The 144,179-nt window shown below is 44.2% G+C and overlaps 2 protein-coding genes across 5 annotated transcripts in view; one reads left to right on the top strand and one right to left on the bottom strand.

The window, feature by feature from the left end:
- Nucleotides 1–47,305: 47,305 nt before the first annotated feature.
- trak1a (trafficking protein, kinesin binding 1a) lies at nt 47,306–107,598 on the bottom strand. Of its 4 annotated transcripts, XM_056285622.1 has the most exons (15): nt 78,739–78,866; nt 71,376–71,452; nt 70,127–70,243; nt 69,240–69,340; nt 67,479–67,587; nt 64,919–64,997; nt 63,704–63,834; nt 63,359–63,433; nt 62,352–62,489; nt 61,732–61,808; nt 61,128–61,367; nt 59,339–59,667; nt 54,479–54,937; nt 52,499–52,601; nt 47,306–50,707 (listed from the first exon to the last, which is right to left on the bottom strand). In XM_056285622.1, the coding sequence occupies exons 2-15, from the start codon at nt 71,424–71,426 to the stop codon at nt 49,564–49,566; spliced, it is 3,153 nt and encodes a 1,050-aa protein (XP_056141597.1). In that variant the 5' UTR covers nt 71,427–71,452; nt 78,739–78,866; the 3' UTR covers nt 47,306–49,563. The 4 variants fall into 4 exon arrangements, with proteins under 4 accessions (XP_056141597.1, XP_056141596.1, XP_056141595.1 ...); XM_056285621.1 differs by lacking the exons at nt 47,306–50,707; nt 52,499–52,601; nt 78,739–78,866 and adding exons at nt 91,309–91,503; nt 107,512–107,598 and having other exon boundaries at nt 54,225–54,937; nt 61,732–61,829; XM_056285620.1 differs by lacking the exons at nt 47,306–50,707; nt 52,499–52,601; nt 78,739–78,866 and adding exons at nt 91,309–91,503; nt 96,928–97,091 and having other exon boundaries at nt 54,225–54,937; nt 61,732–61,829.
- Nucleotides 107,599–140,570: 32,972 nt separating this feature from the next.
- Nucleotides 140,571–144,179, top strand: part of ulk4 (unc-51 like kinase 4) — a 176,672-nt gene continuing 173,063 nt past the window's right edge. Inside the window, exons 1-7 of the mRNA XM_056286926.1 lie at nt 140,571–140,708; nt 140,963–141,062; nt 141,205–141,344; nt 141,845–142,019; nt 142,904–143,005; nt 143,327–143,410; nt 144,163–144,179. The exon at nt 144,163–144,179 is cut by the window's right edge and continues 59 nt beyond it. Of these exons, the coding sequence (XP_056142901.1) occupies nt 140,571–140,708; nt 140,963–141,062; nt 141,205–141,344; nt 141,845–142,019; nt 142,904–143,005; nt 143,327–143,410; nt 144,163–144,179 (756 nt within the window). The remainder of the gene's footprint in view (nt 140,709–140,962; nt 141,063–141,204; nt 141,345–141,844; nt 142,020–142,903; nt 143,006–143,326; nt 143,411–144,162) is intronic.

Genomic DNA, 144,179 nt, shown 5'->3' with positions numbered 1-144,179 from the left:
AAATCCAGGAAATTTGACCATATTGCACCAGTTCTTGCCTCCCTTCATTGGCTTCCTATCCATGTTAGATCAGAATACAAGGTGCTTCTGCTGACTTATAAAATCCTTAATGGGCTTGCCCCATCTTACCTGTCTGATCTCCTTAAACCGTACATGCCATTTCGAGCTCTTCGTTCTCAAAATACAGGGCTCCTGTGTGTACCCAAAGTTAAAAAGAAGTCAGCTGGTGGCAGGGCCTTTTCCTATTGGGCTCTGTTGTTGTGGAATAACCTGCCTGCTGCCATCAGACAATCAGAGTCTGTTGAGTCCTTTAAATCCAAACTTAAAATTCATCTTTTTGCCTTAGCTTAAAATTAGTTGCCTTTAAGTTGATTGCTTCACAATCTGTACTGGATGATGGGTTGGTTTTCTGTCTCAATGAATTTACCAACCACTTCTGCCGACGAGATTATAGAGTGTAGATTATAGAGTATAGATTATGACTAGTTGATGATTTAATTGATTATGACTAATGACTATTGCAAACTGTTCTCTTCTCTCACATGTCTTTTCTCTCTCTCTGAATGATGTCTTCTCCTTTCTCTTTTTCTGTGTTTGAATGGTGTCATGTGAGTCTCTCTTGTGTGCACCTGCAGTCGGTTCTCTCCCCAGGTCTCCGTGGTGATGGTAGTCGCCATTTGGATGCTGCCTGCCCTTCCTCTCCTCACATTATTTTTTTTTTGTGGATTTACTTGGGTCCTGGACTGTTCTGTTGGCATCTGGACACTGCTTGGCATCCTGTGCATCATATTCTTCATAAATGTTATGTCCATTATAATTCTGTTATCCTCTTTCAATGTTGTATTATGTAAATTGCATGAACACAACATCTATTGCATGCTGTCGCTCTTGGGAGAGAGATCCCTCCTCTGTTGCTCTCCCTGAGGTTTCTTCCTATTTTTTCCTCCCTGTTAAAGGTTTTTTTTTAGGGAGTTGTTCCTTATCCGATGAGAGGGTCTAAGGACAGGATGTTGTGTTGCTGTTAAGCCCACTGAGGCAAATTTGTAATTTGTGATATTGGGCTATACAAATGAAATTGAATTGAACATCAGGTGGGTGGCAAGTAGTTTTAATACTGTAAAAGCAGTCTGGAAATACTACATTACTATAGTGCACCACTTTAAAACAGCAAGCGAGGACGCATCTCGCAGTGACACAGAGAGGAAGAAATTCCTGGGGCTACACAAACACATCACAAACTCTGGGTTTTTACTGGATCTGGCCTGCATGAAGGACATACTCCGTCAGCTGCAGGGCCTCTCACTGAAACTTCAGCAAAGAGACTTGTCTCTAGTGGATGCCAGTCGCCACATTCAGCAGACTATTGATATACTGACAGCCATGAAAGCGAGTGGAGGTAAATCCACACTGAAGGCCGAACAGTGCACGTCCTTGGGCCTGTTTAAAGATGTTGAACTCCTTGAGGGCAGCAGCAAGATTAACCGGAGTCAGTTTTATCAATCTATGATTGACAGTCTCACAAAGCGAATGCCAGAATCAGACCTTGTCCAGATGCTGAAACCTCTGGATAAGCACCTTTGGCCATAGGACTGCAATGCATTGATCCTGTATGGAGAAAACCAGGTACGGGTACTTGCTAAAACACTTAGCGAACCAGCCAGAGAGGCGGCTGAGGAGTTCCACAACTGGAAATGACAAGATAAGCACCAGGCAAAATGCTGGAAAAGCGGGGGTGGACAAATCGGTAGCCCGGGCGCCCGGGACAAGCAGATTAAGTGCCCATTCTACCACGTGTTAATATTTAAAAGCCCGGCGGACAAGTGACTAACGTTAAACTGTCTACTGTGGAGTTAGAAAACAACGAGACAGGAGACGTGAGAGTAGACGTAGTCGAGGTAGTTTACTAGCTCCAACTTAGCATGTCATACATTTGACAACGACACTGAACTGAACTGTGAACCGGAAGCGGAAGTGCATTATCGGACCCCTCGCCTCTTCCCTTAAAGGTACACCGTCCTCTTAGGCGAATGTCTCTCGTTATATAGATGTGGGTCACCACACTACAACCTTTTTTTTCCCTCCTCTGTTGACTAAAAAAAAATCATGTCGGATCACCATTGGCTGTAAATAGCAAAATAAAATCTTCATTTGCGGTTTATTTTTGGAAACGCAATATTAGACATTCCAATTGGTTCTTGAATTTCTGGCGGGATCGCTACTGCTGCTTATCGCTGGTGCACACACACTCGTGCCTGTACTGCTGGACGTCTGCTAGCCGAGGTCTCTTGAATTATTACCCCGTACAGCGGAGTCTACCACAGCGACCCTGCGAAGAACTTCCAAATTTAGGGCAATTGGTAAGTGCTAAATTGCGTTAGCTGGCTAATTAGTAGAGTATACTAATGTACTGTTTGCTTAGGTAGTTGATTTATTAGAATAGTAAGCTTACATAACCACACTGGTTAGCTAGCTGTTAGCTAAATTAACTAGCTAGCCAAACAGCAAGTTAGCTAACGTTAGATAGTCTGGCTAGCTATCGACAGCTGACACATTTTAGATGGAAGTAAAATTAAAACATATCGTTAACGTTGTTTTAGTATATTTAGCGAACTAATTTACATTAGTTGCGTCACGTCGAAGCTGAAGGAGTCATGCATTCACTTTTGCGATATGGATTTAATGTATCGAGACCTGATGCAGCCGGCGAGGGTCCCCGTGCGAGCACCAGCAGTTCCTCTGACTATGACAAAAGCTACGACAGCACCAGACGAAAACGGAAATATAAAACGCACTGGTCAAAGACTTTCAAATGGCTATCCACCGAGGGCAAGGACGATAGCGACGAGGAGACTGCACCAAAAATGTTTTGAACCATGTGCAGGAAGCAGCCGGACATCGCGGACAAAACAAGTCCCTTTTTTACAGGAACATCTAACTTTCGAGTTGACCCAATTAAAAGCCATGATTGTAGTGCAGGCCACAAAAGCTGTTTAACACGCGAACAAACATTAACAACGAATCTGTGAATGTTCTCATTCATCCAGGTCATGGTTATCCAAAGGAGTTGAATCAAGTGCAACTGGACTTGGTATATATCCGTGAAGACGTTTCGCCTCTCATCCAAGAGGCTTCCTCAGTTCGTGCCTTTCTGACTAGACCAAGCTAGTCTGACTGGCTGGTGATGAAACTCAGATATTTAGCCTCTTTGGAGTCGTTATCAGAGCTATTGATGTCAATGGCCCTTTTGTGTTCCGATGTTTAGCAACGACAGTCGTTATAAGAGCTATTGATGACAATAGCTCAGTCGGCAGAGTAAAGCAACACATGCTAGTGATAGGAGACTCCATTACCCGCATTATCAGATTAGCTTCGTCAGCCTTGGTTCACTTTTTACCCGGGGCCAGAGTCTCCAACATAGAGGATAATCTTAGGGTGCTGGCATTATGGAGGGAGAATCAGGGAACCCAGGCACACAGCACCACTACTTACAGCAACATAGTTATTCATGTCGGCACCAAAAATGCTAGGATGAAGCAATCAGGGATTACAAAAGCCAGCCTAGTCAGGATGCTTGAGTTGGCCAGAAAGGTGTCGGTATTGATTAATTGTCTCTGGTCCCGTACCTGTGAGGGGTAATTATGAGATGTAGAGTAGGCTCACCTCAATCAACTGTTGGCTGGCTCGTTACTGTAAATGAGCAGGGATTCAGTTTTGTTGATAATTGGCCTTCTTTCTGGGGCCACCCTTACCCGCTGAAAGTGGACGGCATTCACCGTACTGGGGACGGCATCACTTTTTTGCTTCATGATCTGTATAGCATGGCAAGTCGATTTCTGTCTCAGTGAATTTACCAAGCACTGTTCTGCTGACAAGATTAGAGTATAGATTATTAACTATTGCGAACTGTTTTCTTCTCTCACATCTTTTCTCGCTCTCTGAATGATATCTTTTCCTTTCTCTTCTGTGTATGTGAATGGTGTGATGTGAGTCTCCCCTGTGTGCACATGTAGTATGTCCTTCTCCCAGGTTTCCATGGTGATGGTGGTCACCTCTGAGACACTGCTTGGCATCTTCCTCATCCTGTTTCACTGTTATGTCCTTCTCACTCCGATGTGTGACTAATGTTTTTTCTTGCCTCTTCTCCCGCGTATGTGAATGGTGTGATGTGAGTCTCTCCTGTGTGCATGTGTAGTCTGTCCTTTTGTCAGGTCTATATGGTGATGGGGGTCACGTAGCTCAGGTCCCAGGCTGTTCTGGTAGCATCTGGACACTGCTTGGCATCTTCCTCATCATATTCATCCTCTTATAATTCCATTATCTTCTTTCAGGGTTTGAACCCCAGGGTTCTCCAACCTTGGAGGTCATCCCAGGTCATCCTCTGTGTGGAGTTTGCATGTTCTGTGTGGAGTTTGCATGTCCTCCCCGCGTCTGTGGTGAGTTTTCTCCAGGTGCTCCGATTTCCCCCACCATCAAAAAGACATGCATGTTACGGTTAATACTCCTGTCTGTGGCCCTGACCAACACATGGCGAGATGAACTGGAGTTGGTCCTCAGGTGCTGCACGGTGGCTGCCCACTGCTCCTAGCTACCCAGCTGGGATGGGTCAAATGCAGAGCATAATTTCCCAACGGGGGTTAAAAAAGTATAACAAAAAAAAAAGTTGTATTCTGGAAATTGTGTACACACAACATCAGTCAATCTTGGGAAAGAGATCCCTCCTCTGTTGCTCTCCCTGAGGTTTCTTCCAATTTTTTCTCCATGTTAAAGTTTTTTTTTTTTAGGGAGTTGTTCCTTATCCAATGTGAGGATCTAAGGACAGGGTGTTGTATTGCTGTAAAGCCCACTGAGGCAAATTTGTAATTTGTGATAATGGGCTACACAAAATTGACTTGACTGTGATGATAACTGGTTCCTTTTCTGGGATATTGCTTCGGTCTGCTCTTAGGTCCACCAACCACTGGGCATTAGTGTTGTGTGATGCCTCCTTTTCCCACATATCCTTCCAGTATAACTCGGTCTGATGTTGTTCCCGTGTTACTCTGCATCTGGGAGTACTCTGGATGGTTCTTTGAGGAACAGGCCATTTATTCTTTTGGCTTTTGCTTCTCTAGTGCATCTCTTCAGCCTGGTGGACAGACCTGTGAGGCTTTGTTTGGCAGTTTCCATGGCTCCACTTATGGACATCTTGTTGTACTTCATCAATCAAGGGCTATCTTTCATCACACCTTTCTGCACCTCTGTTAACTGGCTAACATCTCTCCATACTGCTTTGATCTTGACTTCTTCCGTTGAGGGTGACAAGGGTCAAGGGCCTATATATATATATATATATATATATATATATATATATATATATATATATATATATATATATATATATATAGTGTTTTTTTCCCCAAAAACCATCAATGTTGTTGATAAAAGTGTTCAACAAATTAGGAGCGGAATATTAAGAGTAATATATATCTTTATATATCAATATAGATGTAGGAAAAAACTTTTAATACAATAATATACTAATAACAATAAAATATATTATTAATATGCTAGTAATATAATTTTTTTCCTATATCTATATTGATATTCTGCTCCTCATTTGTTGAGCACTTTTATCAACACCATTGGCAGTTTCCAGAAGAAGAAAAAAACCCCGCTACACACACCCAAACACACACACACACACACACACACACACACACACACACACACACACACACATTAATATGGACATCTTGATTAGCCTCTTCAATCAGCCAATCAAGAAGGTGCTGAGGGGGGTGAGTCCTTCATCATGGGAAATGCATTTTCAGATTTAGATTTTAAAGTGAGCTGCATGAATGTGAAGGGCCATCAGTCCCGTTATGAACAATCTAACAAAGGATCTTACTACATCGTGTCTCTGCGATCAGATATTTAAAAAAAAAACACTGACAAATGGCTGCCTTACAGCGCCAGCCAAAAGATGTTCAAGCTGCTGGAAGGTTAAAGGAGTAAATTGTTCATTTGCGCTGACAAACAAGGACAGAGGACACAGATAGATTAACCGTTCTGGACACAAATTGACTCCCTCTGGCTTCCTGTCACTGGAACAAAATAGATTTACATATTTCTGTTACGGTTCAGGAGGCTGGATTGTTAAGTAGAATCAGACATACGAAAAATATTACACACCTCCTCGTACTTTGGACTCCAAACCTACACCAGCCTTAAGTATGACTGATCCAAAGCTAGAGCTGTCACACTAACCCTGTCAAACCCCGAAATACTCTGTTTCCAGTAAGAACCCGTGTAAAGGGAAACGCTCCAACAACAATAAGAGAAGGACATATGATATGTATTTGGACAAACTCATAAAACATTGTACACACACACACACACACACACATTCGCATGCAAAGCACAAAGAGAGAAAGTAGGGGATCTGCATTCTTAATCCATGGGACTTCAAAAACACAAAATGTCCTTTTCTGATTGGATGGACTGATGAGAGGAATGGGCAGAAAGAGGATGGGAGATGGAGAGATGGTTTAATTGGAGCTGAATTACTCTCTGCAGTAATTTGTCTTTTCTTAAGAATGAAGAATCACGTGCCCACACACGTGCTCATACATACACGCACATACACACTGACACGCATTTGTAAAACACACTCATTTAGAATTAAGTGAATTGCTTCTGAGATATATACGCACACACACACACACGTATATGTGTGTGCACACTGCAGTGTAATCGGTGTACTACCACACTCGGTTGGAGTGTACTCTGACCATGTCTGTCTGTCTTGTCCGTCGACCAACATGTGATATGAAACCTGTCCTCGGGGAAGAATCAGGACAAAGATGGTTCTGCTGCTTTTCAAACATGCAGGGCCCAATTTCTGCTTTACTCAAATCCCACATAACCAATTAGTTGTGTGCAGGCTTAGCAGATGTAGAATGAGAGAGAAAGTGAGAGCGAGAGAGAGAGCAGAGGTTTAGGAATGGACATACTCTATAAATTGAATGTAAAAACAGTAGAAAATGCAGATATACCTTGAAGGCATGTGTGTTTGTGTAGCATATCAGTAAAAATGAAATGGGATGCTACATGTAGTATGAGCTTCCAGTTTGTAGTGACACCCAGCATGCATGTCAAATGCCCTTTACAGACAGGTTCATTGCAAAGTATCTTACAGTGTAATAAAAGACAAAAATACACAAACAACACAAAAACTAACTGGGATTTAGGGCCGAGACCACACTTAACACATTTTAAATTATAATTGTGGGGGGTTTTTTGTTTGTTTGTTTTTTCTTTCACAAACTGGGTCTTATCAGAGTTTTTGCCATTGTGTCTGTTAAATGAAATTGTAGCATTGTAATAATGTGTATATTAGTTATGATGTCGTTTTTGGTGTAGGGATCTTGGATACAGGACCACATTTCCACCCAATCATTTTGTTTTAGGGCTTTAAAAAAACAACAACTGATATACCTACACACACCACCTGAGGCTGACATACCTGATTTCAGCTGAAGCTTACTAGCGGGTCCAAATAAATTAAGAATTGTATGATTTCATTGGCCACTCAGTCTCTCGGTTTCATTTATCCATCATCAATCGTCATCAATTCATCTGTTTTCTTTTCATTCATTGTTCCATCCATCCATCCATTCATGCATCCATCCATCTGTCCATCCATCTACTATGGCTGTCTTAACAGTATAAGCCCTTGTGGAGCCTGACAATTCCCTGTTTCAGGTAAATGAGAATTCTTATTTTCTCTATTAAAAAAAAGACCCCACTGTGTGGTAATAGTCCATTGAAAGATTCTCAATAAACCAGATGCTATCTTAATCCATGTCCATGAAAGAGCATCATTAAGGTCCTAGATTTGTTCTTTAAAAAACAATTTATGGGGATTTTAATACTAATTGAGGCATTGCATAAATTGTGATCAATAGAGCATGCACATCCAACTAAGATGGGAAGGACTGATGATTATACTCAAAATTTATACAGAAAATTGAGTCCAATACAATAACTTGATATCCATTACCTTTTTGACTGAATTAATCGATTAAAGTTATCAATCATATTAAATAAGGTGTTGTGCATTTACAGACTTTGGAAGACTGCTTTTATTGACAAGCATCAGGGTCAAAATCAGAATCGTATTTATTGACAAGAAGTTCAAGGACATACAAGGAATCGACTTTGTATGTATTTCCGATTCCAGTGGAATTGTTAAGAAATTCAAATATATGTTCTGCCCATCGGGTCCCAAAAAAATTCGCGCTAAAATTGGTTTCAGTTTCTGTGATGGCGGCATGCAGCTTCCGTAGTTTCCGCCTCCGCAAGTTAAATGCGCGCCATCATGGACCAGAGCAAGCGGCGGTCTGGCACAGTGCAACCAACGCCTGTGGCAAAATTATTTCGTGCAAGGGCGGATGCACAACAAATATGGCCAAACACCTTCGCCTACACGGTGTACAAATTAACCAGTGTACCGTGTTTGACACGTGGCGCCGGTCTCCATCTCCTGCCTCGGCGTCCTCTGCAGCCAACCCCGAGCAAGCAGCACCACGTCGCAATTGGGTGAGTGAAGATTAATAACATTTGTCTTATTCGCAACTGCCTCGCTGTTGCGAATAAGACGTGCGAATTGCTATAAACTATGCAAATACTGAAATGTGACATTTTTTCGGCCAGTCAGCAATAAAACGCTGGATCCCTCGTCGCCAATTTGTGGTATCGTAGTAGATTTCAGTAAGGACAGCGGGTAATGTTAAGAAAAGGTTTACTGAGATCGCTAAGCATTAAACTTCTCGTGCTTAGCCAGTAGTATATTCTCTTCTTCTTACTGTATTAACGTAGAACACACATTTCATTTCCCAGCAGTGCCTCCTAGCGGCGTTAGAAGATAAACATTACAGGACGCAACACTGAAAGGCAGATACGCTTATTTTTCTAAACAGAAACTGTTTCTAATTTAAGGAGTTTAATACCTGGTAGTCCGGACCAGGGTGTGACTGTGTCTTTATTTCTTCATCTTCATGTATGAAGACAGTTGTTGTAAACATAAGAATGAGACATTCACGTGAATGATCCGTTTTTAAAACAGAATGACTTGTATAAAGTTTTTTTTAATACAAATGTCTTCTGTGAAATAAGCATGTGACCTGTTTTGACCCCGCCTCTCAAAGAACCGGAATCGAGAATTATTAAGAACTAGAATCGAAAAGCAGAATCGGAATCGTATTGGTATGTTGGTGCAAGAGGGAAAAATTAACAGCAAACAGTAAGGTAAAAGTTAAAAGAATATCATATATATATATATATATATATGTACAGAGAGAGAGAGAGAGTATAGATATTGTATAGGTATTGCATTTTTTTATATTTTAGCTGCCTGTCCTTCCAACTGTGCCCCAACCCCACCCCACTATATGATGTAAATAGATTACCCCATTTGACGTTACCTTGTTATATTCTAAATGTATGCCATTTCGACAGTGCCCTGGTCATTTAAATGCTTTTTCAGAACAAGCCCAAACCCCTTACCCCATTGGTTGTAATGTTTTCTACCCCACCATTGGTTGCTGTGCATCGTAACTAGCAGTTACAACCAATGGTGTAATAGTTGAGATGTTTTCTCCTCTGATTGGTTGCTGTCCACTGAAATTGGGAGCATGACGCGGGGCAACATATACTGTGTGTTTTCTTTGTTGAATCACATTGGCAGCTGAGTGCACGACGCACGAAACAAACTTGTACTGCTATGTATTAAACGTTTTTTTCCTACATCTGTATTCACACACACACACACACACACACACACACACACACACACACACACACACACACACACACACACACACACACACACACACACACACACACACACACACACACACACACACACACACACACACACACACACACACACACACACACACACACACACAAACACACACACACACACACACACAAGACAACATAAAATAGAAATACTTTTTTTATGTGTGTGAGTGATGTATGCAAGCACTAGAAGCTGCTGTAAACCAAGTCAAATTCCTTGTGTGCCAAGGCACACTTGGCCAATAAAGTTGATTCTGATTTTGACAAAAATAGGTGCAATAATTGGGAAACACTGGGAATTCAGTTCAATTCAATTAATTTTCATTAAAAACAATGTGCAGGCACATGTTAAATATTAAATAAGGGCTGTAGCTTCGCCAAACAGTGCAAGACAGACACAGACAAACACAGTATAAGATATAAATAAGACTTCAACAGTTAACAAAACTCTTCCTCATCCCTATATCTCTTGATAATCAGTCCTTTGTACTTCTTCTTGAACTGCATAATGTTTGTACTTTGAGTTTGTTTGAATATGGCAAGTATTTACAAAATGTTAAATGAGAATTTTAGATAAGAATTTATTTACAGAATTAGAAGTTGTTGTAGAATAAGAGTTTTTTTACAATGTCGTGTGAGCACAGTAGGGCAGATAGATCTATTGCACTATGTTTGTGCATGCGAGTGTGTGTATGCTGTGTTGTAGTGTGAAGAGAGGGTCAAAGGAGGTGTGTGGGGGCAGTGTCAGGATCTGTGTGTGTCTGGGGGCTGGTTGGAAAGGCCTACTGCTGTGGGGAATAAGCTGTTCTTGTGGCGCAAGGTTCTGGTTTTAGACCTTAGCCTCTTGCCAGAGGGGAGCGTTTTGAAGACACCATGGCCTGGGTGGGAAGGGTCGACCATGATCTTTCCTGCTCACCTCCGTCCTTGATGCGTACAGGTCCTGGAGGGATGGCAGGTTGCATCCAATCACCCTCTCAGCAGAATGAATGATATGCTGCAGTCTGCCCTTGTCCTTGGCAGTGGTAGCAGCATACCAGATAGTGATGGATGAAGTGAGGGTGCACTCAATGATGATGGTGTAAAAGTGCACCATCATAAGTTTTGGCAAGTTGAACTTCTTCAGCTGCCACAGGAAGTACAACCTCTGCTATGCATTCTTGGTGAGGCAGCTGATGTTCAGCTCCCACTTGAGATCCTGGGTGGCGATGGTGCCCAGGAAGTGGAAGGATTCCACGGTGTCAACTGGGGAGCCACACAGGGTGATGGGGTGGGTGGGGCTAGGTTCTTTCTCAAGTGCACAACCATCTCTGCTGTTTTTAGAGCGTTGAGTTCCAAGTGGTTTTGGTCACACCAGGACACCAGAGTGTCAATCTTTCATCTGTAGGCAGACTCATCTCTACCAGAGATGAACCCAATGAGGGTGGTGTCATCAGCAAACTTCAGGAGCTTGACTGACTGGTGACTGGAGGTGCAGCTGTTTGTATACAGGGAGAAGAGTAGAGGGGAAAGGACAGAGCCTGAAGCGGAGCCAGTACTGATGAACAGGGAGCCAGAGAAGTGTTTCCTCAGCTTCATATGCTGCTTCCTCTCAGATAGGAAGTCAGTGATCCAACTGCAGGTGGAGTCAGGTACGTGCAGTTTGGAGAGCATTTCCTACAGCAGATCTAGAATGTTGATGTTAAAGGCGGAGCTGAAATCCACAAACAGGATCATGGCATAGGTTCCTGCAGAGTCCAGGTGCTGTAGGATGAAGTGGAGTGCCATGTTTACTGCATCATCCACGGACCTGTTGGCTCTGTAGTTCAACTGCAGGGGGGCCAGGAGTGAGTTGGTGATGGTTTTAAGGGTGGGACAGTACAAGATGCTCAAAAGACTTCATTACTACAGAGGTCAGGGTGACAGGTCTTTAGTCATTGAGTCATGTGGGCCTTGGTTTGATGGGGATGGGGATGATGGTGAAGGTCTTGAAGCAGCCTGGTACTTGGCATGTCTCCAGTGAGGTGCTAAAAATGTCTGTGAAAACTGGAGAAAGCTGATTGGCACAGTACTTCAGGGTGAAGGGAGCGACAGAATCTGGTCCAGCTGCTTTGTGGGGGTTCTGTCTCTTGAACAGCCTGTTAATATCCCTCTCCAGGATAGAGAGAGTCATCACCGGGGTAGTGGAGGGGCTCCAAGGTTGGCAGTTGTGAAGAGGCTCAGGCCCCTGCTGAGGAGGTGAGAGGAAGAGCTGGTGGTCTGGTGCTGGTGGGTGGAGTCACAGGGGATGGTGTCAGGACTGTCCCATTGTCTTTCAATGGTTACAAGTAAGCGATGTCAAATTTACTAATATAGCCTTTCCAGCCCTAACCTTACATCCGTACAGTGAAGATCAGGCAGCTACAGTAGACTACAATGGACAACACCCTCTATTGTTAAACCCTACATTAATATGAGGAAAAACCCCACAGAGTAGAAAAAAAAACCTTTTCAGGAAAAACATGGGATGAACCTCAGGAAGAGCATGAATGGACGGATCCCTCTCCCTGGACAAAAAGGTGTGTAACAGGTGCCAAGAGGGCAAGGTCGAGATTTGACATGCGGCAACAGATTTAGAAATAAAACGCTTAATGATTACACAGACATTAATGATTACTACAAGATCTTGTCAAAGCCTCTTGAGATGCGGTTTCTCTTGGACACCATCTTGAAAATACTGCCGGGCAGTACGTTCTTGACCAAGAAGACTAGACCCATGTCTTTTCAATGGAGAGTTGTCTATATCTCAATTTCTGGGACCAATATTATCATGTGCCTTTCATATTGAGGAAAACTGGCAAATTGTATACAACATGGAGTGTTAGAGCTTGTTCCAAAGGATGTAGTTTCCACTTCACAGAAGCTTGTATGCATGCGCTGTCCACCACCTTGAGTTCTCCACCATTTTTGACAAAAAAGATGGAGAGCTGAAGGTCTCAGGTCACTCCCTATTATCAGACTAAGTCATCAGGACACATTTTGATGAATTTAGCTTTTCTTTCTAACTCTTTTCTGCCCTCAGTCCTACTTGGCTGCATTTCACATAAGATTCACCAATTGCCACCTCAATGTTATTCCTGAAAGTGCTGTTAGTTACGGTCAATCATTGTGTTTGGTATATTATGAATAACATCCCAGCATTAGACATTTTCCTTTCCAGTTTTGAACATGCTGTGACAGTCCACTCCTTCTAAAACTAGACAAAAGCAGCAGCAAGGGATTAACTTTACAGTATTACATTTGTACAGGAAAAAAAAACTGCACAGCATGTAGACAGCCCTCATTAAGGTGGTAAATTACATCAATAATATGATGTGATGTGGATTGATATGATCAATATATAATTTGAAATGAATGATATGACAGTTTGATGGATTTGGGGTTTTATGGTAGAGAAAATGAAACATTTCTCTGATGACAAATATTTAACGTACACAGGAGAGCTAACATGTCCGGCCAGGACTCCGCAATCTACATCCATCTACAAGCCAATGGGTTGCCAGATTTTAATAGCCCAATCACAGCCCCGAACCCACCCAAAAATAGCCCCCCCTTTGTTTTTTCTACTGCCGTTTGGTAGCCGGTTTCTCTGTCCGTCTGGTGTATGTATGTAATAATAATTATGCTTATCGGAGCCATTTTTACCCTCCCAATCAAATAAAAAGTAGCCCAATCTGGCAACACTGGGATGTGCACATCCTTGATAAGGAGGAACGGGGAGTCAAAGAGGCCATCTATGTGAAGAGGGAACAACCATCCCCCGAACTGCTGTGATTGCAAACATTTCCAAATCCTCTGTGAATAGGACTCATGGCCATTATAACTCTAGTTAATGGTTACGGCAAATTGCATATGAAACTGATCGTTGGTTTCGATCATTATGCGGCTATATTAATTAAAAGAGGTGGGGATACTTGCAGTCAGTTTAGATTGAAGAAGTCACTCAGATGAGTGATGAAACATTCTGTCAATAAACGTTGTATCCAGACGAACTGATTCAACCTATTTGATTGTCTTACCTGGATTATTGAGCATGCATCAAGACAAATTTAATGTACAATTTAAAGGTGCACAGAGTAGCTGTCTTCTCCACCTCTGCCGTTGTTTTGGTCAGACTTCAAAAACGTTGTCCGCTTTTGAATGAGAATGAGAAAACTAGCTGCGTCACGTTCACTTCCTTTTGAGGCTTTCAGTTGTATCCATTTCTCAAATAAGCATACAATGTGGACCCGATGGCGAGATGTGTCCTGTTTCTTGTCAGTAAAGCTGTTTTGTCCCAGTCCTCCACATAGCTGTGGTGGTGCACGCCACTACAGACTATACCTTTTAATACCATTAATACTACTTTAAATTTAATACAATGATTTAATCTGACTGAATGTGAGCGTGACATTTTATCTAATATAAATATGGCTTAGAAATCATGTTTGATGCTAACCCTACTTTTGACGCTGAGGCAAAGAAAAGTTGTATAGTATTGTGCAGTATTGTACAACTCCTAAATCATTCAGCAATCTGGAGAAAGTCATAACACTTTTAATCCTTTTTTTTTTTTTTTTTAAGCTGTGCCCCAAAGGAGCTCCTCAAGATCATTTGGGGGTTTCATTGAATTGCTGTTGTGGTGTCTGAACAGTAGCTAAAGGACACACCTGAGTTACCAAACATCTCAACGTAATCTTCTGCTCAGCTTTTCATCTGACAATTATATCATTGTGTTGGTGGATCATTCATCCATCCATCCATCCATTATCCCAACCGCTTATCCTGTTCTTAGGGTCGCGGGGATGCTGGAACAGACCTAATTAAACTATCTATCTATCTATCTATCTATCTATCTATCTATCTATCTATCTATCTATCTATCTATCTATCTATCTATCTATCTATCTATCTATCTATCTATCTATCTATCTATCTATCTATCTATCTATCTATCTATCTCTCTCTAGCAGGGGACTAGACAGGTTTATCATCTTTCAGTTCCAATGTTGAGATAATATCAGACAAATTAAAGGGATAGTTTTTCCTCAAAATAACATTTTGTTAGGAGCTGTCTGGGGTGTTTTTATAATTTATTTTGCCATTTTTGGAGCTCTAATGAATTGGCCACCATTAATTGCAATTGCTTAGATAAAAGCTCTGACGCTTTGTTGGCTCTCTTCTTCAGTGTTGTTTGGAAATTGAACACTAATCCAGGTTTCTGCTGGCATGAGGGTGAGTAGATGATAACAGAATTTTATTTTGGGGGTGCATGATAGCTTTAAGCTTGTATATGAAACTCAGAGAAAACAACCTGATATGAAAGTCTGTCTGTCTGTCTCTCTTTCCATCTGCCTGTTTGTGGGTGTGGGTGTGTGTATAGGTGTGTGAGTCCAACTGCCTTTGTCATCTAGTAAATATCATTAATGAGTGCCATTCATAATTCCAACTACTGATCTGTTGACAGAAACAGCCCTACGCATTGATCAGAGCACTCATAAACACACGCAGAGGTACGCAATGTTATCACTGAGCACACTCCTGCCTGCTGTCCCCAATGATTACCATCATTATATTTTCCTGTATAATGCCGAACACCACTGGTTGTAATTAGTCATTAGTGGTCTGCCACAGGTTATATAAATAATGTTTAACAGTGCTGAACTTTTAATTACTGATAACTACAACCTGCAATACTTGACGCGTTAATATGAAACACTGGATAAATTCATATTTAGTCTGTGATCTCAATGGACTAGACATTATGACATTAATAAAATGAAAAAATGAAAGGAAGAAAAGTAAATTGCTTTTATTAACTCTATATCTACTGATAAAAGAAAATGTATGGCTACATATAGAATTTAGATTTTCTAATGGTTTCATTGTACATCTTGAATCAATACAGCACTGCTTACCAAGTCTTTTTTCTTTCTTTCTTTTTTGACCATAGGAAATTAATTTTCTTCAACAATCAAGGAAGCATCTCAATGCAAATTTTAAATTCCTTCACTGTATTGATAACTTATTGACATTACCTGAATTTGCCCAAAGGCAGATAAACCCCATCCCTCGGGTGCTCCAAGCTACTCAAAGCAATGATTAACAACTATTTGCAATTGGAAGATTGTCTGCTTTGGCTTCTTACAGTGGAAAAGATTTCCCAGCCGCATAGAGCACTTTGTAGGTCAGTACAGCGCTACTGCTTATTTCATTCATTAAAGAGATGTGTACAGATCAAATCATTCATCTGTACTTGCTGATTAGAAAATAAAAATTGTTCTGCATCTATTGCTATTGTTTTTTGTTTTGTTTTTTAATCAATGATGACTAGTACAGACTGTACAGACCAATCCAATATTGGTGCTACTATTGAAGACAGCATAGCACAGTAGCTACTGTGCAAAAGATATTTGCATACATTTAACTCGTGCTTTTTACAAACCAAAACTTTACAAAACAAACCCTTCACAAAATAGGGTTTCATTTTGGGAAAAAAAATTTGGTTTACTGTTTTTTTTTTGGGAGGGGGATTTTCCCCTCATTTTTTCTCCCCAATTATACCTGTCCAATCACTCCACTCTTCTAAGCCGTTCTGGTTACTGCTCCACCCCTCTGCTGATCTGGGGAGGGCTGCAGACTACCACATGCCTCCTCCGATACATTTGGAGTCACCGGCCGCTATTTTTCACCTGACAGTGAGGAGTTTCACCAGAGGGACTTAATGCATGCAAGGTGCAGGCTACGCCCCCCCCCCCCGAACAGGCGCCCTGACTGACCAGAGGAGGTGCTAGTGCAGCGACCAGGACACATACCCACATCCGGCCTCCTACCCGCAGACACGGCCAATCGTGTTTGTAGGGATGCCCAACCAAGCTGGAGGTAACATGGGGATTCGAACCAGCGATCCCCTGTGTTGTTAGGCAACGGAATAGACCGCCACGCCACCCGGATGCCCCTATTGTTTTGTTTATTGGCAACATTGTTGCACACACTGATGTTCACAGTATTGCCCTTGATGATGCAACTATAGATACAGATTGAAACACAGGTCTAAGTAGGAAAACCGGAGAAAATGCACAGGTGAAATTAACCTTTTGATGGGTTTCTAAATCATTTTCAAACCAAGCTCTTGAGTTGTTTAAATAAAGCAATGTCATAGCTGCTAGTAAAGATGATAGTTTTACAAGGCTGAAAAAGGCTCTCAAAACATTTTAGACAGAAGTAAATATTTAGCTTTACCAACACAACACCGTTTGCTATGACTTAATAGAAAATATGCTTCTCTGTTGTTGGATTTTCCTTACCAATACATGTCACAGAGAGCTGTAACACAGAACTGCCTTACGTTATACAGTTTAAACCTATCCACGTCATGTCCGAAACATGTTATTCTTCTCCCCTGCATACAATACCAAAATCAATACGAGTGATAGCAGTGACTGGAAGAGGAATTGAGCATTGGTCTGGAGATAAAAAGAGGCAGCAGCAATCCATTGGGACAACAAGGCATATCTATATACCTGCTTCCAATTAACCCTCTCCTGGATCTGTCTCTGGTTAAGTAGACACTGGAGAGTTATCCTCCAGACTGGACCTGTGTGTTGAAGACACTGCAATTACAGTGCCTACTGGACTCATACCCTCGAAGGGGAATGTTAAGCCTAGCCTCGGAGGGACCCAGCTTGTGTTTTGTTTGTGTGGTCACATCAAAAAGACATGCATGTTAGGGTTAATACTCCTGACTGCCCCTGACCAAGGCAATGGAAAGAAGAACTGGAGTTGCTCCCCGGGCACTGCAGCTGCCCACTGCTCCTATACAACAGGATGGGTTGAATGCAGAAGACAAATTTCGTTGTAACCGTACAATGACAAAAAAAAAGTGGCTTTAATTTAATTTTCATTATTGGGTGCCAAAATAAACACATGGACAGAGCCAGGATGCCGTTGCCCCCTTACTAGACTGCAAAGTTACCTTACAATGTGAGTGGGCATCATGTTTAAGAGGAAACATCAAGTCAGTTGACCATTTATCAGAATTAGAGGGCTACGGTTGAATCGGGTATTAATAACTATGGTCTCTGGTGTGCTGCCTGTGTTGAGCAAGCATTCCGGAAATTAGCAAGGAGCAATAAAATGCCAAAAACCGCTAGAGGGAGTGGGAGCAGGCAACTGTGGTGGTGGTTTATGTGTACACTAGCAGAACAATAACAGAAGAAATCATAGGTATTCTTCAACCTTTGCAACAGCTTTAATGGCCGCTTCCGGTGTGGGAAGATGGTGGCGCAAATTCACATTTGCAGTGGCCTCACCCAGTACTGTCCATGCAGTGTCTTCGTTCACGTCTGCATCTAAGGTTTGTCTTCATTTGATGGCTGGGAGAGCTTGGTCTGCCATTTCCTGGTTGCCCAGGGACCACGGCCCTGTCCAGAGCTACGCCCGAGGAGGTAACACCGAGGGTGGTCGGAAAAGATACGGAAGTGGGGCAGGCTAAGCTAACTGCTAGCTCATGCAGACCAGCAGTTCTGATAACACTGAGGGCGGTCTGGCGGAGGCCTTGCCTGCTGTTGACTGTGGTGTTTTTGGTGTCATCGTGTGGAGTTCGGGGAGGTGTATCGAGGGTGTCTGGCTGGGCGAGCCAGTGTTGGATCAGCCTTAGGGAGCCTGGTCTGCTGCTCCGTTGGGCCCAGGGACCACGGCCCCTACCTGAAGCTGCGCCCGAGGAGGAAACGCAGAGGGCGGTCTGACAGGATGCGGAAGCGGTGTAGGCTAAGCTAACTGCTAACCCATGCAGACTGGCAGTTTCGACAGTCATCCTGGCTGGTGTTCGTTCCCTTGAACTGTGTGATTTTTTTTTTTTTTGTTTAGTTTGGATATATGTGTTAGTTTGGATGTGTGTGTTCTTGTACGTCTTGAAGTTTTTGGATATGTGTTTTGTCTTTGTGTTGCAAATGACAAATAAAGTATTCCTGATTCCTGATTATACGAACCCTATCAGTCAGCAGGAATGCCATAAGCATAGATAGATGGATAGATAGATAGATGGATAGATGGATGAGTGGGTGGGCAGTTAAGCAGCTCGACAGACAGGCTGACAGACAGATAGATTGATACAGAGACACAGAGGGGATTAGATCGTTAGCTGGAATATATTATAGACATGACATCCTAATTACCAAGGCAGTCTGCCTGTGCGTACCAAATGAGACATGCCAACAAAAAGTGAAGTGGCCATACACACGATGAGACAGGCAGCAACACACCCCTGAAAAGTTATCTAAGGTGTGCTTCTGTGTGATATTTTTTCTTCTTTTCGTCTGAAGAGGATCATACAAGCTTTAAACGCCACTTGGTGGTATACTATTAAATGTTCATGGGAGCATTATCTAGTGTGCAGACTTTTTCTTCTTTCAGCTTTTTCCCTGTTTTTCAGGGGTCGCCACAGCAGATTTTACAGTTTCCATCAGGACCCTGTGAGGGCACAGCACCAATGCTGACCGTTGTTCGATCCGGTATGGGCTTGTCAATCTGCATATTGATTTGGCAAAATTTTACGTCGGATGCCCTTCCTGACACAACCACTAACCCTATGGACGGGGGCACAGGTAAAGCGCTGGATGCCATTCCAGTATTCATGGACTTGCGCCCATGCCTGTCCTAGTGTGCAAACTATATTTTTCAATTTTTCTTGCGTTTGTCAGTCCAGCAGCTAGTTTTTATCATTTGGATGTGCGTAAACTTTTTGCAACACGCCCCCGACCTGTGTGTGCCTGTCCATGAGTGTCCATGAGACGGCATCTTGATATATGTTTGTAGGTATAGAAAAGTGATGACGTCTGTTGTGCATGTATTACACCCATGAATTCACGTGGCTGTATGCCTGGGGAGCAAGCGTGCCGTTGTCAGCGCGGTGCTGATGTCACGCTTCTCATTATGAAGCTCTTACTCTCTCGCACTTCAGGAACTAAACAATGGCACACAAAAAAAAAGACACAGAACACTCACTCACACAATATATGAGTACACTCTCTTCAGACAGCACACCATGGAAACCCTCTAGAAATGATCTGGAGGAAGATGCAGAGTGGGTGATAAGTCTTAACTAATCACGACCTTGAAAATTGCAGCATTTTAAAATGGACAAATTTATTGTTTTTCTTTCTTTTTTTCTTTTTTTTTCTTAACATTTTAGATCTATAGACATGTGACTGCAGTGTCGTTGCAGTTGCATAATATGATGGAAATCAAACCTTCCGTGTTTGTAGTTTTCGGAGAGGAGAGTCGTAATTTTTATCAGTAGTGGGCTTTAAACCGATGACTTGATACTGGCTTGATATTGTCCTACAGGTGCACTGGGCGTCTTTCTTATTAAAATGCCACCTCAGATTAGAGTCAAGAGCACTATTATTGGTAATCATGGTGCCAAGATTCATAATGCAAGTATTTCAAAACTGGTTCTCGCTCCCTCAATTATAAATTCTATAAAAGGCACGCCGGCCAATAACCAGCGACGCCGACACACACAGGTACAGATGTTAACCAATATCATGGAATAGGAAAAAAAACTGATGCATGCCCGTGTTTATTATCATCCTCTGTGTCTGGTGGCCAGGGATGGCAGACTGTGTCCTCGGTTAGCTGAACTAGACGCCGTAGACGTTATTTTTGCAAAATCAAGATGACAAATGGAAACGCTACTGAACTTTATTTTAGTCACAGGATGTCAACAAAACTCAACAAGACAGAAAACTGACTCCGAATACGCAATGCTCCCATGCCTTGACTGTACCTACAGTTTATAAATAGGTTTACTATTATGGCCATAATCGACCATTTATGTTGACATTTCAGTGTGTCAGTTTTGGACCGGACCGCCATTTGGTTTGAAGCTGCAAAGTATTTTTGTCTGTATCCAAAAGACAGCATATTTATATAGTTACATCCTTTCCTTTTTTCTTCTTTTTTTTTTGCTTGATTGATGTGACAAAGTTATTCCCATCACCATCACTAAAGATTAGCATAACTTCATCCATTCTCAATCTGCTTCTGTTTGCACCTAGCGAGTAGATAACAGATTCTTTAAATTTGATGGTCATCTCAGTAATCTCAATAAAACGTAGGCGAGTTAGAAATAGTTGAGTTTCCGCAATCAGGGGAAGCAATTTCTCAAGCCGTCTTCACCTTTTTAATCTAAATGCGAGTCTCCATCTAGAGAGCCACACAATGGGGCTACTTCAATTTTGAATTAATTTAACAGAAATGACTGAGGTTGTGATAGACACTGACATATCGGAGAGATTGCAAGTAAGATAAATTAAGTCACGAATTACATCTTTGTTAATCACTGTTCAACCTGGACATGTTTAAGTCGTATTACACCTGTTTCTTTTTTTTGGGAGGGGGGGGGATTTTTCTCCACAATTATACTTGTCCAATCACCCCTCCGAGCCATCCCAGGTCCCGGTCGCTGCTCAACCCCCTCTGCCGATCCAGAAGGGCTGCAGACTACCACATGCCTCCTCCGATACATGTGGAGTCGCCAGCCTCTTCTTTTCACCTGACAGTGAGGAGTTTCGCCAGGGGGCCGTAGCACGTGGGAAGATCACACTATGCCCCCCAGTTCCCCCTCCCCCCTGAACAGGCACCCCGACCGACCAGAAGAGGTGCTAGTGCAGCGAACAGGACACATATGCACATCCGGTTTCCTACCCACAGACACGGCCAATTGTGTCTGTAGGGACGCCCAACCAAGCCGGAGGTAACACAGGGATTCGAACCGGTGATCCCCGTGTTGGTAGGCAACGGAATAGACTGCTACGCCACCCAGACACCCAGACACCTATGGGTCTTTTGCTCACGTGGATCCCTCCTGCTAAGAATAATTGTGTGATGGCCTCACAGTTCAGCGGCTGTCTCACAAAAGATATAAAAATACAGCGCTGCCCTAAATGTCAGAAGAAGACAGGGCTGAACTGATCCACTCCAGACACCAGTGATCACTCAAGTCACACAGTATTACAGTACATACACACACACACACACACACACACACAAGCAGCGCTCCTCAGCTGTCCTTTCCTCTAGGCTCCTCCCCTCTTCTCTCCTGTCATTCATTGCCCTTCCGTTTCTCCCTGTCTCCCCTCCTCATTTCGTCTCACAATTTATCTCCCCTTTCGACCAGTGCAAATGATAAAAAAGACATTAGAGATATAACCACAGAAGACAGGAGCCATAAAATACACAAACACGTTTGTACAGATACACACTCACACAAACACGTAAGCTCAAATCAAACACACACACACACACACACACACACAGAGGAAGTGGCCGCTTTAAAATGGTATCACAAATCAAACAAATCAGCAAATTTAATTGATATCCAAATAGCCAGATAAGAGGATGAGCTGTGACGGCCAAAACCAATAAAGGGCTGATTAATGTCGCAAATCTAGACGACAAGCATTGAAAGCGTAATTTTTTGCACGGCTAGTTGGCCATGCATAATAAGGTTAGATCAAGTTAGATTTCACTAAATGCCGATATGAAGTATCTTAAAGATTATTTACTGGATTTTTGTTCAAGGCACACACACACACAAAAACATTTACAGGTGACAATCTGTAATGCAATGATGTATGTTTGTAAAAACTATGTGCATCTGAATATTGTTGTAATAGACTCATGATCCTTTTGGAAAAGAAATGAGAGACTCACTCCATTGATCATAAGTCATTCAGAAGTTGTTTGGACTGATGAAGTGCTGGACTTCTGATGAACCGTTCTTGGTGTAAATCTTACACCAAGTCTTTCTCTCATTTGATTCTTCTGCTGGATCTTGTCACAAATAAACCCCGCCTGTGTGAACAACGGTATATTGCCGTTCCTTGTTTGTAGACCCGATGCTTGAGCAAATCAATAGGACGGGCATTTTATTATGGCGAGGGGGCACACAAAACACAAAATCACCATGGCAACTGCAAAACACTAACAACAGCACCACTGCACGCATACTGCTGTATTGCACAGCAGATTGTTTTCGTTAATGAAAAGCCTTTTATAATTATATTTTATCATTACTATTGTTGTTAGAATAATAATAACAATAATAATAATCTCTACTACTACTTTCGGCTGCTCCTGTTAGGGGTCGCCCCAGCGGATCATCCGTTTCCATCTCTTCCTGTCCTCTGCATCTTCCTCTGTCACACCAGCCACCTGCATGTCCTCCCTCACCACATCCATAAACCTCCTCTTTGGCCTTCCTCTTTTCCTCTTCCCTGACAGCTCCACATTCAGTAAATATATAATTATATTAATAATTAATAGGCTCCAGCAACCCCACCTGCGAAATTTGCGGCACGGTAAACAAAAGACCACATCAGCTTTAGCTGAATAGTCCAGCCAGGGTCTGTTGTGGTACCATGCCTTTGCAGAAGTCCGTTACGTCCCTGAACTCGTTCAAGCTGGAAACGTGTCGAGTTTTACCTGGTTGGGCATATTATGAGCGAGGTCATCCGGGGCTACTGATCGCTGCGGGGGTGCTTGCACTGGTCCGATCTGGTCAGCAGCAGGAGCGAGCAGCTGTTGGTCAAGCTGAGCTTGAGCAGGCTGGTGTTGCTGGTTGAGGCGATGTCGTAGCGTCAAGAGAGGTTGAGGGCTCACAGACTGGTGGCAGTACTGGTGACACGAGAGCGAGGACACTGTTGTGCTGATTGAGATAGGCTCTCTCTTCTTTTTTTTTAACTTAGTTTTTATTTCAATTTCACAATTTATATAACCAAATTCACAATTTTTCCTGCTGTTTTTTTCCCATTTTTTCTGCTGTACCTATATGGTTTACAGATAATTTAACAACAGGGAAATAAAAAAAAATAAAAGGAAAAGGAAAAAAAAACAAATTAATAAATAAAAAACAAAAAAACCCTTTACTTCAGCTTGAGGTGTTAGTTGTAATGGCGGTATATATTAAAGACATTAATAATTTTTTAAAAAAGGAAAGGAGGGGTCAGGATCAGGGAGGGGAGTTGTGTACGGATGTGTGTAGCTGCGTGTATATACATAGACAGATAAGGTGAATTGAGAAGATAGAGACACATGTATGATACAGAATGTCTCTTTTTTTTTTTTTACTAATTTCTGATGTCCATTTTGTTAGCCCAATTGTGAGCATTGATGAAGTGGCGGTGAAGCCTTCTTCCGTTCCTACACTGCTTGCTAATCCCACCCATCTACTGAATTCAAAACTCAAGTCAAGTGACGCGATGCTGTGACAGGCCAAAAATTACATCAATCACAAATAGGTTTATATGGGGGGGGGGGGGTCAGAGGGCAAGGAGTTCAAATGAGCAGACACAGCCCGGTCTAGAACACCCCCAACGCCGGCCATGCCTGTTTGTCTCCTTTTTGTCTTTTATTATATCAAAATTTAAGGTTTTTACTGTTGCCATAACTATTCGTAAAGCCAGCAATACCAAAGCAGTAATGATATCACTGATAATGGGCAAAGAAAAGATGACGGTGGTGGTAGGGTGTGATAATGATGGTGGCACTGCTGGCAGAGATGATGATGGAAACCTTATGAATGAGACGTGGATGGTACATGGTTAAGTCTACAGCGTGTTAAAAGTGAAAGTCTGGTGGCGCGAATTCACATTTGCAGCGGCCTCACCCAGTACTGGTATGGGAAGATGGCGGCATGAATTCACGTTTGCAGTGGCCTCACCCGGTAACGTCCATGCAGTGTCTTTGTCCATGTCTGCGTCTAAGTTTTGCCTTCGTTTGATGGCTGGGAGAGCTGGTGTTGGATCAGCTGGGAGAGCTTGCTCTGCTGCCGCCTGTGGGCCCAGGAACCACAGCCTTGCCCATAGCTGCCATCTGACAAGATGCAGAAATGGGGCAGGATAAGCTAACTGCTAGCCCATGCAGGCTCGCAGTTCTGATAATCATCCTGGCTGGCGTTCGTTCCCTTGGACAGTGTTTTTTTTTTTTTTTTGTTTAGTTTGGACATATGTGTTAGTTTGGATATGTATGTTCTTGTTGTTTTTGGATAGCTATGTGTCATTGTCATTATGTTTCACTGCTATGGGCTGGGGGAAACGATATTTTGCTTCATTTGACAAAAGTGTTTCTGATTCCTGATTCCTAAAGTGGATGTTTTGTGACATTTTATGCATGATGACAGAGTGGGGGAAATGGGCGGGGAGACATATGGCAGTTCAGATGGAAAGATAAAGGTGTGAAATGCAATTTTAAACACTCTTTAGGAGCACACAGACACAGTAAATACCTGTTAATCTTGGAGGACTTGGAACAAAGAAAAAGCTGAATATGGATAAAAACACCTGCTACATGAATAAATTGAATGTACTGAATATTTACTTGCACTTAAAAGAAAAGAAAATCTATCCCATACATTACTTGCAGTACACATCCAGGGCTTTAAGTACTTCTAGCTTCTGTTCGAGTGAAGTAGTGATTCTGCTTTGACGTGTTAGCAATTCAAAATCTGGACATTTTTGCTTTTTTAATACATCTCATCTCATCATCAGCCGCTTTTCCAGGGTCGGGTCACGGTGGCAGCAAGCTAAGTAGGGCACTCCAGGCATCCCTCTCCCCAGCAATGCCCTCCAGCTCCTCCTGGGGGATCCCAAGGCGTTCCCAGGCCAGATTGGACATGTAGTCCCTCCAGCAAGTTCTGGGTCTACCCCGGGATCTCCTCCCAGTTGGCCATGCCAGGTAAACCTCCAAAGGTAGGCGCCCAGGAGGCATCCTAATCAGATGCCCGAACCATCTCAACTGGCTCCTTTCAATGCGAAGGAGCAGCGGCTCTACTCCAAGCTCCCTCCGGATGTCCGAGCTCCTCACCCTATCTCTAAGGCTGAGCCCACACACCCTACAGAGGAAACTCATTTCAGTCGCTTGTATCCGCGATCTCACCCTTTTCACTCACTACCCAAAGCTCATGACCATAGGTAAGGGTTGGAACGAAGATTGACTGGTAAATTGAGAGCTTTGCCTTCAGCTCCTTCTTCGCCGCAACGGTCCAGTACAACGTCCACATTACTGCTGATGCTGCACCAATCTGCCTGTCAATCTCCCACTCCATCCTACCCTCACTCATGAACAAGACCCCAAGATACTTGAACTCCTTCACTTGAGGCAACAACTCATCCCCAACCCAGAGGGAGCAATCCACCATTTTCCATTTTCAATGTATTAAAAAAGCGATGGTGGATTGCTTTTTTAATACAGTTCTCAAAATGTTTTAGTTTATCCCACAATCTATGCACACTATGCTCAGATTAAAATGCAAGTATTTATTGATTTATTGACAACCAATCACTGTTATGCAAAGTAGCCCCCTCTCTGACGTTTATTCGCTCTTGGATGCAGGTTCTACATTTCATCACCAGTTCATTCAGTTGGCTGCTGAGTCCTGGCCACCATACTGTCTGCTTGGCTTGTTCCCTACACTTCATCACTCCCAGGTGTCCCTCATGTAGTTTCTCCAGCACGTCACCTCTCACGGTTGATGAAATGACCAGCCTTGTTCTCCACAGTAGCAGTCCATCATGTACGGTCAGCAGTACTCGCTCAGTCCAATAGTATCTCAACACTCCCTGTAGTCTGCTTTTGTCTGGCCAGCCTTCTTTGCAGTACTCCATCAGTACAGAGCATGTGCCATCAGCTTTCAACTGCTCACAAAGGTTACTCAGATAATCTCCTGACAGGTAAGTTGTTGATGACAGAGTCAACATACATGTTAAGTGTCCTCTCGTAGGCTTGCATCTGCTTGTCCTCTTGTAGTTTCCAAAGGAACGCGAGATAAGGTGTCGGCTGTCAATAGATTTTTGCTAGGGACATGTGTGACCGTAGTTATACCTCATGACCCTCATCTGAAATCTTTGAATTCTTGGCGAAAGCTCATCTAATGCTTTCTTTCTCAGTAGACTCACGAACGGCTTATGATCAGTTTCCAACTCGAAGGGTCTGCCGAGGATGAAACTGCTGAACCTCTTGCATGCCCATGTTGATGCCAGTGCCTCTTTCTCCACCTGAGCATACCGCTGCTTAGTTGGTGTCAATGACCGTGATGCATATGCCACAGGTGACCATACGGTGTCACTCTTCTGCAGCAGGACTCCCCCCAGTCCAAAAAAAGATGCATCAGCAGAGATTTTCAGTTCACTGTTTGGGTTGTACAGTGTGAGCACTGGTGTGGATGAAAGCTCTTTCTTCAAACGATCAAAGGTTGACTGCTGCTCTGGCCCCCAGTACCAATGATTCTTCTTTGAGAGCAAGTCCCACTGCCCTTTTGTCTTTCTCTGCTAGGTTGGGTATGAATCTTCCTACCTGATTAACCATACCCAGAAAACTTCTTAATTCACTGACATTTCTTGGCTCATCCATCTCCTGTACTGCTCTCGTCTTCTCTGGATCTGGCTTCATACCATCTGATGAGACCACATGACCCAAGAATCTGACAGTATGGCACGTGAACTCATATTTTTCCGTGTTGAGTGTGATGCTGGCCTTCTGTGCTTTCTCCAGCACTACATGCAGCCGTGTGTCATGCTCCTCCTGTCTTCCCCCAAACAAAGATGTCATCCATATGACACAACACACCCTCCAGGCTACTGGTTACTTCGGTCTCCATCATCTTTTGGAAATGCTCTGGGGCTGATGCTATGCCAAAGGGTAAGCGGTTGAAAAAATATCACCCAAAAGGAGTAATGAATGTGGTGTACTTTGCAGGCTGTTCGTTAATGGTATCTGCCAAAAGCCCAAGTTGGCATCTAATTTACTAAATACTGTGGCACCAGCTAGCATACCTAGAGTGTGCTCGCCAGAAGGCAAGGTATATTTTTCCCTGCATACTGCTTCGTTCATCCTTTTGAAGTCCACACAAATGCAAACTGCGCCTGATTTCTTTGGAACCCACCATCCCAGAACACCAATCAGTTGGCTCTTCGATCTTGCTGATGACCCCCATCTTCTCCATGCGGTCCATCTCCTCCTTTACCCATAAGTGGTAGAGGGACTCTGTGTGGTGACTGGCGAGAGAAAGGCACAGCATCTGGCTTCAGCTCAAGTGTTAGGTATCTGTCTAGCTGCAGTTTTTCAGACAGTGCGGTACTTTTCAGGCCCACAACTAGCCTCTCACGGATCAGTTCGTCATGTAACTGCCCATAGTTGCAATGTTCAGCTAATTGATACAGCGCTGTGATAAAGGAATCTACCACTTCACTTGGCTGTAGCACTCGCTAATTAAACTTCACTCGCTTGTAAATTACATTCTTTTTAGGCACGGAAATTTTATCAAAGCCTGCCTTAACGGATGTGTACTGCTTTCTCATTACTCCAGTTAAAGTTAGCCCTCTAAGCACATCTTCAGCTTCATTTCCCATGCAATAAATTAACGTATTCACCTGGGTTTCGTCCGACATTGCGTTTAAGTTGCTTGCAAGCCAAAAGCGCTCGAATCTCCAGATCCACCACTCCCATTCTTGTGATTTAGCGAAGTGGAAAGGCTCTGGAGGTTGGATCGTGAACATAGCAGTCACAGTTGCACCACATGGTGCTTCCATTGCGCCTTCCATCCCTCGCAAACAAACGACTTGGAAATTCTGAACAATTAAGCGCCGACGTCTACAGGTTGACCACTTCGGTCACATTACGCTATGTAAATAAGGTTTAACAACTTGGCGTACGGTTAAAACACAATGTTTTTATTCCAGCACCGCAACTCGGACGTACTATCATAACATCATACCGGCGTACTTCTCCCTGCATATCCTACATCCGTTCTCTTGAACTCCAACCCCTGATGTCACAGCCACATTACAATAATTAACCTATTTAATTATTATATTTTGCACAATATCACAGGCCCCTTCTCCCGATAGGCGAAAAATGGGGTGGTTTGTCGCCAAGTCAGAGCACTGTAGAAGGGGACATACTCCCAGCGGAGATCTGCACTCTGTTTTGTGCACTCTTCTAGTTGTTTCTGTTTTTGTGCCATGTGGTGTGCGCATGCAATCTGGTTGCTGAATGACATAAAGGAAGATCTGATGGTGATATGCTGCAGTAGCTGCTATAGTGCACAGTGATGTGCGTTGTGGTTGTTGAAGATCAGCTGTCCTGTTGGTGTTGATCCAGTAGTGCATATACTAGTGCCCGATAGTGTATTTTGTATGTGGCTGTGTTGGCTGTATAGGCACCCACCCATATGAGAAATTTGTGTGTGGGGGGGGGGGGGTAGCAGTTCGTTACTGAAACCCCATGGAATCCTATTGAGTATAGTCATGGGAATAGTATGTAGTTTGTTGTTTTCAATAATCCATTGAGAACTAGTGTAGAAATGTGAAGAAGCATAACAAATATGGGAGGCAAGAGGAAAGGAAACAATAAAAAAGGAACAAAAGACACGTCCATGAATGTCTCCCACATCGAAGCATCCCTCGTGCCATTTAAGACATCATAAGACATCCCAAATCAACATGGAGGCAGTCAGTTAGTTGATCAAATGCTAACATCCTGTCTGTCTACAGTATGACAGTGTCGCTTGTTGACCTCTACAGCGAGCTTCAGGAGGTTATAACGTCTTGTCTGGGCTCCAGTTAGAGCACTGACATGGTTTCTGAAGCACGTGTCTGTGACAGTACTCGCTATAGATAATGGCAGGACGGTTTGTTTCGTGTTGAGACTCTGTTGTCATATCGGACATGCTTTTGCGTTCATTCTCCGACTCTTCCCTCATTGAAACGCATTTGGACGGGCTGAGTTCATCCTGCTTTGGTGCTACACACCTGTGTATGGCACCCCTGGGTCTGTTCTTGTTGTCTTTGTTGTCTTCGGTGCATTCTCTATACTGTCATGCCAGGCTCATGTTCTTACTCTCGTCTCAACAATCATGGGAAACGACATCCCTGCCGTCATAAAGACACGAAGAGGGGCGGCAGGAGAAGACAAAGAGGAACACATGGGTGCAGCTGCAACAACAGTGATTAAATTACAATACACAACAGAATAATCTAGCATTTCCTTGAATAAATTGCATTTGCAATTTCAGATGTGTTAGATCATTTACTCTCAAACTGTAATCAACAAATCAGCATTTTCATCAACAACTAGTTAATGGTAGCGTACTTCTGAGGAAAAGTGGTTTGTGATGTTTATGGTGAGATGCGAGCATTGGTTTGGAGGCAGAGAGGATCAGAAATGGCTGTTTGGGCCAATGAGGAACAAGTGTGTCTGTGTTTTTGTGCACGGAGAGAAGCTATGGACTTACAAGACTGCCCTTTTTAATAATAAAAATAATAATAATAAATCAAATGTATATAGTGCTTTTCTAACACTCAAAGTTGCTTTACAATAAATGGCAGTGAAACAAGACGACAGATAAACATAACACAGACATACAGGGGTGGAAGGTAATGGGACAGAGTAGTGAGTGTTGTGTTCTTAAAACAGTTATTCAGAAAGACACTTCATTTAAGAGACTGGCATGAATACTACCTCGTATCCTTCCCTAAGTTCCTCAACCTTCCCACAGTATTTTCATCTTCATCACCACCAGTATCACCTGAACCAAAACCAGAGCGATGTTCATCTGGACCATTTTCTGTGGTTGAAATATCCCCCCCCCTTTTTTTTTTTTAAATCATTCATTACTTAAGTTGTTTAACGGCAAGTGAGAAAATTGACTCAGACACAATGTCGAAGTGAGAAATACAAATTCCCCCAACATTTCCCAGATCTCAGATATATTAAAATGCTGGACTGGAAGGAAATTTCTACAAATCAAGTGTAGCACATCTCAGCCTCAAAATGGCACCTACGGCAAAGCCGGCAAGCACTTTAAACCCTAATCAAGTCAGCTGAGAGGACACTTGAACTCACAGACTTCATTTTCATTTATAATGGTATGCATGAGCACTTTCCCGTTGAGAAAGTGAAATCTACTGGTACTTTGGCTTGATAGAGGTGAACCTTTTTTCTTTTTAATTGTACAATTTTAAACGTGAAAACATGCAACTGTGAAAAACAGGTGTATATGGTGTTGTACTGCAATGTCACTGACTTAATTTGAACAGCAATTAAGTTAATTCTGAGGACCTGTGCTGGTTTGGTGGCAATGTGGTGGTGAACACAGAGTTGGGTAGAGGAATGAGGTGGGGTATATACGTGTAGTGGGTGGTGTGTATTTAGAGTACGTACACACACACATATGTATATATATATTACGCAAAAACAGAGTCAAGAGCTTGACATCCTTCTGCATGTCAAGTCAACCCTTTCTGTATCTGTGATGATGTGAGTGTGGCAGCCCAGAAAGCGCTATATTTGGCTAGCAGGGCACAGGCTTTGCCAGCTTTGTCACTGATGTCACATTTAATTGTGAAACCCTCGCCTCAACATTTCTTTTACGACATCCTGTTGGTCCATGAGACCAGAGCAGGTGCCTGATGCAGTGTATATTGGACGGGAATCCAGTGCAAAATCTTTTATTTCATTGCCTTTTTCGGCTTTATATACTATCTATATATATATATCTATATATATACATATATATATCTATAGATATATATATATATATATATCTATATATATATAGGTATATATATATATACACTTTTTTTTTGGTGCCTCAGCTGTGCACAACTTGATAAAGCAGAAAGGATGAACAGTTCTGTTTTGACATCACATCTGATCTGTTTGTATCACTCCACCATCATCAAAGTGAAGCGATATCAGTGTCTTTAAATACTCGACAACACACATGTTTTAGATGCATGCCAAGTCATCTCTCTTTTATGAGAATGGAAAGAAAGTCAAACGTGTGAAAGAAAAGTTTGTGTAAGTGCCTATTCCATATTGTCCCACAAGGAACAAGCAATGACTTACTATTTCTATGATGATTACATACAAGTGATGCAAGCTCGTCTTATTTATTTGGTTTTTCAGCCCCAGCATAATGTCTTGAGGTAAAGCCCTACTCCTTACAGAAGTGAGTTAAATAGAGTGGATATAGTGAGTGGCTCAGCATAATAAACCTGGCTTGTAACTAGGCCCTGCTATAAGAACAGTGTTTTACAATTGTCGCTGCTGTCATACGGGGCGACACCATTGATACGGGCACTCGATACCTTTTGATCTGAAATGCATTCAGCTGGTAATACTTAGGAATTTCACCGTAAAAGTTTCTTTTTTTGCGATCATAACAATGAAATGTATGAAAAGCATTTGTGGGGTGTGTAACTAAAGTGTCATTGGGCTGGAACTTTTCAAATTTCTTGGCGTGAGTGTGGCAGCCCATTTACTGTCATATTTAAAGTCCCCCTCCAGTTATGTTTTAAGACATTTAAAATGCTCTGCTTGATGTAATTGTCTGATGTGCCTTTTTCTGCATAAGTTAAATTATCTTGTTAAAAACCTGAAAATCACATCTATTCCTTCTCCCTCATTAAAAAAAAAATCCAGAACTATGAATATGTAAATTGTCCCCACCCTCAATTCAAATGTCCCACACCCATCGCCTGCAGTGCATATACCTGCTCACCGTCAACTCTGCTCATCAAACACAGTAACTTCTGCTTGTTTTTTGTTTTGCTTGCTACTGTACGCTACACAGTGGCAAGTGGTCATATAGGAGTAATTCATCCATACATATTTGAACCAGAAATGGATTCTGAAGAAGAAGAAGAACAACAACAAATTGGACAGGGTCGCTGTGACTTGTTAGCGCCAGTGGAGAGGAGGAGGCAAGTTGGTGTGATTGTAGAGCCTTCATCCTCCCCACTGAGCCACCGGTTAGCTCTCGTGGGCCAGCATGGCAAACGGAGCCTCACCACCATCACCGGGCAGAGGCGAATGTACCAGACAACCAAGATGGACGAGAGAGATGGCGGCCTGGCATGGATGAAAAGAGAGACGGAGGGAGATTGAGGGAGATGCTGCGCCAGGATGATGGGGCAGCCGGTGTCCTCCAGGCTGAGTGTCCTGAACCAGTGCCGATCTCCTTCTAACGTGAGCCGTAACCGGTCCAGGATGGCTTATAATCCCCCTGGGATGACGCCGGTAGACTGTTTGCGGTGGCTTGCGCTTCCCTGGTGAGCAGAGAAAGTGCATGCACAGCCCATTCCTTCTCCGTCCACCTGCATGCCGACACCGTACCTTCGAAGATGTCTAAAAAAGCTGGACATCTTCATCAGCGCATGTCGTTTTGGGGAGGGTGATCTGGGGCCAATGAGATGGTGAAGCGGCCAGCTCACTCACACGGGCAGCCGAAGGGGAGCACAGCAGCTCCCTTAGGAGAGCTAGATCTTCTGCCTGCTGAGCAGTCAGCTCCTGCTGGGCTTGTGTCTGTTGGTTCTGCATCCAGGCCTGGCTCTCTGGAGATTGGGACGATGTTGCTGATACTGAGTGTGTTTGATAAGGAGGACAGACACAGGTTTAGCAAAACACAGAGCTTTATTTACAAGAACTACCTACAGGTTTGAATATCTGTGGTCAGCATGTCGTACGGGCCGGCACTCAGCTGTCCTGAAGCCTCTGCTGCTGCCTCTCCATCAGCCTTTTCAAACAGTCTTTTCTCTGTCCCTGTTTTCATGTCTGTATCTGTGTCAGTCCCAGATCCCGATTCACAGCCGTATATAAAGAAGAGTTGGTTAAACTAACACCTGAGGCATTGTGTCTGCACTCCCGCGACCCCCCCCCCCACATGCAACTGAAGCTAAACCACACCCCACTACCACAGTGTCATTACACGGAAAGCACAAACAATTAGTTGGGGGTTTTTTTAAATAGGAAAAGTACTCCATTGTGCATTTGAATGCCTTTGTTCTGTATTTATATAGTCGTTGCCCATTAAAAAGGGCTCAGGCTCTTTCCTGAAACAGTCAGTGTTACAGAAAGGTGAACCAGGAGCATGCATAAAGACGGCGTTACAGTTCAGGGAAATTGTTGAATGAATTTAACATGCGAGGACCTTGGGCTTTCAGCATCATAATGTTCAGATCCCAGGCAGCGGTGATGAAGTTGGAGAAAAGCAATTCCAGTTTAATTGACATAATTCAGTTTTCTGCACTGCGAATTTCTAATAATGTTATGTACATGTTGGTACTGTTTAAAAATGTCAAAATGAAAGTGTAATGACAATGAGCGAGAAGAAGAACGGAGGAAAGCGGGGGAAGCGTGAGACCAAAGGAGAGGAGAAAAGGGAAGATGGGAGCGGAGAGATGCAGTGAGATGAGGAGGGAGGAGAGGAGCTGACACTGTGGTAGAGGATACCCGCTTTCATTTTGCTGTTCCCTTAGGAGGTGCTGCTAATTGGATGAAAGACGCTGTTGCTGCAGTAAACACCCATGAATGAATTAATCAAAAGTAAAGGGCACATTTGCACAAAGTATGGCAGATGAGGGCGTTTGTCTCGCTTTTCAGAACAAGTGGTCTGTGCGACTTTTAATACACCCAATCCTAAATATTTTTTGCGTGCAGCCATATGAGGCTCCTGAACTCATAGAAAATGGAAGTTGTGCAGAAGTAGTGCTTGGATGGGGCTGGCATATCCTCAAAAGTGTGAAACCTGTTTTCATACAATTAACCCGGCCCCCCATCCCCCCTTTTACCGGTGTTGCAGTACACTCTCTTGCCAAGTACACAGTGTCAATTTTCATAGGAGAAGCATTACAGTAATTTATAGTCAGTAATAGATAGTTAGTGATAACCAAGTTAAGTGAGAAGGAAATAAAGCAGAGACAACAACTGTAATTGCTCATCAGCTAGCAGTTACAAACAAGGAAAACAACAAACCAAATAGAAAATGAACAGAAGTTCGTCATCCCCGTCATATCTTTGGCTATATTGAAAGTATTTTAAGCTAGATTAAAGAATCTGTCATAGTCTGTTGTCAAACTATTCAGCCATAAATTTAAGATATTTTCATAAACTTCAAAGCCCCAGTGGAGGTTTATGCTCCATGAGCCAGATGAATCTGGTCATTTGATCACATTAATGTTATACTCGAGTTGTAATCAAGTCACCAGATTTGTCTCATTTGACTGAAAGCTCCGCAGAGTCTTGGAAACACTGTTCTTTTTTGAATGCAGTGCATTTGTCCATTTACATTTTCTTGTTCAGCAGTCACTATTCTCAAGTCTTTTGTGAGAAAGTCTGCAACTGGTGGATATATTCACATGTCAACCTATAGGCATCTTGGAGCACAAAACAGTAGGGGTGGGAATCACAGATTAACTCACGATACGATACTATCATGATACGGTGCCCACGATAACGATAGTATCACGATACAGCAATTCTGTGATACGCAATACGCTGCAAGAAAATAATCTACCGATACATCAAGATATCTATATAACTGAAGAAAACATACCCCCAAAAAGGCAAAAAAAACAGGATTATGTATTTATTCACTGCATTGTGGTAGTGTCAGTTTCACAGAATTTGACAACTGAAATGAAACAACGTACAACAAAGTGCAGAGTCTTAGCTTAGTGCCTCTTTAACACGCACACACACACACACACACACACACAAGATGTTGCTCTGTTCTTGCATTGCAATTGTTCTTGCAATTATAGTAATGACTAGGTTGTGAATTATATAAGATATTTTATATAGTTCAGAGCCTAATCATTATTAAAATTCAACTTACCTAAGCTTTAATGCAAGAACAGAACAGCATAGCACTTTAATTAAAAACCATGAATTCATAATTTAGGCTATATCATTCACAACCTCATTATTAAAATTGAAGCTATATGATATACAAACAAATCAGATACAGATTTTTAACACACTTTATCAGTAACAATGTACCATAACTAACTTATCTCGGGAGATGAGAGGGCAGCACAGGTAGCAGGCTGCTGCTTAAGGAAACCGGGAGAGCATCTTATAGGCGCTGTTCCATCGGACAACAACATCTGTTATGAGCTTGTGTTGGGAAAGATCCAGCATCCTCTGGTTTCTCTCCAGTTCACCCGTAGCTATGGTGCTTCGGTGGAAGACGGAAATCCTCCGAACTTTTGCAAGCACTTGAGCAACGGCTGTCAGTTTCAGGGCACGATGTGACGCGTGGTTCAATATATATGCGCAAAACACCAAATGTGTTGATATCCAGTCAGCTCAACAGCTACAGTCATATTTGATGCATTGTCAGTAACAACTACTGGGTCTTTTTCAGTAAGTGTCCATTCCTCTGGAGCCTTCTATAACACTTCTGCCATATGAGCACAGGGATGACTCTCACGCATTCCCTTAGTTTGAAGGATGTAAGAGTGCATTTTCCACTCATTGTCAACAAAATGAGCAGTGACGGTCACATAGGACTCGGTGGCCCTTGAAGTCCACCCATCACAGGTGAGTGCAACTCTCTTAGCAGATTGAAGTGCATCCTCCACCTTTGCTCTCGTCTCTGCATACAACACTGGAATAGCTTTTTCAGTGAAATATTTTGACTTGGTATGTCATATCTTGGTTCGAGAGTTTGAAGCATTTGGCGATAACCTTCATTTTCGACTACACTGTATGGGCGAAGGTCCTTGCAAATAAACCCAGTGTTAGACTTGGTGATGCTGGTAGCCCTCAGGGATGTAAGAGGAAGCTTTGCTTTAAACATCGTATTTATTGTAGGCCGACTTGCAGTTGTGGTCTCATTAGCTGTTTTCTCCATGACGAGATCGGGATGATGACGAACAAGGTGGCTATGCATGTTCGTGGTGTTGCCCGTGTACGGAACTTTGACAAGACAGTCCTTGCATAGTCTTTATCGACACCCCCCCCCCCCCATCAGCATTGTAAAAGCTGAAGTGGGCCCAGACTTTAGACTTGAAAGATGACGGTGCCTCTATGATTCGCTTTCTCCCGATGTCCGCCATTTCCCCCCTGTGAGTTTCGTCTTCTTCACCACAAGTTTACCCTCATTCATTTGATAAGTACCACCATGAAGAGTTATGAAGTAATGACTCTGGTAAGTCAAATTGGTGGGGGAATCCGTTTAAAGCGCCTGCATATTTTAATAAGAAATATCGATATTTTGCGCCAGTGTATTATAACGTATCACAAGAGGAAGTAATACAATATATTCCTGTATTGATATTTTGTCCCACCCCTACTAAACAGTAGTTACATAGCCAAGAGTGCATGTCATGTCAGGTGGATTTAGTGTAAGAAGAAAAGGTAGCTCACTAAAAGTCACGTGATGAACAAGAGATTCAAATGACAAATTAGCTGGACAATGCCACAAATCACCATAACAGTCATGCTTAGAAACCATCTATATGTGCATTAAGGTAGGGCTTGGAAAAGGAAGGCAAAACTGTTGCCCCAAAACAGCTGTAAAGTCCACCCTGATTTCCCTTCATGTCTATGTTAAACTGCCTACGGTACAAACTGTATGTGAGACATGTCTGTCTGAATGTGTTTTATGCTCAGCGGAAGTGGGGCCCACTTGCATTTTGTAAAATGTTGAAACAGAATGAAATTGATCGCCGTCTCTCTCTGAACTTGAGTCTGAATACGCTCCTCTGCAGGTGGTGGTGGGATGGAGGGAAGGAGTCGCCTTGGGTTCTCAGCCTTCTCCTTTTCCTCTGTTGCAGCAACCCTTTGCCAGACTACAGTAGCACCTCAACAATGACTCTTTGAAATGTCAGGAATGTTCCCAGTCTTCCTCTGACTTCAAGGAGCATGCATTCCACTGCTGTGCCTTCTTACACCCAAAACTTGCGGTAGCTAAGAGATGTGTTGCAAAAAGTAGAATTGAAGGAAACCTGGTGTGTAATGCATATAAATGTAATGAAACTGCTTTCTGCCCAACATCGCTCAAGCCAGCTATCCAGAAGGACTCATGTTTGCCTTTCTTCAAGGAAATCCGCTTCTCAAACTTCCTCAAGAAAACCTCCACCAGAAAAAAAAACATCACCAGTCTTGCAGATGGAAAACAGATTCTGTCGTATCAACATGGAATACAAATGCCATACATAATCAGAGCCAGCAAAACCTTTCTTTTTTTAATATTGTTGACTTTTGTGCACACAGGGCACCCATTTAAAAGTGAGTTAATACTCTTGTTGATCTTCCCTATATATAAATAAAAGCTGTATTGCCAAATGGCCAGAGAACTTCAAATTTATACTTGTTAACCTAAGCACAATGTGACAAATTCACCATGATAAAACTGGAGATCCCTTTCAGATTCAACACCAATAATTCATAACGACGAGGCATAAAGTTGGGCAGGCGCCTCACTCTTTCTGACAGTTGATTCAAGAAAACTCAGGTGCAAAATATTCCAGACTGAACAAACACACCATCATTGGATTATTGCTTTGCCATTGATGGTCACTGGATGTGTGCATGCTTGTGTGGCAATGAACATCTAATGCATAAAGATAAGATAATTAGCTTTGGGTAGCTTTAAACTCACTCACTCGCACACAGACACACACACATACACAAAACCTTCTCTTGACTCGGCGATGATGTTGAGGTTCAGTCTTCAACCAGCCTTTTAATTGATGTGCCTTTCTCCTGTTTTTTATTTTTTGAATCAAGTTGACTGGATAGAAAACAACATGGAGTAGACGACAGAATCCAGGATGGAGAAGTTGATTTCCCTCCATTATTAACCGCTGTCACCATGCTACAGATATCGCGTCAGCATGTGTGTCCTGCAGAGTCCTACTATCTCCAGGTGTGATTGAAACCTTTGCTTTATCAGCTGTAAGTTTAAGTTGCCACAATCTTCCAAGCATTGAAATGTGTCATGACCCTGATATCAAAGCAAACTAACGGGCATGGCTCAGGAGGTAGGGCAGGTTGTCTAGTAATCAGAAGGTCACTGGTTCGATCCCCGGCTCCTCCAGAGAGAGTGTAAAAGTGTCCTTGAGCAAGACACTGAACCCCTAACTGCTCCCGATATACAGGTTGGCACCTTGCGTGGCAGCCTCCACCATCCGTGTATGATTGTGTGTGTGTGAATGTGAGGCATACACTGTAAAGCACTTTGGTAGACTAGAAAAGTGCTTTAATAATACGGTCCATTTACCATTTGATGCTGCATGGCCATCATGTGCTGGTTATCAATTTGAAAAAAACACTGCCAAGCAGTTAACGTTATCTGTCGTAGGGGCTTTCTGCTGGAGACCGGTGTCCATCGTATGCTGCAACAAGTGTCTTGCAAAGAGAGTCGGCAATTAGCAGATGTAATGAATGCAAATCTGCAGGCATCTCATGACGCTTCACTAGCATCATATCATAGTCAAGCGTGCGTGCCATGTCATGTGCAATTAGTGCAAGTGTGGAGCAGGTCGATCACCAACAGTGACGCAAGTAATTGTCGCAGGGATTCAAGTGACAAATTAGCTGGACAACAACACAAATCAGTATCATGAACGTATCAGAGCCAGGAGCACATGTCATGTCAAGAGCAAATGGTGTAAAGTGCAGGTAGATTACCAACAGTGACACAAGTGAGGCAAGTAATAGTTTCAGGGAATTCAAATTACAAATTAGCTGCAGAATGGCACAAATCAGTATAACGGTGATGCTTAGAGACCATACGGATTAATGTAGGCGTGGGAAAGCTGTTCGGGTTTTTCGGTCTTCTTTGACATTTTAGTTGTTATCAGTCACTTTGACAGATGCAAGACTGATACCAGAAACTTACTGTCGGTATAAGATTCAATAATTCACATGCTGAAAAGTCACCAAAGGACATCAGTGAGCAATTACAAATATTTTTCCTAAATTAGTGATAATGTTCACGTAGTCGAAGGAAGCAGAAAATGTAAATGAAAAATTGTCACACCTTAGAGAGATGAGAAAAGAATACCTATCTATCCATCCATTATCCAACGCGCTTATCCCAATTTGGGTCGCGGGATGCTGGAGCCTATCCCAGCAGTCACTGGGCGGCAGGTGCGGAGACACCCTGGACAGGCCGCCAGTTCTTATCTAGTGTTGATTTATTAAAACGGTTTAAGTTAGTTAAGCCCAGCTGATGTTTTCATTACACTGCAGATCAGACCAATAAAACGCAACATAATGGCTCCTTTATAGCTGAAAACATCCCGACTAAGCAGCCGCTGATCATGTTTATTGTACATCTATTAGTTCCTCGTTAATTAGTCGTTGTTGTGGTCAAATGCTTTACCAAGATTTTACTAACTCATTCATTTCCAACTCAACTGCATCAACCATTGAATTTCATACAGCACAAGTGTGTACAGTTTGTTCCTAATTTTTTAATAATTAAAAAAAATGTAATAGTTTGTTCCTAGTGCTCCTAACGGGAGCAGCCAAAAGTAGTAGTAGTAGTAGTAGTAGTGCAGAGTTTATTACTGTGCACAGGTCAGTTGTTAATATCCCCCCGAAGAAACCACCTACTTTCTGTGTCACGACAGCAAAGAGATTTGGTGAAAGAAGATTTATTGCTTCCTGTTTTCCAGGGGACACTTGTGCTCAATAGAAAACCTAATGGACAGCCCTTAACACCTCGCGAGGGTGTGTGTGTGTGTGTGTGTGTGTGTGTGTGTGTGTGTGTGTGTGTGTGTGTGTGTGTGTGTGTGTGTGTGTGTGAGAGAGAGAGATTCAATGAGAGAGTCCTGCCAGTGTTTCCCCTTGAGCGTAAGTCACAACTCCCAGCAAATTGTACGGCAAATGAAGAGAATCGCACACCTCCCTGTGCGGTGAATTTTAAAGCAGGCCACAGGATGTGTAAAGGAAAAAGAATGATGTGCTTGTCCAGAACACTGGATGTCAAGTGTTGGTGCACCAAAAACACAGTTCTTCCAATTTAATCACGTTTACCCGAAGTGCTTTTTACACAGTTGTTGAAGCGATACACTTTTCACAGATACGGAGGACAGAAAACAAAGCCACGGTCAGGTTTAACGAGAAAAAGGTGAAAAAGTTATTGAAAATTAACCGTAATCACAGAAATGAAAAAATCCAAACACCTCATTTTGACAAATCGAAATGTGGTACAGGACAGTCGACTAAACTGTTGGGACCTTTCTGTGGAAAGGAAGTCCTCTTGATCCCTCGGGCCACCCAGAAGGTATCTCACCATGCCATGGGGAGTATCGAAGTGGTAAATCCTCAGGGGACACGTTCATTCAAATAATGAACATGCATCGGGCCTCAGACAAGCGCAAGTGAATTTGTGCAACGTTATGGAATTGTTAACAACAGAAAAGGTACACAACATGTGCTGCCAGGCTAGACGACTTTCTGTTAAACCCGTGAAGACGTTTTCTCTTAAAAAATCCCTTGCCTTTGTCTTGGATTTGCACTCATTAAAATCTCTGTTTTGCCGACCCAGCAAAAAAACACAAGTCAAAAAACTAAAACCTTCCTGACACATGTCATTATAGAGTATATTGAAGCTTGTCTTGCAAACAGGGCTGAAATTCCTGGTTGTGGTTTGTCTCAGTGCAAAAGAGGAGTCGCTAGGGTGGCGTGCCGGTCTGTTCCGTTGCCTACCAACACGGGGATCGGCGGTTTGAATCCCCGCATTACCTGCAGCTTGGTCGGGTGTCCCTACAGACACAACAGACCGCGTCTGTGGGTGGGAAACCGGATGTGGGTATGTGTCCCGGTCGCTGCACTAGCGCCTCTTCTGGTCAGTCGGAGCACCTGTTCGGGGAGTGGAACTGGGGGGAATAAGTGTGATCCTCCCATGCGCTACGTCCCCCTGGCAAAACTCCTCACTGTCAGGTGAAAAGAAGCGGCTGGCGACTCCACATGTATCGGAGGAGGCATGTGGTAGTCTGCAGCCCTCCCCGGATCGGCAGAGGGGGGTGGGGCAGCGACCGGGACGGCTGGGAAGAGTGGGGTAATTGGCCAAGTACAACTGGGGAGAAAAAGGGACCAAAAAGAAGTGGAGTTGCCGCTTTTCGGGCCCTGTTTGGGGAGGTATCCTGGGCAGACATCTGTTCTGCAGCCAACACTTGCATAAGAATTTTCTTCTACATGTGGGATCACACGGGATCTACATCAAGCTTTTTGGAAATCTCCACGCAGGAGGGCTCAGGCTTTCATGCTCTAGCAGAGATTTTAATGTCACATTTTTCCAAAGAGGCCTCTTCAGGACTCAGTAATTGAATGGGAAAGAAAAGTATATTTATATCTTAATAACCCTGTGCAGGGATTCTCTACTGCGTCCGTCCTCATAGTCCTCGGTCCTCTTGTGGTTGGATCTGATTACCTGCCTACGCAAATGACTAAGACTTATGGGAAGTTTAACAGACACAGGCAGACAAACGGTGTGTCTGGTAAGTTTGTGTGTGTGTGTGTGTGTGTGTGTGTGTGTGTGTGTGTGTGTGTGTGTGTGTGTGTGTGTGTGTGTGTGTGTGTGTGTGTGTGTGTGTCTGAATGAGACTGCCCCAGAAAAGAAGTCTCCTCCTCCGTCATCTCATCGCTTTACCGTCTTCTCATCCGTCTATTTCCTCCTCTCGCTGCTGACTCACTTCTGTAGAATGTTCCAATTTCCCTCGAGCAACCACACACACCTGCCAATCACTCACAAAGAATCAAAAACCATTTCACAACTACCAGATGCTGCCTATCCAGTCTTCCTCTAAACTTAGTTTCTTCTTCTCTTTTCTTTCATCCCATCTTCATCGCTGTCATCTTGGGCTCTTTCCCTCTCTTTCATCATCTGTCATCTCTCCTTTGCCCCTGTGCTATCTTTGTTTATTCTCTCTTTCTCTCTCTCTCAGCTGTCCTGGTTCAGGAGCCTTTGCTAGCCAAGTGAGATGAGTCACATGGAGATGAATCTTCCCCTTTTCCTCTAATAGATCGTCAGTGTCAGTGTGCTTGGTTCTGTCGACACAGTGGGAGAGTGATTTCATAGTACCACATTGCATTTTCCCCCCTCTGACTGCTTAATATGTGCTCTTAAAGTGTTTGGGCCTGTCAAAGAAGTGCGAGATGCACTGACATGTCGAGAACAAAACGTGAAGCCCGCATTTCGTACGCTAAGTCGCAGCCCAGATGGCAAATTTCGAGTCTATGCTGTCCTAAATGACCTGCCCCGTGATCCTGCGTTGAATCAAGCAGGTACAGTCAATGGATGGATGACATTTGCTTGTATGGGTTTGATGTACCCAATGGAGGAGGTTTACCATCTCGGTGCTACACACAGTGTTCAGGTGTAGGGCTGAGCAATATACTGCTTCAGAATCAGCGCTGCGTTATACTTGTGCTGTAGTCCCACTGCAAAGGATGCAGTTTGGTGCAACATGGGCCCAAAACACTCATTGTTTGATAGAAAACTAATGGCCGAGCGGAATAACCCGCTGTTCTTGCAACCCGCTCCTCATGTGGCAGGGAGGTTCGTATCCCAGACTCACCGTAACCGGTCACGGCCAGAGCGTCCACGGGGTAAGGCATTCATTAGGCCACCCTTACCCGAGGGGTAGTGGGTGTAGATCGGTGTAGTGTTCGGGGATTCGTCGTTCTCCAGCGACCCCTCTGGCCCATCCGGGCGCCTGCAGCCAAGCAACCGAAAGCATTCTCCCTACATCTCCTTCGCGGCCTGAAGGTGATGCAATCCACGCGAGGCTTCAGCATGTAAAATAGCGAGAGCAGCCGACACGAGTTGGAAGAAAGCTGGTGTTACGACTGTCTCCTTCCTGTGGAAACGTGAGCCAGGGGAGTTATTCGGCAAGCGTTCCGGCCATATGCCATTGGGTTAATCGGGTGGGATAAGGGGAGAAACTAGAAATATATTATATATATAAAAAAGAAAACAATCTAGTGAGGTCCACTTTATGACCACTCTTTCTTCAAATACTCAAACGGATCTGGAAAATAATGTAATTTTGTCTTATTTAATGACTGATCATTGCTGGAGGGATATATTCTTTGCATGTGCAGCTGTGAAAAGCTACATATATCTGGTATAATATACTAGATATCACCCTTTTTCGGGTGGTGTGTGTCTTCCTCAAGCTCGGGTCCTCTACCAGAGGCCTGGGAGTTTGAGGGTTAAGCTCAGTATCTTAGCTGTTCCTAGGACTGCACTCTTCTGGACAGAGACCACAGGTGTTGTTCCTGGAACCTGCTGGAGCCACTCTCCCCGTTTGGGGGTCACAGCCCCGAGTGCTCCTATTACCACTGGGACCACTGTGGATTTCACCTTCCACACCCATCTAGTTCTTCCCTCAGCCCTTGGTATTTCGCTAGCCTCTCATGCTCTTTCTTCCTACACACACACACACACACACACACACACACACTATTTTATTCTTTAGTATTGCAATACATATTGCAAAACATGTGGTTTTTAAATACGTAGGAAAAGGCTACTGGGTAAAACCTCTCCCTGGTTTAGGTGATTGGTCATACTTTGTCTTTACTAACAGCCATCAGCTCTTCTCTCTGAGACACACCACCACCCTGTGGAGGGAAGCTGTCAGCTAAATACATGTTGGCCTTCCAGCAGACATTCGAATGCAAAACAGGCGGTGATAATGAGCTTATTAACAGAACAGTAATGTTAACTAGGAGCTGAGGGGATGTTTAGTGAGACAGAGGAACACGTTTTAAAGCCACTGGAGATGGTAAGGGGGGTTGGACCTGTTACACGCCCAGTAGAAAAAATGGTTTGAATGGAAGAAAGTGAATGAGTACGGGTTTGTAGTGTGTGTGATGCTGTGGGGTATTCCCATCAGGGGCTGACCACCAGGACAGCTGTCCCCGACTCAGAGATGCCCCTGTGTGATTGTTCACACAAAGACATTTACGAATGGCCCCCACCACACTGAAGTGATAGCAGCTCGCTGGCCAGCTCTTCACTTTCACCCTCACTGTCGAAGAAGACAAACCTCTCCTTGGTAGTTAACAGGACATCTCCGAGAAGGTTTAATAGATATGTAAGAGACAGCAAGAGCTGGCAAAATGGAGTAAGACGGGCGTCTGGGTGGTGTTGGCAAGCTATTCTATTGCCTACCAACATGGGGGTCGCCGGTTCGAATCCCCCTGTTACCTCCAGCTTGGTCGGGCATCCCTACAGACCCAATTGGCCGTGTCTACAGGTGGGAAGCCGGATGTGGGTATGTGTCCTGGTCGCTGCACTAGTGCCTCCTCTGGTTGGTCGGGCACCTGTTCGGGGGGGGGGTAACTTGGGGGAATAGTGTGATCCTCCTACACGCTACGTCCCCCTGACGAAACTCCTCACTGGCAGGTGAAAAGAAGCGGCTGGTGACTCCACATGTATCAGAGGAGGCGTGTGGTAGTCTGCAGCCCTCCCCGGATCAGCACAGGGGGTGGAGCAGCGACCGCGACAACTCGGAAGAGTGGGGTAATTGGCCGGATGCAACTGGAGAGAAAAAAATGGAGGGGGGGTGGAGTAAGATGACAAACCTGCACAAGAGACAAACCTGTAGTTATTTTCCTCTACACGTGCACTTATTGTGCGCGCGCGCACACACACACAGACACACACTGCACTGGCATATGCTGGGTAAAACAAGTCAGGTATCAATATTTTATTGGCATTTTATTGTCTGTTTCGCAGAGTAGAGCATTATATATCCCTGAACAGAACACCATTTCTCTTCAGTAAACCCATACTAGGCAAGAGAATAACCTGTCTTTTCTCCATGTTTACAGTTTTGTTTTAAAAAGTTAATACGACTCTAAATGCATTGCATACTTACCATTTACAATGTACAGCGTAATAATAGTAATGCCGTTCAGTGTTGCCACACAGAACTAATCTTCAAATCAACGAACACATGTGATGACATATGGCAGAATTATTACTTGTATCAGCCTACATTCAGATGACTCAGTGACACACAGGAATAAGGACACGGGCACAGGCGCATAACAGCATACGCACACACACACAAAACCTTTGCAACTTCAGTCTCAGCACTTTGCATGTTCTTTAAAACACGTAACATTTCGTCAGATACTTTTCTTCATGATGTGCAATTGTCCCAATGTGGGGGGGGGGGGGGGGGTTTCTGCACCGGCACACGTGTGTAGTCGGGCATTGCCCGGGCTCATCTCTCATAGGCACGGGAAACATTAGCTGCAGGACAGCCGGCAGCTCACTGAACTGTCCGTCTCAGTACAAACAGATTAGGGATGCACGATGTTATCGGCCGATAAAGGCTTTAAAATGAAATACCGACATCGGCCCGAAATGCTCATATGGCAGGCCGATAAGAGGATGCTCTAATAACGCGCACATGACGGGAACCGCTGAGCAGGCACGGACGCAGCGCGTCATGTGGACGAGGCGGAGCGGGTTTCTCTTTCTTAACCTGCTGCACCAACTGCCTCTGTGTTGGTGCCAGCCGGGTTTTCTGAGGAGTTTTTGAAGATTTCAAGTAGGCTACTCTGGAAAATGGCCGCGTTAAGAGGCAAATGCTTTAGCTGGTGCTGAATTGGTTAACTAGATCCTTTGCACTACAGGATCATGGATACACATTGATTTGATTGATTTAGTATTTTAGTGTACAATGGAAAAAAAATCCACATTGCTGCATCGCATTGCCTCGCCTCTGGTACAATGAGGTATGCATTTTAATTAGTGCTGCACGATTAATCTAATCACAATCGTGATGTCAGCCCGTATGATTGTATTACCGCAGAAGGCTGCAATTCAATTAAATAAAATGTGCGCGTGTGAACGTCTGTTTGCGTGGTCTGCATATCTCCGCCCGTAATTAAGAGATGACCTATCACTCTGTTGAGGCAGTGACGCATGCGCCGTCTGTGGACTCCGGTGGGCGTGCTGTGTGCAGACCAGAGAGAAGGAACAAATGGGTACCGATGACATCGAGCACGTTAACGCTGATGAACTGGTGGCAAAAACAAAAAGTGACCTCTGCCTTATGGCGATTTTTTGGATTCACGCTCAGCGGCATTGACCAGAAAGACGTACTGTGTAACATATGTGAAATGAAAGTCGCTACATGTCGTGGCGACACGATAAATTTGTATTTGTATATGTATACTTTTTTTTTTTCATAAATCGCAATATTGTCCACAGTACTCGCAATATGACTTTTTCACCAAATTCAGGGGCGCAGCCAGGACTTTTTTACTGGGGGGGGGCAGCCATTTAATTAGGGTGGCATTTGTCAAAACTACTATTTTAAAACTACTTTCGAAGATTATGATAGCCCTTTTAACAATACCATGGATTGTGTATAGCCAAAGGGTATGGAATGGTATCATTCATCTAATCTACATGTCCCATGCACGGGTGTAAATGGTTTAAGTGTTGTAAAGTGTAAAGACCGAAGACAGAAATGTCATTTAGGACAAGACTTAATAATAATAGTCTAATAATAATAATGCACGTATTTCAGCTTCCATTTGACTGTTTCTGTGCAGGCGTTTTTTTTTTTACCTACTCTGGACAGGGGGAGGGGGCGGGGGGGCAGCGGGGGGGGCGTGCTCTGACCAATGGGGGCCGTGGCCCCCCTGGCCCCCACATGGCCATGCCCCTGCAAATCGTGCAACACTCATTTTAATTTTTCTACCAGACTATACTCGTTTGTTGGAGGGGCTCGTAGCCGCGTAAAAATAGAGGTCAGTAGCGTGATGCCCGCGTGGGTTTAAGTCCAGTACAGCAGAGACTTGATGTTCTCTGCAGTTAGGTGAAGAAATTTTTTTTACATGCATTGGTATCGGCAATCGGCCAAAATGAGTTGGAAAATATCGGCATATCGGATATTGGCAAAAATCCAATATTATGCATCCCTAAAAAAATGCTAATATTTACACTGAGCCGTTTAAATACATCTGATGTGCAGATACAGAACCTTTTATCCCCATAATGTGGACTGGGCGATGAAGAAAAATAAGAGTACAATCCAATTTGATATTTTGTCAATTCAAAATGTAAAAGATAAATAGAATCTATAGGCAATAGTCCATTTAAACAAACAACAAATATTCAACTGCTTGTGTGCTTCTCATACTCCAAAAGATCCAATAAATAATATTTATAGTTATCAATCTCTTGCTGTATTTGATACTGCTAGCTCACCCCCTCGTGTTTTCTGCAGGTGACTGCAGGTATCAAGTGCATTAAGGCTATTCATCACACTGTCAGCCAGCCAGCCAGCTGGTCAGTCAGTCAGTCACTCAAACAGAAACCAGCAGTCTGTCACAACTAAAACCTCAGTCTCCCTTTATATTATGCTCACATGACAATCAGTAACTTGTATATTTATGTAAAGCTGACAGTTTGTTTTTTCTTCTTTTTTCTTTTTTTTAATCGCCATTTAAATAATGCCGTCCGGAAGCGTTTCAGCTTTACATAAGTTAATATTGCTTAACCTTTTTCTCTTCCTAGGCTTCGATCCATCTCGGAGATAGGAAAACTAACACGGGTCAATCGCAAAATAACTCTGTTCCCCGGGGCTTTAAAAGCTTTCGGAGATGAAAAAGGTCTTTTCATTTGAGAGCAGCTGTGCGTAAAACATGTTTGGTTAGACCGATGACACCACGCTGATATCAAATGACGCCTTTCTCGAAACCCCCCCCCCCCTTGATTTGACATAACTTTGGTTTGGAGTGGCATCTCGGAGCATCAGCAGAGAGGGCTGTGTAAACGCACAATCTCCTGCCCTTCTCCACCACATCCACCTATATGACCATTTTGCAGAGGCTACTTTGTGAATGTTGGTCAGATCTTTCTGTCTACTCTGTGTTACTGTCCATGTGCTACATAATTCCTATGGAAGACGTAACAGGGCTATTAAATAAAATGATGAAATACAGTTAAAAAAAATGAAAACAATACAAATACAAACAGGCATTTGGATGAGCTACAGTGTTTTAGCATTTTTAGGCACAGTAGAACATTCAGTCGCTGAAAGGGGACCGACTGAAACCCCCCTTCAGGTTTTTGTAATATATATACACATTGCGGTTCTATTCTTACAGGTTTAAGAATGGGAAACATTATCTTTTGTTTCTCAAAAATGACAGTACCGTTTCAGTGTTTAAAATCATTTCGACCTTAAACCCTTTTTACAGCTTCAAGACACATTTACACCTAATGTTTGGCTGTCAGACCCTCACAATCCTCGTATCGAGAGCTCGGTCATTCAATCTGAGATCAAAATGTTCATCCTAAAACCAATAAATCAAAAGATTCATAAAGCCAGGGGCAGCATTGCTCCCTGGTTCGGATGATTCAATGCTCATGTTCTGGATTGAGCATTTAAACTTATACAATATAATATATTGTATAAACAACATTTACAATATACAACTAAAACGGACACAGAAAAAAGGTGGCAGACTGCTTCATCATTAGTCTGGCCTGACACAGTGTGTCAGTATAACAGTGAATAAGTCAGCATTCAGCTATGTCTGAACACTGTTGGTTCATACAACAACACATCTTTGAGTTCAGGATTGATTAAAATGATGATCACTGGTTTTAGTGTATCGAGAGGCGAGTCCCGATCCATCATTAGTAGGGTACAGCATTGGTTAGATGAGATCAGCAATCTTCTAGTTGTCTTCCTATGTGTGGGTGGATTGTATTGGGCATCATTTTAGCCTTTCCGTCTGGCTTGAGTCCATTGTCAGTCACTGAAAGATGTCTGTCCAGTGTCTCTCTTGGCATTTGTATGGTGCTGTAATGTGTTTTATGTGTGCTACCATATGTGTAGTAATGCATACTACATGGCACCGTGACATGTACGTGTTTAGGTGTGCTCATGGGTGCTTGTGTGTGCTCATGTGTGTTAAAATCCCAGTTTCATCAACGCTGTAACTGCTCTGTTTGGAGAGGTTGTGTTGGTCGTTATTGGTCAGATGATGCAACGCTTCATTCTGATTAGTCTGTCTGTGTTGGACTGTTCGGGGTATGACCACATCCTGTTGGTCAAGTGTTTGTGGTATGTGCATGTCCAATAAGTTCAGTCCATGGGTCGTGTGCAGTTTTCCCATTTCTTGTGTGTACAGTGTGTGTGGCATATGCGGTGCTGGCATTGTATGCGGTATGAGGATCTCCGTGCTCGGGGGGCCTCCTGGGTCCTTCATAGCCATGCTGGCCCCGACCATTGCAGGATAGCTACGATTCCTCCTGAGCCCTGCATTCAAAACGGGGAGGCCCCCGCCCAGCGCACTATTCCCTAGTCCTGGCGGACCAAAAGGGCCCAGCAACGCCCCCCCAGATGAACCTGAGGCCCCGAGTGGCGTAACAGTCTGGAAGCGTTTCAGTTTGTCCACGAGCCGCAAGTTCAACACCTCCGTCTGGCTCTCGTTGTCCGCCTGCCCCGCTCGCTCACGTTCTGACTCCCCCAGCACTTCTCTCAGAATGGTACGTGCTGGCTTGGAGGCCAGGAAGGTGTCATAGTACGGTGGGTCATCGTGAGAGGGGCTGAACTGGAATGCAGGGGAGCGCGCTGGACAGGAGGCAGATTTGGAGCGTAGGCGAGGAGTGGGAGAGTTTGGAGGGGTGGAAGGGAGGAGGAGCAGGTGGAGGGCATCGGCACGCATCCCTGCTGACCTGCCTTCCATCCCCTCACATCCCTCAACACTGCCTTGTGTTTGCCCTGCCCCAACGGGTGTCGACATTCCACTGGCGCGGTCCGCTCCACGGTCCCAGCTATGGGGGTCATACACGGAGGCGGAGATCCCACGCTCCAGGAGGAGGCGCACCAGACCTAGGGAGGTGCTGGTGGTCTTGGTGGAGTCCCGCAGGTTGGTGAAAGACTCGGCCCGGGAGAGAGAGAGGCGGCGTGGGGTGCAGCAGGGGGTGTAGGAGGGGGTGGCGGGACTGGAGAACGGTATGGGGGAGCCGGTGGGGGTGTTGGTGCCAATGCCATCACTGATCTGACAGGAAGCCATCACTGGGCTGGAGTCGGGGAGATGAGGACGGAGCGGAGGACAGATCAACAATGGGGGGGGGGGGTTGAAAGGACAGAAAAATGTCAATAAGGGGAAGGGTGGGTGAGAGACGTTTGAGGTTGGGGCAGATAAGGGGAGAGTGGTGGGAAGGAGAAAGGGGTGAGAAGAAATAAGAGGAGGGGAGAGCGAGAGAGAGTGAGTTAGAGGAAAGGTATAAAGCAGTGAGAGAAGAGGAGAGAGAGGATCACATAAACATCAGAAAAACTGGTAAATGTGATCCATTCTTCCTCACTAAGTTACAAAGACGATCTTTGAGAGGAGAGACGTTCAAGTCCACGCTCAAACGTACATATCACAAACACGAGCAAGTTAGGCAGGTCATACATATCAACCACTTTGAACCACATCTAACGTGAGCAGCAGGTTAATCTTTGTGACAGATGAGACAATAAAACACACATGAGTCAGACCTCCATGTCAAATCAAGCCCATCAAAATCATCCATGAATTACACCTCTCATAGAGTTTGCTTTTTTGGGACAAGGACAGTCATTCGCTGAATACTGTTGTTAGTCCAGTGCTGGGCTTCATCTTAGTCTGTGTTAACATACCTGGTTATTCAGGAGGTAGACAATACACACACTCTGAAACTAAGGAAGAGGCAATAATCCAGTTATTCTCAAAGTCAAACCTACAGCTTTTTTTTTTTTACTAAAAATGACCAGTACAAAAAGAAGCAGCAAGAAGAGGTCACTTCATAGCTTTTTTTTTTTTAAACAAAGTGACACACAGTAAAAACATTATCTACACTACAAACATTTATAAAGAGATAGACCTGACCAGTAATTGAAGTTAAAACACTGGGCAAAATCATATTGCACTATAATATAAGCCTCATGTTTTCAGGGGCAAATTTAATTAAATTAAATGTTAGCACCTGAGGCAAATTAGATGAGAAAATCTCTGCAAAACTTTCAGTGTTTCAAAATTACACCTATGGCAAGTGTCCCAGTGTGTTGAACATTGATTTAGTCCCTCAATCCACATCCCTGTTATGACCAATACTATCCATCGCCTTTGCCTCAAAGAGAAGCTAACACATCGCCATCTTCTAATTTTTGAGGACCAGTAATGGAGTTAGGCCAGAGTTGTTCAAGTTAATATGATCAACAAACACCCAAGATCTTGCACTCTCATGCACAGTCTCACCCACAAACACGCTCATGGGTGTGCTCAGTGGGCCTGATCTACGCCAGCCATCACAACCATATGATACAGCCCCGCTTCTTCTTCCTCATCACATAACCTGCCAAGGCCAATGAGACAGCAGGAACATCAGCAGACGCAAGTGCATCTAAGACATGATGCAGCATAATCATGTCAGCATCTGGATAGGCCTAAGTATATATTGAGTATGGGGGCCTTGGCCAAACGTTTGGTTTCCAGAGTTAAGACCCAGCTTAAGGTAATGACCATATAACATTATCAAATGACTATCCAAATAGCTATACAGCTCTGTAGAATAATCAGGCATAGTAATAGCCATCCTATGATTATTAATCCTGCGGCTGGTATTTCAAATGACATTTATATAGATAAAACAATCTATGGAAATCCACTTGGAAAAACAAGCTAACTACTGCCCTCGTGTGTTTATAGAGGAACACTGCACCCTAAAGAGTCAATGACACAAAAAAAGTTCACAAACAATAATGCTACACGCAAATAAAAAGATATAAATTTCACAGGTAGATAATCTTACAGAAAATACTGACAGTAAGTTAGCAAGGATTCTTACCTGGACGTCATAGAAGCTAGCTGATCAGAGGGATGGAGAATCCGACAGGTAGTGAAGGTGTAGGTGGAGGTAGAGTGTGACATGCACTTCCCTGGGAAATTCACTGGAGTAGAGGGGAGAGCAGAGGGCGAGGAGGTTAGTACTGAGACAAAAGACGGTCAACAGCAGCAGTTGGAAAAAACACCCGAGAAACAACCAAGAGGAAAAGACTTGGCTGGCAGTCATACTGAAAATCTAAAGTGTAGCACGATTCCCAACTCTTTTCTGTTTTCCAAGAGTAATCATGGAAGTAGTGAGTCAGCTTTTATTCTGACTAGTGTGCTTCGTGTTTTAGTAATCTCAGTATGATCGCTGCCTTATTGTCAGATAGAAGTCATAGAGAACAGAATGAATGGCCATGATATATAGGCAATGGTTTGAAGTGGTGATAATGAGCAGCAGCAAGCATGAAATGAGTATATTTTTGATGCATTTGATGAAAAAGATTAGGAAAACTGCACTGATTTATGATGCAGCTGTCAATCATTATCTCCGCTGAAAGGGGAACCCGCTCATACCCAGTGACTCAAAGTGTTGACTGTGTCACTTGATATATGTATTTTGACCACAATAGTCTAAAAAGAAAGGTACAATATATTCAAATATAGGGGAATGCTGTAAGAATACTTATACAGCCATGGGCCAGCAGAGTGAAGTAGACCATGTATACAATGTTGAATGTTTTTAAGGATAAAAATATGAAAACGTCACAAAGGACATGTACTTTTAGATGTGAGGAAAATGAACAGTTTCAATAGGTTCTTCACTGTCAAAGCACTATTGTGTAATTTCTGCTTCAAATAAGGCACTTCTGTGCTTCTTGCACCAGTGCAGAACATGGTGTGTGAAGGTGACTCTGACGCCCCACCCCAAATAATAACTGGGCATGTGATGGTCTGTGATCATGTGATTCAGGCAGCTGTAATAATGACACATGAAACAAACACGCACACAGACCCTGCACCAAAATACCACTCTGTGTATGTGTCTGTATAGCCTGCTAGTTGTAAATAAGGGCTCATCCAAGTGAACAGCACTTTGCAAAGTTGTGTAGTTTTTTTTCTTCTTCTTCTTAGTTTGCATATGCCTGAGATCTCTTGGGTTTTTCGGAATCAAGAGAAAATGTCTTGATTTCCAACTGGTTTCCATTTGTTTTTGGCAGTCGGCGCTTTTGTAATTGTTAAGACTCGTTCCCTATGGTATGAAATATTTTCCACATGTTGATGAACGAACTAAAAGTTTAGAAAATGGTTTGTAGGGTACCAATGGTGTGTATCATTAATTCACACTTAAGATTTTGAGCAGTAATGTTCTAGCTATTGCTGAAGATGATGTAAAGTTACAGAATACACCGAGGTTTGAAATGAGCTAAAGCTGGGGGAGGACAAGTGTAGATTAGCATAACAAGTGATATTCTGATTGGTTGAAAGGAAGCAGACTGTGTTACCAAATCAAATGTATGTGCTGGGAATGATAGCATTCAGGTGGAGAGAGCCAGCCAGATGGACAGAATGAGATGGCAAGGAAGAGAGCAAGTGAGGGAAGTGTAGGTCAAATGATTGATTAATTTACTTTCCTCATTTCCTAACATGCAGAGTGGAATCATCAGACAGCATGAGTTAATGAGAGGAAGATGAATCAAGCAAGCTAAATTAAATAGTAAAATAAAAATACAAATACTCTGGCTTTGACTGGATGTGGTGGCTGTACACACAAGGTCTGGTGCAGGCACATGAACGTGAGCGTGATCATGATCGTGCAGGAGGGGAGGGCCTAGTCAGGACTGGGGTTGTGACATGTCCTTTGAATGCACCCTCCCACCCCTCCTCTTCTGGTCCCCTCGCCTGACCCCATGCTCCTTGGATAACAAGACGAGGGGGGTGGGGGGAGGGAGGGAGGGAGGGATGTGGTGCTGTGACCACAGCTAAGAAGCTCCCTCACCGGGCATGCTGTCCACCGCGCCAGCCTGTAGGACTTGAAACTCCTTGAAGTCCAGCTGCCCGTTCATCTCAGAAGATGGGAGATGGGGAGTAGGCGAGGAGGGGCTTGAGTGAGGAGTGTTTGAAACATGTCCGTCTTTGCCCCTAATTGCTCCCTTTACTCTTCCTCTAGCTCCATACAGTGCTTCAGATTGGCTGATGTCGCTGCCGTCATTGTTTTTGTAATGGCTGGCAGATGGAGAGGATGAGGGCGAAGAAGTCCTCATCACTCCTGGTAATCCTGTGATTGTGTCAAGTGACACCTCATCCTCCTCTGGCTGGTCCATTTGCCAGCTTTCATCCTGTTCCTGCTCATGTTCTAAGGTACGGAAGCCCTTCGTGACCACACCAGGCCTCTGGTCCAGCAGGCCTCCTAAATGAGGCTGGGCCAACTGCTGCCAAGCGTGAAGGGTAGCAGAACCTGAAAGAAAGCCAGAAAGAAAGGAGAAAAAAAAACTGAGGTTATCCACAGCCATACCCAAGGTTCAATTATTGGGTTAAGACCAAGTCATTGGATGCCCATGCACTTGTAAGAGAAGAGAAATGTACACATACTGCCTTGCTGCCTTACCAAGCTGGACATCCAAACATCATTCCATTTAGGTCAAAGTGGCAAGTTAAATTTCGTGTAACACTAGTGGTGTGATCATTTACGTAATTACTGATCTTAATAACAAATCGGGAGTCCCCGAAGACTTAGTTCTACAATTATTAGCAACCTTTTTCTAGAGCAGCCTGCACCATTCAAGTCGCACACACTTTTTTTTTTTTAGCCATCCATACTCCGACCATTGGTGACCCACAGATGTAGTCACAAGTGTGCAAGCTTCAACATCTATTTACTGAAGACCTTCAGCAGAGAAGGTTAGGATCAAGTGCCTCGCTCAGGTGTAGCTAAATAATAGTCTTGATGAAGGGTGGAAGCATGACATTGCAGATTTTCACCATTTGTAGTTTATATTTGTAGTTTTTAAAAATATAGTTTCAATCCCATATTTCTAACACAAGCACAATAATATATCCACTGCTACTTTTTTCCCGTGTGTACATTGCTGTATTTAAACTTAGTGTTTAATATGGACTGTTTATGGACCGACTTTATTTTACCTGCTGAAAAGGGACAATGTACTTGCTTATGATGGAAGCATCACAGTATATATATATATATATATATATATATATGCTACACATATAGAATAAGATGAACTTTAATAATCCCAAATGGGACATTTCAGATGTGACTCGGCTAGTGATATGCAACACGGCGTAGCATCCATACACATAAATGTTGGCATTGTCTTGTATACTATTTCAGGGTGTGAAGGAGATTGAAATCTACCACAACTGTTTATGAGAAAATATTGTTTGCATAGCCACAAATGGAATCGGTAAGAGACACACACATGAACATAAGACAGGCCAAGACGGGCGTCCAGGTGGCATAGCAGTCTATTCTGTTGCCTACCAACACGGGGATCGCCGGTTCGAATCCCTGTGTTACCTCCAGCTTGGTCGGGTCCCTACAGACACAATTGGTTGCGTCTATGGGTGGGAAGCCGGATGTGGGTATGTATCCTGGTTGCTGCACTAACGCCTCCTGTGGTCAGTCAGGGTGCCTGTTCGGGACTGGGGGAAATACTGTGATCCTCCCATGTGCTACGTCCCCCTGGCAAAACTCTTCACTGTCAGGTGAAAAGAAGTAGCTGGCGACTCCACATGTATCAGAGGAGGCATGTGGTAGTCTGCAGCCCTCCCCAGATCGGCAGAGGGGGTGGAGCAGCAACCGGGACGGCTCGGAAGAGTGGGATAATTGGCCAGATACAATTGGGGTGAAAAAGCTGGGGAAAAATCAAAAAAAAAAACCCAAAAACAAAGGTATTTGTGTCTGTATGCTAGACAACATCAATCTGCTAAACAGCGTCAGTCTCCAGTCACAGCGCAGCAGCAGCAGCTCATGTCGTTCTGTGCGCTGGTCGCCAAACAGTAAAACAGTTAAGCAGGATGCTTTCAAGTCCAATGAATGGTTGTTTTCCTGTGATGCACCGAGGCCCTTTCAGAGATGTCAGTACACACTAACAGGCTACAAAGTAAACAGGCGACCAGAAAAAGAATGAAAAGAATGAGAGAAGAAGGATGAAGAAATTAGTACGATTTTATTCATAGGATATTTAACAGCGAAAACAGACAAGTTCAACAAACAAACAAACAAACAAACAAAACTCAGTGTGAGGAACTGAGAATACTGAAATGGAGAAAACAGAGAAGAACTAATGAAGAGAAACTGGTAAGGTTGAAAGAGACTAAATAAGAGTATAGATGAAGAGTGTTTGCTGTCACACTGGAAACCTCAATTCAAGTAGTTAAATGAGAAAAGTTTCTGACTCAACTTTACTTAAGCTGAAAGCTCGTTAGGATGCAGTCTTTTCTGGTCTAAAGAAAAATTCATGACCTACACGGTCTTTGTTACTCATTGCAGAGCCTTTTGGATTATCTATTAATTCCAGGAAACATGTTTTTGGAGATACGAAGTGGCCATCTGACAGCAGAGATTGGAAGTGTGCTAGAATTACAAAGACAGACAGGTAAAATGCAAATGATCTCTAGAATGGCCAAGATATCACATTTTTTGAGGACATCTCTAGCAAGTGCTTACCACAGGTTAACCAACCATCATTAGACTTGAATTACAACACCGTGTCAAAACATTTGGTTTGTAAGTAATAACGTGGATAAAAGACAGGTATACTTGTAAGTAGGATCTGGTTTGTGTGAGTTTCTTACCATCGTTCTGTCTTTAATTGCAATTGCCTGCTACATTTTTCAAAACGTACACTACAACCATGTAGTTGAAGTCATAGCTGGTGTAATTCTAGAAGTTAACACCAGGTGGCACCATGCAACAGTGTGACAATGCTTTTAAATATGTACTTAGTGGACCCACATTGTCAAATACATTTTCAAATGACCAAAAGTTTATAGGTAATATACTCCTATATATAATTGTAAGGCACTGGGCTTAAATCACTTTCTTTCAATGCACCCTCCTCCACACTAGAGCCGTTAACATTAACATAAATGTTAACTTTGAAATACAAATTTATCCAGAATAACTTGGGGGACCTCTTTTTTATGTTTTCTGTCATAGGTCTAATAGACGTTTCTCTATGGGCACAAAAATATTGAGAAGAAACTGGTGTCAAGGGTGAATCCTGATCTACTGCTGGAGGCAATTATTCTAACTACCCTGCTAATACATTAAGCACAAACCATTCCAAACACAGTATGAAAATAAATATCTAGTCATAGAAAAATAAAAATTCTATATCACCAGAAAATGTATGATTAAAAACAACACAGTCTATTATGGCTTACTGATTTTACATTAGTGTGTTTTGCGTACTTCTGCTAATGTGAAGAATATGCATATCGGTGTAGGCCATAGTGTGCTGCTATTATTACAGCAGCCTTCATTCACTTCCAAGATTCTTTGTAATTCACTGACCTCAACAAATCTGACATTTCGGTATCAACAGATCTATGAAGTACTCTACTCTGATTGGCTCAGAGGTTGGTATTTGCCTTGCTCTTGCCAGTGTTGCTGTAATTCCGTGACCCTCATTTACTAATGACTTCAAATAGTGTACACAAACGGATGAAACACACACAGGACCGGTGCAGTCTGTGAACTTGCTATAACAAGCTGTGTTAGCCAACATTATGCCAGCCCATAGATGGCTAACTGTAGTCAAATGTTAGTGGCAGTGAGGTTCGGTAGAGAAACATCTGTTGGCTGGCTTCAAGTCATTTGAAAATTGAATAAACCAAATTGTCGGTGGGTTGTTACTCAGTTGTTCAATCGATTGTTGCCCAAGTCTGCAGTATCGCAGGCTCTTGGTTACCAGTACACAAAATGCACCGAAGTTACCTCTGAGAAACGACTGACTTGTAAGGTATTTGTTTGCACTCAGTTGTGAAGGGAATTGCCTCCTTTAGTTTTGATTTGTGCAACTTTAAGGGTGCAGAGTGTGCTCTCAGTCAGGATACTCAAGTGCAATATGCAGTCTGCATATTAAGAGTTGTAGTCCCTAAGATTTCAAAGTAGAAATATCAAATCGTGCTGTATTTTCAGACTGTATCATCACGAAATTCTCCACTGGCTTTCCACATACTAGAAAACTCTCATAAATCTATGCTATAATAGTTTTGCGGCACAACATAATAAGTAAAAGTAAATGGGTTTTAAATACTTTGTTGAACGATTTCAAAACCAGCAAGCAGTATAGGATATAGAAAGTGTGGCACACTTATATTTCAAACCAGCAGCGTGGTTTTGTGTTTCTAAAATAAAAGGAGTGCTGGAGATTCAAACTACCTGCCTGCTGGTCCAACAACTCCAGCAGACCTGTCACAAAGGCCAGCGGAGCCCTAAGTTTAGGGTGGGGGGTAGCTGAGCTGCTCAGCACCAGCAGTCTAGTGCTTTTCTGCGGGGTCTGAACAGACTCTGAGAGGTTCTTAAAGATCTGCGAGTGTTTGGGGTTCTGACAGATCTGATTTTCATTCTGCTGGTGGTTGTGGAGAGCTGGGCTTTGACTTTGTGAATTGTTTTGGAAACTCTCATTGCAACTCTGGCCAATCTGATGGCAATTTTGCTGTGAATTCGGAAAGGACCGGTTCTGATTCTGCTGGGGATTTTGAACGGTCTGATTTTCATCCAGCAAGGAATTCTGGCTGCTCTGAATTTGATTCTTTTGTGGGTTCTGATGATTTTCGTTTTGATTCTGTGGGGGATTCTGGGAGTTGTGGTTTGGAGACAAACAATCACCTTCAAGCGGTTTTACAATCTGCAGCTTCTCCGGAAGGTAGGACCTTGAAGTGTAGGAGTACCCTGACCAGACACTTCCAAAGGAGGGATGCGTGCACAGTGACAACAGGCTCTCCGTGGGGGTTCCAGGACCTCCTTCATCACTCCCTCCACCTCGTTCCTCCTCCTTGGCCAAGTAAGCCAGCTTGCGCTCCCTCTCCTCTTCGAAGAAGCGTCTTTCAGAGAGGTAGTTGTCACGACGCAAGGAAAGACGCCGAAGGGCTGCTTCCAGGTCTCTGCTGCCCGGGGTCCCCGGGGTGCCGGGAGGTCGCCTGTTCGAATCCTCAGTCCTGGGGAGAGAGAGGGGGAAGACAGAAAAGAGGTTTGAGGAAAGGAGTGGCTGGAGTGGGGCAGAGAAAACTTGCATATACCCCCAAAATGTGAATGCTATTAAACTGAAGACACAGAGGGGTGATGTAAAATGAGGAAATACATATACAAGACCTGGACCAAGAACTTTCTTTCCATAGTGAAGACTACCTTTACATTGGACAGACAAACTTGTTCTGTTAGCGTAACTTGGACTGCGTTCTCTAAACCATACCATTAACTACAGCCATAAATAATCTCAATCAAAAGCCAAAAAGACAGACTGGGAACTGGACTGAAGCTGCTGTTGGAGACAGCTCTCTGTGTTTTGTTAGTGAATCAGGCATCAATTGCCCCCTGTTCTGTCAACTGATGGTTAAAAAAGAGCAACGGCATTTTACTATGATGCCCGTGTGGCCATTATCTGGTTTGCATTCTTCCTTATGTTCGTCTGCTCAGTGCTTAGTAACACCAACTCAGCAGAGCACATCCCCAAGAAACACACTAACAAACAACAGCATTACCATCAAACTAGCATAACATGGTCACCGGGACAGAGAGTCACTGACTAACTGGCATCCAAAGGAGTTGAATCAAGTGCAACTGGACTTGGTATATATCCGTGAAGACGTTTCGCCTCTCATCCAAGAGGCTTCCTCAGTTCGTGCCTTTCTGACTAGACGAAGCTAGAATGACTGGCTGGTGATGAGACTCAGAATTTATCCTCTTTGGAGTTGTTATCAGAGCTATAGATGTCCATGGCTCTTTGTGTCCCGATGTTTACCAACGCCCGTCGCTAACAGAGCCATAGATATGAGTGGCTCTTTTGTGTACCGATGTTTGGCCGCGCCCGTGGTTATCAGAGCTATTGATATGCGTGGCTCTCCTGTGCTCTGATGTCCAGCTGCGCCCGTCACCATCGGAGCTATTGATTTACATGTGTTTAGCAGCGACGGTCGTTGGGGGCGTTAGTTTCGACTTCATTATTCAGTGGTCATGAGAGTCGTTGGAGCCGTTAGTGACCGACTGTTGTTCTTGGAGGCTGAGCTTCTTGAGTCTCCTGGGTAGAGATGAAAGGACGGCATTGTAAGTGGGAGATAGGTGGTGTCGCAGACCTCCTCCTCTGTTGAGGGATGGTTTTTCCAGTTTCACATAGATGACTTCCTTCACCCCTCTTTCAAACCATCTATCTTCTCTGTCCAAAATGTGTACGTTGCTGTCCTCATGTCTGAGAACATTCACAGACATGACTAACTGACACTTGCTAATTCAGTCGCACGCTTGCTCAACTAAACCATCAGAGAAAAGATGGAGTACTAAGACAATGACGAAAGAAAACAGGACAGTCAGGTCCAAAACCAATGAAAATCAGATTAACCAAAAGCCAAATACTCAAATCACCCAAAATAATGTGTATTTTCCTGAGTCATGTTTTCCCTACTCTTTGTCAGGCGTCTCCAGGATGCTGCTGGCCCTGTTATCCAGGAAGATCCCACTTCCTGTCTCACTTCCATATATGGAGTTGGAGCGTGGCGTGCCCACCCTACTGGACCGCCCAGAGGTGAAACACGATGTCTGATTGGAGCCCGGGATGTTCAGAGGCGAGGGAGCAAGTGATGAGCGCTGCTGACGCATCAAGTTAAGGTTTTTCACTGTCTGGAACACTCGCTTTGGGTGGAGTCTGAAATGAGAGAGAGAGAGATAGAGACATACACACAGGCAAATACGCACGCACACACACACACACACACACACACACACCAGTAGGTTTGTGTATATACTAATTGTTGCATGCACATAGAAACAGAAGATATATGAATGAATGAGTGAATAAGCAGGCAGACAGACACACTATGAGAATACGAAGACTGAGTCTTTAATACTCTCCAGCAGACATATTACTACATTATTAAAAAGCCTTTAAATGTGTAAATAGTAACTATGACATTGTGGAAAGTCTAACCTAAGTGACATGTCCCAACTCGTGATAACCCTAGTATTTAGTCTTGTTGTTTAAAGTGAGGCATGTTTCCGACTGTACGTACTTCTGTTCTTCCACTTCTGGATCATCCATCTGAAGCTCTTTCCTCATGGTTCCCTCGATTTCCGCTGCTAGAGAGTCCTGGGCAGATGGACATAAGAACTGAAATGACACAGCATTGTTGGCAACTGTACGTGTCGGTTACATCGGTGATGGCTAGCAAGCTTTAGGTCATGAAGTTGTGGGATGGTGACACTTGACTGGGCAGAGCATCACTGACTTAGTACTCCCATAGTACGTCTGCCAGCCTGTAGACTAGGTACCAGATAGTGTAAAAAATACCGAGACAACTTTCTACCACCAATTAATAGACCAGCTAGGGGAAAGGTACAATTCCTATTGACTTCACACATTAAATTTAGTTTGGTCCTGAGGGACCGAAGGAGATGAAAGAAAGGAAGCTGGTTAAAAAGGGATTTTCAAAACGCAGACATAGATTCTCTTGGAGTTAAGATAGGTGGAACTGAGCAGAAATCAAATGGGATTTCATCCTTTCCCGGCCCCCTTTCTACGCCCCACTGACCTTGGCTCTCTCTAATCAATCTCCCTCTCCCTTTTCCTTCCCTTCTTGGCACCTATCCTTTGTTTACCCCCTCCTCCCCTGCCTTTCTCTCTTTCTCTCACCATGGGGAAGAGGCCTAGGGAGTGGAAGCGTCTCGGCGTGCTGTGCGGCAGAGTCTTGTTCCTCAGGTTCTTCAGTTCCTCCTGAGCCTCATGAAGCATCTCCATACACTCTGCATACTTATCCTCCAACTCCCGCAGCTGGAGGAGGAGAGAGAGGGCGAAAAATGGAGGAAATTAAGGGGGCATGCATACTGTAGACATCAGCCAAGACAATACTGATCTAGGATAGCTGTAAGGCGGCACCGGGTAACTTATTTGTTTTCATATTGATATAATGTGTGACGGCTATGGGAGAATGACAAGTCACTGTTCCGGTCAGTTTCCTAGAAGCCTTGTTTTCGCTCTGCATTTTGTTTGCCATCAGGTGCAAAACCTCATCGGAAATAAAGGGATTGCTTTATGCCACATATTAATGATGCGTGGGTCGACCCACAACCCGCAGGTACCACGGGTACTGTGGGTTGACCCACAGGTTGGGCGGGTTCAGGGTAAAGTTACTAGAAAATACCCCGGGTTCAGGCGGGTAGGTCAAAAAGTGACAAAGCAGCATTTGGAGTAAGTTATGAGTAACTTACAGAAACATTGCGTGCAATAGGCGAGGCTGAACATGACTAGTCCACCTTCTCCTCCCCGCTCGCTGTTACTCACTCTCTCTCTCTCTCTCTCTCTCTCTCTCTCTCTCTCTCTCTCTCTCTCTCTCTCTCTCTCTCTCTCTCTCTCTCTCTCTCTCTCTCTCTCTCAGACACACTGTGACTGCATGTACAGTTTTGTTGCATCTGCACTCCTTTGATTTCTGATAACTCTAAGATGAGCCAGGTTAAGCTTGAATGTTTTTGAAATTTTAGTAATTTTTTTTTTAAGGTTAGATTGCTATCAACAATCACAAACATTTACCATGCTGAACATCCTGAATCCTGTGCCCTTTTATAATAATTTCAGGAGGATGGTTAGGGTTGTAAAGTGTAATGGTGCTGACTAGGGACAATGGGAAAGATATATTCTCTTACCTCAGCAGTGAGCTGTCTCTGGGCATCTTTGGCTGCTCCTAGGTGCTGGGTCAGCTCCTCGTTCTCCACAGCAAACTGCAGACAGCAGACAAAATCACAATCATATAACTAGGATAACTAGTAAGAAGATCCAAATAACCTTCAAACGACAGGCAATAAATGTAAGCTCAAGCTGAGACCAGCAACACAGCAGCATTTTACTGTAGAAAGCAGAGATGAGCAACCGAAGATATGGCTTTGCTATTTACTGCACATCAGATACAGAGATATAAAGAGGGAGGGACTCACTGACTGGGCATAGAGACAGACAGACAGTAGAGGCGGGGGGGGGGGGGTGCTACATACCGACTTTGCCTTCTTTTGGAGGTCTACTATCTGGGACAGGAGGTGTGTGATCTCCTCCTGTTGTCGGGAGGCATCCTCTGTCTTCCTGGCAAGCTCCTCGGCCAGGCTAGACATTTGCAGGTTGGCATCACCTGGGAGGAAAAATTGTAGTTTAAAAAAGAAAAAAATCAGTCAGGTCTTCATGTGCTGACAGAGTAATTTTTGTGTGATGTCAGTCATCGATGACAATGAAATGTTTCCTGGAAGGCCCGATCCCATGAGAACCCATGAGATTGCATGGCTCCTCTCAGACACAACTTTTGCCCTTCATCTTTAAATCCCTGGATTTCTGTTCTCCCTCGTCCCTTTCACTCATGCACTGTTGCTATGTGGGCTGCAGTGTGATGCACCACCACACACATGCAGCTGTACTTTTCCTCCAGCTAGGCCTTGAATCTTGCCTGTTTAAGATGTTTGCAGATTCTAATGCACAGCTGTTATTTTATATATAATCCTGCAAGTTTTGCAATCTATTTTATCTTTCTTGCTTCATTTGAATTTCTATTCTTACCCACTCAACTTTCTGCTTTCTAGCAGATAGCAGATCCCAAGTAATACTAATTTTAAAAAAAAAGAGCGAATGAGGAGCGTCCGGGTAGTGTAGCAGTCTATTCCACTGCCTACCAACACGGGGATCCCGGTTCAAATCCCCGTGTTACCTCCGGCTTGGTCGGGCGTCCCTACAAACACAATTGGCCGTGTCTGCGGGTGGGAAGCTGAATGTGGGTATGTGTCCTGGTCGCTGCACTAGCGCCTCCTCTGGTCGGTTGGGGCGCCTGTTCAGGGGGGAGGGGGAACTGGGGGGAATAGCGTGATCCTCCCATGTGCTATGTCCCCCTGGCAAAACTCCTCACTATCGGGTGAAAAGAAGCGGCTGGCGACTCCACATGTATTGGAGGAGGCATGTGGTAGTCTGCAGCCATTCCTGGATCGGCAGAGGGGGTGGAGCAGCGACTGGGACGGCTCGGAAGAGTGGGGTAATTGGTCAAGTACAATTGGGGAGAAAAAGGGGAAAAATCCCAAAAAATTAGCGACTTAATGACTGCATTTCAGTAGCGCTTTTCTAGTCCCAACAACACAAAGCACTTTACAATGTAATGACTGCATCACAAATGGTACATCATTCAAATGACCTCATTTGTAACTGACGTCATCGCGCTCGTGATCAATACTCACGTAGTTCTTTGACACAATCGTTGACCAACTGCTGTTCTTTCTCCTCATAGGAGATTGTTTCTGTCTCCAAATGGCTAGCCTAAAGTGGGGGGGGAAATCATGCAACACACGTCAATTAATGCTACACAGCTGACATCATCAAAGAGATCATTATTTTGATTTCAGCATGGCATAAAAACACATTAAATCTGTGTAATAAATGTTGCAGTGCAGCCATATACATGCAATTAGACCTGCAAATGCCAAAACTAAATTAAATTCTAATTCTTAATACCCCTATAAGCCTAAAATATGCCTAAAATAAGCACATAAAGCATATGTTTGTCACCAAAGAAAAAAAGGCTAATGTCTTTCTTTTAAAGTTTGAATGGTTTTGATGATGACTGTCCTAGGTAGGAAACAGGAAACAGGAAACTTATGTTAATACTAGCAGAGGTACCTGGCGATGCCCGGTGAAAATGTTCTCACCAAAACAACCAACACGATCTGATCTTTACGATATAATCGATGATGAAATATACGATAATTTATTATATGACACGTGATAAACGAGTGTCAAATAAATGAATCTTATTAATGAAAATTATCAGATGTCATAATTTTCAATCCATTCACCAAGCTTCTTTGCCAATGTGTGTATTAATCCCTGCAAACCCGCCGCCGCTGTGGCCGCCACCGCACATCGCCACAAAATGAACTCAATTTCGCAAATAAATCAAAATTTTTTACTTGGTTTACAATATTTTTCAAACTGCAAGTCTTGGAAAGTGTTGATTCTAAAGATACCCTTCTTTTTGTTCTACAATGAGTATTTTTGGAGTTTTAATCGAACATACAAACATACACTCTTGCTTTATATATATATTTGATCTTTTTTTTTATATACATATAAGTTAAATTAGACCTTGGCTAATTTATGCAGTTTCAACACTCAGAGCATCTTAGTCTGAACGATTTCTCAAATCGCATTATTGGTGTCAAGAGACGAAAGCTTACTGGACCTGACAGTTATGTAAATAAGGTCCATTTAAAGTCAGCTCTAGCCTAATTTTTATGAAACATCTTGTGGATTGCTGCCTTTTCCATGTTTTCAGGTGATTTTTTTCTTTTTCTTTTTTTTTTTTGGACGTTAGTTTAAACGAGGTGCCATGTTTGACGGACTGAAATTGGTCAACACATTGTGCTGTTGTACTACTGATTTGTTTAGAGACTGAAGGTGAAGCGGATCTTGGAAATAGATATTTTATTTTGGTGGAATGGCGGGTCAAGCATATATCTTTTGTTTTGTTTTTTTCTGGATCATGTAGCAGCTAGCATGCTTAAATTACGTGTGGACCGAGTCAGACATTAATGAGCTTTTTTTTTTTACAATATCAAATAACCTGGCGCCAAGAGCAACTGTCGTCTCTGTGGGCTGATGAGATGCCATTTTAAGACAGGACATTGCGTCATCGGGGACCTGTGGGGAAACTGGGTATTAAGTGGTTCAGCAGGTTGGGACAAATGGATGCATTAAAACTGGAAGGAAGAAAAATGTAATCTTTGATCTGCTACCACTGATCTTGTTTAAGATCTGATCTGGTTTTGGTCTAGGCAACTGAATCTATGGTTGGGGGGCTTGTATGATTGAGTAGTTCATCGGTTTGTGGTCTGTATAGGTTCAGTCATGTCTCTACGTCCAACAGCCAGGGATGAGGGAACTTGTGCAGTAGTTCAGTAATACAGAAGGAACAGTGTGCTTTGACCAAAGGCAATACATTCATTACCAGTGAGAAAAATGTATTTGATGCACGAGGCATCAAATTTAAAACCAGATCCAAAGGCATCCGGGTGGCATAGCGGTCTGTTCCATTAACAACCAACACGGGGATCGTCGGTTCGAATCCCCATGTTACCTCCAGCTTGGTCGGGTGTCCCTACAGACACAATTGGCCGTGTCTGCGGGTGGGAAGCCGGATGTGGGTATGTGTCCTGGTCACTGCACTAACGCCTCCTCTGGTCAGTCGAGGCGCCAGTTCAAGAGGGAGGGGGAACTGGGGGGAATAGCGTGATCCTCCCACGCACTACGTCCCCCTGGCGAAACTCCTCACTGTCAGGTGAAAAGAAGCGGCTGGCGACTCCACATGTATCGGAGGAGACGTGGTAGTCTGCAGCCCTCCCCGGATCAGCAGAGAGGGTGGAGCAGCGACCGGGATGGCTCGAAAGAGTGGGGTAATTGGATGGGTACAATTGAGGAGAAAAACTTGGGGGGGGGGGATTTTTTTAGGATTGTAGCTTTAACAGAATGTTGTGTCCCATTGTAGTCCTGACTGCTGGCGAATATTTCACGTTCCTGGTACCTATCTTTACACTGAATTTATATGGTCTGTTGTTAACTGCTGTGTGGTTGTAAGGGCGTACATCTACTCACTTCTTTCAGTTGGGCTCAGCCCGATGCCATATGCTTAAGAGTCCACAATAAATAAGAGGGAGTTCCCTCTTTACAGCAAGTAGGTTGAACCTAGCAGCCGAGTGTGTGTGTGTGTGTGTGTGTGTGTGTGTGTGTGTGTGTGTGTCCTACCTCTGAGCGAAGGGACAGGTTTTCTGCTTCCAGATCTTTGAGTTTCTTCTGCAGGGAGTCCAGTGGGAAGTAATTGGGGACAGATACATTTGGGTCACTGGGGCGCACCCTAGAAAACACACACCCATATACACGGATGGAGTCCACACCAGCATGCCACACACACACACACACACACAGGGCAGGAGATGAGGATTAGTCAGTCAGTTTAGTGATGTTATCTGAGTCTGCCCAAGGCGCTGGGCAGAAGTAGTTACATCTTCACCACAACTGCATGACAGTTAGTATTTATCTGAGGTGTTTATCCCGAGCAATTTAAGATGAGTTTGAATGTAGATTCGATTACATTTTCAAGACCATTAACGTGAGTGATAAGTAACACAAAAAGGAGCTAGCAAAGTTCAGCATACAGACCGTGTCAATTTGAATGAATTATGAACACGGCCTGACTGGACGGCTGAGGAAATCAATGTGGAAGAGCGCCAGAGGAAATTAACCCCGTATTGCACTTAACACTTACAACCAGATGTGACGTTTTAAAAAAGAAAAAAAAAGAAAAAATACCATACATATATAAAACTCAATTTCTATATATCAAATGATCTTTATGAAATTCAAGAGGACTATTTTTTATTATTTATGTGGATTGTTTGCATAATGAAAACAGTCAATTTAAATAATTAGGATTTATTAAGCCGAGGAAGATGGGTAAACTGTATTACACAAATAAAGTAGCTATCCTCAGTTTTGTCATGAATGTCAGTTTATTACACAAGCTGTCTTGCAGCCATTGACTTTATTAACATGACTACACTCCCCAGGGGGCTCCACTGGTTCTTTAAGTCAGTGTTTCTCAACCGGGGGTCCGCGGACCCCTATTGGTCCGTGGTGTAATTGCAAGGGGTCCGTGAAAATAAAATATCTTTAAAAAAAAGATCCTATGACATTTATAGAAATAGGATTATTTTACTCAAATGTGACTGAGACCTTTATCTACCTAAACTATAAAAGGTAACAGGACTTTTTTCTCTAAATACATCTGTTTCACAAGTGTAATCTATTGTATTTTAATAAGAGATCTCGCTCCCGTTTGCATTGTTAAAAGTTACTGCATAAAATTCTGTTGTTACATATATCTGAAAGTTACTGAATACATATTCTGTTTTGTTACATATATCTGAAAGTTACTGCATAAGAATTCGGTTTTGTTAACTATATCTAGGTTACAACTGAAAGCTCTTATTTTTGCCCCAAAGAGTGAATAAATGCTATAATGCAATTTAAAATGCAGTTTCTACTGTTTCTATCAAATTGCAACCCCCGCCTCCCCCAAGATCAGGTGGAGGGGTCCTCAGGGTAGATCAAAAATACGCAGGGGGTCCAGGACCCCAAAAAGGTTGAGAACCACTGCTTTAAGTGACCAAAACCACATCTCTTATTTATGAATGGTGACTTGTGTGAGATGTTTAACATCAACCGACTGTGATGGACACTCCTGTCTTGCAGTTATGACCGCAGGGCATAGGGAAGTGTGAGGTTGTGTGTGTCCCCCCCCCCCCCCCCCCGTCCTGTGCCCTGCCTCACTAGTATACTAGATTTGCATTGCATTACATTTTATCGTGCTCCATGTGAAACAAGACAGACAGTCAACTCAGAGTTAGGGAGACTGCAAAGTGAAAAGCGGTGAGGGAGAAGGAGAAGAAGAGATGGAGAGAAGATCAGAGCAAAAGAGGGGAAGAGAAGAGATGAGGACTTCCTTACGCCGTGGAGGTGGGCGATTCCCCTTCACTCTCCTCGGCAGCACTTGTGTAGAACTGTAAAAGTTCATCTTTCATAGAAAGGTCATGACGCAGCTGAGACACCTATGTATACAGAGGGAGCATAGGAGAGAGAGACGGATGAGGGAGAGGAAAGGCAAAAAAGACACGAAGACAGGTAAAACTCAAATCTCAGCCCTTTTCAAACCAGCTTCTAGTCTTAAACATGAAATAAACATGCACAATATTAATCCATAAATATGTTAACTCATAACACAATATTACAAAAATACTAATAAATACTCTGGTCGCTTAATATCATCAGACCCAGCATGACGCACATTGCTGTACTATCCATCCATCCATCCAGCCAGCCAGCCAGCATCCAAACTGCTTATCCTGCTCTCAGGGTTGCAGGGATGCTGGAGCCTATCCCAGCAGTCATTGGGTGGCAGGCAGGGAAACACCCTGGACAAGGCACCAGGCCATCACAGGGCCGACACACACACACACACATTCACACCTAGGGACAATTTAGTACGGCCGATTCACCTGACCTCCAAGTCTTTAGACTGTAGGAGGAAACCAGAGCACCTGGAGGAAACCCACGTAGACACGGGGAGAACATGCAAATTCCACACAGAGGGCAACCCGGGACGACCCCCAAGGTTGGACTACCCCAGGGCTCGAACCCAGGACCTTCTTGCTGTGAGGCGACTGCGCTAACAACTGCGCCCCTGTGCCGCCATTGCTGTATTACTTCATTTCAAAATGCATGGAAACTTTCAAATTAACACAACACATCAAAAAAAACTCTCTCTCACACACACATACACTCATACACATACACACACACATATACACACACACACACACACACAAACACCCCACCTCCTCTCGTATGTGTTCTACTTGCTCCTCCAGCAGCTCGTTTTTCTCGCTGAGGGTTTTGTTTTTCTTCAGCAGTGATTGGCCGATGCGAGCCGCCAACTCCAGGTCACGCTCTTTCTGCACGGAGACACACATACAATTGGTTTAGCATGTTCATTTGTGCAGCAGAGATGTTTCAGATACGGACATGTGGCGTTGGAGAGACTGAGTGCTGTGCAATGCCATGTTGACGCCATGGCATGTAAGTAAGTTGTACTGAAAAGAAACGCCGAAGCTCGATGGAGAGAAAACGAACCTAAAATAGGTTCGCTTGTTCATCGAAAACTCATGAGAGAAAACTCACAGTCACTGGTGGGCTAACTTCAAGGTGCCCTTGACCAGTGTACTGCAATAAATCCCTCACTATTCAGTTCTCACAACAGCACTCAGCGGTGGCACGTATTAACCTGCTGTAACACAAGGATACCCAATGTTAGCTGTAATTAAATTTAAGACATACTTTGTTTTTGTTTTTTTAGAAAGCCTAGTTTTGACCCGCAAGAGTAATGGACCCAGGCTACTAGAATTACAGACAGCTTTATATTTACTAGGCGCTACTAAGCAACACAAAGGCAACACAGTTTTAAATACTATTTGTGGTCTCGTTCACTAGGATGCAGCCTTTTTAAAAGGGGTTCTTTGTGTTCTGTCAGCCTAATAGAAATAGTTTTACAACGGAGTAAAATAGAAGTACTGCTGTAGGTAATGTTATGTCCATGGTATCGCATCAGAACACAACACCTGGGCATGACGTGTTTACACAACACAGCCTCAGCAGCCTGTCTTTCTGCGGTCCACGGTTCACTTCGGCCCTCCGACTGCTCAGCAGTAGAGGACTGAAGTTGTTCTGGGCTGCAGCGGCGTGGGTTTAACCCCGCCTCTCGGCCCACGACCCCCCCCCCCGGAAACCTTTCTTCTACGTGAGATCGTGTTTTTAGTCAACTTGTCTGGTCACATGAGGTTTCAAATTGGTCAAGAGAATACAAGCCAAATAAGTTGTCCATGTGGATTAGCTGCAAATGATTTGAAAATCAGACTTGATCAACATGATGCTACTGTATGACCATTCAGGGAAAGCGTTTGTCCGGAAAGCCTTACGGTGCAGCATCCATTTTTTTAATATGATTTAGGTATGAACTGCATGAACATGTATAATTTATCCATGTTTACTCTTTTCCTCCCTTTTTTAATCTATTCTGCAAGCTCTTACCTCCTCCAGCAGTCGAGTGACAGCGTCAATGTCATTGTAGGTCCTCGTCATCTGGCCCACTCTGTCAGCACACAGTACTGGAGACAGACAGACAGATAGAAAGAGACAGGCAGATGGAGACAGAGACAGAGAGACAGGATGGAGACAGAGTTACACTTGGTCAGTTACGTGAAATAATATACTAGTCAATAAACGTGCAGTTGTATGACTGCAGTGTTTGGCTGTTCTCCCAGCTGGACTGGAGACCCAGTCCCACACTGCAGCATGGCTCCCTTTACTTGAACCAGAGTTGTTCCTGGTTTTACCTTGAAGTTATGTAGACATATTATTGATCGAGAATGTGGTGAACTGGAATGAAAAGGCAAACGTTTTACAATTTTTCAAAATTTTACTTTTCTCTAAATAAACAGATGATTTGAGATACTTTATTAATCCCCGTAGGGAAATTATACTCTGCATTTAACCCATCCTAGCTGTGTAGCTAGGAGCAGTGGGCAGCTGCTGTGCAGCACCCGGGGACCAACTCCAGTTCGTCTTGCCATGCCTCGGGGTCAGGGGTACAGACAGGAGTATAAATCCTAACATGCATGTCTTTTTGGTGGTGGGGGAAACCGGAGTACCCGGAGAAAACCCACCGCAGACATGGGGAGAACATGAGAACTCCACACAGAGGATGACCTGGGATGACCCCCCCCCCAAGGTTGGACAACCACGGGGTTTGAACCCAGGACCTTCTTGCTGTGAGGCGACAGCGCTAACCACTGGGCCACCATGCAGCCCTGAAAACATAGATATACAGTTTGTAAAGGGGGTTTATATTTTCAATTTCAATTTCAGTTTTCAGCTACTGAATTTTAAAAATAGCCATAAACGTTTTGAATTTTGTGCTGCCAATCATTTTGTCAGAGCAGGAGTCACCTTTTCCAGGTGATGGACATCTCATTTCCGGATGAACATCTGCATATGTTCATTCGTCCCAACTTTATTAGGACAAACCAGCTCCAGACTGTACTGTACACACGAAACATATTTTTTTAACACCCGTCAAAATGTTTCCGTGTACCGCTGTTGACGCTGTCAACTTGTGGGTGACCTTCCTTTAACTCCTTTTCAGTTCAACGAAAGTATCAGCTTAGGGGTGTATGGGTAGCATAGTGGTCTATTCTGATGCCTACCAACATGGGGATTGTCGGTTCGAATCCCCGTGTTACCTCCGGCTTGGTCGGGCGTCCCTACAGACACAACTGGCCGTGTCTGCGGGTGGCAAGCCAGATGTGGGTATGTGTCCTGATCCCAAGCACCTCCTCTGGTCAGTCGGGGTGCCTGTTCAGGGGGGAGGGGAACTGGGGGGGAATAGCGTGATCCTCCCACACGCTATGTCCCCCTGGTGAAACTCCTCACTGTCAGGTGAAAAGAAGCGGCTGGCGACCCCACATGTATCGGAGGAGGCATGTGGTAGTCTACAGCACCTCCCCGTATCAGCAGAGGGGGTGGAGCAGCGACCGGGAACGGCTCAGAATAGTGGGGTAATTGGCCAGATACAATTGGGGAGAGAAAAAAAAGGGGGGGGACTCCAAAAAAAAAAAGTATCAGCTTCCTGAGAAGTCTACTTACTTGCACATATCCACGTACACAAGCAAGCACAATTACCTTTTCTGTGACACACACCCATTGTCAACCTACTGAGTAATTCAGACAAGAGAAGTTGTCGAATGCCAACACAGTTGGTCACTGTTTAGGAACCACTCCCATATGTTCTCATTACAACAGCAGCACACACACAAGCAATGAATAGAAGTCTTCATTACGCAAGACCGGCCAAATCGTCATCCAAGTAGCTGCTTGCTCGTAAAATTATAAATCCAAGATAGTGGCAATGTTCTCTTCAACAGTCACAATCCAGATGGCTTCTAAGAAACGGCATTCAGATTGAGTTGATTTACTTCAGTAATAAACATCCATTAACAGTACTTTGCCTTTGACATTTATAAATTAAACTGAAGTCCTGAGTTCAGAGGATGTTCGGACGGAATAATTTGTTTTGATGGGAGTTCGTATAAACCTTTGTCCGTTTTACCAACTACGTAAAACTGCTTAAAAGGCACATGCCAGGGTCAATGGACACAGGATGGACTGCTGAATAGTCTTATTATCATATTTCGACAGTCTGAACTGGAATGCTGTCAACAGTGATGGGGAAACTACTTTTTGGGTGAGGCATACATTTAAGTGAACCGATGCGATGTTGAACACAGCACATCAAAATAAAGTATAACAATACCAGACTGTGTATTGTTAATAATCACATAAAATATATATTGCTGGAAGAACAGAACACGCTCCATGACAGATGCAGTAATGCTACTATCACAAGTTTCCCAGAATGGAAGCAATGCAAAGCAGAGCCCTCAGATGCAAACTGCATATTTCCATATTCTTAGGATAGGGGTGCAGGGCTGCTGGGGAAAATGAAAAGAGTCTTTCATGGTCTAATCCTCCCAATAAAGATAGATTTAAGCTCGCTGGTATCATCCACAATACTATTTTCTAACTTTATACTACCAAGGCGAGTGGCTGGTTTATGAAAATGTGCTCAATGCGTCACACTCACAAGAGCTGCTCAGTACGACTGCAGTCCTCTGCAGCTCGCCGCTGTGCAGCCAGCGGCGGGTGTTGGGGGGCCTTGTAGCCTCGCAAAGCCGGCCCACAAATTCCGCTTCATTTAACGTAGTCTGGGAAGGCTCAACAGGCATTTGTTTGCTTTGTGGGCGACGTAAGAGGGCGGGGACCAAAATTCCTTTGCAGGCAACTTTATCAGCCTTTAATCAGTCAGAGCCGCAAACCCCATCACGTAGAACTGGAGTGCGACACTCCCAAACACATTGGTCTGCAGGTAAACACCGCTGCTGCTAGCGGATCAGTCAGTGAAGCAAGTAATTACTATGTCCATACAATGATTCTTCACGTCTTTGTAAATGTCTTTGATCAAACTAATTATAAAGCAGCATCGATGCTAACCTCTCCTAGTGCTGCCATTGTTGTCAATGTCAACATATGAAATATGGTGCTGCTCATTGTCGTCATCATCTAAACCGCTCCTCATAGTTCACCGATGGCTTCCAGCTGCCGGGCTAAATTGGCTCTGATTGGGTCCTTTCTAGACTAATATCTTGTAGTGAACTGAGCTGAGCTCATGAGATTTAAGCTGACTTTGCAAGGTTAAGTGCCTTGCACAAGGGCATCTGAATGTCACTTGTCAAGGGATGGGAGAAAGTTCCACATTTATATCCCTCCGGGAGTGGGATTAAAACTAATGCCATTCTGGTCAGAAAGAATCGGTAATCAATAGAGTTTTCTCTCTCAAGCTATTGCTGTTCTGAGACTTGGCTCTCCAAGAATGTGAAGTTGAAATGCAATGCCATTTCTTCTATCAACTCTTATGACAATGAGCAACAATGCATTTGCCGTTGTCACTTTTTCCACCGAGGCTGCCATGGTGGAAACCCACCACAGATCTGTGCATTTTCAAGTTGATGTTGGGCCCCCTGTGATAAGGCTGTGCTTCAAGATCCAAATTGTATAAATGTGCATTACTATATAGTATATGTAAGATGTGCCATGTTTACAATTTACACAAGTTCCCATCCAGTGTTGGACTTGTCAATCAGAGGTCTGTTTTGAAAAAAATACACACTCTTCTAGAGAGCGCTGCTTGATGTGGTGAAATCAGATTTGTTGCACATTCACATATCTACCTCAGGCATGTATGTAAGTAACCTGTTAACATTTAATTCAGCATCTCTGATATATTCTCTGCACCATTACCCTTTATCCCCTCTTATTTTGCCTGTATAATTGTATATTTTACTGTATAATATATGTATATAATAATAATAATAATGTGGGGCGGCACGGTGGCGCAGTGGTTAGAGCGGTCGCCTCACAGCAAGAAGGTCCTGGGTTCGAGCCCTGGGGTAGTCCAACTTTGGGGGTTGTCCTCTGTGTGGAGTTTGCATGTTCTCCCCGTGTCTGTGTGGGTTTCCTCCGGGGGGTCCGGTTTCCTCCCACAGTCCAGAGACATGTAGGTGAGGCGAATCGGCCGTACTAAATTGTCCCTAGGTATCAATTTGTAAAGGACCAAGCTGCTTTTTCCCTTTTGTAAAAGCAGGTATCTTAACTTCTGCATGATACTAATTTTTCATCTGTAAGATCTTCCCAACTTATCCTCGATATCCATTTTCTTCTTCTTTCCTCTGACAACCTTCGAGTTTCTTCTCCTTGATGGCTGATTCTCTTTGGAAAGTGAAAGCGGGACTTGTTCCGTTCTCTGTCAGCGTGATTGAAACAACCAAAGACAGCGCAGAAATTAACCATTATAAAATATCAAACCATGACAGCTATTCTGTATGAATCAAACCTTGAAATAAATTCTGTTCACTCTGACTGTTTAGAAAACATTTAGCACCGTGCAGTGAGAGCAACACGGAATCCTATGGATTGCAGCCGTTGTCCTCCAACACGGCCGATGTGTTGCCGTGACGTGATATGTGATGTAATATGAGAATAACCTATACCACACTTTAATCCTTGGTCAGGGTCTGTTTCCACCCGCCCATCTCATCTTGTTTAATGAACATATTAACTTTATGGGCTATTTCCTGACCTCCCAAGCATTCCCTCCTGAGTATACTGCATCACTTAGGTTTACTAGCACAAAGGAAGAAGCTAGGTAGAGGTCACAGGGTAGAGGCTTCGGCGATCCTGGAGTTTAATACAGTTTCTCTGTTAAATATTGCAAATAAACCACAATCTAATCTCTCCCGGGTGTGTTGACAAGCGCTGAAGGGTTACTGTGGATACTAATGAGAATCAAGAAACAGGAAGCATACACATATGAGTATACACTGCGGCGTGTTGACCATCGCCAGCCCAGCATGAAACCACAGACTTGACAGCAGTAAGAGTATGTTTTCCTGCTTTGTGTTTGAGCTTGTGTGTGTGTGTTCATATGTGTGTGTGAGACTTAACAACGAATGCCTCTTCCTGCTTGGCCATCATATCCATATTACCAATCATCATTTCTCGAGTAGGAGGGAGGTTCACAGTAGTGAGGAACAGGGGAGAGGGGATTTGATTCTGGACAAGCTTTACACATGACCCCAGAGGGAAGGGACGCAACCCTTATATGACTTCTGAAGATGTGCAACTCACACCACATCCCATGTAAAGGGTAATTTTTTCAAACAAAAGCCTTAAAGTTGCTTCAGGCAACAACACAACTCCCAACAACTGCACACAGTAGACGTTTCAAGTGTACCTGGGAGGATTTCATGTTTAAACAATTATACCAGAATGAGTCCAGAAAGGGGGATGAGATGGAGAGGAAGAAATGGGTCAGAGAAAAAAAAAATCTGAAAAGCAAGAGACCTGAATTGTGTAAAAGAAGCAAAAAGGTGTGCAATTTAATATCTTGAAAGTGATCTGGAAGGTGTTCCTATTGTTTAACACAATGAGTGTACGTAATTAGGGACAAAGTCTTCCTCCCTTTCAGTGAGTGGGATGTACAGTGGAGGCCTAGTGTGTAAACTCTTAGACTCACTAGTATCGATCCAGATTCACTACTAGTATCAGTCCAGACTCACGGTCCAGATTCACTAGTATCAGTCCAGATCACAAATCACGCAACTACATATCGACTCATGTTTATTACACTACAGTAATGTGGAAGTGTAATTAATAATCACTTTTAACACATTCCTAGCTTTCAGTGGGTCTGCTGTAAAGTGACACGCGGGTCGATGAAGAGAAAGAGTCTAAGATTACAGGCAGCCTAATAATAGTGGCTGCAACAGAGCAAAACACGGGTCCAAGGGCAACACCCGATCAGCCATAGAAATATGCAAGATGACATTTATTTATCCTTCGTGCAACTAAGATAGCTACCACTGTTGCGTTTAATCATATTATTAAACCAACGATTTGTCTTTATTATAAAAACAATAGAATTGAGTGGGTCCTGCTTCCTGTGTGGACTACATTGAAAGTAGAAATATTCAGCCTTCGATGAATTATGCCTTTGTAAATGTAAGCAATCAGATTCCTATTCCTCAGGCAATGCTTCTTTCCAAGACACGGTCATTCGTTTTAAGCCCTAAAGATGCCAAGATCCTCTGATTTCCCCACCCGTAACTCAAATTGAGCGACAGAATCTCTTTCCGCTAGTTTGCCACCCAGTCTGTTGAAAATATCGGAATAATGTCTCAATGCTCTCCATCCTCGCTACGTGCTCGTCTATCAGTCATCGCTTGATGAACTGCTTTACCTCAGCTTGGCTTGGGTATTGATCCCTGGCAGCAGACTTATACAGCGAGTTGTGAACAAACACAACGCTAAATTCATGTGTCCCTCTAAATAGGACAAAGCAAGTTATCCTTTTTATTTTTTAAATATCTCTGTTTAAACTGCAGCGTACTGACGTTGCATCATGCAGTAATGCTCAACACTGGTTTGATTGCTACGACAGAGTGCCAAGCCCATATTTGAACACGTCACACCAGCAGGTTTACAGTAACTTCAAGTCTCCTTGAGCAAGGCATTCAAAAAACCCCAAATGCTCTTCGACAATGTTAGAAAGCCGTAGAAGTATTTTGCAGCCGACAGTAGAACAGTGCCTCCGCTCTCAGGCGTGTGTGCCTGCATGATCAGCAAAATCCCTCTGAGTGGGTGGAAAATAGAAAAAAATTCATTTTTCTGAGGCTAGCTGAGAAGCCCTTGTCTAAATAACAGCACCACAGCGTTTCCCTACGCCAACAACTGGACAGTCCCTGCACTAAGCACACCGGGGAGGGAGATATCGACAGAGACAAACATACAGCCAAAGTCTGTGTAAATGTTTCAGCTCTTTAAAACCACAGACTTTTAAAACGATGCCGTCAATAAAGCCAGTATTATAAATTGCAAATAACTACATGAGCTCATCGAGGCCATTGTGATATAGGTACAGTATTTAAACGGCCCACACGCAATTGTCACTGATGATCTCAGAGGCACAGCTCGGTTTCTCCCTCCACCGCGAAGCAGTAAAGCAATAAACGAATGCTTTTACAGGGCAAAATGTAATGTATAGGGTTTTAAAAACTGTGGTTGCTGGACCTTTTCTGAGCTCAACTCAGGGTAACCATCCAAAAATGGTTGCAAAGCTGACTCAACCTATTTCTCGTCGCTTAATACTTACAAGTGCATGTAAAGTGAGCTTGAAATACAGTGAAGGAGGCGATACGAGCAGATTCATAAGAAGGGAGCGGCACAGGCAGCGTGTCCATAAACTGAGATGAACACTCTCAGAATCAAAACACCAGACTACCTTCACATAGAACCTGCTGCTCCTCCTCCTCCTCCTCCTCCTCTGCTTTTCCATGCCTGGGCAGATAGATATACTTGTCTTCATCTCCCCCCTCCTCCTCCTCCTCTTTTTCTTCATCTTCTCCTCCATGGTTGGAGTACTCCAGGCCACCCTCGGCACCAGGACAAGCCGGCATCGCCATACTCGCCTCAGGACACAAAACTAAATACTGAGCCGCACGGCATGCAGGTACAGCGCCATGGTCCCTGCCATGACTGTATGTGTTTCTGCACAAACACAGAGACCGTGTGTGTGTTTGTGCCTACCACTGCAAACCGTTTTCTAAAAAAAAAAGAAAGAAAAGCATGTTGATGTGTGAATCACTTTTTCTGTGTGTTAGCGAGAGTGCACCTGACAGTATGTGTGTATCTAATGTGAGTGCTCTATGAGAAGAGACTGTTTGTGTTGCCCTGAAAATTGCATTTTGTGTTGCGTCTGTCAAAAGTGACTGCATATGTGTGGTATGTGTGTGTGTGTGTGTGTGTGTGTGTGTGTGTGTGTGTGTGTGTGTGTGTGCCCATGAATTAGTAAAAGTGTCTACCGTGTGAGCTTGTCTAAGTGTATATATCATTTGTCTTCTGTTGTGGCCCGGCCAGACAGCGGGCTTGCCCGGCTCCTCCCAGTCAGCAGCGACTGGCCGCTGGAGGTCCGCTCCACTCCGACAGAGCCGGGGGGAGGGGGAGGTCAAAGCAAACGCAACCCCACATCGATAAGCAGGCAAATATCCAAACAACTTTACAGGTTGTGAAACTGGGTTAAAAGAGACTCAACCTCTGGAATGAAAGCAGTGGGATTAATCTGTAGTGGACCCGTTCAAAACCACATAATCCTCCAGATTAACGCTCCATGGGTCAGTTTAAACCTCTCACCCCTGGAGTGAAATGGTATATTCCAGGGCCAGCCCACACAGGAGCAAAACACCGGAGCAAGCCATCAGACACACACACACCTGTTTCTAGAGGCGGGGCTAAGGTACAGTGAGAACGAGTCCAGTTCAACTTCCTATCAGCTAAGGTGCAATGGTCCATGCCAAGCCTCAATGATAAACAAAACACGCAGAGCCAAATCATGATACAGGTGCACGTTTCTAGGGTGGGGTAAAGGGCAGTTAAAGGTCCAGCAAGTGGATTTTCGGACACGTGATCAACCAGTTCTAGTCGGGGGGAGAAACCAAGCAAGAAATTAAGACAAATAGAGATGAGGGTAGATCAATCATGTGTAGTGATATATTTCAAAGGTGTCAAGTCCATTTTATTTGTATAGCCCAATGTCAATATCGACAATAAAATAAAACTGTGATAATGGACAAATCTCTTTTCTCAAGCGAACAAACAACTTTTTTAACTTTTTTTTTCTTTCTTGAAATGACAGTAGGTGGTCTACTCCAATTGCAGTTTGTTTCTCTTGAAAGGACAGTGCTAAGGCTGAGAGGGTCACAGGGTGTTAGAGGTGAACGGGACCACGCTGCTGCAGAACTCAGCTGAAGACCAACTGTGATGACTAGTGCGAGTCTGAACCAGTACACCACGTCTGGGCACAAGTGTGTTCATATCCAAGTTACAGACCTCGCATATAGCCATCTGCTGAAAATCACCATCACTCATACCGAATATAAAACTCCATCAGCTGTTCACATTTGAAGCCGTACACACCAACTGTATTAAATCATCATCATGATCTCCTCCTCTTTCCAGGTGAAAGCTATGACCCCTACATGAGATCATCTGTTGAATCTACTTCTAACACAAAGATGGGAATGAGAGAGAGAAAGGCCAGGATCCCCCCCCCCCCAATACTTGAGACAAACGGCACACGGATTTGACAATCATTCAACATAGCGGGACATCGCTAATGTTCTGTGCACTCGCCACGAGTATTTTTCCTTTGCAAAATACTTTTGTTATTTGTCTTCAGTTAGCCAAATTTTAGAGGCCTACTGACCTATTACCATCTTCCATATCCTCTTTTTCTTTCCAATCTTCACCTCCCCTGACATATCAAGAAGAAATCTTTGAGTTGGTTGGGTGGGTTTGACATGGCACTGCTGGGTTGACAGTAATTACGGTGGTCCAAATGCTACTGTATATTTTACTCATAAATCATCAGCCTCGTTGAGGGCCATGCCTAACAAGCCATGGAAATATGGATGAGTATTATGAAAAGGACCTTGATGCGGCTGCCTTATGTGCATTGTGGCCTGTTAAAGGCCAGTCATGGTGCCCATGTGCAGGCATAACCATCTGATTTAATATAGTTCTACACTTTTTAAAGGGCAAGAAGATTTCTGAATTTTTTTTCTAGATATTTGTCAGGGACCGAGTAAGTAAAATTAGATGAAGATGCACGTTTTCCACTACATGGTACCGGCTCAATTCGACTCGCCCTTTTTTCTTTTTCCATTACTGGAAAGTGCCGGCATTTTGGTAACTGTTACCACTTTTCTGGTACCACCTTTGTCGAGGTTCCAAAGAAACTGGAGCAGGTACCAAAATCAATGCAGACCTCTGATTGGTCAGAGAAACACGTCACTGTGTCATTTTGTGTCATTTTGCGTCACTGCGTCATCAATGCACACATGGGATATCACCCCACATTTTTATATGCCGAAGCGGTCGAAGCGGAGTTATCTTAAAAGTACATTTGGAAATTGAAAAAAATGGGAGAACCGAAAATCCAAGGGGTACTGTTACGGTAATGGAAAACGACACAGAAGCGAGTCGAGTCAAGTCGAGCCGGTATCATGTAGTGGAAAAGGGGCATTAGATAACTAGATTTTTCTATCTTTTATACAATAAGCCTACATTTCTATATTTTTCATTAAAATGTGAGAGTCTAGTAGACCGACTAAAGCAAAACAATTTCATTTCGTAAATCATTTTGCATGAACTACCATGCTTACTATAACGGTCTTGAACTACCCATCAAAGCAGATCAGCTTAAATTAAATTTATAAATCACACTTGTAAATATGGGCCTCAAAAATAGGCCAGGTTTCAGCTCATTATCAAATGTCTAATTGTTATTGTTACTCTGTGCATTCCTGCATGCTTGAGTAAGCCAACCCGGTAGTCCCACAGTTACAATGCTGCAGGCCACAAAAGACAACACAAGCAAAACAGCCCAGCACCTCGCCCCCCCCCCCCCCCCATCTTTTCTTCTCATCTTGCATGTTTGCTCCCTTCCCTGCTCTTTTGGTCAGTAATGACGTCTTTAGTCTTTTGTGAAGGACATGCATTCAAGGCCATTGCCAGCTCTATACTTCCAGACTTCGGAGTTTTGTTTTGTTTTGGTTGTATATCACGGATGCAACACAAAGTGTTGCCATTGATGCTGCGATCATAGCAACGTCAGCAACAAAGCCAATAGAGGTGTTTTCAAAACGAATGCAAAGCCGTTTACTGGGGTGCAAACTAGTTAGTTTACAAAGTTATCTAAATGATTCATAACACTTTAAAATAACCGAGCGCGTTCATTCTTCGACAGAACGTTTCCAGTTGTTTTCAACAGTGGATGCAAGTCAACATGACATTGTGGACAGGATCGTATTCAGGGTGTACACTCTAAATAAATCTAGATAAATCCTACACTGGTTTTCAATCTTTTTTAATGCCAGCATCTTTGTGTTCCCTAGGTTATAGTAACCCCTACCCTGAATGAGTAGACTGCATTTCTACAGGGTGGAAGTGGCTTTTAGATGCCCCAGGACTACCCCTTCATCCCCGTTTCCTCTTTCTGTGCCGCATTATCTCATGGTCACGTCTCATTGTCTCTGGCAAGCTAGCTCAGAACTTTGCATAACATTCTCCAAGTGAGCCGACCAACCCCCAAACAGAAACCCATTGGTCCTCTCCCCCCATTTGCAGAGTTGTTTTGTCCCGGGCACGCCCAGCTGAGAGGGTTTTTGTTGTTAGACCCGTTTGGTCCAGTTCCCGGCTATCTATATTGTAGGTGAAATAACAGTAAAACTCGGTTTGGTTGTGGACCCCCTGGAAAGCTTTCAAGGATCCCTGGTGGTCTTTTCACCAAGTTATCTTCCTCTCCGCTGTCTCTCATCTGCACGTTGTCCTGCTTGCCCTCCATCCATCTATCCACCACTGGCTTTCTGAAAGGCTTTGTGAAATGCCAGAGAATACTTTGCAGACTGCTGTTGATGAGAGCAGCCAAGAGCACATCAACGGGCTAAATATAAGGCAACCTACTTCCCAATCGCTTTCTCATACTGCCTCAGAATAACATAGCCGTTTTCTACTTCTGCCTCTACACTATACTACAAGATCTGATTTCTGAATTCACCGCAATGGGATTATATTTGATCATTTCATCATTAGGATGAAAAGTTATACTTAATCATGGTGGCCCGCTGGAACGTCAGTATCTTTTTTTTTCTCCCAGCAACGGCAGTGCAAATATAGGCTCATGGCTAAGCCTGGATCATTTTTATTTCAGTAATACTGTAAGCTGCATATAAATGATATTATGGAGGTACTGAGCTTTCCAACACCATCTGAAACGGTTACATAACCACTTCTGCTGAGCATCCCCGCAATGAAAATATGTAACCAGCTCACAGCTACTAGACCCAATTCTCCCTGTTCATTCATCCCGCTAACAGATTTTCAGTGCAAACACATGGCTCAAACTAGTGCCTCAACTGGTTCCAGAGAAACTGATAAGCTTGGACAGACAGACAGACAGACAGACAGACAGACAGACAGACAGACAGACAGACAGAAAGAGGGGGTAGAGAAAATGGTGCAAAAGGATTTATTGAGTCAGAAATATAGAAGAAGGGAGGAAGAAGTCAGAGGTGCATGGAGGATAAAGGGAGGGAAGCTGATATTGCTGGTAATAACCCAGCCGCTGTGATATAACCTGCTGCTCGTCACACAGGCATCACAGGTCGAGCCGCCACGTGTGTAGGCTGTGTGCGTGTGTATGTAATCGGGGGGTGCACTTACATCAGTATGTGGGGTGCTTACAAAATAGATGGTAGAGCTGTTACCAAACAATACCACAAGCGGATGTGAGCAAACAGCTTCCATACTTTTAAGTGTAGACCATCTAACCGAAGGAATCCCAGAAAAAGAAGTTCAGCCAATTTAAACGGAGCATCATGCAGCTGTTTTTTTTAAATTTATTTTTTATTGTTATGTCCCCATCCTATTTATACCACAACGTTTTTCACATCAGTTTTCACTTATCTTCCGCAATCCCTGACTTAATGAAAGAAAGTGCCCAATGAGACTGCCTCAACTCGTTCTCATATCGATTACATTTAATTGCTTTCCTTGACAAATTTAGCCGCATTTTTTTCACAGCTGTCACTATAATACTGGTCAGACAGCCTGCAAGATTCAATATCAGCATCAGTGTTTCTGTCTCTGCCTCCTTTAGTTATCAGCTCTGACCCGGCAACCAGCATCAGCACCTTCATCACCACAAACGGTAACGATTTCAAGACCATTCCTTGACTCAAGACCAAACATGCGCCCGTAAAAGTGTCAATTCTGAACCCTCGAGCCCCTTGCTATACCCACGCCTAGCTGTGTGACTACGCTTTGGCCTTTTCTATAAGCCACACTGACTCAGCTCCAACACAGATATCTCATCAAGTCAGTGGCCGCCATTGAAACAGCTTCAACTTCAACGTTACTGTGCCCTTGAGTCCTCACAGAAACATTAGCTATGGTTTCATTTACTAACATATCCTTTACACAAATGACTGCACGCATGCCTCTTGACAACTATAATCTAGGGAAATGTGACATAGGAAAAACAACAGTCTACCTACCCTCAATTTGCTCTGCTATAAGTGTGAGGGTACCAGGCCTCTGTTGATTAATTTGATTTTCAACATATTAGCCAATAGGTTTACTACTCCCACAGTCTTTGTTAACTCCAGCCCATGTCTGTGTCCCCACTGTGCATGTTGTAACTAGCAAAAGGCTACCTTGGTTTCGCAGGAGCCTGGCACTGATGCAACTATACAGTGAAGTTGAGACAGTGTTTGCAGTTATACAGTTCAACAAACATGCACAGCACACCATCCTCAAAGCACTTGTGTCCTGTTTCCTTTCTTCTCCACTCGCATTTTTCCTGCCCAAGAGCCAGATTCCAACCAGCTATTGTATATTAGTCTCTACCAATAGCTGCATTACTGAATCGGTCAAATGCATCAAACGGTTCTCGTATTGTGCCTGTTAAGTTTTGGGACAGGAAAATGTCTTCTGGGTTCTTGTTATCCATGTATTCCAAAATTTCCATCCATCCGTTAGCTAAACCGCTTATCCTGCTCTTGGGGTTGCAGGGATGCTGGAGCCTATCCCAGCAGTCATTGGGCAGCAGGCAGGGAGACATCCTGGACAGGCCGCCAGGCCATCACAGTATTGCCAAATTTATCAAATCAATTTGGTTCTTGCATTACCGTTTCTTTCTTTCTTTCTTTTTTAAAGATAAGTATGTTGAACTAATAAGACCGGTCTAGTTATGAGCAACCCACACTTATTAGAAAGAAAGAAAAAACACCTCTGGCCGGCTCTACCTTTAGTTAGGCCACTACCCAATAGCAAGCAATGACAGCAGGATGGCATAGGGAGTACTAGACTTGGATTCAAGCCAGGCCAGGGTTGAAAAGGATCTGTCCTGCTGATGTATCTTTAATTAAGATACTGATCCCTGCCAGCTACATGGTCATGCTTCTGAGCTGACTGTGTGCTTCGACCTCTGTAAGCACTGTAAGTAGAGGGCAAACACAAAGAGAAATTTCTATTTTTTTTTTACATCAAAAAAGTATAACACTATTACTGCGTTATTGCTTCAGTATTTTTATTCGGTTACTTTCCGTGACACCACTACTATGTTGCCTGTGGTAAACGTCCATTAAGTGGTAGGTTTTACTTTGCCAAACCTCTGACTTCAGTGAGCTCCATAACAGCTAGAACTAACAGGAGAGAGCTGGAGATGTCTTACAGTAGATAACTTATCTTACCATCGGTACATTCCTCATAGTACCAGTCCAACTCGTAGTAGTCTGCCTTGACAAACCTCTGGCCTCTTGTCTGGCCTCGCCTCTTCATGCTCAATACTCTGAAAAACGGCTGTGTATTTTCCAGTGTCCCAGCATTCTTAGCTGTAACATCTCTGACACAACTAATGTACCAGCAAGCTAGGAGGCAACCAGCTGTCACTTGGGTATATTAGCCAGTCACTGAGAGTGTCAGTCAATTAGATGGTGGATCCTCTCTTCTGCTATCCCAGCATGCTTAGCAGAAAGCAGCAGGTGCACGGTTCTGCCCGATGTTAATTGCTAGCGAAAGTGTGTCCAATCCTGACGTATGCCCTTCTCTGTCCCGCGCTTGTTAGCAGCCAACCGTCTCTTTATTGTGCTCTTTATTTGTCCTTGTGCTGTTACCATTGCTGCTTGTTAGCTCCATCGTGGTCAGCAGTACATCAAAATCCTCAAAATCTTTAATTCCTTGTTCTTCTGTCTGGCCTCTCGTCCTTCATTCAGTCTGTTCATTCTCTTGTGGAACATGGCTTCAGAATCTGTACCAACTGAAACATGCCGATATTTGCCCACCTCTACTGTGTATCTGCTCTTCTATATGGAAAGCTCTTCCTCTGTATCCTTCAACTGTTTTATCCTTCTTCTTTTCTATGTCTTGTCTTTCTTTCCGTCACCCTTTTGATTGTCAGCCATCCCTTTGATGAAGAAGAATCCAGGAAGTGTGGTAGTTTTTGTCTCTACGTATCCATCTATCAGTCAGTCTGAGTGTTGATCTTAAAAACCGTGTTAGTCCATCTTCCAGTGTTTTTAATCAGTCTGTCTTATTCCTGCCTTTCTGAGGTCATGATAACTGCTATCACTGTGGAGGCTCTAGCTCGGCACATGGACCAGCGCATCTCTCACAATGACTCGATAAATACAGCCGGAGAGGGAGCGAGTGCAGCAGCAGTCACGGGTTTTGCAGCAGAGATGATGATAATGATGACTCAGAGGGGTGGCTGGGGTTAGAAAAAACATACACCAATCACAGGGAGAGATGCCATCAGCTTGATCCCGCCCCATAATCATACGTCAGCAACATCTCCCCCTCCCCTTCCCTTCCCTCGTCCTTCTGCGTGGTTGCTATGGTGACAGGCTCCGACTCCAGCGAGGCTGAGCAGCATGTGAAAGCAGTTGGCAGGGCATTGGCACTGGCAAAACTGACACCATGTGGCTTACACATAGAGCCTGAATCAGTAGAACATCCACTCATTCAGAACGATGTTTCAGAATTGTATCTTCACTTTTATACCTAAGATAGCTGCCACAGAGTGTTTGATTAGTTTGTCATGAACAGTGGAGCAGTGCACGGGTCCCATAATCCTGATATGTCATGACAGCAAATTTAGCTTTCACCTAAATAGCACTGAATATGCTGAGTCCTTATTAATGACACCCTTTCTGAGTCCCAAGTCCGTTGTCCAGCTAATCCATATTTACATGACAGCATGAATTAAATTCAAGAGGATCCTCCTAAGACGCACTCAAGAAGATTAGCGTGAGGCATATGGCAGTGCCGGTTCCTTTCATTGAACTCTGCTGCTAATATTAGCTTGTCCTGCTTGAATGAATTCTGACTGCTGCCGGTAGCCATGATGCTGACACTAGCTACGACCTGCTAACGGACGGACTACAACTTGCCTTAATGTAGTGCTTACTGAGAGGAGCTTTCAGCATATCTGTTGCCACTGAGAATACGTATTGGTGATGCTATATGTGTAAAAAAGCAAGTGCAGTGTGGACTGTCACACACTTAAAAACTAAATGGGTTTCAGTGTATGCAAGTCTTGTAAGTGGGTTTGATACTTGCGTAACAACCTGATGTTGATGTTGCATCAGCCTTTCCAGATGGGGCACCATGATGTACTGGCAGGGCAGAGATATTTATTTACTGTATGGCTCACACTAAGACATTTATCTGTGCTTTGTATGAATACAAGTATTCAAAACTGATGTCCATAAGAAAAACTTTCGGGTAAAACGAACCTTAACAACTTGAAAATGATGTTTAATTGCTCCTTTTTTTTTTTTAACTGTGTGTTGACAGTGAAGTAATAAAAAAGACCATAAATGTACAAAGCCCCTCGAGACAAATTTGTAATTTGTGATACTGGGCTATGCAAATAAAATTGACTTGACTTGACTTCCTAAAAATAACAAACATATAAGATCTTATGGAAAAATAAATCATAAGATGGCAATCATAAGATGGCAATCGTATCTAATCACATTATTTGAGTAATATAATCACAGGGCTATGTACGTGGAAAAAACAAAACTTTTGCAGCCACCTTACAGTGACATTCTCCTGGTGTCCTATGCAGAGAGTTTATCTTAAATTGATGGAGCATGCATCTATAACAACTATATAGATGATTAGCATAGCCCCTCACTGTAATCACACTGACAAATATACAGATACACAGATGACAGCTGTTAACTAATGCTATTAGCGATAGTTAATAAGGCATTAACTAACAGTTAATTAATACAATAATAAGCATTAAGTAACAACAAATGTCGCTCGTTAACATTTATTAAGGGTTTACAGGTTGATTAAGGTAAAAGCTAATATTAGTACATAATGAACATCGTAAATGATGAACACCATTAGTAAATGATTACTAGACACATTAGTTAACTATTAATTAACCGACAGTTAATGCTTATAGCTGCATTAACTAATGTTGATTAATTTTAATGAACTTTTTTTCTGACACAGGATACAAATCCTCTACACCAGACTCCACAAATCATAACAACCATTAAAATCACAATAATCTCACAAATAATCACAAATCACATAAATACAATAATCTCACAAATAATCACAGTCACACAATACTCAGAATAATCACAACTCAGCTTTATAATTGTATAAAAAGTCCTTTGTTGACCAAAATTGATCTAATCTATTTTTAAAAGAGTTCACTAAAGGAGCCTGCACCACATCCTCGGGAAGGCCGTCCCGTGCTCTTACAGCACCAACTGTGGAGACGTTTTTTTCTCTTTTCAGAGGGACACTTTAACGGGAATAGTTTTAAGGAGTCCCCTCTTAACTCGTACCTATTATTTCAAAAGTAGACAACAGGCTCAGCTGTGAAATCATATATGTTGTGAACAAGCTTATAGACTTGAGTCATGTCTCCTGTATACTAGAGTTGGCAGTTGTAAATTTCTTAACCTCTCTTCACATGACCTCTCTTTCACACCTGGGATTAGTTTAGTAGCTCTTCTCTGAAATTTTTTTCTATATATTTTACTTTATAAGGACCCCAGACCGAGCTTGCAAATTCATGAGATCGCACCGAGGATTTATATAATGGTAAAACTATTTCCTTACACAAATTTAGAAAAGTTCTTCTAATTACCATCAGCATAGTGTTTGCTTTTTTAATTTTTTCAGAAACGTGCGAGTGAAATTCAATTGAACTATCGACCACTACACCTATGTGCTTTTCCTATTCCACTTGCTGAACCATCAAATCTCCAACTAATTACAATTAATGTACCCTTGTTGTAAAGTGTTGCCCAGTTGTATAGCCAGGTGTCTCTGTCCTACTCTCTTTCAAACTAGCCGTGTGGATCTGATGTCAGCAAAAACCCGGGCTACGGCGGACAGGCTGATCCCCGATTGGTCTGCTGTCTCCGTCTCGTCATCCACTCTGCCACCTATTTCTCTGACGGTGCTGGTTACACACAACATGAATAAATAACCTTTCATAGGTTAATACATCAATCTGGAGGTGGCAGGTACTGGGCCAGATGTCCTACTTGCCAAAAGGAATGCAAAGCGGTGCGGTGGCCTCTCACTTCCTGGTGTAGTGATCGCTGCGGGTCTATCAGGACCTTAGCATATGGCCGCTCCTACGCAAATGTGTCTGCAGCAGCACCTTTTCGTGGTACCTCCTGTTTTTAGAAAGTCTGCTGCAGGGCCGACCAGGTTCCCGGCGGTATAACCAGGTAGGTCGATTGGACTCGTTAGCCGTGGTTGGCAGCCAATCTAGGAGAAGGACAACTCTGATTTCAAACCCCGGGTAGATGAAGCTCGTTAGCCTTGTCAAGCAGTTCATCTCGGAGAAGGCAAACTCTGATTTAAAACCTCCGCTGCCTTGCGGGTATACTCATACACGGGAAAGGCTTCGGGAAGAAACCCTGAGGAAAAATTTGCATGCGTCTCCATTGCCAGTCGTCTCGCTAGTCTTGCCACTGGTAGTAGGTGGTCTCGGACGAGAGACTGGGGCTGATGATGCGCAACTCTTCCTCACTTTAATCATCGCGCAAGTCATCTGTCATCCATCACAGGATGACTAGATGGTCCCCGTCGCTGCGACGGACGAATAAGATATCAGTGTATACATACAGTGTGCAAATTGTAGAAGTAACATTCATATTGTAACATTCATTCAAGTAACATCCATTGAGATGCACTAGTAATTTATCTTGACAGGGGTCACATGGCTAAGAGTTTAGAGGTCGGCAGAGCCATATACTGTATACTATAATTCACTCTAAAAATATAAACATCACCTCACCAGACCACAGAGGGGAAAAAATGGTAAGAACAACCACTAATGACAAAACCTATATATATTTCATCTCTTGGTGTTGCCCAAGCATCATGCTACTTCACTTGTTTCTTCTTGCTCAACTCTTTGTAGCAAGGAAGAGGGGCAGGAATCACATTCAGTAAGAGTGAAGACTGCAAACTGGGACAAAAGATATGAATACTATACTGGTCAATGTGCAACCGTGCAATGTGCAAAAGTAGTTGATGGTGATTGCTGAAAAGATCCTACAAAGATCCTACCATCATTGCTGATTCCTCATAGCAGACATGGTGTCAGGTCAGTAATAACAAAGACGAGCACTGAGGTCAACAAGCTGCTAGTTCCTATTCGAACCCATGTATAAAATCCTGAAACTGTTTCTGGCAGGACTACTTCAGCCAAACTCACGGTAAAAAGCATCCTGGAGGTGAACCAAGAACTGAATTATTGATAGGAAAACATTATTTTTTACGTGCACTGTGTGTGTGTGATGTCTGTGTGTATCTGTGTGTGGATGTTTATCTGCGTTTAGATTAGAGGCCGACATAAAGGTCAGCCACAAGACCACCTCTTAGTTTGATAGGACAAAAATAGACATAGGGACACGTGCGGGCACAAACACTGCCATGTCACCTATCAAAGGGCTGTTTGTGTGTGTTTGTTTGTGTGTGTGTGTGTGTGTGTGTGTGTGTGTGTGTATAAAAGACAAAGGCATGTTTGCTGTGGCAACCCTGGCCAGCTGTCACTTCACCACTCATGGGCACGCTGGAATCAGTGACCACCCCTCAGGTGGTCTTTCTGAAGGGTCAATCGCCTTATCTCTATTCTCTATATTTACTCAATATTTATTTGAAACAGCATTTATTCGTACGTATGGAGGCCTTCCAAGCGTTTGTACTGACCAAAGTATTTGAAAACAACACTAGTTGAACTTACAGAAGTATTTTAGGGTCTCCTCTATCTGTTCGGCAGTGAGTTCGAGGGCAGCATCAGGGGCGACGAGTGGAGTGTGCAGCCAATCCTCATGGTCATAGCCAAAAATAGTATCCGCCCTTAGCCGGTAGACTGGCAGCTGCTCTTCCAATAAACTGATAATCTCAAGCTCCGGCAAATCAGTACTGTTACACACATCTAGACAGAGAGAGAGAGGGAGAGCATGTATGAATTATTTTTCAGTGGGATAAGACATTGCAAGATGACATGGATTAGTAATACTGTTTTCATCTGGTATGAGAATTGGTAAACGGATGACGATGATCACTGTGAATTTGGGCAATAATGAATTAACAGGGATGAGAGTGCAGTGGAAACAGCTTTTCAGACAACTGATGCAACTAATTCTCATCTACAACATCCTCAAAATGTTGCTTTCTAATCACGGTTTGACCGAATATTTGTTGATATGACTAAAGTTAAGTCAGATTTGACAACTAGATGGCGATATAAATGATAGTATTGGTTATTTTCAAAAAATGTGGAAATACTGCTTCTTTTGAAAAGCATCCAAAAACATGTTGGTTTCCCCACATTTTAAACTGTCTGCAGACTGCTGCAGCTGAAGGTGTAGGAGGACCTCTGGTGGCGTATGCAGAAACTTACCCAGCCCCTCTTCATGACACATTAACATTTTAATGCATGCAAACTTGGAGCTTAAGTTCATTTGAGTCATTTTACTTCCTCAGCTGAAATTACTCAAATGCTAATTTGAAACAGGGTTGTTTCCACATTCACTATTTGCAATTGAAACACAACAATTTAACAATCTGAATGAAATGCGAGTCCAATTGGGCATGTTGTGTGACATGTTGTGTTACTTGCTTGCAATAATGCATTAGCGTGAATATGAACAAGAGAGAACATGTGGCTCCATCATGTGGCACCATGCTTCTTCAAAACTCGGCACCAAGAATACTCACATGAACTTGGCATTGTAACACCATCACCTCATTCTTAATCTGTTGTTTAAATATCAATCAATCAATCAATCAATCTATCAAGTATGATAAAACAACCGTGTGAGATGTGTGAGGCACGCCCCAGAGTAACTGTTTCACTGTAAACGGTAGTCCCAACTCACTTCACCTTGCTTTTCTTATGTCGACATGAAGCTTACTCAAGCAGATAATGGAGGACACACTTGAGCAGTTACAGGGGGGACACACTCGAGACAAGAGTGCAGAACTGAGCAAAGTAACATTCAGAATATGCTCAAAGACAACTAGTTCGCCCAGAGTATTTAAATTATGCAGTGCATCTTCGGGTTTAAAATCACTGACACTGAATCTATATGCTACAAATGGCAGGAGAAATGTAGATCAGACAGTTTATAACCTAAAAATCTCTTTCTTGCACTTTTACTTTAGCACTGGTTTTGCTCTTAGATGCTTGTTTAGATGCACTTATGACCTCTGATGACTAGTAGTTCTCCTGATTTCCTACGTTAAATGCACTTATTGTAAGTCGCTTTGGATAAAAGCGTCGGCTAAATGGCTGTAATGTAATGTAATGTACGCTTGTCCAAAAAAAAGAAAAAAAAGTTCAGCGATTGGACAAGAGCATTCCCCTGAAAACCACCAAGCTGAGCCTGCTGATCCATGAATAATGTGTTGCTGTGGATGGAAAATGAAGTCATCTTACCCAGGCTTTCGGCCATGAGCTCATCTCTGTCCACACATCCGTTAAGCGGCCTATTCAACAGTTCTTTTTAGCACATTTTGGTCCATATTTCACCAGTATAACACCAACGATCCTCCTGTAGTCCGTCTGGCTTCGGATCCTGTCTGTCCGCACAGTATTTTTTTGGACACGAGCTGGAGAGTTGCTGGCAGGCTAACACGAAGTAATTCGAAAGTGAAAACTCAGTCTAAAAAAAAAAAAGTTGCTACTTCCAGCTCATTCTAGTCAGGTCGACACTTTCGGCGAGTTTGAAAGAGGCGAGTTATCATGTAGGACGCTGCTGACATGCTGCAAAGGCTGCAGAAAGATGTTTCTTGGTCGGACAGCGTTAGCACACACATACATGCACACAAAAAGAGACGGTGATGTTAAATGTGTATGCTCTTTGTTTCTCTTTCTGTTTCTGCCTGTCTGTTGGTCCATCTGTCTCCCCCCCCCCCCTCTAACAATGCTGTCTCTCACAGTGCTCTAATCCAGACAAAATGACTGACTGTGCAGAGCCAGGAAAACACGCACACACACACACACACACACTGCAGCTATACAGAATATTAATACTGTTTGGAGTATAGGGACTAATTCTTGAATTGACACTTTAAGAGTAATGTCACTTCCTGTACATCAAAACTCTTCTCCCCAGAACTCGGTCATATTTATCTATACAGTGCCACGGTTGTATTTGCCTGAATTAAACAGCTCTCTGACTTGTTTGTTTTTAAGAAACGTCCTCTTCACCAGACAAGGTATAAAACAACTTGCTACCCAGACTTTTTTCCAACAGTTTTTTTTTTTTTTATCTGTGAATCTTTTTGCCGCGCCTTTTCTTGTCAGTCTTTCACAGGTTTGTATTAAACACTGCATCGTGTTGGTGTTCACGATGAGACATCAGCCAGGGGGTTATTAATCCAGATCCTTTTAAAGCCTCGCCCCAAACATTATGGTGCAAGATTGTTGAATGTGATTATGAAGATTATGAAATCAAGTTTCCTGTCTGGCAAAAGTGTCACTTAAAAAAACGAAGGATCCCCCCCCCAGAAAAAGAGATATGACAGGCGTCCGGGTAGTGTGGCGGTTTATTCCATTGCCTACCAACACGGGGATCGCCAGTTCGAATCCCCGTGTTACCTCCGGCTCGGTCGGGCGTCCCTATGGCCGTGTCTCTGCCGATGGGAAGCTGAATGTGGGTATGTGTCCTGGTCGCTGCACTAGCGCCTCCTCTGGTTGGTCAGGGCGCCTATTCGGGGGGGATCCTCCCACGTGCTACGTCCCCCTGGCGAAACTCCTCACTGTCAGGTGAAAAGAAGCGGCAGGTGACTCCACGTGTATGGGAGGAGGCATGTGGTAGTCTGCAGCTCTCCCCGGATCGGCAGAGGGGGTGGAGCAGTGACCGGGACGGCTTGGAAGAGTGGGGTAATTGGCCAAGTACAATTGGGAAGAAAAAAGGGGAAAAATTCCCCCCTAAAAAAAGAAAAGAAGACCCTCCACACATTCTGGAGTTTTCAGAATAAGACATATGAAAGGCTGCTTGGTAGCTTTGTAAATTCATTATGGAAGACGTAGAGGTGATATAGACAACTCAGTTGATGTAGACTATCTAACCATAAGAGACTCTCTGCAAAGCCACAAAAGCGACCTGTCCGAAAGGTCTCTCCAAATACAACAGCCGTTACCTTGTAGCACTGACATGATATAAACCAGTTCATGATATTCTCTAGACTGCATCTTCTCAGTCTGGCCTGTAATGTTGAGGCCAACACAACCTGAAGCCAGACACACTCCAACTGGACCTGGGTGAGATAATTCTTATGGAAAGTGAAGTTGGACCGAGGCTTTGTTTTCAGCTGCATTTCTGAGCCAGAAACAATTATGAGCAAATGAACAATTTGGCCATTACTGTTTGAAGCCTGTTGGATCCTTTTAGGTGCTGTTGTATTTAGAAACGAATGCCAGGCTGCAGCTCGGGACTCTGTCTGAAGGTCAAATAATACTACCGGTTGTTGCAGACTAATTGTATGCACAAGACTGAGACAAAATCCAGGCAGATAAAAAATTCTTATCACTGTAGAGTGAGAGCAGTGGAAAAAAAACTGTTGGCGATAAAACCTAGCTGTAGTGATTTAAAATATGGCCAACATGCCAAGGGCCTCACAACAAGCACTACAACCCAGATAGGACAATAATAGCACCAGCATTTGTGTACTGATCTGAAGTAATCCAATACACCACAAACACGGTACGAAACAAAACACACCTGAAATGTTGGCTCCAATGGACAAAAAATGACTACTACAATATAACTTATTCTTCTCCAAAAGCCAAGGGACCTTGTATTTTATGTATGATGATGAAGGAGAAGAAGATGGAGGAGGAGAAGAAGGAGGAGGAGGCAGAGAGGAAGAAGGAGAAGAGGAAGAAGGAGAGCAACAACAACAATAACAACCCATTCTCCTGAGGTTTCAGTCAAATATCCCACACTGGGAAGTGAAGTGGTGCATTTCTGTTTCTGACTGCTCTACAAGTGTGTTTTATTAAACCTAAATGAACTGTGTTTAAAGGCCAAAAGTGCTGTTTATAATAAAAGGCAAGTGGCTCAGAGCCACTCAACACAACTGACAAGCTGACAAGACTGAAGTCACATGTCTCCTCTTTCTCCCTGCTTTTCTCCATCATGCCCGGTAAAATAAAAAAAATAAAAAATAATAATGATAATAATAAAATAGTAAATAATAAAAAAGTCAAACAGTCATCAGAGCTTCAAACTGATCACGGCAATCACAAAGCCAGCCGCGATGCCAGTAAATGTTTAAAGTCATCAGAAGTTCAAGTTCAAATGTAATTATAGACCACCAGCCCCCTGCCAGTCTACCCTGCACAAATGACAAGCATAAAGAACAGGTTCCTGGAACATACCGGCAGCTGAGGAGGAAAGTTCAAGATCAAACTTTATGGTTGGGCAGCTAGTGGGCCTCGCTGTCAATTTAAGCAGTTAACACGCAAACTCACACAGACAGACAGACAGACGCATACTTGGATTTAGACATACAGACGGGCTATAAACTGGAACCCAAGGAAATCTGCAAGCAGTGGAAACAGTTGGCAGATCCAGCAGACACACAACAGCACTGTACATGCCGAGTCTGGTTACTGTTAAAACGGAAGATCAAGCAAAAATGCAAGTTTCAACTTAACAAGCCAGCAAAAAAAAAAAAAAAGACAGAAAAAAGCAGCTATTTTTACCGTACCGAAGCCAAGACGCTGAGTCGAGACCAAAAAGCCGATCAATTGAATGGAGCACACCAAAGCCCGTACGCTGGCTTTGCATAGTTTATACCTTCGCTTACATACTGAGACACCCTTAAAAAACATTACAAACCATTTAAGTTGAAATTCATGTGTAATACCAGCTGGGTCCAGCCTAGCTGCCCCCTGTAAACTAGTCATATTTGCAAAACAGTGTTTCACAATCAACCTTCCTTGCAGAAAAAAAACTTAAAAGAGCGATTCAGCCCAACATTTGTTTTAGTTGTGTTTCAGACATCTCCCGCGATTTCTCGAAACGTGTGAGCTTTTGTCACGTGTTTTCTAAGCATATACAGGCTATAGCATGAAGACACAATTTCCCTGTTTCCATCACTGCAACCAACCCTCACAAATAAACAGCTAAGTTAGGCCATTTCTGACAAAGGAGAGGAAGGGACCGGGTGACTCGTTGGACAGAAAGAGAGGAAAGGACAAAGACACAGCAGCAGAGAGAGACGGAGAGCCCGATGACACACAAGAGTTATTATACGTTACTCAGATGTTAGCCAGAGGAGACATAAAACTGACTGAAGAACAGCTCAAAGTGACAGGCAGCTGCACCGTATCCGGCATACTCACTCATGGTGCCTGTGGCCTGAAAATCCACGACCCTCCTTCCCTCGAATCACATTTTCCGCCACTCCAGGGCAGGACAACGCCGCAAGGAACGACACACAGTAGAGGGAGCGAGGGCAAGAGAAGAGGGAGTAGAGGGAGAGACCACGTACTGAACGTGTGAGACAGACACAGTGCCACAAGTTAGAAAGAGGGAGGGAGGGAGAGAGAGAGAGAGAGAGAGAGAGTGTAGAGGAAGAGACCAAGTACTAAAAGTGTGAGACACAGTGCCACAAGTTAGAGAGAGTGAGAGAGAGAGAGAGAGAGAGAGAGGGAGGGGAGAAGAGAGGAGCGAAGAAGGAGAAGAAGAGACCCAGGCCAAACTGGTTCGTCATGCCTGACATGCCAATGACGACAGCCATACGGACCGCCCCTCTTCCTCTTCCCACCGACCCCAGCTGGACGTCTCCTCAGCCTACTACCAGCTGTACCTAACTTTATGTTCTCTCTCTCTCTCTCTCTCTCTCTCTCTCTCTCTCTCTCTCTCTCTCTCTCTCTCTCTCTCTCTCTCTATTCCTTCAGCTTTTATCCTCGCCACCCTCTCCTCTCTCTGTAACCAGCATGTCTACCTCCTTGTCTCTCCCCCTTCATGCTAAACATAGCGAGCTGTTGGCTCAGAGGCATTTCAGCTGCTTTTTTTTTTTAATGTTTGCACAAGCTCTTCATCACTAAACAAGCACAACGTTCCTACCGGAGGCTTAGTGCCTTTAACATCTCCTTCCCTTCATCTAGACCGTCTGTTCATGACTGACGCTGGTTTACTGTAAACGATGAACACAACAGAGATCATAGCGTTCACCTGGAGCTTTATCCTGTATCTGTTGTGCAGAAAGGACTGTGTTTTTGCACACACGACACTAACACAGGAACTAGCTTGAGAACAACTTAGACATGGGTTTTTAAACCCATACCAATAAACTGGTGTTTAATGGATGGTGCTGCCTATCCCAAGCTGGCCACAGTAGAAGCTTCCCTTTTTCCCCGCCATCCGCCACCTATAGGCCTGTTGAGAATCAGACCGAGCTGTAGTTGAAAGCTGCTGCTGGTCACAAATGGTCAGACATAAAACAGGAGACCTTGTCAAGGTGGTTAAATATCACTGGCAGCTTTGGAGGTCTATGTGTGTGTGTCTGTGTGAAGGCGCACACCCCTGAGTATACGAGTTAAAAACTCACAATGTAAGAGTTCAAATATCTCCCCTACCCTTAAAAAAGTAGCATGTGTATAGTGTGTTTGCGAGCACGCAGGTGTGTGTTTGCCTGTGTAATTTAATTCAGTCAAAGTATAACCACAATTCATAGAGGATAAAGGAGAGGACACATGTGCTCACAGATCACATTACGAGTGCAGAGGCCTATATGAATCACTACCAAGGAGGGTTGTCCATAGTCCATATGTGACGGACTTCCATGTACCTTGTGGATCACCTTATGTTGTGGTGCATGTATTTCAGTGGTGATATAGTTGAAAATATTCTTCATTTTGCTGTCAAAGCGAGATTGGATCTGAGGCGATTGCAAACTCTATGGCTCTATAACAATCATCATGGACACCGGGTGCTGGAGATGGAATTAGCCCAACATCTACAGCGTGTTTACACACATTGAGGTTGGTCGTAACCGATACCAAGGCCTGTGTACGGATAAAAAATATGGTTTGCTCATTTAATTTTACCCGCCGTGATGTGAAGGTATTCCCGATACACGTACTGTATGTCTATCAAGTGTAGTGAACTCGGGGGCAGCCGGGAATCGAATCCGAGTAGCCCGGACCGCGGGCAACTGCACTAACCAGTTAACTAAAGGGTTGGACTCTTTAGTTGACCCTTTAGTTATCCTGGTTAGCGCAGTTGCCTGTGGTCTGGGCTACCTGGGCTCGATTCCTGGCTGCGGTGAATTCACTACATAGGTGTCAGAAGTGGGATGGCGAGACCGTGAGGCCATCGGAAGGGCGTGCACCCAGAGATGTGAGGGAGCTGATATGCTGAAGTGCGGGGACACACTTCCCGAAGGAGGGAGTAGTGTAACGACCATGGATGACTAGACTCGCTCACCATAGGCTAACTAGCTAGTTAGCTAGCTAGGCTAACGGGTCGGCCCCTTTAGTTGACTGGTTAGCGCAGTCGCCCGTGGTCCAGGCTATCCGAGTTCGATTCCAAGCTGCAATGGATTCCGGGCTGTCCCTGAATTCGCTACATAAGCATTTATGTATACTGTCAAATCTGTTCGGCCTTTACCATGACTAGTAATGTCACTGTGTTTGTCACTGAAGATGGGAAAGATTCTTCTTGAGATATAGGTCATCAATGTGACCTTTTTATGGTAGACGTGCTCTCAGGCAAACTGACCTATTGGCAGCCTACAGCTGCACATAACAGGGTTAAAGGCCCTGACAACTTGGACTTTTTCCAACAACTGCCAGCTACATGTTTGCAATTTGGAGACCTTTAGAGAAAACGAACAAATAGATAGATACACCTGTGCTCAGGCTGTGCAGGTAAATGCCCTCAGTACATGCTGAAAATCTGATATTTGAATTCTATGTGAATTATAATCTAATAATCTAGTTTTAGAATCAAGTGAAGCTTTTAGTTATTTAATGTGTTTGGGATTTGGACTATGTACATGCTAAGAACAAAGTTTGGTTTATTTGTTTGGGCTCCAAGGTATGATAAGAATTTATGATGCAAGTGTTATGTTCAGTTCTGCAGCCTTCAACTCAATACGGTTCAAACATATAAAGAGAAAAACTAATTCTAAATGATGCATGCCTATTTACAAGTGTTGTGTGTAATTCTGCTCAAATCTTGACCTCTCCTGTTCAGCGATGTGAATAACAGCGACAAATCAAAACAAGCAGGTTTTGAATGGAAGGGTTGTGGATACAAAAGCGCGTTTGCCGAAATCTGGTGTTTTTCAGTGCCAGATAGATGTGATCTCCTCTGCAGGAGCAGCGACTCAGCTGGCCCAGCTCCTGGGCTTCTGGGTGTAAAAATCCAGTGGGGTGGGGCGCCATGAGTCATTTACTTGGTTTCAAATGACACAATTGAATTCAGCTGCTGATATTTAGTATTTAGTATTCATGTTACACTTCAAAAAACTGAAATATTACAAATAAGATCTTTAACTTCATCTCTCAGAGTCAGTGGTATCCTGCAAAAAACTGGATTTGACAAAATTCATCAAGCCTATTCACAGACTTGGCCATGATGCAAAGCATTGCCACACACCCATATTGTATCATAGGATGAATCAAACGCTACAGGCAGAAAACTCGGAGCATTTTAGAAGAGTTTTTCTTTCCCGGTGGAAAAGGAAACTGGCTTGAGCGGTGAGAAAAACACAGCCTTGTAAGTGTGAAACTGAGGTCTAATAGCTCCTGACCTCCGGTGTTAGACCGAGAGGGGGATGAATCAAGAAGTAAAAACGAAGGGATGGACATGACAGGACACGCAACCGCATATCAGATGTGTAAACGCGTTACTCCGCCCGTCCAGGGTGCTGTTCTACTGCTGTTATGTCAGGATTTACTGACTCACGAGAGACATCAGACCAAAAAAAACAAAACATCAGACAAACAGATGTTGGCCGGCTACTCTCTGAACTTGTAATTCACCAGTGACCCTAATGGTGAAAGTCCTAGCACACAGTAACCAGGTTTAATATGCATTTGTGTGAATAAGGTGTGTGTGTGTGTGTGTGTGTGTGTGTGTGTGTGTGTGTGTGTGTGTGTGTGTGTGTGTGTGTGTGTGTGTGTGTGTGTGTGTCAGCCAGCCCTGTGATGGCCTAGCGGGCTGTCCAGGGTGTCTCCCTGCCTGCCGCCCAGGGACTACTGGGATAGGCTCCAGCATCCCCGTGATCCCGACAGCAGGATAAGCGGTTTGGATAATGCATGGATGGAGGACCAAAGGATGATTCAAAACAGTCTCATACTTTGACTTTGGGGAAAAAAGGTTATTCCTGATATCACTGATACCAAAGCTCATGATTCTGAAAAATAATAGAACACATCCATCCAGCCGTTATCCAAACCGCTTATCCTGCTCTCAGGGTCGCGGGGATGCTGGAGCCGATCCCAGAATACAATAATAATATAATAAAGCAATTTAAGCACAAAATACAATGCAGCCCCACTAAATGGTCCCTGTGGGCTGTGAGCTGTTCAGTCATCCTGTCAGCCAGTCCGCCTCAAACCTTAAAATAGTCATGAGTCAGACTGTCAACAAAAACAATGTATCCATGGCAACACTGCTGTGTGTGTGTGTGTGTGTGTGTGTGTGTGTGTGTGTGTGTGTGTGTGTGTGTGTGTGTGTGTGTGTGTGTGTGTGTGTGTGTAAGGGCTTGGCGATATGGACAGAATCAAATATCACAATATTTTTGGACCAAATACCCCGACATCGATATTGCGGGGATAACTATTGGTGCTTTCACCAAACATTTACACATTCAGATTTTTGGTAAAGAATTTATTTATCAAAAATCTGACTGTTATTATATAGGCATTGCTGATGATTATTTGAAATGTTCATCAGTAATGCCTAGATAATACTTAAGTGGATAAAAGAAAATAATAGAAAAGCTAGAACAGTCCAGTAAGTTAAAAAAAATTACATCACTTTACTGTAATGCTGCCTATAAAACCAGGAGAAGATAACAGTTATGCCATATCACAATATGGATATATATATTGCCCAGCCCTAGCATGCATGTATGTATGCACATATGTATGTATGTATTTATGCATGTATGTATGTATGCACATATGTATGTATGTATGTATGTAGAGGGATCCAGTTCCGTCACAATCCAACAGCATGAACATAGTTTATACAATTCTAGTTTTCTTCACGGCACACTCAAACTTTGCTAACTGGAGGTTTTTCAACACACACACACACACACACACACACGTTGCCGTTACGCACACTTTGTGAGGGGACAGCGGTGTAAGTATTGTCTTATCTCACATTCCTTTGGCTGTGTCAGTAGCGGACTGAGGGATAATCCTGAACGTGGGTGAGAACCAAGCTCTCCACTGGAAAACACAATGGCTGTTTTCTCACGCTGTGGCTGGATCAGTTGTCAGCAAGTGTGCTCAGCAAATTTAGATTCTACTCAGTCCCTACACTTACATAACTCTCCCCCTCATCCAAAAGTCTTTGTTTCACTCGCCATCTCCCGCCCTTCGATCTCTCGTCATCCCCCTTAGTTTTCCCACTCATCCCCATCCTAACGCTCAAGCCCTCCTCTCCCCGCCTTTGTGTGTTTCTCTCTGTCCACCCATGTCCTGTAATTCTCTCCCTGCATCCGCCCGTTTGTCTCTCCGCCGCGCTCCTAAGCAACACTCCCACACTTTTCAGTTGCTCAACTCTTTATATCACTGCTGGCTGGTTAAAAATAATGCCCCCCACCCACCCCCACCCCCATCTCGCCCCCGAGGAACACTGCCCGAGGCAACAAACTGCCATTCAACTCTTTGTATTCATTCATCCTCTAGACATAGTGAAATTATGCACATGCTCATTCGTGAAACACACACTTCCACTCAGCCCACAGTCCTAACACACACACACACACACACACACACACACACACACACACACACACACACACACACACACACACACACACACACACACACACATACACACACACACACACAAACTCTCCCTCTCAGAAAAGAAGGGTTAAGTTTGGTGGGTGCAAATACAGAGAAAAAAAAAGTGAAATAGAAATTAGCACTACAGTTAAAACCCACCTACTTCTCTACACATGATAAAAAAATGGCCGAGGCGAGATAAAGCGTACAGATAATGACGTGCATTATAAGAAGTGTTGATTAAATTTAAACCCACTGATGAAAAGGTTAGGTTTAGTGTAGTTACACAAAGACGCCAGCAGGGGGCAGCACTGACACACACTGCTTCCCCAATCGGCCTGCTCTTGACTGCCCTTGAGTTTTAACAAGTCACCTCACGTGACTCCATAATACGACAACCTCACCTTCCAACATCGTCACCTTCTTAAAATAATGGCCTAAGTCATATTTTCAAGTTTTTCAAAAAACAGAATAAACTGAAACAAATATAGAACATAATTGTCAGACAGCGTTATTTGTATGTCAATAGTCATATATTGTCATAACCTTTTTGTGTGAAATGATTAAGAAATATCATATATTCTATATTTGTTTCAGTTTATTCTGTTTTTTGTTTTTTTTTTAACTTGAAAATATGACTTAGGCCATTATTCTAAGAAGGTGACGACATTCACCTGAAGCGCCAAATGTTTCCATTAAAGAGTTGCTACACTGAAATCAGTGTGTCCAAACACTTCCGGTATCATAACCAAGGCTGGGTTTCAAAACTGTCAGTCCAACAGGCAGTCATCAGTTTTCAAATTAAAAAAAAAACCCTTTGGGCATCAAAATGTTATTATATGCAACCGGCTGAATCAGGGAACATCACAATTACAACGTGTGCTTATGGAAATTTAGTGTCAGCATAACAATATGAACAGTGAAGCAACTGACACATTCATCACTATTCTTTAACCAGAAGCTAGTCTTGTGGAAACAATAATAAGGTTTTATAATGCTGACAAAGGTACGCAATGTTTTTCCATGTTACTGACAACACACTTAAGAATGAGAATCCCCTTGATCGCCCATTACATAAAAAGCAGGACAGGAAATTGTTTTCGGGATCTCGTTGTAGAGGGATACAGACAAACGAGTTCTTCAGAACATGCAGTTCCTGCGCATATACACACACAGACACATCGAGGTACAAAGGCCATCAAGAGAATAAGGAGCATGCGAGGTGGTCTTTGGACCGCTGATTCATCAGTTCACCATGCGAATGTACAGTACATTCAGGGTTTTTCTATAGCTAAGAAATGAATTCTGGTGTCACACCGCTGTTTCAAGGCCAAGTGTGAGCCCACGTCATCCATTAGCCTACACACTTGGCGGGGCAATGGAAAGGGTTCCAGGAGTTTGTTTTAAGAAAGAGTGTAAAAATAAAAAAGAAGCTTATTGTGAAGGAGCCATATTAGTTGCTGTTGAGCACAGGAGCAAGGTGTTCTGACGGGTATGAGGGGTCTGGGGGAGAATTCATCGGACCCTAGTTACCTTGATGTGCTGAAAAAAAAGTCTTTGACTAGTCACGTCTGTGACAATACCTGGGACAGGGATACGGGAGGGGCAGGTGCTAATCTGAGATCTCAGGACTACTGGGGGGGGGCTTATATGACAATAGAAGGAACTGAGGACCCTGGTGAGTGTGAGGGAGGGGTGTCCTGGGTAAGGTCCTTTCCTGTTGTTTCTTAGTATGTGGAGCAGCCAACATGGCGAGTCTGACTCATTGCTGGTAAACTCACACTTCAGTCTGGTCTCGTACAGACTTGGAAAGGCTAGTGGACTTGCAGGACTGGGCACCGGCAGGGCCATATTAATCTCTGTTTCCCCTTTCTATGAGCTTGTTCCTTACTGTTCCTAAGGGTCCTAAGCTTCTTATCACACCGCTCACTGTGCAGCTTTGGTGTTTTTTTGGAAGGCTTTACCACTGTAAGAGATATACGAGCAGGCGACACATCTGAACACCTCCCAGTTTGCAACGCTACCTCTGTGTCTCAGCTCTCCCATTGCCTTTGCGGTTAATTTTTAAGTTTCAGTAAACTTGAGAGATTTGTCTGTACTTTGCTAATTCGTCTGTGTATTTTATTTTATTGTAATTTCTCTATGTATTTCGGCCCACTGCATGATAGATATTACAGGCAACACCACTGCGCATAAGGGAAAATAGCTATAATTCTTTATATATTTAATGGACATGTCTGATCAAGCTGTTAAACTGTGGTCGCCCAGGTGTGGAAGACAGTGAAGATGTTGGCTTTGAGCCCTGCAGGCCACAGCACAGCTAAACTTTGGCCGGTGGACATTACACTATCACTCTCCACCCACTAGGATAAAGGGAATAGCATGGGGATATGGGAAATGAGGGGAAAAAAGGGGGCGGGAGGATGACAGTCAGAAGGGACAGATGCATTCCCATACAAGCGCTTCTCTCTTTCACGAGCATATGGACAGACGAATTGTTCATGTGACAGGATGTGACATTAGAAAAGGGTCACAAAGCGTAACAGTTTCTCACAGCTCTACATAGCATGCACAGAGTGATCACACACACACACACACACACACACACACACACACACACACACACACACACACAGACACACACATGCACACCACCCTCCCCAGCTCAGCACTCGGCCCTCCAGAAGAACGTATCAGACATGGCTGCAAAATGATGCAGGCAAACCTCTTCAAAGGTCTAAAAACGACTTGACGGATGAAATCTTGGTTCCAGACTTGTAAGATTAATGTTCTGCCATTCACTTGTTGTATCAGGTATACCAGCCAGTTCTTAAACCTGAACTAACAGCTGTATGTATTTCACTAACCGGCAGAGTAGAAAACCGGCGGTACTGGGGGATCCTGAGGAAAGCCACTGCCCAAGCAGATTATGCAGCACCACCAAATTTCTATAGTATCATTAAAGCCACAGTACACAAGTTTGGTGAAGCAGTGGAACTTGTTTGCTGCAAGCAGTACGTCCTCGGTGCTTCAGTAAATATCACGAGGCTGCAGTGGCATACAGTGATGAAAGCTTGACACTGAAACGTCTTTTTTGTCTACTACCATGTGTTAACCTATACATAACTACTGAAGCCCGTGAGCGTTTGTCCTTCCCAGTGTGCAGTGGCCCTCCTTGTTTGTTAATGACAGTATCACAAAACTGTAAATATACATAATATGCAAAAGACCAAAGGAGTGTTCATAAATCCACTGGTTAGGGGGCGTCCGGGTAGCATAGAGGTCTATTCTGTTGCCTGCCAACACGGGGCTTGCCGGTTCAAATCCCTGTTACCTCCGGCTTGTTTGGGTGTCCCTAAGGACACCGTGTCTGCAGGTGGGAAGCTGGATGTGGGTATATGTCCTGGTCGCTGCACTAGCGCCTCCTCTGGTCGGTCGGTGCACCTGTTCAGGGGGGAGGTGGAACTGGGGGGGAATAGCATGATCCTCCCACGCGCTACGTCCTCCTGGCGAAACTCCTCACTGTCAGGTGAAAAGAAGCAGCAGGCGACTCCACATGTATCGGGGGGGCATGTGGTAGTCTGCAGCCCTCCCCAGATCGGCAGAGGGGGTGGAGCAGCGACCGGGATGGCTCGGAAGAGTGGGGTAATTGGCCAGATACAATTGGGGAGAAAAAGGGGGGGGGGTCCACTGGTTGTGCAAATGAACCATAAGTGCCGCATTTCACCATAACTTTGTCTTTAGCCATTTTGGGAAAGTTTTTGACACTTAGATCAACTGTCTCTTATGCTCGAAAGTTTACCGGTACCATCTGAACACTCCCAGGGTGCAGTGCTCTGAATTTACAAACAGGAACGTGCTGAGTTTTCAAACAGTGTACGCCAGGCCCCGACTGGCAGAGACCAGAGGGGCCGATCATGAACGCTGGCCGAAAGCGGTGCAGGAGCGCAGGGCTATACACGGTGTGTAACCTTTCAAGACCTTAATCGCACATTGTATGGTTTCTCACTTATTCTCTTTTCTGATTTTTTTTCAAAACTTTTCCCCCTTTTTTCTCCCAAATTGGAAATTTTTTTTGGTCAATTACCCCACTCTTTCAAGCCATCCTGGTTGCTGCTCCACCCCCTCTGGCGATCCGGGGAGGGCTGACTACCACATGCCTCCTCCGATACATGTAGAGTCACCAGCCACTTCTTTTCACCTGACAGTGAGGAGTTTCGCCAGGGGGACGTAGCGCATGGGAGGATCACGCTATTTCTCCCAGTTCCCCCTCCCCCCTGAACAGGTGCCCCGACTGACCAGAGGAGGCGCTAGTGCAGCGACCAGGACATATACCCACATCCGGCTTCCCACCTGCAGACACTGTGTCCTTAGGAACGCCCGACCAAGCCGGAGGTAACACAGGGATTCGAACCGGTGGGCCCTATGCTGGTAGGCAACGGAATAGACTGCCACGCTACCCAGATAACCCTTCTCTTTTCTGATTAACAGAGTACACGAGGATATTCCAGTGGTAAAGAACAAAAAAATTCCCAACATTCAATCTGCATTTAGGCTCAGCCTGGCTTTGTGCAGACTGTGGAGAGTTGCCGGTTGGCTTACTGGTCGGCTTTTAAAGTCTGGGTTAAAGGCGAGTTTATTAAATTTAAAAAAAAACATTCAAAAATAACTTGGCAGTTGGCCAGTCAAGGCTTCTTTTTTTTTTAGTATTGATCCCAGTCCAGCCCTGAAGTGAACCCTGATACCCTTGAAGGTGAATTTACAAACGCACCCCAACTCAGTAGACCACTTGAAGCTCTAGCAGCGAAACTATTTAATAAGTGTATTGAATCACCAGGCAATTAGTTCTGTATACACTCACGAACACTTAATTAAAAAATGTAATAATGTAGCTTTAACTATCCATGTTTATGCACACACAAACACACACACACACACATCCAACATTACCAGTGATGGTCTCAGCATCCCTGTAATTGAACACTGGTGGCGTGGCTTCAAAGACATACTCCTCCCCCTCTTCTTTTTCTTCCTCAGTGTCTAGTTGGATCCCTGGACTGGGAACGGAAAGCGTGTGCTTGGTGGATTGTTTTGGGGGAGGGGCAGGGGAGCAGGAAAAGGTATGGGGAGAAGGAGCCTTCGCGTCCAGCTTGCCGCCGATGGATCACCAATTTATGACACAACCAGCCATGTGGAATCAACTGCCATGGACTGGACCAAACTGGAATATACTGGACCGGACTAGACTGGACTCAAGTTCTGAGGCTGGACAGGGGCACTGGACTGGCGAAAGTCTGGCGTGGATTCAAATGGACTGGAGGGAAGGCCTGGGTGTGGAACCAGTGCAACACTCATGGATCAGGACTAGAATCTGCCAGGGTTGACTTAAGGGATACCTGGAAGAAGATGGGAATAAAGAGGAAGTAAGAAAAGGGACTGCATCCATTTTCATCGCTAACAAAATAAAATTGTATTCCAAACTTTTGAATAGTAAGACACTTCATGAAATTGATGAGAAAATATGGAAATGACAATAGTTAAAAAAAAACAATATAATTTTTGTATGTAAAATGTAGAAATGATAAGCAAAACATATGAACTTGAGTTATAACGGTACACACTTGATACTTAATAGTGTAAGGAATAGAAAACATCTTTAAAGTTCTGGCCATACTCAAGTCAGATATATTAAGGATCTATCACTGAGCAGACACATTTTGTAGATGAAAATAAAAACATTAAAACAAACAGATGCCCATTTTAAGCCGGAGAGGCCAGCAACATTAGAAAGTAACTCCTTCATTCGGTTCCCATGTTTTCGACATGTTTGACAGGCCCCCTCTTCTCTCAGGGCCTGCAGTATTAATAGGTATGGTGTCACGCTCAGCTGCGGTGCTGACTGGCTGGTTTGCATACTCAAGTGTGTGCAGACTGCTTTAATAGAAGATGATCAGACAAAACTTGCCTATTAACCCTTTGAAAACGGACCTCCTGCGGATGGCTCGCAGAGATCCGATGAAATATTTCTATTAAAGATGAAACTTATCAAGAACGCCTTTGCACTCTGCCCATAAAAGCCAGCACGTTTCAAAAGCTAAAAATAATGAACATACCTCAAATAAATTATGGAGTGTTAAGAAATGTTTTGACCAATTTTTTACATTCAGAGTTGTCTTGGATGAATATGCTTTGTGTGTTTGTTTAGTAAAATTTGATGGAAAAAAAACGTCCAATTTTTGTGTTTATGATACAATTCCAATACTTTTATCAGTGGTTGTGGTTTATTGACTGACTTACACAACCCTTTTAGCGTAGCTTGTGCAGATTTTTTGGGTTGTGAAGCATTTGAAGAGACTCCAAGAAATGACATCACAATACGCAAAAATACCAGTGCAGGCACCACCCAGTGGCGTAGCGGAGGGGCCCACAAGGTACGCAATGCGGGGGGGGGCTAACATTGGATAAAAAAAATTTTAAAAGTTCATTTTCTATTTATTTTTTTTAATAAAAAAAGTCAGAAGCGAGATTTTATTTTGTTAACCTTAAAATTGTTTAAAATAAATACAGATACGTGGTACAGACACCAAGATGGCGCAGCGGATGGCAGCCTCGGTGTGTTGGCGCGCATTGTTTTGTTCGCAAACTCGGTGTTTTGCTACAACCCCCGGAGCTCTTTCACCAGAGAATAGCTTATGAACATCAGGGAAACAACTTCTGTGGGTTTATTCCCCAACTTTCCCATCCTATCGGTGGAACTGCTGGACATTTTGGTCAAAGGTGCGCTCACCTTTGTTCACACGGTGAAACATCGAAGGGGAGGGACACGAGCTGGCGCGCTCGTGCGTCTCAGCAGACGCGGACGGTGCGCTCGGGATTATTTCTCTCTAACATGCGCACAAGATCACTGTTCAACAAACTACTATAGACGAACTTCATCTGCCGATGGGGAAGACTTTATTTTCCATCTTGTGTTTTGTGCTTCATGGAAACATGGCTGTGTGGGTCAACACCGGACTCTGCCCTGCAGCTGGCAGGCTTCCAGCTCTTCGGAGCGGCTCGTGACACTGAGCTCTCCGGCATAACGAAAGGTGTAAGTAATTGTTTTTATATTAACAGTGGCTGGTGTGAAGATGTCACAGTCCTGCTGCAGCACTGTTCTCCTGTTCTGGAAACTTTTTTTCATCAACTGTAAACCCTTCCACCCCCCACCCCCCCGTGAAGTTTGCGTCATTCATTCTGGCCGGTGTTTACATTCCACCGCAGGCCGACGTGCAGGAGGAGGCACAGCGCATGCATGCCGACCAGATAGTGTTTGGAGCGGACAACCCCGGACTCTTTCGCTGTTATCCTCAGCGACTTTAACAAAGGGAATCTCAGCCATGAACAACCTAAATACCGTCAACTGATTAAATGCCCGACCAGCAGGCGAACACTTTTGAGGTCACTGTTAACACTACAATCAATAGGGCCTGAACTGGGTCACTCTGACCACTTCATGGTCCACCTGTTTCCTGCATACAGGCAGAAATTAAAACTCTCTAAACCTGGTGCGAGGGCGTCTAAGAAGTGGACCACTTAAGCGATGGGGGATCTTCGCGCATGCTTGGACTGTACTGACTGGGATGTTTGCAGGACTATCACCAACAGTCTGGATGAGTACACTGAGGCTGTGACGTCTCACATCAGCTTTTGTGAGGACAGCTGTGTACCATCACACATCAGGGTTAGTTACAACAACGACAAACTCTGGTTTACAGCTAAACTCAGACAGCTAAGTTTAGAAAAGGAGGAAGTGTTTAGCAGCCCAATCGGTTGGCCCTTGCTAACTGACAGGTGGCGGAGGACAAAATCTGGGAGATTGCTGCTGCCGGGGTGACTGAGCCCTCCGACAGTCCATGGCCAGCTCCAGTCGTCTTGGTGAGGGAGTAGGATGGTGGCTGGCAGTTCTGTGTGGACTATCGACGCCTTAATGCTGTCACCAAAAAGGGCTCTTATCCACTCCCTTGAATCGACGACAGTCAGCTCCCTCGTCCTACGCAGCAGCTACTGGCAGGGGGAGCTGCCCCCCAACGTGAGACCGAAGACCGCCTTCACCATCAGGCAGGGTCTGCAGCAGTTCCGCATCATGCCGTTCAGGCTCTGTAATGCACCAGCTATGTACATTCGAACAGCTGACAGAGAGGGTGTTGATGGACGTGCCATGGAGCCATTAAATCATGTACACTACCGTTCAAAAGTTTGGGATCACCCAAACAATTTTGTGTTTTCCATGAAAAGTCACACTTATTCACCACCATATGTTGTGAAATGAATAGAAAATAGAGTCAAGACATTGACAAGGTTAGAAATAATGATTTGTATTTGAAATAAGATTTTTTTTACATCAAACTTTGCTTTCGTCAAAGAATCCTCCATTTGCAGCAATTACAGCATTGCAGACCTTTGGCATTCTAGCTGTTAATTTGTTGAGGTAATCTGGAGAAATTGCACCCCACGCTTCCAGAAGAAGCTCCCACAAGTTGGATTGGTTGGATGGGCACTTCTTTGAGCAGATTGAGTTTCTGGAGCATCACATTTGTGGGGTCAATTAAACGCTCAAAATGGCCAGAAAAAGAGAACTTTCATCTGAAACTCGACAGTCTATTCTTGTTCTTAGAAATGAAGGCTATTCCATGCGAGAAATTGCTAAGAAATTGAAGATTTCCTACACCGGTGTGTACTACTCCCTTCAGAGGACAGCACAAACAGGCTCTAACCAGTGTAGAAAAAGAAGTGGGAGGCCACGTTGCACAACTGAGCAAGAAGATAAGTACATTAGAGTCTCTAGTTTGAGAAACAGACGCCTCACAGGTCCCCAACTGGCATCTTCATTAAATAGTACCTGTTAGAGCCTGTTTGTGCTGTCCTCTGAAGGGAGTAGTACACACCGGTGTAGGAAATCTTCAATTTCTTAGCAATTTCTCGCATGGAATAGCCTTCATTTCTAAGAACAAGAATAGACTGTCGAGTTTCAGATGAAAGTTCTCTTTTTCTGGCCATTTTGAGCGTTTAATTGACCCCACAAATGTGATGCTCCAGAAACTCAATCTGCTCAAAGAAGTGCCCATCCAACCAATCCAACTTGTGGGAGCTGCTTCTGGAAGCGTGGGGTGCAATTTCTCCAGATTACCTCAACAAATTAACAGCTAGAATGCCAAAGGTCTGCAATGCTGTAATTGCTGCAAATGGAGGATTCTTTAACGAAAGCAAAGTTTGATGTAAAAAAAATCTTATTTCAAATAAAAATCATTATTTCTAACCTTGTCAATGTCTTGACTCTATTTTCTATTCATTTCACAACATATGGTGGTGAATAAGTGTGACTTTTCATGGAAAACACGAAATTGTTTGGGTGATCCCAAACTTTTGAACGGTAGTGTACCTATTAAATCATGTACCTCGACAACCTCCCAGCAACTTTGATGGAGCCCTGTCCAACCTGTGTGAGATCCTCGCTGCCATCTGTTGGGCCGGGCTGTGGCTGAACCCTGTCAAGTGTCAACTGCTATGGAGAGAGACTAAGTTCCCTGGCCACGTAGTCAGTGAGCATTGCGTGGCTACCGACCCAGGTAAGGCGGTTGCCGTCCGAGATTTGCCAACCCCTGCTAACATCGGTGAGCTGAGAAGTTTTCTGGGCCTGGCTTCATACTACCACCGTTTCGTCCGGGACTTCACCACTATCAGCAGTACACTCCACCGCTTGACCGACAAGGGCCGGGCATTTGACTGGGACGACACCCGTGCTGCAGCCTTCATCCGACTCAAGGCAGCTTTCACCAAAGCCCCAGTCCTGGCCTACCCCGATACCCAACAATCCTTCATCGTGGACACTGATGCCAGTAATGTGGGGGTCGGAGCTGCCCTCTCCCAGCGGGGAAGAAACGGGGAGCGAATCGTGGCCTACTTCAGTCGCACCCTGAGTCGGGCAGAAAAGCTACTGCGTCACCCAACGTGAGGTGCTGGCAGTGGTTTTGGCAGTACAACACTTCTGCGACCATATTTGCATAGCAGCCACTTCCTCATCCGCACCGACCATGCCTCACTTACCTGGCTCTGAACTTCAAACACCCTGAGGGTCAAGTGGCCTGATGGCTGGAGACCCTTCAAGGGTCTACTACTACTACTATTCTTGGCTGCTCCCGTTAGGGGTCGCCACAGCAGATCATCCATTTCCATTTCTTCCTGTCTTCTGCGTCTTCCTCTGTCACGACAGCCACCTGCATGTCCTCCCTCGCCACATCCATAAACCTCCTCTTTGGCCTTCATCTTTCCTCTTTCCTGGCAGCTCCATATTCAGCATCCTTCTCCCAATATACCCAGCATCTCTCCTTCACACATGTCCAAGCTATCGCAATCTTGCCTGTCTTGCTTTGTCTCCAAACCGTTCAACTTGAGCGGTCCCTCTAATATAATCATTCTTAATCCTGTCCTTCTTCGTCACTCCCAGTGAAAATCTTAGCATCTTCAACTCTGCCACCTCCAGCTCCGCCTCCTGTCTTTTCGTCAGTGCCACTGTCTCCAAACCATATAACATAGCTGGTCTCACAGCCATCTTGTAAACCTTCCCTTTAACTCTTGCTGGTACCATTCTGTCGCAAATCACTCCTGACATGCTTCTCCACCCACTCCACCCTGCCTGCACTCTCTTCTCCACCTCTCTACTGCACTCCCCATTACTTTGGACAGTTGACCCCAAGTATTTAAACTCATATGCCTTCGTCACCTCTACTCCTTGCATCCTGACCGTTCCACTGTCCTCCCTCTCATTCACGCATAGGTATTCCGTCTTGCTCCTAGGGACCCTTCAAGTCATACCCTTGAAGAGACCCTTCAAGGGCATGACTTTGAAATCCAGCATCGGGTGGAGAGACATCATGGCAACGCCAACACGCTCTCCCGATGCCCCTGTGCGGCATTGGAGTGCTGCTACTGCCATCGCTAAGAGGAACAGCACCAGGTGACGCCAACAGTGGCGGCTGTCCAGGCAGCCAATGAGGAGAAGTGGTCCCCATTTACCACGCAGCAACTAAGGCAGCAGCAGGAGGCAGATGTCACCCTGGCACTAGCGAGGGAATGGCTTGAGACAGGGCGGCACCCCAAATGAACAGAGGTGTCAGCGCTGGGGTCCGAGGTAAAGGCCTACCACTCGCAGTGGGGCAACTTTGAGCTCCACGACAGGTTGGTGTACCGGAGGTGGCAAGCTCAGTCACCTCCTCTGGTGCTCTGTGTGCTACGTCCACAGGTTCTCCAGATGGTCCATGGTTCGGTGGGGGCGGGGCACTATGGGAACACCAAGACCTCCCACCGCTTCCAGGGGCGGTTCTACTGGCCTAACTGTCGTGGAGGTCCACGTACACTGCTGTGACTCCTGCACCACCCAGAAGGGAACGACCAAGCGCTCCCACACCCCACTGCAGCAGTACTTGGTGGGGGCCCCAATGGAGTGGGTAGGGGTGGAAATCCTTGGGCCTTTCCCTGTCATCACTGACTCTGGAAAACGCTACATCCTCATAGCTATGGATTACTTCTCAAAGTGGCCAGAGGCGTATGTAGTGCTGGATCAGACCACCACCACGACAGCGGAGAGGCTAGTGGAAGAGCTGTTCGCCCACTTCGGAGTTCCCGCCAAGCTCCACAATGACCAGGGGTTGAACTTCAAGTCCCAGCTCTTCACTGAGATCTGCCAGCGGCTGGGGGTGAAAAAGACGAGGACGACATCACTCCATCCTCAAAGTGACGGGCTGGTGGAGCGATTCAGTCATACCCTGGCCGCTCAACTTGCCATCCTCACCAGCCAACATCAGTGGGACTGGAACCACCACCTGCCCTTGGTCCTGTGGTCCTACCAAACTGCTGTTCAAGAGTCCAGCCAGTGCACACCCGCTGCCCTCATGTTTGGGTGGGAACTCTGGACACCGGTGGACTTGGTGTTTGGGACCCCACCTGAGATTACCAGGGGAAAAGAGATGGACTACCTCCAGAGACTGAGGGATCAGCTGCAAGTGGTCCACAACTACACCCGCCAGATCCAGGCCAACTCTGGAGTATGGCAGAAGAGGGCTTATGACATCCGGTGCCTTGGGAAGGCCTTAATGCGAGGGGACAAGGTATGGGTGTATTGTCCTGTTCAAGGGGGTTTCCCTCCCAAGCTTCATCTGTGGTGGTGTACCAGGGGTGCATGGTGGTGCTGCACCAGGACAGACTCTCTCCATACCACCCCCTTACTCCGCCTGTTGTTGTGGCCAAGGGTGACAGTAGCACCCGATGCACCGAACAGTGTGCTTCTCCTCCAGTTGCGCTTCCTGTGAGCCCTGGGTGGCCTGTTTGCCAGCGATGGCCCCCTGGACATTTGAGAGACTGTCTTGGGTGACAGGGTCATCAAGGACAACTGACCCCTCAGGTGGGGGCTATGTAGAGACCGGCGGAGATGGTCGCTGGACTGACAGCTACGTGCTGGGGGGAATGCAAGGGATTCTGGGACTGTTGACATTCATGTTTAAATTATTGTTTTAGTGATGTTGTGTTCATGTTTTGGTTATTGTTATTTGTTTGAGGGTTCGACTCAAATTGGGTAGACGGCCATTTTACTGACTGACTGTAGGACCGTGACTAAGACTGATGTTCGCAATAGTGACCTCTTTGGGGGAAGCCATTGTTCGGCAACCACTGGGGAGAGGCAGAATAAAGGAGTACTCTTGGGGTCGTACGGTGTATGGGACACAGGAGCTGCCATTCAATCTGAATCCTTGCCTCTCCTTTCTCATCAAGCCTGACGGTGTGTTAAAATTAAACAGCACTGCTGGGGTTGTGCGGTGTATGGGACACGGGAGTTAGAAAGAGATCTCTATCTCTCATTCTCCATGCTGGCTCACTACTTTTTTTTCAAGGGCCTGCGTACATTAAGTTAAAACTGCCTGTTTAGTAGGCGTACTCGGCAAGATTATCATATTATGTGTGTAAACACAGTTATGCAGTTATGATGTTCATTTTATTCATATTCATCAGGATCAGCAGCACACAGTTGTGATGTTCATACTGATCAGTTTTTTAATCAGGATCAGTCAGTTTTTTGCTAGAGTAATGTGCTCTGAATGAAGGGGTGACAACATTTGTTTATTTTGTTACAAAAAGGCCATGATGACATTGTGTATGTGTTTACCAGCCCATTTTTGAGAAATACATTTGCTTGGTTTTAATTCTATAGAAGTGGGTTGAGACTTAATGACCATGGGAAAATGTGGGTCCCAAGGTCAGACCAGTTGAGAACCACTGATCTAATGTGATTATACAAAAAACACTGGCTGCATTAACCATCCATTATCCATCCATTATCCAAACCGCTTATCCTAATTAGGGGCACGGGATGCTGGAGCCTATCCCAGCAGTCATTGGGCGGCAGGCAGGGGAGACACCCTGGACAGGCCACCAGGCCATCACAGGGCCCACACACACACACACACACACCTAGAGATAATTTAGTATGGCCAGTTCACCTGACCTACATGTCATTGGACTGTGGGAGGCAACTGGAGCCCCCGGAGGAAACCCACGCAGACAAGGGGAGAACATGCAAACTCCACACAGAGGACAACCCGGGATGACCCCCAAGGTTGGACTACCCCAGGGTTCGAACCCAGATCCTTCATGCTGTGAGGCGACCGCGCTAACCACTGCTCCACTGTGCCGCCCTGGCTCCATCATTACATATTAAAAACAATAAAGGGTGTAGTTTCAGCCTGGGGGTAAGCTGAGTGAAAGAATGGCTTACTGGTGGATTGGACTGGTTTATAAGCAGGACATTTGGTATGAACTGCAACTAAGAGTCAAACGCGGCAGACAGACGAGGCACCTGATTAGCTAAGAGACCGACTGACTGATAAACAGTCTGATCATTCAGTCATTCGTAACTGTGGAGAAGAAGAAATTGACTAAATGACGGGCTGATGAGCTGACCTGCTTCAGGGCTGAATAGGACAGTCCTATAGCTACATCAGTAAACTGCTAGCGCTGGAGAGGAACTCGGGTAGGTAGCTATTAATAGTCGATCCTTCAAAACAAACAAACAAGCCTTCTGATATGCTGCTTTTTAATCTACAGTCACACGTACTCTGTTTTCATGAAGAAAAATAGCTGACAGTTAATATTTTTTTCTCCCTCTCTCCTCCCTCTCTCCTAACCCTCTTTGTCAGACCTTCTCCCTTCCTCTACCTCTCCACCCAGTGTTTCCCACTGCGTCTCCTTTTCCATTTCGCCCCTGATCCTTCATCACACATACTGAGTCAGTTCTCACGCAGTACATTGTGGAAAGCACAATTTGGGCCTCAGAGTTTCCATTAAGATTTCCAAATCTCAAAACAGTTATGAATGAAAACCAAGCGCAAGGCATGCTGCAGGGACATGTTTCCTAAACTGCACAAGTTTATGTTTAAACTTAAATCCAGCTCAAATCTGATTATTGCCTCAATGTGACACAGATCAGGGGCCCATAGTTAGGACTAGGGAGTCAGTTATGAAGCTTTCTACATACACTCCCAGCCAGGAGTAGCATACCGCTAACGAGAAACTGTCGCTCTTTTTAACAATGCTTTGAGATGCAAAAATTGAAATTACATTGACATATTGTAGTTTTCTCTGTAGTGCGTACACCTGTTTCATGTCAATGTCTTATTTTGTTAATTTGGGGCAAGCATTATTCCACAGCATCGAAGCTGGTTTAAATTTCCCTAACCTAAATCGAGAAGGATCAAGCGGTCATGGACAGGGTGTCATGTCATCGGTTATCTCGCTGTAGGATAGCCTTTGTCACATACATGGCTGCACTCATACAAAACTGAGACCACTCTTACTGAGCACCCTGGAGTTGTGTGTAGATTTGGACCATACTGTATCAATGAAATAGTTTGCATCCATCACAATGTGTGAGTTAATGCTGTGGTTTTGCTTCATTCATGAATGTATCCTCATCGAAATTTGGGACAATAACATTAGTAAGTCCTCCATCTATAGCACCAACAGTTCCCAGAAGCCCAGCAACTTACATGAAGGCAGCTTATTTCAATTTAACTTTTGTTTGAGTGCTGAAAAGTGAATGAATTTGCAAACCAGTGGAGGTGATGTTAGGGCAGTTAATGTTTGATTCATTATTCTGCTGATGGATGCTGGTGATGGAACTAAATCTCCACCATTGCACTGTTACATTTTTGTGGCTGCCAAGGGGTGTAAGGCTGCAACAACCTTCATTTCCGCAGAGATGACAAAAGACGTCTTTTGCACATGCAATTTGTGTCAGAAAGGAAGTTTGTGCATACCAAGAAAGTTTTTCAAAATACTTTTTCTGTAAGTAGTTGACAAAAACCACAGGTGAAGAAATACATCCTCCCCTTTTTTTTCTCCCCAAATGCATCTGTTAAAATGCCCCACTCTTCAGAGCTGTCCTGGTCGCTGCTCCACCCCCTCTGCCGATCCGGGGAGGGCTGTAGACTACCGCATGCCTCCTCCGATACATGTGGAGTCACCAGCCGCCTCTTTTCACCTGACAGTGAGGAGCTTCGCCAGGGGGACATAGCACCTGGGAGGATCACACTATTCCCCCCAGTTCCCCCTCCCCCTCTGAACAGGCTGACCAGAGGAGGCGCTAGTGCTGTGACCAGGACACATACCTACATCCAGCTCCCCACCCGCAGACACGGCCAATTGTGTCTGCAGGGATGCCCGACCAAGCCAGAAGTAACATGGGGACTCGAACCAGCGATCCCCATGTTGATAGGCAATGGAATAGACCACTAAACTACCCGGACACCCCAGAAATACATTCTTATTGAGATTCTAAAGTACGATTGCATTTAATAAAATCTAAACAACTTCGATTTGAATATCGCCTGATTTAATTTGGACTTAATGGACACGTTCACCGGTTAGGGCCCTGAATCTATCCCCTGAATTTATCCCCAAGGAATCGTGAATTGAGGTTGTGAATGGGTTAGCCTGAACCATCTTTAAAGAGAGACTGTTCCCCTATAACTACCAGCCATGCAAGATTTAAAAGAAAATTACCATTTTCTTTGACAAGCGCTGTCTGTCAAACAGCAATATGATTTAATGTCACAGTAACAACAAGTGGTTATTTCAGTCCCTTATTTCTGTCCCCTTGGCCGGCTCAGAATTAAAAGGCTGAAGAAGTCTGTACAGCCTGCACAGTAAAAAAAAACACTGGTTGTTCTAATTTATCTCTTGGTGGAAAATTGCTCATACCCGGCCAATTACCCCACTCTTCCGAGCCGTACCGGTCGCTGCTCCACCCCCTCTGCTGATCCAGGGAGGGCTGCAGACTACCACATGCCTCCTCCGATACATGTGGAGTCGCCAGCTGCTTCTTTTCACCTGACAGTGAGGAGTTTCACCAGGGGGACGTAGCGCCTGGGAGGATCATGCTGTTCCCCCCAGTTCCCCCTCCCCCCCGAACAGGCGCCCCAACCGACCAGAGGAGGCGCTAGTGCAGCGACCAGGACACATACCCACATCCGGCTTCCCACCCACACAGACATGGCCAGTTGTGTCTGTAGGGATGCCCAACCAAGCCGGAGGTAACATGGGGATTCGAACCAGCGATCCCCCTGTTGGTAGGAAATGGAACAGACCGCCATGCCACTCAGACACCCATAAATTGCTTTGATTTTGATAAACAGCAGCTACATGAAAAAGATGTCTGGCCCAAACACTGACGCCTCTGTGTGACGATATCACTGTCCACTCCTTCATTTTTTGGTTTTAAGTCCACAGTCACATTCATGCTGATAGTGTTACTGATTAGTTGGTCATTCCAACACGGACTGTGGTTGTAGTCAAAATCTCAAATGACAGAGCTTTTACAACAGCTAGGCTACACTGGACTGAGCTATGTACCGCACACATTGCCCCCCATGTCTACAGTCACGTTGCACCTCTCCACCCCGTACCCCAATCTCACTCTGTACTGCACACTATCAAACAAAGCAGAAACACCCAATCCATGAAGGGAAAACAAAATCAGCGGCCTCTATTCAGTTCTTATCTCTAACAATGTAGAGGAAACTGTGTGCTTATTACACCACAGACACGCAGTCTCAGTTCCACACACCTAGAAAAACCCCGAAGAGGTGTCCAAATGGCATCTGTTACTCCCTGACCCAGCTCAGAGCTCAGATTATGTGCGAATTAATACACAAACCACAAACATTCATTCTTCGTTCCGTGTCCAACCGCGTAAGCTCCACCCGAAACCTTCAAAGTAACAAGAGTCAAGACCCTGCCCTTCCTTCCCTAGTCAAGATCAGCTATTAGAAAGCCGGACGGTGGTTTTAGGAAGTGAAACAACTCAAGGGGGGTCACAAGATTGTTTTCCTGCCACTTTATGACCTCATTCAATTAGAAGACGTCGTCCTTTCCCTTTAAACAAATGCAGAAATTCTTCTCTCCTTATGCACAGACAGACACAAACACACATAAGTGTGTCTAAAAGCACATATCAGGCTGTCTTTCTAAGGTTGTGCAACCATGAGACGTCACCTGAAGTGCTTTGTCATACGCCAAAGCCATAAAGACAAAAGCCCTACCAGATCCTGTAGGCAATAAAAAAATAAAACGGGTCAACATCCATTTTCAGACACATAGTCACAAATTCTACAGTGGGTGAAGAAAGAGTTTCCTGGGTCATGAAACCTACTACATAAAAAGCTTCAACATCCACATAACTCAAGTCCCGCTAATAACGGAAACATTTCATTGAAACAAGGATTTCACATGGCACCGACATCACGCTGTGCGTTAAGCTGCACAAGTTCCGACAATTGTTCAGTTGTCGTAAACAGATCCTGCAATCTGCCACATACATTGCACGTAGATATGGAGTCGCACACTGACAAATACACACACAGATACACACACATGGACACACATTGTGATCTCTCTGCATGGACGGATACAAGCATATGCTGATCACATCAGCAACACATCATCAGTCTCTGCACACACACATTCACATGCAGCACCGACAAAGTTATTTACATACATGTGAAAGCACTAGCCTAATAGATGTTAGCCAATGTATGTGCAGCACTGTCAACCACAATATCTGCCTTGTAACTGTTTATTCTCTCAGCCCTTCTGTTTCTTCTCTCCAGACTCCACGTGTTCAGAATCCCCTCACACACACACACTTGCTCATACATTGGGGGCTAACTGGGGGTGGCTGACAAAAATGATTCGCCTTGTTGATCAGGTTCAACACACACTTGGTGGCCGCTTTATTAGGCACACCTTCCTAGTTTTGGGTTGGAACCAACAGCCTGAATCCTTCGCTGCATGGGTTCAACGAAGTGCAGGAAACATTCCTTAGAGGGTCTGGTCCATGCTGACTTGACCGCATCACGTACTGCCTGCAGAGTTGTCAGCCACAAATTCATGGTGTGAGTGTGAACCTCCTGTTCCACCTCACCCCGCGGTTACTCTGGACTGTGCAGGCTGTTGGAGCTCATTGAAGTCACCGTTATGTTCATGGAAGCAGCTTGATGCGTGCTTTGTGAAATGGTGCATTACCCTGCTTAATAAAGCTGCCCCTGGTAAATGGGTAAACTGTGGCCATAAAGGGATGGGAATGCTTAGGTATGCTGGGGCATTCAAATGATGCTCAGCTGGTATTAAGGAGCCAAGAAAACATTTACACCATTACAACACAACCAACAGCAGCATGTACCCTTGACACAAAGCAGGATGGATTCGTGGATTCATGCTGTTTATGCCCAATTCTGACCCTACCTGTTCTGACCCTTTGTGTGTTGCAGCAAAAATATGCTTCGAGGTTTGACGTGTTGTCCGTTTAGAGACGACCCTCTGCATGCAACTGCTGTAAATAGTGGTTATTTGAGTATTTGTGGCCTGCCCGGATATTCTCCTCTGACCGCTCTGATTAACAAGAGAGGTTTTTGCCTTGAGAATTGCCCGCTCACCCAGCGTTTTGTGTTTTTCCACACCATTCTTTGTAAACTGTAGAGACTTTAGTGTGTGAAAATCCCAGGAGCAACCACATCTGACACCAACAATCATTCCATGATCAGAGTCACTTAGATTACACGGCACACATTCTGATGTTTGGCTGAACAACAACTGGACGAGCAGATGTATTGAACAAAGTGGCCATTTGGGACTTGGCAATACTGACAAAACCACAATATTTTTGACTGAACACCTCGATATTGATAATGTGATGATATTCTGGGGATGACTGCTGGCGCTTTCAGAAGATATTTACTGACAAGAAAATGGTGAGAAATAATCAGTAATGTGGATATGATGACCAGGCAGGTAGCGGCATTTCCTGTTCATTTCCCTCAGCTAAAACAGTCATCTAAGTTCAGAAAAATGTATCACGTTATTGTAGTGCAGCCTTTTCGACCAGGGAATGAGAACATCCCCCCCTTTTCCTCCCCAATTGTACTTGGCCTATTCATTGCCCTATCTTATTACTCTTTTACCTATTATTACCCTATTTTCTGAGCTGCTCCGGTCATTGCTCCACCCCCTCTGCCGATCCGGGGAGGGTTGCAGACTACCACATGCCTCCTCCGATACATGTGGAGTCGCCCGCTGCTTCTTTTCACCTGACAGTGAGGAGTTTCACCAGGGGGACGTAGTGTGTGGGAGGATCACGCTATTCCTCCCAGTCAGCGCCATGTATAGAGACGGCGCTGCCTCCAGTTCCCACTCCCCGAACAGGTGCCCCGACTGACCACAGGAGGTGCTAGTGCAGCGACCAGAACACATACCCACATCCAGCTTCCCACCCATAGACACGGCCAATTGTGTCCGTAGGGAAACCCGACCAAGCCGGAGGTAACACGGGGATTCGAACCAGCGATCCCTGTATTGGTAGGCAACGAAATAGACCGCTACGCTACCCGGACGCCCCGGGAATGACAACATTTAAGTTATAAAACGATATTCCGATGACCAAAATCCCAGACAATCTCTAGTTTCACATCATGATATCTATAGTATATGGTATATTGCCCAGCTCTATGGCCACTGACTGTAATTACATTATTAAAGATTCGGTGCAGATGAGAAAAAAGTCAGTAAGGATTTTTAGATGTATTTCTATGCTGCCTCTATCTGACACCACCCCAATAAAACACCATCCTCTCTAGCTGGGCCAGAGGATGTGCAATTTGTTGTATCCCTGGATGCAAAGCGACGCTCACCTTCCTGCTTCTCCACCACAGATTAAAAATCTCCAACCTTTTGGAGAAAGGGACACACACAACAATTCATCAGTGGGTTTGGAGATATTTCAATGAAACTGTCTGAAGCCTGTCTGCCCACTGGTTCTCTTTCAAACTCCACTAGGAATCCCACAATCAAGAGAGCTCTCGAACAATCCAACCACGGACGCTGCAATGACACCAAATCTGTCACTGACAAACCAGTCACAACAGTGAAAGAGGATTGGCATCCTCACCTCCTGTGAGGACCACAACTAGTTCGGCTCAGCATGACCGGCCACCATCTCCTAATTAAAGGCTAGTGCCCGCAGCAAGTGTTTTTTCCAAGACTATTTTCCTGAACCTGTGTGCATCAGTGAAGTGTGGAAATACACTTGTTCATGTTTTCTACCATATCAATCACTACAAAGGCATTTAATATTAAGATGAACAAATCAAATAATTTCTATAGTAGTATAAACATCCATCCATTATCCAAACCATTTATCCTGCTCTCAGGGTCACAGGATGCTGAGGCCTATCCCAGCAGATATTTCCATCAAAATTTCAGTAGCACCGAACTAGTGACTCTATCAACCTTTTTCTCCTCTTGGTAGATTTCTCTGTAGCCTAATTTGTTTCTGTCTTCTCTACATTTCAATTGATGAGTTGAATACTACGCAGTGATTTCTACTGGTAACCCGTTGACTCAGCCCGGCTCACATGGAAGGCTGAATTGCGACCCAAAGTAATGATTTTATATATCCCTATTGTATCACTATATCTTCTATTTTCATGCCATGGGAAGGTTTTATGCTGAAAAATATTACATGAGATAAAATCAGTTATTACAAATATTGGAGACATGGTCCCATTTTTCTACACGAAAACTTTTTTTTTTACATACCCTAAATCATCCTACCAATGCCTGAATTCATCTAACAACTCTGCTCTTGGGCACGGTGGTGTGCCAGTCTGTCCGTCAATAGGGCTTTTCTAACACTAAGTGCTGCAGTGATGTATCCTTGCTGGAGGGGTCTCCTGACTTTCAGTAACTGGCAATGCGGAGCACTTTGACTTGGACTGACATGTTTCTATAGAGTGTGTATGTGTGTGTGTGTCAGTGTGTGTGTGTGTGTGTGTGTGTGTGTGTGTGTGTGTGTGTGGTAGTTTGGTGGGAGGTAGGGTCAGACTAATGGAATAAAAGCCGATATATATGGTTGACTGACGCATTTCTCCAGCGCTTGTCTGTATGCACACGTGTCCTGACTTCCGGCTAAGTAAGACGACACTCGTACTGCGAGCCAACAGACCGGAAAAGCTGCGTTTAGAAAACATCTTCCCCGGGCCGTGTCGTGGTGAGGATCGCTCACACTGAGAGGGGGAATCTCTTTCGAGGGCTGAGCTAGGACAGGGCTGTACTTTGCTCTCCCTCGGTCCTGACAAAACGGTTTATATTAGAGTCGGATGGAACAATTCCCCTCCCATAACGTCAACACAGTGAGACGACCACGCATGAAGCCGAAATGTGGCGCTAGAACGAGTCGCTAGGGAAGACTGTCAAGAGGGTCGAGCTCTGCGTCCTTTGATTGTGGTGTTTCACACTAAATAGTTGATACACCCGGGCATCTGGGCACAAGTACAATAAAGCGAACTGGCCCACATTGTTACCAGTCTCTCTTGATATCTGCTAACGACACGAAAGTAATAACCTACATCGTTTTTGAAATTGAGGTACATGAGGCTGATACCCTGATTAGCGATCAATTTCGCTCTGCTGGTTTGTTCATCCTGACCAGGTGCTACGTTCTCACGTCATCATTACATATATACATAAGGTCTCGATCCCCGTCTTAGCGGCAGCCTGAAAACCTATTGGTTATGGTTGATACTCATCGTACCACTTAACCGTTAAAACGATCCATTCGCTTGTTTGTCGGCAAGCAGCTGTAACCTCCAATATGTAGAGAAAGGTACACGCTTTTACGGATAAAGCAAACTATTTTTCTTTAAAAGTGAATGTAGGGCGTCAGGGTAGCGTAGCGGTGTATTCCGTTGCCTACCAGCAAGTCCGAATCCCCGTGTTACCCTCGCCTTGGTCGGGCGTCCCTACAGACACAACTGACCTTACGCAAAGTCCCGCCCCCCAGAACGGTACTTGTGCAACCCTACCTTAGCAACGGTTTCTATGTGAGGGAGGTCCGTCAAACTTTCAAACAGACAGCAACGTGCTGAAACGGTGTGCCTATGGGATCTGCAAATCGGATACTAGATATGTGAAAAGTTTGGAGGGGGTGTAATTTTCTTTCCCTTCCCGAAACCCAGAACGCAAGAAGCGCAATGTCGGCAATGGATTTCGCAGTATAGCAGACCCCATGGCCAGCTTAATCCAACAACAAAAATACCTCTGCTCCTAAGCTTACTAAGAGCTATTATTGACAGCTAATATAGCTAACGTGTTATTACTGTTACTTTTACCCACACAATGATTATTACCATTATCAACATATCAACGTATTACTGACTAACAAAATAACATTATTAATGTACCTGATGAACGTAACCAGCTTAGTCTGTGTCCTGAGATACCTAATTTAATGATAGCTAATGATAGCTAGCCCGCTAACGTAGCTTTGTTATGCTAGTCACAGGTTAGCCAGGTTCCGCCTTTCCTTTCAGAGCATAAAGACCCGCGGGGAGGGTCAGCTGGGATGGTCTCTGGCCAGTCTGACCTCCTCATATCCGGCCTATTTTAAACGTTTCTCCCCCTCTGTGAGCTCCAGGTGGGGACCGGCCGTTCGGAAAAGTCATCCTGCCCGCGGAGGCATCTCGTTTGCCTTATTTTGTTGAAAATACCGGTTCTGGTCCGAAGGGGGGAAAAAAATCATGGGGCGGTTCCCCCGGCCCCGGGGCATGTCCCTGGCTGCCCTGAGAATGCGCTGATTTCTTCCTTCATGTTTGGGGTTTTCCGGCTACTTCCTGGATGGTTCTGAAAAGCTTGGTGGGCATAGCAACAGTAACTAGGGGGGGAGGGACTTTGCGAAAGGCCAATTGGCCATGTCTGCAGGTGGGAAGCCGGATGTGGGTATGTGTCCTAGTCACTGCACTAGCGCCTCCCGTGGTCGGTCAGGGCGCCTGTTCGGAGGAGAGGGGGAACTGGGGGCAATAGTGTGATCCTCCCACACGCTACGTCCCCTCTGGCGAAACTCTTCACTGTCAGGTAACAAGAAGCTGCTGGCGACTCCGCATGTATTGGAGGAGGCATGTGGTAGTCTGCAGCCCTCCCCGAATCGGCAGAGGGGGTGGAACAGCGACCGGGACGGCTTGGAAGACTGGGGTAATTGGTTGGGTACAATTGGGGAGAAAAATAGGGACATTTTTCAAAAAAATACATAAAGTTATGGAGACAGCGATGATGACTCTCCGCCCCAACACACACACACACACACACACACACACACACACACACACACACACACACACACACACACACAGTGTCATTACGTTTAAGGGAATGCCTCCAAGACTGCTTTCACTTCTTCCAGCTGACATCCTGCACTTAAGGGCTTATGCACAAAGTACTAGTGGGGGCCCCTCATATGAAAGAACACACACACACACACACACACACACACACACACACACACACACACACACACACGCACACACACACAGTTACTGTCTCGCTTCCTTCTTTATAAATCCCATCCACAGAGTAATTCTTAGATAGGAGGGCACAGTGGAGAAAGGGGACTGAATTCCGAGGTTTGTGGATCTACACACAGCGGAAACCTTTGTTTCTAAAATAAAGCCATCCCCAAGTTCAAAGCAGGGTCATTTGTACTTTTAAATATATAAGAAATTCACATCATTGGTCAATTTTGAATCATAGATATAAAGACTTTGTGATGAAATCCTACAGCCAGTCTTATTCACTTACGTATATAGGCACCTGTGTTCCTTTCAAAACCGGAGGTCCATATGTCACAGGGTTCACCCGTGTGTCATCCAAGGGACTTTTGCAAGTGCCTGAGGGAGCTCCAGCTGCCCCCCTCCCAAAAAACATAACAAACTATCAAAAGCAAAATTCGTTTATCATCACTATTTAATAAGACAAGTTACTAAATAGGACTGACCACTGGTCCAGTTATCTAACCGCCATTATTGTGTAACGTGCCAATCAAAATATCCTTCTGACAAACCACAACACAAGGAAGCAGACTGCACATGCACAGAAAAGTCAGTGCAAAATGTGCAAAGATATCTGAATTCGATTTTAAAAATAAGGTCTAAAAAAGAAAAGTTTGAGACCTCCTTTTCTGTTCTCCACCTGTGTTCTCCTCTGCTCATTCCCCTCCAGTTAATCCCATCAGACTGCTGGGACCCGTCCACAATCAAGGCTCAAAGTCTCCGCCGATGTGACTGGTTAAGATTGTGAGTGGGAGGGGTCTGACAAAATGACAAAAAGTGTCTTTGTGTAAGAACTAGAGGAAAAGACACCCCCCCCCCACCACCACCTCTTCTTTTCTCCACCTCTTCCTCTGGCAAATACAAACCCCCGAGTGCACTCTCAGGATCTGTCTCTCTCTTCCTCTCTGCAAAGACTCAAACCCAGCAAGCTTATTGTCAGAAGAAGAAGAAGACGACGATGATGATGATGATGATGGGGGGTCGTGATTGGACAGTTTGACTGACAGGTCAAGGGATCAGTCAGGAGGTTGAGGCAGTGTGTCAACTGAAGAGACCTTCCAGTGCTTTCGGGGCTTATCTGATCAAGAAAAGAGAGGAAACGCCTCCCTGAACTGGTGTGGCGACCAGGGAGTGAACGGTCCGAACATCTCAACCCAGTTACTGTGAGAAACTAAGGTGTAGGCCGAGGTTAGTGCCAAAAAAGGACAAGAAAGATGACTGAGAAATGTGTGTGTGCATGTGTGTGCACACTCCAGGTGCGAAAAAACAAACCAAATACAAAAATGCATGAAAATAATTGACACATAATAGTTAAGAAAGGCCATATTAAAATGCAGTGGTTTACAAAGATGAATTATTGACTTGTTTTCGGTGCCCACTCACATGACTTGTGTACTATTACAACCCATGCACCATAGCGAGAGACTACGTTTGCCCACTTCAAGAGCCGACTTGGTGCAGGTGCTTCCATTTTAGACTTGCACTTCGCAGTTTCTGTTTAAAGATTTCTGTCAAACGTGTCATGTAACATTGTTTTTGGTTAAACAAACCCAGGGGAGCACACACACATCCACGAAACGCGGTTCGCTCGCACTGCAAAATGTGTCTCTGAACAGCGCTGGCCTGAGCCTGTCGCGTTGACCTTCATTATGTAACCTGCGTCCTGTGTTGTCCGTCAGTCAGCATTCAGGTAGCAATCAATCAAAGTGGACCAGAGGGATTAGGACTACTCGCACATACATTCTGGTCAGGAACGGAAAACCTTTATATCCCACACACGCACACACTGTACATCCATCCATCCATTATCTGAACTGCTTATCCTGCTCTCAGGGTTGCCGGAGCCTATCCCAGCAGTCACTGGGTGGCAGGCGGGGAGACACCCTGGACACCACACACACACACACACACACACACACACACACACACACACACACACACACACACACACACACACACACACACACACACACACACACACACACACACATATACATACACATACCTAGGGACAATTTAGTATGGCCGATTCACCTGACCTACTTGTCTTTGGACTGTGGGAGGAAACCGGAGCACCCGGAGGAAACCCACGCAGACACGGGGAGAACATAAAAACTCCACACAGAGGACCACCCCCAACATTGGACTACTCCAGGGCTCAAACCCAGAACCATCTTGCTGTGAGGCGACCGCGCTAACCACTGCGCCACCGTGCCGCCCCATACCGGACATCTTGGCCATATATCGTTTATCAATACTTTTCGTGGTAGGCTTTTATCCATCATCCTTAAGTGCCTGAGAGTGGGTGAAGAATACTTCTCTGAGGGACAACACAGCTGAAGCCATCTGAATTGCCCCAATTCAGTAAACCCCCGACCATCTGTGACTCAGTAGCAAGCACTAATAAATAAATTAAATGTCAGCTAAGGTTTGACCTAGGTCTGACTCTGAGACACACACACACACACACACACACACACATACACACAGTTAAGCAGTAGTGTAGAGCCCATATGGCATACGGCATATGGCCTGCAGAGGTGGCTGTGTCATTACACTGAACTGGGATGTGCTGCTGCTGACTAATTATTGCCGCCAACTCGTTTCCTTATCATGTGTCTGGCTTCAAGACAGTATTGCATATGGTTCTTCCACATGACTTCTCTGTATCACTTACGATAGTAGGGCAGGACGGTGAGACCCCCCCCCCGCCCCCCGCCATAAAACTATCAAAGCTAATACAGCAGTTAGTCCTTACGTTTGTCAGTGTTGAGCTTTTAGTCGGGGACGATTCATTAGACACTTAGGATCGTGTCTGAGCAATATACAAAGATTTTGATGTAACTGTCCGCAGCCTCTTTCATGAGAATAGTTGTAGACTGTCTCCTTAGTTTGGTTTCCAAATCCATTTCGAAGACGATCAAAACAAATCAAATGTCCAGAGCTCATATCGTGGGTTAGGGTTGGAAAAATACGTTTTGTTACCTCTTTCACAACAGAAAACTGACAGAAAATCGATATGGCCTAGAAGAGTTTGACGTCCTACCTTGAAATGGAAAAAGAACAACTTCCTAACAGAAATCAGCACGAGCCACAGACACCACATATAGATCTGTTACATCTCTTATCAACTCCATTTACCATTATACACTTTTAACACTGTGTGTGTGTGTGTGTGTGTGTGTGTGTGTGTGTGTGTGTGTGTGTGTGTGTGTGTTTGTGAGTGATACAATCGGTCACCTAAGGACAGCTAGTTTCACTATGAGTGCTGGCCTGCCAACCCAACACGCTGCCTGCCTGCCTGCCTGCCTGCCTGTCTGTGTATGCCGTCCTGTCTGTCCTGATCAGTGTCCCTGCTCTCAGGAAGCTGCCATGTTAACGGTCTAATGCCTGACAGTAACAGTGAGACAGCATGCAAAGCCTCCCACAGATCATGTGCTGTTAGTTGGCAAACAGACTGCAGCCTTATTTAGCTCCTCAGCGCCGGTCAAATGGACTCGTCTGTCTTTGGGAGCCGGTGAAACAGCGAGACCTGCAGCTCTGTAGTGACGGCGAGGCAACCAGCCCGTCTGCCTGACTGACTGACACTCGGCTCAACAGCTGGTTGGACATATTAAGACAGTTTAACAGTACCGGATACAGATGGGAAGATGCCAGCACGCTGCCAGTTGGTGAGGGTACCATGACCATATTACAACCACCTGCAACTTATACTGACAAAATACAACTGCGATATAATTACTGCTGTCTACAGCCAGATTTTTCAGCCCAACAGCTGAAAAAAAAATCGTCTCAATTTGGGACACAGGTCCATTAAAAAAACACATTCTCCTTTTTAAAAAAACAAAAACAAAAAAACAATACTCAACCACTTCCCTGTGGGTACCCATGTTAACAAACAGCTGCTGTCCATCTCTGCAGGACTGAGGCTTATTCAAACACTCAAGCCCCCTCCTCTCTTGGGGGCCTGCTACAAAATGCAAGGCTTTAGCCCATTTTGGGTGCTGACACATAGTTTAAGAAACCAGAGTCCTTCAGTAGATTCCTGGTCTGTTCACGAGTTTGTTGTCTTGCCTTATAAGAGCTTTAAATCAAGAAAGGACCTCCATGACCTAATTCAGACCAGAGGCCTGCCAAACAACAGAACACGGCAGCCTGGTAGATTTGCACAATGCCAAGTTATCCAAAGGAGTTGAATCAAGTGTAACTGGACTTGGTATCATACCAAGTCCAGTTACACTTGATTCAACTCCTTTGGATAACCATGGCCTGGATGAATGAGAACATTCACAGGCAACGCCAAGTTACTGACTCCAAAAATAAATAAATAAATAAATAAATAAAATCCCAATGGCTCCATTTAAATGTTCAGTAGAATCATTTTAACACGATGAACAGCATCTTATAAAGTCAACGTGGGCTGATTTCATTACTGAGCAAACCCAACCTGAGGACTACTGGTGTGTCCTTCTGAGTTCAGCAGGGGAACGTGGTGCCTGTTTAAACACATGGTAGCCCCACATGAGTCACAGTCGAGTCTTGAGATTATTGGGGTTTTTTCCTTTTCAAATAACATTTGCACCGCAAAGAGGAGATAATCCATAGTCAACTTTACTTTAATGCCCCCCTGATTGATTTACAGCAATAGTCACCTTTGACGATTTGGGGCAAGATTTGCTGTAATCGGATCAGTTTAATGCGCCGCTGGGAAGGAAAAGCTGGTTAAATGCTGAGTTTCACCGGAAGAAGAAAAAAGTCGCATTATCCGAAGGGGGGGAAAAGGCACATGTCAGTATCTGTCAGTCAGACATCGCCGTGTAGACACTGAGCAGATGACGGAGACGACGCTGGTCTGAGTGTGGCTGCTTCCTGTGCAGAAAACGGTACTCAAGGAAGAGACACGGCTGGTAGTGTAGTGTAGTGGGGGGGGGGGCAAATTTCACAACTATCCAACTAAAATTAGGTTTCAGATGTGACAGAGACTCAACTTGAGAAACTCAATCCGCAGTTCAACTAAAACTTTTGTTGCAGCCGATAGATAAAATGAGGGGGGGGGGCAGGGCTGAAAGGGTGGTGGTTGGGGGGGGTTGTTCGTACCGCACCTGCTACACAACAACATACGTTATCATTCGCAACTCTAAAACCAGAGACTTATTTGTCTACTTTACAAGGACAAATGACAGCTCACCGCTTCAGTAAGTAGCGCAGAGAGTTCCCGTCCTTTCTTCACCGCGGGAGCGAAACTCGACGCCTCCCTTTTATTCCCACATGCAGAGCACAGCTGAAGTTGGCCGGCGGTTCATTCAACGTGCCGCTACTCTCGATGATAAAGTGGACGTGCTGCCCCCCCTCTCTCCCTCCTCGGTCGTCGGACCGGAAGAGAAGAAATAAAAAGGAATACGATTTGAACAGCCTCCCTTGCTCAGTACCTCGGTAAACTCTTATTAAAGTTTGGCTAGTTCCTTCATCTGAAGGCTGGCCGATACCTTGATGGAAACAAAAGTACGGTACTGATAAGAGTAAAGTGTGACACACGATTAAGAACGCTCGGTTTTCCACCTTCAAATTAAAAGCCCGTATTTAGCTACACGTGCTCGCCCACAATGACATTTTTCCACTCTTTAAAGTCACTAATTTTCTATAGAGATGCCTTTGTGACAAATTCAATCAACCATTAAATAATATCTAATTGAACGCATAACTGATAATACCCTGCATAATATTGTTAGACAAATATCAGAATACGTATACAAGAACACAGTGTAACGATCACGGGACGAATACACTCGCTAGCCCTTGGCTAAGGGGTCGGACCCTTTAGTCCAGTGGTTCTCAACCTTTTTGGGGTCCTGGACCCCCTGCGTATTTTTGATCTACCCTGAGGACCCCTCCACCTGATCTTGGGGGAGGGGGGTTGCAATTTGATTGAAACAGTAGAAACTGCATTTTAAATTGCATTATAGCATTTATTCACTCTTTGGGGCAAAAATAAGAGCTTTCAGTTGTAACTTAGATATAGTTAACAAAACAGAATTCTTATGCAGTAACTTTCAGATATATGTAACAAAACAGAATATGTATTCAGTAACTTTCGGATATATGTAACAACAGAATTTTTATGCAGTAACTTTTAACAATGCAAACGGGAGCAAGATCTCTTATTAAAATACAATAAATTACACTTGTGAAACAGATGTAATTAGAGAAAAAAGTCCTGCTACCCTTTATAGTTTAGGTAGATAAAGGTCTCAGTCACATTTGAGTAAAATAATCCTATTTCTATAAATGTCATGGATCTTTTTTTTAAAGATATTTTATTTTCACGGACCCCTTGCAATTACACCACGGACCACTAGGGGTCCGCGGACCCCCGGTTGAGAAACACTGCTTTAGTCGACTGGTTAACGTTGTCTCCCGCATTTTATAATCCAGTGATTCAAGTAAATTCTCTAATGGACACAGTACAAGCTTGTTTCATGCCATAATAAGCATGATTAGCCCATGCAGACCGGCAGTTCCGATAACACCGAGGGTGGTCTGGCGGCGGCCTCGCCTAGCCTGGCCTGTGTTTTTAGTGTCGTCGTGTGGATTGCGGGGAGGCGTGTCGAAGGTGTCTGGCTGGGAGAACTAGCGCTGGATCGGCTGAGGGGGCTTGGTCTGCTGCGTCCTCTGGGCCCAAGGACCACGGCCCTGACCGGAGCTGCGCCCGAAGGGCGTTCTGCTAGGACGCGGAAGCGGGACAGGCTAAGCTAACTGTTAGCCCATGCGAACCGGCAGTTCCCACAGTCATCCTGGCTGGTGTTTGTTCTCCTCGGCAGTGATTCTTTTTTAAGTTTAGATATATGTGTAAGTTTAGATATATGTGTGTTCTTGTGGTTTTTGGATATGTGTTTTTGTCTTTGTGTTGCGCTGCTGTGGGCTGAGGGAAATGATGTTTCGTTTCATTTCATGTGCGCAAATGTATTGTAGCGAATTCGGGGGACAATGCAACCACAGGAACTGCCGCGGCCGGGAAGCGAACCCGTATCGCCCGCACCGCAGGAGACATCGCTAACCGCTCGACTGAAGGGTCAGACCCGCGAACTTGCTTGTTCACTTATCCATGCGCGTTACAGTATGAAATGAAACGACAAAGTGTTTCTGATTCTGATGTTGCAAGACATGACAGTCTAAATACAGTTTGTAGTCTATATCAAGTCTTCAGAGGCAGGAAAACAGCTCGCTTAAGCAGAGGTTTTGCCCCATCTGGTATAACGTCTTTGAATGAAGTTCCCTGGGTGCTAGTGCTCGTCGATGTCTCATTAAATGTCACCCACATTTGCATGCAGTATGTGGTAGTAACTGTGTAACAAGTTTATGGCTTCGTTTATTTCGAACATGTTAAAATAACAAAATAGAATACACAGGCAGGAATACAAGAACAAATGGAAATAATAGTGAAAATATTGTATTCGGGGGGACAACGCAACCACAGGAACTGCCGCGGCCGGGAAGCGAACCCGTGTCGTCCACACCGCAGGAGGCATCGCTAACCGCTCAACTAAAGGGTCAGACCCACCAGCCAGCGTGTCTACTTATCCATCCACGTTACACTACCCTCCTCCTTCGGGAAGCGCGTCCCCGCGCTTAAGCATATCAGCTCCTTCACGCCTCAGGGGCGCATACGCTTCCGATGGCCTTACGGTCGGCCCATCCCACTTCTGACACCAATGTAGCGAATTCGGGGGACAACGCAACCACAGGAGCTGCCGCGGCCGGGAAGCGAACCCGTATCGCCCGCACCGCAGGAGGCATCGCTAACAGCTCGACTAAAGGGTCAGACCCGCGAGCCAGCGGCCAGCGTGTCTTCTTATCCATGCACGTTACAATATATGGTAAACTCTGCAACAACACACGTAATAACTGGACCATGTTCGAAAAGGGCGTAGGATGAAGTAAAGAACTCTTCTGGTCCTACCCCTTTCTTATACTTTATCAATCAAACCAAAACAAAACAAAACTTTCAAGACAAAAAAAAAAAAGAAAAAAAAGAAAAGTAATGCCAATGCATAGAGATCAAAATAAACAAAACAGTACAAGTCAAACAAGGCACCTTACACGTCATGTATCATGTCATGTTAATCCAGTCCACCACTAGTCTAACTGTATGGACGTATGTATGCACGTTATATTTGTAAGTATCAAGGAGAACTTGTATTCTGATATGTTGAATTTGTGTTGTGATGTTTGGAGCGGTATTTGTATTTTGATGTACAGGCTACAGCGCCAAATTTCCTCTAGCAGGACATTGATAAAACCATCAATCTCTCTATTGAAGTCAGGTAACTTTAATCTGAAAATTAGGGTTTCCATCATCCATAAGAGTTTTACATAAGCAGCATTACTGGTTCTCTGTTCTGTCAGGTAGTTTATTACATGTTGTGTCAGGTATTCTAGACATCTAATGGAGAGGTTCTTGGCCCTATAATAACGGACAAATGTAATTACCCACCTAGCAGAATAGAAAACCATCAGTACTACGGGTCCTGGAGGACCTGGTCTATGGGGGCTGGCGCTACCTAGTCTCTTTCAGAAAGAAACGCCTATTTAACCAAATGTGAAGACTGACACTAAATCCACTGTTGACATGTTTTTCTACCAGAGTAAAATATTTCAGTCGCCCTAGTCATTCCACCTGTGTGCAGTACCTCCACTCCAATATGATTATTCAAATCTGGGGAGTGAACATGTGTGTTTTACTACACTGGTTTATACAAATGAGTCAGTGCAGCGAGTGGACGTTGAATGAATGATATTTCAAGAGGACCCCCTTCTTGCTTTTATTTTGAAGGCAAATGCAACAACCGGAAGACATCTCCTTACTAACGTTTACTGACTTCATCTAAATAGGAAAGGGAGATCGCTGAGGATTTCATTTCTGGTTATCGCTGTAAAACAGCATCCATATATAGCCTTATCTCTCGCCTCTCTGAAGGATAACTCACACACCACCTATGTGCATAAGAATCGAGGTTTAATTACTTGTTGTTAACGGTATTTTATTTACGTAAATCTTTTTTTTTTTTTTTACTTTTGAGAGTTGATTGATAATTTGTAACGATAACGCGGTCTCTTCTTGGATTCGCCTGGTTGTGATCCGATTCAACAGGTTCAAATTCCTCTAAATCTGTACTACGAAGTGTCGCTTACTCAATGTTTGCAAATATGATAATCCGCCAGGCTAAAGCCAGTGAAGACTGAAACTGGGTGCTTTGTATCACACGGATTAGACTCGGTATGTCGTCATTTTACTGACAGCTGAAGGGTGTGTGTGTGTGTGAGATAGAGAGAGAGAGAGAGAGAGAGAGAGAGAGAGAGAGAGAGAGAGAGAGAGAGAGAGAGAGAGAGAGAGAGAGAGAGAGAGAGAGAGAGAGAGAGAGAGAGAGAGAGAGAGAGAGAGAGAGAGAGAGAGAGAGAGAGAGAGAGAGAGAGATCTGAGCAGGCGGTGAACCGGGACGTCCATCTGCAGCGTTCTGCAGACTTGAGAACCCTGTTGTGGCTATTGGCTAAACCTCTTTGTTGCCAGCATGCTTAACTTAAGCAACGAGCATTAGGAAATCACATTCCATTTCCTTATTTGAGAGTCACAAATGTGCTGTAAAGGGGTGCAACCTTTGTGAATTAGCTGATTAAGTATATGGCCGCGACAAATGACTAACATTAAAAGTGCAATTACCAACTCGCGGTCCGGTTCGAATCCCCACGTTATCTCCGGCACAATTGGCCATGTCTGCGTGTGGGAAGCCAGATGTGGGTATGTGTCCTGGTCGCTGCTCTAGTGCCTCCTCTGGTCGGTCGGAGCGCCTGTTCCCGGGGGGGGGGGGGAGCTTGGTCCTTCCACGCGCTACTACGTCCTCCTGGCGAAACTCCTCACTGTCAGGTGAAAAGAAGCGGCTGGCAACTGCACATGTACCGGAGGAGGAGGAGGCATGTGGTAGTCTGCAGCCCTTTCCGGATCGGCAGCGGGGGTGAAGCAGTGACCGACTCGAGTGGGGTAATTGGCCAAGTACAATTGGGAAGGGAAAAAAGGGAAAAAAAGAACAATGATCAAGTATGATATCCTGTTTAGAACCAGGAGGGAATTTGAAATTGTGCAATATAAAGGTTAAACAGCAGGCTTTTAAGAAAATAAGATGTTGGGGAATTAACCATTTTTCCCCCAGTGGCACAATTGCTCATCTTTTGCTGTAAAATATTACTGAACATCGTCCTTTAAAGCACAATTTATTGCTACATAAACATGGATCTGTCTAAGTCGGAGAGTACTGCTGGCGTCGTGTGTGGCTCCCGCTTCTCCCTCTCGTCCTCGCCTGCTGCCCAGTGACTGCTGGGATTGGCTCCATCACCCCCGCGACCCTGACAGCAGGATAAGCGGTTTGGATATAATGGATGGATGTTTGCGTCACACTTTGATGTCATTCTACGAGACCTCCATTAAAATAACAGGCATCTTGCGATTTCATTGTACTGTAAACTACTAATAAGACACGTTAGCCCCTAGCTAACGGGTCTGACCCTTTAGCCGAGCGGTTAGTGATGTTGCTTTGTGGTGCAACACACCCCTTATCGAATCCCGCACCGGGCAAGAATATAACCGGTTACAGTACATTTACTTACAATTCGACATCACTAGCAATATTAAGCGTATCCAGCAAATGAACCATACTGTACTTTAAGTGACACTTTATTGCTGGGTGCAATTTCAGCATGCCACCATAAGGCCCCACCGTGTTTACCGCTGATTAACGCTTAACAAAATAGAAAAGCGTCTCGCAGGCCACTGCGTGCGTCACAGTGATGAAGCTGCCAACAAACTTGTGCTCTGGCAGCCATCTGATGGAAAGACTCAACGTGGTAGGAGAAGAACCACCTATGTGGGCAACCCATTAAGGGACACAGGGGCTACAATCGACCACGAAAGAGCGGGGTAGTTGGTGAACGCCGTGTGGAAGCGCTTACGGGGCGTCCTGACGGACGTGAAGGTGAGGTGAGGAAAATGGAAAGCGATCTCCGGTTTTCCATTAGATTTAAACAATAAAGCAACGCAGTTAAGCTGAACCATCATCATTTCCATGTAGATGGAACATATTTAATCTATTATTTACACATTTAATCTATTATTCATTATCGTTTATTTTGTTTTATATTAAGCACGCACAGTTTGAGACGCCCCCGTGTGCCTGTTGCGTCTCCTAGCAACGCAGGAGTAACTCATGTAGGGGTTGTTTGGTAGAAGTAATGAAAGAAAATCAAATATTTCCGTTTTACCGTTTATTCAAGTGCACAACCTTTATTTTTTATTTACGAATAAAATATTTTTATTAACAGTAATGATACATTTTGCAAATATTTAAGACTTGTATTTGTTTGACGTTCGTGACGCCCCTCTGTCGGTCAAATGAAATGTTCCAAAGCGCTTCCTGTAACAAACAGCGGGCTGTTGAAGAGGCTGGAGAAGAGGTCCGACACAATAGTGTCATTAACCGTTAATTTAATTTATAGTAAGTGTGGTAGTATGGTTTATGCTATTTACGTGGTATTTTGTATTCGATACGTGACACTTGTTTACGTGATACTAACTAATGTTGACTGTTTTTGTCGACGTTGCAACTAGCTATCGTTAACTCGAGTTTACTGGTTACCAAAGCAATGAGAGTGGGCTCCGAGTAAAGTAAGTTAACCGCTAAGGAATGGAGTTAGGGAGTTTGCTCAGGTTAAAGGTTATAAGCATGCCAGGCCTCGGTACGTTAGCATAGCCAGATAAACACAGTTGCAGCTAATACAATTATTACCGAGTCTGTTTGATTTCGGTGTGTCAGTGCACCTATCAGCATTGACAGACAGACAGAGCCAGCACTAATCGTCAATAGTACTGTCAATGCTGGCTCTTTGGGATGACAGTGGCTTGGAGGTAGAGCAGGTAATCTAGTATCTGGAGGGTTGCTGGTTCGATCCACAGATCCTCCTTGCAAAAATATCGTGGTGTCCTTGAGCAAGACACCTAACCCCTAACTGCCCCCGATGAGCTGGACCTTTCATGGTTGACACCGCTGTGTGTGTGTGTGTGTGTGTGTGTGTGTGTGTGTGTGTGTGAGGCATTCATTGATTGTAAAACACTTTGAGTAGCTGTTGCAGCTAGAAAAGTGCTACATAAATGCAACCCATTTACATCCAGCAGACCCATTATTAATGTTATTAGCTGCAGCAGTGTTTATACTGGTGTGCTAAAATCATAGTGCCAAGAAAAGCCTGGCATATCTCAAATCAAGTCCTTTTTTTAATTTCATTCCTGATACACTATAGAAACTGACAGCTTTATTAGATTTCATGTGACAATTTAGATGGTATAAATGCATTTCTTCTTCTTTTAGCTGCTCCCGTTAGGGGTCACCACAACAGATCATCCGTTTCCATTTCTTCCTGTCCGCTGCATCTTTCTCTGTCATGCCAGCCACCTGCATGTCCTCCCTCACCACATCCATAAACCTCCTCTTTGACCTTCCTCTTTTCCTCTTGCCTGACAGCTCCATCTTCAGCATCCTTCTCCCAATATACCCAGTTTTTCTCCCCCGCACTTGTCCAAACCATCTCAATCCGACCTCTCTTGCTTTGTCTCCAAACCATCCAACCCGAGCTGTCCCTCTAATATACTCATACCTAATCCTGCCCATCTTTATCATGCCCAATAAAAATCGTAGCATCTTCAACTTTGCCACCTCCAGTTCTGCCTCCTGGCTTTTTGTCTGTGCCACCATTTCCAAACCGTATAACATACCTGGTCAAACTACCATCTTGTAAACCATACCTTTCACTCTTTTGGGTACCCGTCTGTCACAAATCAATCCTGACACTCTTTTCCATCCACTCCACCCTGCCTGCACTCTCTTCACCTCTTCTGCACTCCCCATTACTTTGAACAGTTGACCCCAAGTGTTAAATGATCCACCTTTGCCACCTGTACTCCTTGCATCCTCACCATTCCGCTGTCCTCCCTCTCATTCATGCATATGTATTCCATCTTGTTCCTACTGACTTTCATTCCTCTTCTCTCCAGTGCATACTTCCACCTCTCTAGGCTCTCCTCAACCTGCTCCCTACTCTCACTACAGATCACAATGTTATTCATGAACATCATAGTCCACGGAGACTCCTGCCTGATCTCACCCGTCAACCTGTCCATCACCACTGCAAACAAGAAAGAGCTCAGAGCCGATCTTTGATGTAGTCTCACCTCCACCTTGAACCCATTCATCATTCCTACCGCACACCTCACCACTGTCATGCATATCCTGCACCACTTTTATGCAACTCCCGACTTCCTCATATAATACCACACCACCTCTCTCAGCACCCTGTCATATGCTTTCTCTAAATCCACAAAGACACTACGTAACTCCTTCTGGCCTTCTCTATACTTCTCCATCAACACTCTCAAAGCAAATATTGCATCAGTAATGCTCTTTTGTGGCACAAAACCATACTGCTGCTTGCTAATCATCACCACTCCTCTTAACCTAGCTTTCACTACTCTTTCCCATAACGTCATGCTGTGGCTGATAAACTTTATACCTTTGTAGCTACTGCAGCTCTGCACATCACCCTTATTCTTAAAAATCGGTACCAGTATGCTTCTTTTCCACTCCTCAGGCATCCTCTCACTTTCCAATAATCTAGTTATAATCTAGTTAAAAACTCCACTGCCATCTCTCCTAAACATCTCCATGCCTCCACAGGCATGTCATTTGGACCAACTGCTTGTAGAAATGTGTTTCAAATGCACTTAACCACCATTTACCCCAACAATCCCCAAACCTTCCCCACCCAACTATCACCACCACCATGGACAGCCATACACTCCAATGAAATGCATATTTAGGCCTGTAATTTGGCTGGTGTTGTGAAACAATGCCGTTCAAGTCCTTTTTTAATTTCCTCAGACCAGGAGAACTTTCTTGCAAATTTAACCTAATTTCCATAAACTCTCTTGTGTCATCCTAGCCACACAAGATGGAGAACTTCATCCTGTATGAGGAGCTGGGAAAAGGCAGCAGGTCTGTGGTCTATAAAGGCAGAAGGAAGGGGAGTCTAAACTATGTCGCCATCATCTGCACTGACAAGACAAAGAGACCTGAACTCACAAACCATGTAAGATGTTACCTGGGACTTTAAATATGTTTTTAAAAGACCTATGTTGAATTTACAAGCTGTCAACTATATAGACATATCCACTGACAAGACCAAGGTTCCTGTAATCACCAACCACTGAACACCAGTTCAGAAAATTTTATAGGCTATTAAGATTTATAGAAAGTTATAATTATTTTGATTGTTCTGCAGGCAGAGTAATCAGTCAAAGAACTCTGAAGTCTTTTTGAAAATTTTTTTTTATCTCTGTTAAGGTGCGTCTGAGTATTGATCTGAGTCATCGAAATATTGTTGCCTTTTATGAGTGGTATGAGACCAGTAACCACCTCTGGATGGTAGTGGAGCTCTGTACAGGTCAGGAACCAGTTACCCTTACCCAAAATCTTGACTACCCATTTAACATTCTGGTTTATTTAAAATTGCAAACACTGTTATGCATCACATGTTGCCATCCATTGAGTTTTCCCAGCCCCCTCTCTCTTTCTCTCTCTGTTAGGTGGTTCTCTTGAGGCAGTGATTGGTCAGGATGGGTGCCTGTCAGAGAATGTGGTCAGGGGGTTTGGGCGAGATTTAGTCAGAGGACTGAAATACCTTCACAAATTGGGAATCATCTTCTCTGACCTTACTCCTGCTAAGGTGAGTGTTTTAGTATGTGTGATTAGGTGGCTAAAATGAAAGCAAAGCTATTCTATTTAGCTTGCTGCGAGAAATACAGTGAGCCAGAAAAAGACATAGGTTGGCCATTGTAATTTGTATTGACAGCCATTTTTGCTCAGTGATTTTATGCCAGTACACAGCCTTGTTTACAGATTGTTTACTCAAGCTTTAATCTGCCGTAAATGGACCAAACTAATGAATTGGCTGTCCTCTTGTAAAAAATAGCTGCAAAATGGAATGTAGTCGAGACTCTGCCATTCAGCCTTTATAACCTGAAAAGTATGGACCGTGGCCTTGCCAACCCCCTCCTTGTTTAGATGATCCTAGGAGTGTAGACGTGCACCAACAACATCCGTGTAAAACAACAAAGGATGGAACGAACTTGGATAATATGACAATTATGAAAAAATACTGACCATTGTAGCTTTGATATGATGTGAACAATAGGGCTTTGGTGCCTTTTTTTTCCTCTCCTACAGATCCTATTGGATGGCCATGGCATTTTGAAGTTGAGTAACTTCTGTCTGTCCAAGGCAGACGGAGAGCTGCTTGAGGAGTTCTTCATCCTGCTGTCTGCCTCAGAGGAAGCAGCGGGGGGAGGAGAGGATGAGATGGGGGAATCAGACAGCAGCAGCATCAGTAAAAGGTTACGAGGTGAGATTAACATCCTATATTGGCTCTATGTGTTGCTAGTTGTTTTTAGTTGATTGGCAAGGATGTCCATACATATAGTGTCTCAAAATAAAGACATATTTTTGCCCACTTTCTACCTTTGAACAGCCTCCCTTGCTCAGTACCACACCACTATTATGATGAAAATTTGAAAAATAAGCATGATAGAATAGTTGGCAGACATTTGGAGGAAGTGCATGATGGGAAAACTGCTGTGGTGATCTAAATTTGTCCATTCTCTATAAACAATTTGAAAAAATATAAAATGTGTGAATAATCAAATATATTAGGTTTAATTTTCACTTCATCATGTCATTATGAAGCACACAGGCAACAAATACTTCTTATTTAATGAAGGGCATGAAACTTTACTTAACTTTACTTATATGAGGCAGGCCACCAAACTGCACCCCCTGTGTTAAACCAAAATGACTCAGATGATGAAAGACTTGGAGAAAGTTCAAAACCATAAGTTTAGGACCTTCACTTTTTGGGAAAACAAAAGGAAGTGCTCAATGCTTTTTTGGAAAAAAACAGAAAATGTAGGAGGTTAAGCATGTTAGTTATTGTTTGTGTGAACTCTTGTTTGTGTATGTCTGACAAAATACATACATTCAAGCAATAATGACACATTTTCTCTTGATGAAATACCGAAAAACTCTAAAAATGGTTTCCACCTCAAGCCAAACTGTTTTTTGTTGCCAACATTTTTTGACATGAAGATTGGTAGAAAGGCAATGCTCAGAAATCATGCCTAACACTTCCTGTACCTTACTTTTATTGTGTGTGTGTGTGTGTGTGTGTGTGTGCGTGCGTGCGTGCGTGCGTGCGTGCGTGCGTGCGTGCGTGCGTGTGTTTTATATCAGGCTCTCCGGTCTACAGTGCTCCTGAAGTTTTACAAGGAGCAGAGACTAGCACCGGCTCAGATCTGTGGGCTCTGGGTTGCATACTCTACTACATGTACACTGGTACCACCCCAGAAATAACACACACACACACACACACACACACACACACACACACACACACACACACACACACACACACACACCAAATGAGTAATTCTTAGTTATCAAGCAGCTTATCATAAGCCCAAAGCACAAATGTTTTCGTGTTACTATGCAACAGTACATTATTACTCTATAGCTCATACTAGACTATGCAATGCTTTACTATACCACACTATGCTTTAGCATGCTATGGTATGCTATTTGATACTTAGTACTGTCTACTACACTATACCCTTCTTTGTATATAATGAAATAGACTAATTTATTTTTGTGTCCTAGGTAAACCGCCATTTTATTCTGACAGCTACACCGAACTTGCTAAGATGATCGTATACCAGGAACCACCACCGCCCCAACAGACAAGTAGATGCACACATGCATACTCCTCTTATTGATATCTTTGAAATTAACAGTTTTGTTTGCAAGGAATATTTACTTACATGAACAAACAGACTGGAGAGGTGGCGACCATGTCAGGGTGATGTTTTTGATGTAAAATGCTAGATTCATCACATTGTTGAATGCACCACATGTTTAGCCTTAGAATTGTCTTATTCTGGGTATCTGGGTGGCGTGGCGGTCTATTCCGTTGCCTACCAACATGGGGATCGCCGGTTCGAATCCCCGTGTTACCTCCAGCTTGGTCGGGTGTCCCTACAGACACAATTGGCCGTGTATGCGGGTGGGAAGCCTGACGTGGGTGTGTGTCCTGGTCACTGCACTAGTGCCTCCTCTGGTTGGTCGGGGCGCTTGTTTGTGGGGGAGGGGGGCTGGGGGGAATAGCGTGACCCTCCCATGTGCTACGTCCCCCTGGAGAAACTCCTCGCTGTCATGTGAAAAGAAGTGGCAGGTGACTCCACATGTATCAGAGGAGGAGTGTGGTAGTCTGCAGCCCTCCCCAGATATCGGCAGAGGGGGTGGAGCAGCAACTGGGACAGCTTGTAAGAGTGGGGTAATGGGCCAAGTACAATTGGGGAGTAAAGGGAAAAATCCAAAACAAAAAAAAAGAATTGTATTATTATTATTATAGCATAGTCTTGATTTATTTGTGTTAATAAATGTAGCACTTTATTAAAACAATACAGTGAAGGTAGCACCTGTTTTGTCTTTTCCAGTGTCTCCATCCAGCACT

Source organism: Lampris incognitus, chromosome 9, assembly GCF_029633865.1.
Source record: "Lampris incognitus isolate fLamInc1 chromosome 9, fLamInc1.hap2, whole genome shotgun sequence".
NCBI classification, from domain to species: Eukaryota; Metazoa; Chordata; class Actinopteri; order Lampriformes; family Lampridae; genus Lampris; species Lampris incognitus.
This window is presented reverse-complemented; position numbering and strand designations above follow the sequence as displayed.

Excerpts from the sequence above, each read along its gene's own strand:
- trak1a (XM_056285622.1), bottom strand. The coding sequence starts at position 71,426 with ATGACGAGGACCTACAATGACATTGACGCTGTCACTCGACTGCTGGAG. Across the intron at positions 61,809-62,351 it reads CCCTAGGCCTCTTCCCCATG|GACTCTCTAGCAGCGGAAAT; the intron begins GTGAGAGAAAGA and ends CCATCTGCCCAG. Across the intron at positions 54,938-59,338 it reads GATTGTAAAACCGCTTGAAG|GTTCTGCTACCCTTCACGCT; the intron begins GTGATTGTTTGT and ends GCTTTCTTTCAG.